Source organism: Brassica napus, chromosome C4, assembly GCF_020379485.1.
Source record: "Brassica napus cultivar Da-Ae chromosome C4, Da-Ae, whole genome shotgun sequence".
Classification (NCBI taxonomy): domain Eukaryota; kingdom Viridiplantae; phylum Streptophyta; class Magnoliopsida; order Brassicales; family Brassicaceae; genus Brassica; species Brassica napus.
Genome location: NC_063447.1, coordinates 45,433,288 through 45,575,746, shown reverse-complemented (window position 1 = coordinate 45,575,746; position 142,459 = coordinate 45,433,288). Strand labels below are relative to the sequence as shown.

General features: G+C 35.2%; 20 protein-coding genes, 3 long non-coding RNA genes, 1 other non-coding gene and 3 pseudogenes across 25 annotated transcripts; 7 read left to right on the top strand and 20 right to left on the bottom strand.

Annotated features, from left to right (window-relative positions):
• Positions 1-2,715: 2,715 nt before the first annotated feature.
• LOC106435269 (NAC domain-containing protein 20) lies at positions 2,716-4,841 on the bottom strand. The gene is made up of 2 exons (XM_013876136.3): positions 4,018-4,841; positions 2,716-3,901 (listed from the first exon to the last, which is right to left on the bottom strand). Exons 1-2 carry the CDS (start codon positions 4,196-4,198, stop codon positions 3,477-3,479), a joined length of 606 nt encoding a protein of 201 aa, XP_013731590.3. The 5' UTR covers positions 4,199-4,841; the 3' UTR covers positions 2,716-3,476.
• A 15,552-nt stretch (positions 4,842-20,393) lies between these two features.
• On the bottom strand, positions 20,394-22,641 carry LOC106435266 (glycerophosphodiester phosphodiesterase GDPD2). The gene is made up of 7 exons (XM_013876133.3): positions 22,471-22,641; positions 22,074-22,258; positions 21,775-21,834; positions 21,408-21,689; positions 21,216-21,311; positions 20,928-21,124; positions 20,394-20,842 (listed from the first exon to the last, which is right to left on the bottom strand). Exons 1-7 carry the CDS (start codon positions 22,538-22,540, stop codon positions 20,605-20,607), a joined length of 1,128 nt encoding a protein of 375 aa, XP_013731587.1. The 5' UTR covers positions 22,541-22,641; the 3' UTR covers positions 20,394-20,604.
• Positions 22,642-30,235: 7,594 nt separating this feature from the next.
• On the bottom strand, positions 30,236-32,133 carry LOC106391055 (double-stranded RNA-binding protein 5). Of its 2 annotated transcripts, none has more exons than XM_013831618.3 (4): positions 31,991-32,133; positions 31,663-31,924; positions 31,369-31,588; positions 30,236-31,265 (listed from the first exon to the last, which is right to left on the bottom strand). In XM_013831618.3, exons 2-4 carry the CDS (start codon positions 31,906-31,908, stop codon positions 30,589-30,591), a joined length of 1,143 nt encoding a protein of 380 aa, XP_013687072.1. In that variant the 5' UTR covers positions 31,909-31,924; positions 31,991-32,133; the 3' UTR covers positions 30,236-30,588. The 2 variants fall into 2 exon arrangements, with proteins under 2 accessions (XP_013687072.1, XP_022556836.1); XM_022701115.2 differs by having other exon boundaries at positions 31,663-31,917; positions 31,991-32,130.
• LOC125586278 lies at positions 31,625-32,253 on the top strand. Its single transcript, XR_007322783.1, has 2 exons — positions 31,625-31,856; positions 31,959-32,253. It is a non-coding gene; the product is annotated as an uncharacterized LOC125586278 (long non-coding RNA).
• A 703-nt stretch (positions 32,254-32,956) lies between these two features.
• LOC106391054 (probable protein S-acyltransferase 6) lies at positions 32,957-35,380 on the bottom strand. The gene is made up of 5 exons (XM_013831617.3): positions 35,021-35,380; positions 34,352-34,534; positions 33,989-34,273; positions 33,686-33,919; positions 32,957-33,613 (listed from the first exon to the last, which is right to left on the bottom strand). The coding sequence occupies exons 1-5, from the start codon at positions 35,102-35,104 to the stop codon at positions 33,179-33,181; spliced, it is 1,221 nt and encodes a 406-aa protein (XP_013687071.1). The 5' UTR covers positions 35,105-35,380; the 3' UTR covers positions 32,957-33,178.
• Positions 35,381-48,622: 13,242 nt separating this feature from the next.
• Positions 48,623-49,857, top strand: LOC106391053 (pollen allergen Che a 1-like). The gene is made up of 2 exons (XM_013831616.3): positions 48,623-49,271; positions 49,361-49,857. The coding sequence occupies exons 1-2, from the start codon at positions 49,082-49,084 to the stop codon at positions 49,705-49,707; spliced, it is 537 nt and encodes a 178-aa protein (XP_013687070.1). The 5' UTR covers positions 48,623-49,081; the 3' UTR covers positions 49,708-49,857.
• Positions 49,829-51,830, bottom strand: LOC106391051 (omega-hydroxypalmitate O-feruloyl transferase-like). The gene is made up of 4 exons (XM_013831614.3): positions 51,688-51,830; positions 51,274-51,589; positions 51,008-51,183; positions 49,829-50,919 (listed from the first exon to the last, which is right to left on the bottom strand). Exons 1-4 carry the CDS (start codon positions 51,688-51,690, stop codon positions 50,047-50,049), a joined length of 1,368 nt encoding a protein of 455 aa, XP_013687068.1. The 5' UTR covers positions 51,691-51,830; the 3' UTR covers positions 49,829-50,046.
• A 1,747-nt stretch (positions 51,831-53,577) lies between these two features.
• LOC106391052 (transcription factor TCP6-like) lies at positions 53,578-54,623 on the bottom strand. The gene has a single exon (XM_013831615.3). It carries the CDS (start codon positions 54,480-54,482, stop codon positions 53,823-53,825), a length of 660 nt encoding a protein of 219 aa, XP_013687069.1. The 5' UTR covers positions 54,483-54,623; the 3' UTR covers positions 53,578-53,822.
• Positions 54,624-55,242: 619 nt separating this feature from the next.
• On the top strand, positions 55,243-57,147 carry LOC106393873 (DNA ligase 1). The gene has a single exon (XM_013834525.2). The coding sequence runs from the start codon at positions 55,243-55,245 to the stop codon at positions 57,145-57,147; it is 1,905 nt and encodes a 634-aa protein (XP_013689979.2).
• Positions 57,148-59,012: 1,865 nt separating this feature from the next.
• LOC106395407 lies at positions 59,013-59,644 on the top strand. The gene is made up of 4 exons (XR_001279244.3): positions 59,013-59,104; positions 59,213-59,266; positions 59,483-59,538; positions 59,612-59,644. It is a non-coding gene; the product is annotated as an uncharacterized LOC106395407 (long non-coding RNA).
• A 1,773-nt stretch (positions 59,645-61,417) lies between these two features.
• On the bottom strand, positions 61,418-64,783 carry LOC106395451. Its single transcript, XR_001279261.3, has 3 exons — positions 62,086-64,783; positions 61,906-61,950; positions 61,418-61,673 (listed from the first exon to the last, which is right to left on the bottom strand). It is a non-coding gene; the product is annotated as an uncharacterized LOC106395451 (long non-coding RNA).
• Positions 64,784-70,004: 5,221 nt separating this feature from the next.
• Positions 70,005-70,771, top strand: LOC106391154. The gene has a single exon (XM_013831739.3). It carries the CDS (start codon positions 70,269-70,271, stop codon positions 70,476-70,478), a length of 210 nt encoding a protein of 69 aa, XP_013687193.1. The 5' UTR covers positions 70,005-70,268; the 3' UTR covers positions 70,479-70,771.
• Positions 70,772-75,258: 4,487 nt separating this feature from the next.
• On the top strand, positions 75,259-75,752 carry LOC106394475. Its single transcript, XM_013835045.3, has one exon. The coding sequence runs from the start codon at positions 75,400-75,402 to the stop codon at positions 75,604-75,606; it is 207 nt and encodes a 68-aa protein (XP_013690499.1). The 5' UTR covers positions 75,259-75,399; the 3' UTR covers positions 75,607-75,752.
• A 461-nt stretch (positions 75,753-76,213) lies between these two features.
• On the bottom strand, positions 76,214-77,377 carry LOC106391047 (50S ribosomal protein L27, chloroplastic). Its single transcript, XM_013831611.3, has 3 exons — positions 76,987-77,377; positions 76,653-76,754; positions 76,214-76,577 (listed from the first exon to the last, which is right to left on the bottom strand). Exons 1-3 carry the CDS (start codon positions 77,287-77,289, stop codon positions 76,386-76,388), a joined length of 597 nt encoding a protein of 198 aa, XP_013687065.1. The 5' UTR covers positions 77,290-77,377; the 3' UTR covers positions 76,214-76,385.
• Positions 77,378-77,495: 118 nt separating this feature from the next.
• TRNAL-AAG lies at positions 77,496-77,576 on the bottom strand. The gene has a single exon. It is a non-coding gene; the product is annotated as a tRNA-Leu (tRNA).
• Positions 77,577-77,617: 41 nt separating this feature from the next.
• LOC106395237 (putative fasciclin-like arabinogalactan protein 20) lies at positions 77,618-79,183 on the top strand. Its single transcript, XM_013835749.3, has one exon. The coding sequence runs from the start codon at positions 77,966-77,968 to the stop codon at positions 79,070-79,072; it is 1,107 nt and encodes a 368-aa protein (XP_013691203.1). The 5' UTR covers positions 77,618-77,965; the 3' UTR covers positions 79,073-79,183.
• An 11,867-nt stretch (positions 79,184-91,050) lies between these two features.
• Positions 91,051-93,941, bottom strand: LOC106395943 (annotated as a pseudogene).
• A 2,180-nt stretch (positions 93,942-96,121) lies between these two features.
• Positions 96,122-98,157, bottom strand: LOC106395920 (F-box/kelch-repeat protein At3g27150-like). The gene has a single exon (XM_013836236.2). It carries the CDS (start codon positions 97,478-97,480, stop codon positions 96,140-96,142), a length of 1,341 nt encoding a protein of 446 aa, XP_013691690.2. The 5' UTR covers positions 97,481-98,157; the 3' UTR covers positions 96,122-96,139.
• Positions 98,158-98,387: 230 nt separating this feature from the next.
• On the bottom strand, positions 98,388-101,676 carry LOC125586275 (F-box/kelch-repeat protein At3g27150-like). The gene has a single exon (XM_048756195.1). The coding sequence runs from the start codon at positions 101,017-101,019 to the stop codon at positions 99,679-99,681; it is 1,341 nt and encodes a 446-aa protein (XP_048612152.1). The 5' UTR covers positions 101,020-101,676; the 3' UTR covers positions 98,388-99,678.
• A 250-nt stretch (positions 101,677-101,926) lies between these two features.
• Positions 101,927-105,214, bottom strand: LOC106395899 (annotated as a pseudogene).
• A 250-nt stretch (positions 105,215-105,464) lies between these two features.
• On the bottom strand, positions 105,465-108,752 carry LOC125586277 (annotated as a pseudogene).
• A 250-nt stretch (positions 108,753-109,002) lies between these two features.
• Positions 109,003-111,744, bottom strand: LOC125586276 (F-box/kelch-repeat protein At3g27150-like). Its single transcript, XM_048756197.1, has one exon. The coding sequence runs from the start codon at positions 111,632-111,634 to the stop codon at positions 110,294-110,296; it is 1,341 nt and encodes a 446-aa protein (XP_048612154.1). The 5' UTR covers positions 111,635-111,744; the 3' UTR covers positions 109,003-110,293.
• A 795-nt stretch (positions 111,745-112,539) lies between these two features.
• On the bottom strand, positions 112,540-115,828 carry LOC106395900 (F-box/kelch-repeat protein At3g27150-like). Its single transcript, XM_048756194.1, has one exon. The coding sequence runs from the start codon at positions 115,169-115,171 to the stop codon at positions 113,831-113,833; it is 1,341 nt and encodes a 446-aa protein (XP_048612151.1). The 5' UTR covers positions 115,172-115,828; the 3' UTR covers positions 112,540-113,830.
• Positions 115,829-116,078: 250 nt separating this feature from the next.
• Positions 116,079-119,367, bottom strand: LOC125586274 (F-box/kelch-repeat protein At3g27150-like). The gene has a single exon (XM_048756193.1). The coding sequence runs from the start codon at positions 118,708-118,710 to the stop codon at positions 117,370-117,372; it is 1,341 nt and encodes a 446-aa protein (XP_048612150.1). The 5' UTR covers positions 118,711-119,367; the 3' UTR covers positions 116,079-117,369.
• A 250-nt stretch (positions 119,368-119,617) lies between these two features.
• LOC106428915 (F-box/kelch-repeat protein At3g27150-like) lies at positions 119,618-122,339 on the bottom strand. Its single transcript, XM_048756198.1, has one exon. The coding sequence runs from the start codon at positions 122,247-122,249 to the stop codon at positions 120,909-120,911; it is 1,341 nt and encodes a 446-aa protein (XP_048612155.1). The 5' UTR covers positions 122,250-122,339; the 3' UTR covers positions 119,618-120,908.
• A 1,317-nt stretch (positions 122,340-123,656) lies between these two features.
• On the bottom strand, positions 123,657-127,425 carry LOC125586273 (F-box/kelch-repeat protein At3g27150-like). Its single transcript, XM_048756192.1, has one exon. It carries the CDS (start codon positions 125,715-125,717, stop codon positions 124,377-124,379), a length of 1,341 nt encoding a protein of 446 aa, XP_048612149.1. The 5' UTR covers positions 125,718-127,425; the 3' UTR covers positions 123,657-124,376.
• A 362-nt stretch (positions 127,426-127,787) lies between these two features.
• On the bottom strand, positions 127,788-128,318 carry LOC125586116 (F-box/kelch-repeat protein At3g27150-like). Its single transcript, XM_048755928.1, has one exon. The coding sequence runs from the start codon at positions 128,316-128,318 to the stop codon at positions 127,788-127,790; it is 531 nt and encodes a 176-aa protein (XP_048611885.1).
• Between the last annotated feature and the right edge of the window lie 14,141 nt (positions 128,319-142,459).

Sequence of the window (142,459 nt, the reverse complement as noted above, 5' to 3'; positions counted from 1 at the left end):
TGATGATTCATCACCCATGATGGTTTCCTTTATTTTCTTGACATGCTATATGTGAAAACTTCTGGTTTTTCAACATTTCACAATAGTGTCGATAACATTATTGGAGATGGCTATATATCAGTAAACTTCAGGTTTACCACTCATTTATAATTTTGCCATCTTTTTCTTATGCATGTCTTTTTATCATAAGCTCTTCTAGAGCCAATAATATGTTTATATTACTAGATACTATACTTATTTAATTTGAAAAAGGAAAGATATTTGTTACCTTTAGTAGTCATGACGATGACCCAATACCTGTCAGGTATATTTTTCTCCATCCTGAATCTCAAAATCTTATTCAGGAAGATAATTCTCATATCACATCGATATTTTATTTTCATTTTCTGGACCAAGCAGAAAATCTGAATCATCAAGATGAGTATTCAAGCTATCAAAAGATGGTCCGGGCTCATAAGAGATGAAGTTTATTTCACTTCCTTTCTCTTTTTCTTTTTGAATCTCGATATAGATCGGCTAAATATTTGGCGTACGAAAACTACGTACCCAATTTTCTTTCTGACCGTATCTATAGCAAACCTTTTCTGTTTGTCTTTTATCACCCGACCACTTTCATTTTTCGTGGAAGTTTCCATTATTCTCATAGGGACGGAATCTTCTTCCTCGTCCTCTTCCACGACTACGATAGCGGTTTCAACCGCATCCACACCCTTTTCCTTTTCAAGAAGGACCGACTTGATGGTTTAGTATCATGAGTTTCTTTTCTTTTCAATTTTCACGGAGGATTTACATCAACTCCAACAATTTGGTGAATCCTTTCTTTCAAGGATTTGATTATTCAATGATCTTCTATATCTTTCTCATGATACACCTCATCTTATAAACCATCATTAAAGTGGTGTAAATTATCATGGCTTTATCTTTTTCTCATCCGATATAGTTTCCACTTATCGATGATTTCTCAAAGCTCATTTTCTCTCAGGTGCATCTTTGCACCCACTGCCCATGTCATATAACTATTTCCCGTAATATCAAGGACATTTATTTTGAGCTTTGTCAAATTTGATATGATAACCGAATTCATAGAATAATAATATATAAAGACAGAAATCGAAATGCATAATTTAAATGCAGAAATTAAAGGCATAAAATAAAAGCATAAACTTAAATTGCAGAAATTTAAATTGCAGGAATTTAAATAGCATAAATAAAATCGGGAGGCTTAGCCTACCACATGATCCGAGGAGTCATAGACTACCATATTAATCATTTTTCAAAGTCCGAGGAGACATGGTCTACCATTTTGACTTTTACTTATTTCAAGGTCCGAGGAGACTTAGTCTACCATTTTTGACCTTTTTTTTTTATTCACGGAGGCAAAGCCTACCACCTGTTTCTCTGATCGTGAAGGCATAGCCTACCATAACGATCAGTCGGGGAAGGCAGCGCCTATCATCCCGAAAAATAAACGGAGAAGGTCCAGCCTCTCACTCCGAAATAATAATAAAATTTAAATAAATTAAGTATATTGAAATACATAAATTTAAACATTACCTCGGCTGGTTTAAGAACTTTCGGATTGATAAACTTCAGTTGGTCAGAGCTTCATGCTGATAACGTGTTGTAAATTTATTATAAAGAACAAAGATTTGATAACATAAAAGCAAATGAGAGAATTTGATTATTTATGTTTGTGTATATGAAAACACGAGAGGAAGAAAGTTGTGAGCCTTTTATTATTAACGTTCGACTTAATCACTTTCTGTTATACATGAGAGTATTTATAGGAACATGAAATCGGTGATGGAGGTGGCAATAAGCCACGTAATTGTCTTGGCAACAAGCCACGTGATGGAGTGGGCAACAAAACATCACCTTAATAGATAATCACTAATAAGGATAAACCTTATCTTTAACACTAATATATATGTTACTATGTAAAACAAAATATTAGATCTATGTTAATATGTATATTTGTTATATGTGCTACATGATAAGTAATAACTAATACATACGTTAACAGTATTGTTAACAGTATTTTTAAATGATACATCAACTATTAACAACCTACAATAATGATTATTGTATGCTAACTTTGTTGTTTTACTCGTTAATTTAAATTTTAATAACTAACTAATCTATTACAGGATAAATAATACTAAATTATAAATATTGTTATTATGTTATTGATTTGTTTAACGCGCCACATATAACACTTAACTTGCTAATTAAATAAGTATTTTAACATTTCTATAGTTTATAGTGTTAACATTTTCTGACATTTATCATAGTTCTATAAATATATGGTAATACATGTGTTTTAACTATGATTCACTAGAAATACAGACATAAGAAAATTACTAACCTTCAAAATTAATGGAATCACTATCATGAAATTCACTGGTTTTATCTAAATTTGGTGTCGGATCATTTTTAGATTTTGTCGTAGTTTTAGAAAATTGGCATCCAAAATTTTATGTATTATCAAAAAAATGAAAAACTAATAAATTTTATGTATTATCAAAAAAGAATTTTACCTAATATATGAAAGAAAGATTATTAAATTGTAACTGTAATAATTTTTTTTTGTTTTACCTAAAATTTACGCACTCAACGAATGGAAAATATAATGTATAAATAGTATAGATAACAATTCAACATAATGATTTTATGTTATATAGACGTATTATGACTAGGACCATTTTGTTCAAAAAAAAAGAGGTATTATGACTAGGAACATCTCATGACACTCCTTCAAATTCCGGGATTCAACCAACGAAAGATTTTTTTTGGATAAAATTGTTCCGTTGATCTAGCTACTACTTAATATGATAGGATAGCTATTGCTTCGATGTGTATGTGTGTGTGTTTTTTCTTTAGTTTATGTTTTTCTTATATGCATGTAATAAATTAGTTCATTTATTTCGTAAAGAAATGTCAATTTGATCTATTTCACGTTGATTAAAAAATTGTAAAAATACTAATGTGTTTTTATTTAATGTAAATTAACTACTAAAAATAATTAAAATAAAAATCGATTGATTATTTAAAAGGTTAAAATAAATTTAATATGTAAAGTTGCATTGGAAATCTGTAATGCTTTTTTGAAACCAAAAAAAAAACTTAAAATGACATTTTTAAAAAAAAGATAAGTATTACTTAATAAACATGTTTTGGTAAAGCCACTTTTCTTCTCTAAATTTTCTCTCAAAACTGAAAACTGGTCTAAAGGCAATTTAGGTATGCATCAACTAGCTGATAAAGTTTACTACGGTGAGGTATGGAGAATCTAATACTCTGGTTCCAAGAGCTATTATTATTGATATGCAATATTCATTCAATCTGGTTCTTATAAACTGATCTTTACAAATTGTGCTCTCTTTTTTTATTCGTAGCATAATTACAAAATTAGTATAATTATAGCTAAACTAACTCACCCTTTTTAAAGAACACCTTGATAAAGCCATCAGAAGAAGCTAAGGTGGAGAATGAGATGGAGGAACAACATTTCCATCGTTCTCTCTAAGAAGATCCAAACTCTTTGCAACAACACTTTCTTCTTCTTCTTCCTCTTCTTTGGATTCAAATTCAGGTTTTATTTTGCGGAAAACATGGCACAAAACCCAATCAGTCTCTGAAACTGTCAATGGGAGGCTAATTTCATCCATGAACCAATTATATTGTGAAGGTTCGTCTTCATCTGACAAAAGAATATCATCGGACTCTTCTTCGTGATCAACAAGAGTAAATGGACGTTTGATACCGACTAATGCATCATTATTCTTTGGATCTAAAACATCAGTTTCATCTCCGATTTGTTTCCAAATACTCTGAGAGTTGGTAGTAACTTGGCTACTAAGTTTTTTGCAATAAAAGTACCAATCTGTTTCTCTTGGGTAGCCTGAAAGAACAAAAAGAAACATAGATCAAACATATTTCATTAACAAGATAAACCTTACATAAACCCTTTTTACAGCTCATAAACAAAACCCTAGATTATACATTGGGAAAACTTACCAGGCAAGTCACGAGGATGTTTTGAGAATATATCATGACACTCTTCAGGTACATACCGTACATTACGAACTTTCATTGGTTGTTCTTCCATAACATTTTTGGTCAATAAATATTTTGAAATCTCACAATCTGTTGGACGAAACCTGAATCCTACAGGCAAACCTCTGAGTTTTAGTTCCATTATTTAAGATTTTGTGATGCGAGAGATCGTGCTTCGTAATTGGTTGGTTATATAGTGTCGCAGGAAGTTATAAATAGCCAGGTTTTAACACCATGCCACACGCATAATTAACTAGCGTGTGTAAACAAATAAAGGTTACAAATTAATGAAATGAATTTTTTATGATAATCGTTTATAGTATAATATTTTCATAGTTTTTAATAACAGATTAAATTAGATACAAATTTTAAATTATTATAAATTATAAAACTTCAATATTTCTATTGGTAATCAATGTATTAAATTAAATTCTTTTATTTCATAGTTTTATTTATGTGATGTAGATTTTGGATCAAAATCTTTTATGTAATAATAACTAAATTAGAAAATTTGTATTTGAAATTAACACATATTGTATTTGGACTGAAAAGAAATCACGTGGTACTGAAAAGATTATAAAAAATCACAAATATAAAACATTAACAAAATAACGATAGTTTAGGAGTGTTTAATCCGGTAAAACCGAACCATTTAAAACCGAACGAAATCGAAATAGAAAAAATGTTCTGGATTTGGTAGTACTGAATAAACCGAATGAATGTTATTTTTAAGAAACCGCAGTATATGAATATGGTTCAGTATATTAAGCGATCTACCGAATAAACCAAAGAAACCATTAACTCAGATATATTAGTATACTTATATATAAATTTTATAATAATCTGTATTTGATCAATATTTTCTAAACAATAAGAAAATTGGCTATAATATTAGTCATTAAAATTACAAATTAAATATGAGATAAAAATAATGATGATGATATTATCGGTAGATATTGTTAATATATATTTATTAATTAAATATCCTAAATATCATGATAATTATATTTTAAAAAATACTAGTATATATATTGGTAAAACAGGTTAATTTTTTATTGATTATTTAAAATATCATGATAAATATATAGATATAAAATAAAAAAAAATAATTAATAATATTATTTAAACAAATGACTTATCCTAAAACCATGGAAAAAGTTCTAAGTAAAATTAACTAAAATCATGGAGAAAATGACAAGTAAGCAAATTCACTTCTCAAATAATAGTATAGATTTTAAGAAAAATGTGTTCTCATATAGATTAGTACTAATGACGGTTTGAGTTATCAAATTTACTAGATTTGAATGTCTATGGTTGTAACTATTTCTTAAGACAATTTTCTTCTTTTCTTAATTATATCCCAATTGTTGTTGATCCGACCTTTTAAAGGATGCTTGAAATTCCAATCAAACTACAACTCATTGTTCTCCTTCTTCTCTGCCTTAACTATGAAGAAACAAAAAGGACATTCCTTTTTTTTTTCTTCCTCATCATCAGTATCAAGTTCAAGAATCCAATTCCAATAGCCACAACATAAAGTTTCTTTAATATGGACAAACTAAAATAAAATAGATTTAAACCAATTCACCCAGATGTTCTTTACATTTATTGTTTCAATACATGCTTTATTTAGATTGTTTCTTGTTACAATTATATTTACTACTCTAAGAGTCCAAACTTTTTACATTTTAAATCACCTTCTAGATTAGAATTGTTCACTTCTAGTGAGCTTAAAAATGTTATATTACCATCTTTTTATTTTTATATATTTTAATTTGGTAAATGTTGCTTCCTAACCTACCGTATAATTTCAATAAATTAATAAAAAACAGTTTTAAATTTGTTTTAAATTAATTAAAAACAGTTTTAATTTTTTTTGATCTAGTTAACATATGAATATCTTACTAATTGATAAAATACTAAAATTTAGATTATAGAGATTTTACCAAATTTAGATATTTGAGTTATATATTTTTCTTAAAAAGAAAAATGATTGGTAGCTACATGAAGTATTGGTCACCACGTGGCTAACCATGCAAACAAAACTAATATATACCTAGCAACACGAAGTATATGTTATGCATGACAACATCTCTCAACTTCACGATGTTATGTAGTTAACATCACGAGTTTAATTTTATTTATCCAAAAACTGATGTGGATGTTAGAGATCGTTTAAATATTTTGTTTCAACAATTAAAATATGACCGATCCGACTATAATTTAACTAAAATTAGATTTTTACCCATATTTTAAAAGCGTAAGAATATTTTTTTAAATCTAATATACAAAATCAATATGTTTTAACATTTTTTGATAAGTAGTGTTTTAGAAGGTTTATTTTAGTGTACTAAAACTATATAATTGTATTATTTTTATTTATATTAATCTGTTTTGTTATGAACTTTTAATAAGTAATGTTACATTTTTTTAGTGTTTAACATTTTATTTTAGTGTCTTTTAAAACTATATAATTCTATTATTTTTATTTTTATTAATATGTTTTTTTTTAATTATTTTAAGTTTTTTTGTTATGAACTTTCACTAAAAAATTTGTAATTCATTTGATTAATTGTGTGATATATAATTCTTTGATAATGTTTTAATTATAAAACTTATTTTCTGTCAATTTACTAACTCTAACATTTTTTGTTTAAAACTTATTTGATATCAACTTAAACCAAACATAATTTTGCGTATATAATTATAAATTATATACTTTTAAGAATAGAAATAATCAAAGAATAAGAATCTAATATGAAAGGTTTGCTAAGTTTAAATGAATGGAATTTTTGTTCATGAAAAAATATATAAAATAATTTATTAACATAACAATGTCATATTAAACAAATAAAATGTTAGAGTCAATAAATTGACGTCAAAGAAGTTTTATAGTAAATGTTTTATCAAATAAGTATATATCACACAATTAATCGTATGAATTACATAAATTTTATTAAAAATTCATACCAAAACAGATTAAAACAATTAAAAACTATGTTAAATAATATATTATATAACTTTTATATTTAATAAAAATAAAAATAGTATAATTATATTGTTTTCAAATACACTAAAATAAAAATGTTAAAATAATACTTATCAAAATTTATAAAACATATTGATTTTGTAAATTAGATTTTGTTAAAAATACTTTTACGCTTTTAAAACACTGGTCAAAATCTAATTTAGGTAAATTACCGTCAGGTACGTCACCTTTTAATTGATGCAACGAGAGATTTAAACGGTCTCCGACATACACATAGTTTTTTAGATATGAAATTAAACTCGTGATATTAACTACATAACATCATAAAGTTGAGGAATGTGGTCATGCATAATATATATTTCATATAGCTAAACATACATTTGTTTAGTTTGCATGGTTAACCATGTGATTGACAATACATCGTGTAGTCAGCAATCGTTTTTCCTTCCTAAAAATATAATCATTATCCAAATGATGGTCCATTTAACCGAAGAAAACGCCAAGAATAAGTTATAAACAACGCCAAAATCAAAGAAACATGAGAGATTGAAACAGAAAAGGAGATTTGGATGTGGGAAGAAGACAGGGAGACTAAAGCCTCCAACCCCGATGAAGTTATCAGCGATTTTTCAACGCTGGGATGTCCAAATCCAGCTGATAAATCCAACAACAATGTATCTTCAAAGCAAGCGACCTCAAAGACGTCCCGAAGCCACCTTACGCCGGTTCCATAATATATTCATATAAGGAATCTGAATATACTCAATATAATCAGATCTCCTAAAATCACTAATCCCCTGTATATTATTTGTGAAATATTACAACTTCTTTTTGTAGCCACGTGTCATCGATAGAATGATTCTTAGAATAATTAGAGAAATATGTTGGTCCATCTAATTATATAATAAGCTTTTTATTAAACTAACCATAAATTCATTATTAATGTCAGTTATTATTTCCTTAAATAAAGATTACTGAATTGCCTAATATGGCTAAAATATATATGACAATTAATGATTTTGAATAATAAAGATCTGATAAAAAAATAATGTATCTTCTATCAAATTTGTTTAATATTAAACTATTAAAATAATTTAAGAAAATCACAATAACCATATTATAAAAATTTAGATTTTTCTGTATATGTTATATTTTGAATTTTAAAAAACGACTATAATTTACTAAAACTGTTAAAAGTCTCACATTCAAATTTTGCGATCCATTGTTTAAAATTTTTGTTATGACAAAATACAAATGATTACAAAGGGCCTGTTTGTTTCTCCATCTGGATGAGCCATTTGGATGAAGATGAGAGTTTCGTTTGTTTAGGCACTAAAAGTGCAACTCATTCAGATGGATCATCCGGATGACTTTTGGAAATTTAGGCTTAATTTTAAAGTCCATTCAGCTGAACCAATTTGGATCATTTGAATGGAGATGGTTCATTCAAAATGGTATAATGTCTATTATACCCCTAATGCAATTCACAAATTACAAACCTAAACATAATATCATTTTTGTCACAAACGAAAACTGACAAAACTACAAAAACATTTTTTCCCGTGCTAAAAACTACTTTTTCACGCAAAAACCCCAAAATGCATTTTCCCGCTAAAATTGCAAAAAAAATGTTTTCCCGTCAAAATTGCAAAAACGTGTTTTTCCGCAAAAACCGAAAACATGTTTTCATGCCAAAATCACAAAAAAAAATGTTTTCACGCCAACACCCCAAAATACATTTTCCCGTCAAAACACAAAAAATATGTTTTCCCGCCAAAGTCGCAAACCAAATTTTCCCGCCAAAATTGCAAAAACGTGTTTTCCGCCAAAACCAAAATATGTGTGTTTCCCGCCAAAACTAAAAAATGTGTTTTCCCGCCAAAACCGAAAATTTGTATTTTCCCGTCAAAGCCGAAAAATCTCTTTTCCTGAGAAAATCGTAAAAATGTATTCCCGCCAAAACGTGTTTTCCCACCAAAACCGCAAAACTCGTTTCCCGCCAAAACCGCAAAAACTCGTTTTCCCGCAAAAACTCGTTTTCCCGCCAAAACCGCAAAAACTCGTTTTCCCGCCAAAACCGCAAAAACGCGTTTTCCTACCAAAACCGTAAAAACGCGTTTTCCCGCCTAAACCGCAAAAGCATGTTTTCCCGCCAAAATCGTAAAAATGTGTTTTCCTCCAAAAACACAAAAAATGCGTTTTCCCGCCAAAACCGCAAAAACGCGTTTTCCCGCCAAAACCGCAAAAACGCGTTTTCCCTCCAAAATCGCAAAAATGCGTTTTCCCGCCAAAATCGCAAAAACGTGGTTTCCTCCAAAACCGCAAAAACGTGTTTTCTCCCCAAAAACGTGTTTTCCCGCCAAAACCGCAAAAACTTGTTTTCTCGCCAAAACCAAAAATTTGTATTTTCCCGCCAAAACCGAAAAATATCGTTTTCCCGCCAGAACCGAAAAATATTATTTTCCGCCAAAACATAAAAAAGATGTTTTCTCGCTAAAACCAAAAAAACTTGTTTTCCCGCCCAAACCGCAAAAAGAAAACTCGTTAATTTTGAAATAATTCTAATGTAAATATATTAAACTAAATAATTAAATGTAATATAGTTAAAATTAATATTAAACATATGATTAAATCAACACAAGGATATTTTGGTAATTTCTTTACTAAACTCATTTGAATGGAAATGAAAATAAAGAAACAAACATGAGATCCATTTAGATGATTCATCTAGATGAACTATGTGGATGGACAAACAAACAATCACAAAAATCTGAATGGATCATTTGAATAGATCATACAAATGAATCATTTGGATGGAGATGACAAATGGTGAAACAAACAGCCCCAAAATCATATAAATAAAAGTCTAATTTAATTAATCATTAAGATTTAAAATATATATGTATATATATCATTCTAAATTAAACTATAAACCATATTGAATAAATAAATATTTTAATTTCAAAATTTGCTTTGAATAATTTTTTTTTGATAAAAGTTTTGAACTAACATTGATAATTGTTTTTAAATTATAAATTACTAAAATTATTAATCCCACAAAGAAAATTTTGTTATCAGTAATTTAAAGTTTTTGCTATTAAAGATGCACATGATAAAAAAACATATGAGTAGAAAACATCATTTAATAGACATTAATATTAAAAATATACTATATATGTTAATATCATTTAAATTTAATTGCATATCCTATCAAATTTTAAAAAAAATTGTTTGGATTAATAAAATTGATTTATACGTTTGCACCAATTTAATTATATATGTAATAGTTACTAACTTTTAATTATTCAATATATATTTATTATTTCATAATATGTAATAACATATAATAAATAAAATAATTTATATATATAATGTTTATCCCGCGCAAGGCGCGGATCTTAATCTAGTTACATATTATGCTCAATCATATTAACTCTGTACATATTGTCTTACCTTTTCCTACGTACGTACTCTGTATAAATGTAACTATCTCCTATCCGTTATGAACCAGATTGTGGATGGCTCATAACCGAGAGATTATGATTTGTAATCTTTTCATTTATCTATGACGGTGTAATCTTCTATATAAGGAACCTCTATGTTATGAATAAATATAGACTTTTCCATTACTTTTATAACACGTTATCAGCACGAAACTCTAAACACCCTGAGCCAAAACCAAAATCGCAAAATCCTAAACCTAGCCGCGACCCGACGAACCCTAATCATCCAATCGCGTCTTTTGTTCCAGCTCGCGTTCCCGATCAGCTTCAGCCCAAGGCGTTCCTGATCCTAGCTCAGACGTTCGCGACCCGAGAGCAGCTCCAGCACGCGACCTCTTCCTCGTTCGTGACAGCATCAGACAGCTCGTGTCCCGTTCGTGTCCAGCTCGCGGCTCAACTCCTTTGGTGGTCCGATTCAACAATCATCTAAGGTTAAAAGGTAATTCAAAACCTAAGAACCCATAATCGAGCATGGATTGATTGATAAAGAATGAAACCCTAAAACCCTAATCTTTATGAATCAAAACCATAGGGTAATAGATCAAAAATCCTAATTGAGTAAATCGAAGCTCTAAAAATTCGATACCCCAAACCCTAAATCATGTTCCTACATGATTAAAACCCCAAATCGGTTTTTACAAGTTTAAATCCGATAAACCCTAACCCTATATCTATAAACCCTAAATAATATAAGTATCAGAATTAATTATACTATAATTATCAAATCACATATTAAAACCCTAATTGAATATTTTGAAATCAAAAGTGTTTTCGGTTTTGATCATTGAAGTTTTAAATCTGATTGAATCTGATGGTATGTTGCTAGAATTGTTTGACTGTTAAATTGATAGATTTATTTTCTCATCCTGCTTGGTTAATTGTTCATCTGATTTAAAAATTTTTAAACCGACCAGCCTGTTAAAACATTGATTGAATCCGATAGGTTGCTAACTTGCTTTGCTTATATAATCCGATAGGTTGATATATTGATTGCGGTTTACTTGTTTAAAATCCGAATGATCTGATTGCATAATTCTTGAGGTTTAAATCCGTGTGAGTTAGGATTGATAGTTTTTATAACCTGATTGAATGATTTGAGGTTTAATATTGCATGTTAGAATCTGTTATAATATAAACTCTAATTCGAATTGATAAACCCTAAAATAGAATTTGTGTATTGCATAATCCGAATTTAATGTTTTGAGGTTTCATATTATACTAGGTTGATAGTTTCATGATATAATCAACTGTTCTGAGGTTTAAGATTATTTGCTAGAAGCTGATTGATTGTTAAAACCCTAATTCTAGTCCTAACCTTAATCCGCATATCTGAAACTTGAAACCCTAAATTCATTGTGCTTATGAGTTCTATTAAATTGATTGATCTGATTATATGTTTTTGAGGTTTAATAAATTCGGATACTAGATAGATTATTTACACACGGTTTATGCTAAATACCAATCAGCCTTGAAACTGATTCATTGAAATTCATGCTTGAAATCTATATTCTAGTATTGCTAAAATCAACATTGAAACTGATTGAGTGATTAATTGAATCTGTTTTTGCTAGTCTTAATAAACCATAATATTATGAGCACATAGAAATAGTATTGCTGAGACTTGCTAGAAATTGACTGATTGATTAAATGCTTTTAAGATTGATAGTTTCATTGTCCTCACAAGATTGAAATCCGAATTGATTGTTTTTAAGAATAAGGCAGCATGAAAAATTATACCTAAATATTGAGTGATATATGATTTGAGATGTCGAAAATACCTGGATTTTGCTGCCCTAAATCTCTCTGGAGATAATTATTTACAGTGGGCATTGGATACAAAGATTATCCTAAAGTCAAAAAGACTTGGTGAATGTATCATAGAAGGCGATAATGCAAAGGAGAAAGATTGATACAAGGCAATCTTAATTATTCGCCATCATCTTATTGAGAGTCTCAAAGATCAGTATTTGACAATTGAGAATCCTCTAGACATTTGGACAGAATTCAAATCGAGATATGATCACCAAAGAAAGGTGTTATTACCAAAAGCTATGGAGGAATCTCAGAATCCAGGACTACAAGTCCGTGGATGAGTCTATTGCTAGCTAAGCCTCTAATACTGATGAGAAACAATGAATTGAGACCTCCTGGATCAACCCATTACCTGAAGCCAATAAGGCGGCAAAGGAAAAGTAAGAATCCAAAGAATCTAACTACGTCCAGAATGATAGACAACACGGTCATGACCGTGGAGGGTGGAAAGGACGTGGCCATGGCCACTATCACACATTTGGCCATGGGAATCATTATGGCAGAGGCCGTGGGTATCAACCCAATTTGAGCCATGGTCAAGACAGTGGCCGTGGTATATCCTTTAAACCACAAAGCTCGACCAAATCAGTGTGCCATAGATGTGGAATGGGGAACCATTGGGCTAAGATATGAAGGACTCCCAAACATTTTTGTGACCTCTATCAAAGAGAGTCTGAAAGGGAAGAATCTTGAAACTCACTTGATCTATAAAGATGGTGAAAATAATTTCGAACATGATCAAGATGATCTTATGGAATATGAGACTTATGATTGCCTAAAAGAATCAAATTGAGAATCTGATTTCGACATCAAACTTGTGTGATTGCTTTGCTTGTATGCTTTCTCTGATTTTTATCTCCTTGAATTTATTTCTATTACATTGTCTGCTTAGATTAAATGAATGAATGATTTTTCTATATGAGTACACTGGAAAACGCCAATATAAGTACTAAAGCAGGTATCGCCAGTCTGAAAGAAGACTATGGCTAGGCTAATATATTATTGCCTAAGGGTATGCATCTAGAAATCAGTGATGCCTTATATTCACCCAGCTCTAAGAGCAAGAGCAGCCTATTGAGTTTTAAAGATATAAGAATGAATGGTTTCCATATTGAAACAATGGGCGAAGGAAACAAAGAGTTCCTTCAGATATATGTATAAAATCGTCCAAGGCCATAATAAGTCTTAAAGACTATACATGCATTCTCTACTGACCTAGACTATGCATAGATCAGTATGATAGACGCTAAAAGCCTGCGAAAATATTCACTTTATGGCACGACCGGATTGGCCATCCTAGTCCAAACATGATGCGAAAATTGATATTCAAAAGGCACACATTAAAAGATAAGAAGAGTTATCCCAAAGAATCTCACGTGTGTAGCATGTACACAAGGGAAACTCATTAGGTCATCACCAGTAAAACGGCTACGAGCCCCTTTTTCATAAATAAAGACTATATGTCTAGATAATACTGGTGAATACATGTCCCAAGCGTTTAAATGATTATGGTATGTCCATGGGGTAAGTGTGGACAATTCTGTGATACATGTCCATACCAAAAACGGCTTGGTTAAAATCTTTTAAAACGCAAATAGCTAATTGATAAACCATAACTTATGAGGTCAAAACTCTCATTCACAGCTTGGGCCACACGAAATTTACATGCACCTAAGTTAATACGCATCAGGCCATTTAGTGAGCATAGATATCCCCTATCACAATTATTAACGGGTCAAGAGCCAGACATACCCCATCATACGACATTTGGATGTGTTGTCTATGTACTAATTGCTCCACCGCATAGAACTAAGATGAGACCTCAAAAGGAGGATGGAGATATATGTTGGATATGATTCTCCCACAATAATAAAGTACTTTGAGCCAACTATAGGTGTTTATATTTGAGGTCAGGTAAACAGATTATTTAAGACCAAGAGGAGAAAAAAATAATAATAAAGCTGGTAAAAGAATGGTAAAAGAAATAGAATGGAATCAACCATCAATGTCTTGGCAAGATCCTCGGACTAAATAATGTGAAATAGACGTCCAAAGTTATACATTTACAAAGCTAGCTAATCAAATGTCAGACACATTTGCTGACCTGAAAAAGAATGACTAAGTCATATATAAGCCAGCTTGTAAAGCACCAACGAATTTGATGTCCAAGAAGAGACACAGTCAAGTTGCTACAGAGTCTAGACAACATATGAAACGTGGTAGACCAAATAGGTTCCAAAAGATAAGAATCCTCAGAAACAAAAGAAAGGTGCAGAGAATGATAATCAAAATCCAAATTCGAGGTTACTAAGGAAACCATCCCAGACATGGAGATAAGGTCGGCCGGCTCTAAGGTACAGGTACCAAACAATGTAGCTTGGGACGCCAAGCTGCAAAGTATTAAAGGTCCTGATAATAATGAATCTCAATCGATTATATCATGTCTGGAACATAATGGAACCAATAAGGAATGTCGACATAAGATGATTTATTTGCATACAAGGTAGCACTTGAATTTATGAATATAAGCGATGATCATGAACCCACGTCAATATAAGAGTGCGCACTCGTAGAACAGATTGGATTGAATGGAAACGTGGGGTTAAATAGTTTAAGGAAGAAAGACATATTTGGCCATATGATTAAGACGCCATATGATGTTAAAACCAGTGGATATAAATGGGTCTTGTGAGGAATAGAAATCGTGAGACATACAGCTGATGTTGCACAAGGATTCTCACAAAGACCAGTAATAGATTAGGAGGAGACATACTCTCATGTGGTGGATGCAACTACTTTTAGATTTCTCATAAGTCTAGCTATATAAGAGAGAAAATTAGACTTGCAGCAAGTTGAGTAGTGACTAAATATTTATATGGTCCATTGGATAATGAAAGTACTAGAGGGTATTGAGATGAAAGTACAACAAGTTCTCGAGAACAATATTGATAATCATCAAAGTATATGATCTGAATATCCTAGGAACCTCTGGATACAATTTCTCAAACAGTTGAATATCTCAAGAAAGAGTTTGAGATGAAAGATTTTGGAAAACAAAGTTTTGTTTGGGATTACAACTTGAGTACATTAACAATGAAATCCTTGTGCATCAAATAGTATATACAAAGAAGGGTACTCAAGAGATTTAATATGGACCAGTCTCTCCCCTTATCAAGTACATGGGCGTGAGATCACTTGTTTTGGACACTGATCCATTCAGTCCAAAGGTGGACGATAAAGAAGTCCATTTAGTCCTGAGATGGACGATGAATAAGTCTTGTTTTAGACACTGATCTGATTGGTCCATAAGAAGGACGATGAAGAAGCCTTTGATTTTGATTTATTTTATACTAACCAGCTCAAAGAGGAGTTATTTGGTTTTGTTGATTTGTTTTCAGACAGGTTATGTTTTACACATGGTGGTACACGCATATCACAGCAACATCATCCAAGATTTCGTGTGTGTGTATTTGAGGTCGATGACTCAATATGTTCGATCAGATTATGGCATGGCCGATGGTAAAAAAAACCAACTACCATGTTCGAGGACGAAGCATATTCTGCCAAGATCTTCATCATCCACGGATTGCAGAAAATTGGAGAGGTCCAAGGGACCTTCAGTAATGTCTAAATCAGAGGGAGTAATGTGTGTTGTACTCTTTTTCCATCACCATAGTTTTGTCCCAATTGGGTTTTCCTGGTAAGGTTTTAATGAGACAACATTAAAGCACATTACAAGCTCTAAATGGTTATGACATCCAAGGGGGAGTGTTATGAACCAGATTGTGGATGGCTCATAACCAAGAGATTATGATTTGTAATCTTTCCATTTATCTATGACGGTGTAATCTCCTATATAAGGAACCTCTATGTTATGAATAAAGATAGACTTTTCCATTACTCTTATAACACTATCAATAATATTCATTCAGTCTTAACATTATTATATGGTATCAGAGCAGTGATCCATACCTAAAAGTTCTCTGCTTTTTTTTTTCTTTCTCTTTCAAACATGGCCACCAACAACAACAACGTAACTGAAATCCTAGCCACCAACAACGGCTCCCTTCTAACAACGGCTCTCTTCTACATGTTAACATGGCCAACGTCACCAAGCTCAGTGCTTCCAACTACATCATGTGGTCTCGCCAGATCCATGCCCTCTTTGATGGCTATGATCTAGCCTCTTTCCTTGATGGCTCTAAGCCCATTCCAGATCCGGTCATCACAACTGATGAACAAACGGTGACTAATCATGTGCATGTGCTACACACAAGACAAGACAAGCTGATCTACAGCGCAATACTCGATGCTGTCTCCCTCCCCATCCAGTATCTGCTCTCTCGTGCCAACACAACTGAAGAAGTTTGGAGCACCCTTGCTTCTATCTACGCAAAGCCAAGTAGGGGACACATCAACCAACTAAAATATAAACTCAAACAATGGAAGAAAGGTATCAAAACAATTGACGAGTACCTACAAGGACTCACCACAAGAGTTGATCAACTTGCTCTTCTTGGCAAAGTCTTGGATCTTGAGGATCAGATTGAGTATACCCTTGATGGGCTCCCTGAAGAATACAAGCAGATTGTCGATCAAGTGGAAAGCTGTGATCATCCTCCCACTCTCAGTGAGCTTCATGAAAAGCTTCTCAATCATGAAGCTAAACTCCTTGCTACACAAGTGCAGTCCCCGTTACGTATCTCCGCAAATGTGGCGACAAACATATTCCATCCTAATCAACGTCACAACAGCAACAAGTCTCAGCCTTGGCAGCCATCGCAGAACAACACCAGCAATCAATATCATTCACCAAAACTTTACCTTGGTCGCTGCCAATTATGCGGGCTCCAGGGTTACAGTGCACGCCGATGCAACCAACTCACTCAACAGAATGGCTTACAGCAGCCATTTACACTGTGGAAGCCTCAAGCCAATCTTGCTGGAATGATGCATCCAACATCTCCATGGCTTCTTGACTCTGGAGCTACCCATCACATCTCCTCCGACCTTGCTAACTTGTCTTTGCATCAGCAATACAATGGCGGAGAAGAAGTAATTGTTGGAAATGGTTCAGGTCTTCCAATCAGCCATAAGGGTTCAACTCTATTACCTTCTTCAAATCGTTCCCTCAAACTTACTGATGTGCTTTGTGTACCTCAAATACAGAAAAATCTCATCTCTATATACAAGCTTTGCAACACTAATCAAGTTTATGTGCTATTTTTTCCCTCATGTTTCAAGGTGAGAGATCTCAAAACGGGGGACCTATTACTCGAAGGGAGAACGATGAATGAGCTTTATGAGTGGCATGTCTCCTTACCTATCGCTTCAACACACCACACAGCCATCACCAACCTCAAAACCACATCCACTGATTGGCATGCAAGACTAGGCCACCCATCCCATCCTATTCTCAAAACTATCATCTCTAAATTTTCTTTACCGCTATCTACTACCTTGTCTCAGTCTTCTGTTTGCAATGATTGCTTGCTTAATAAAACTCGTAAACTTGTTTTCTCCCAATCTACAATTACTTCAACTCGTCCCCTGGAATATCTTTTTTCAGACCTCTGGACATCCCCCATACTCTCAAACGAAAACCACAAATATTACCTAGTCATAGTTGACCATTTCACCCGCTATATACCTGGCTTTATCCACTCCAGCAAAAATCCCAAACCAAAGAAACTTTCATCTGTTTCTCAGCCCTTGTTGAAAACAAATTTCAAACCAAAAACACTACCCTATTCTCTGACAATGGTGGTGAATTCATCGCCATCAAACCATTCCTAGCTACCAAAGGAATCACCCATCTAACCTCACCTCCCCACACCCCAGAACACGATGGCTTAGCTGAAAGAAAGCATCGCCATATTGTAGAAACAGGCCTCACCCTTCTCACCAAAGCAAACCTACCAAAAACCTTTTGGCATTATGCTTTTGCCACCGCCGTTTATCTAATAAACTGTATGCCCACACCAGTCCTCTCCCTCAACTCTCCATACTCAGCCCTCTTCAAAACCGAACCTAACTACAACAAGCTAAAGATCTTTGGGTGTCTATGTTTTCCTCTACTAAGACCATACAACTCCCATAAATTAGAACCGCACTCTGCCTCATGTATCTTCCTCGGTTACTCTCTAATCCAAAGTGCTTACCTTTGCTTAGAACCCATCACCAATCGTCTCTTCGTGTCTCGCCATGTGCGTTTTGATGAGACAACCTTCCCGTATCACAAACTGAGACAAGCTGAATCCAATAAAACCTCTCCTCCACCATCGCAAACCCAATTCCCTATAGCCACATCAATTCCCTTTCAAACAACTCAACCGCCGGCCACTCATGCTCAACCCTTGGGTAATTTGACTCCTGAGTTGACTCCTTCACCTGGAACAGCGGCTCCTCAGCCATCTCCGACACCACCATCGCCATCGTCGTCGCATCACACATCGAACTCTGTTGCTCCGAATGATACATCATCTTCGGGCCAACTCTCAACGTCACCATCAAACATTGCTGAGGCCCACCAGCCCAACAACAACGAGCCCACTCCTGAAACCCAACAAACAAACAACCATCCTATGAGGACACGAGCAAAGAATCACATCTCTAGGCCGAACCCACGGTATGGCCTTTCTGCAATTCTTGCGACAGCAAGTGATACGGAACCACGAACATTGCTTCAAGCTCTCAAACATAAACAATGGAGAAGCTCTGTTTCATCAGAATTTGATGCTCAAGTGCGAAACCGAACGTGGGATCTTGTTCCACCGCCGAAGAATGCAAACATCACTGACAACAAATGGATCTTCCGGCTTAAATACCTTCCTGATGGCACCATCGATAAGAGAAAATATTGATTAGTTGCAAGGGGATTTACACAACAGCCAGGCATTGACTACTTTGAGACTTTCAGTCCAGTAATAAAATCAACAACAATCAGGACGGTCCTCGACATAGTTGTAACTCGTGACTGGTGTTTGCGACAGTAGACATCAATATATATATGAGGCAACCTCAAGCATTTGTCGACCCAGACAGACCGAACTATGTGTGCAAACTACGTAAAGCCCTATACGGGCTCAAACAAGCACCACGGGCCTGGTACCATCAACTGCGACAGTATCTGCAACAACTAGGCTTCAAAAACTCTGTATCCGACACGGGTCTGTTCATCTTCCAGCAAGGTACTACACTGATATATATTCTTGTATACGCCGATGACATAATTGTCACAGGAAACAATACTGCTCTTGTGAATCAAGTCCTTGACAAGCTCGCCAAACAGTTCTCTCTCAAAGACATGAGAGAGCTCTCCTACTTCCTTGGCATAGAAGCAATAAGAACACCTCAAGGATTACACTTCAGTCAACATTTATACAGAGTACGTACGTAGGAAAAGGTAAGACAATATGTGCAGAGTTATTATGATTGAACATAATATGTAATTAGAGTGATTTGAGGAGATCTGATTAACTCTGTACATATTGTCTTACCTTTTCCTACGTACGTACTCTGTATAAATGTAACTATCTCCTATCAATAATATTCATTCAGTCTTAACATTATTATACATAAAAGACCGACTCCCAAAAATCTTAGCCGCCTCAAACAACTTTGTAGCTCCTCCGCTCACAAGTCCGAGCCACTGCATGCTCTCTTTATTCACTATGGCCAAGGGAGAATCTGCACGAGTGAGAAAGTACATCCCGGAGAACTGCCATTTCCAAAGATAGATCCGCCGTCAACGAGCTCCCCCCCCCCCAACAAATCGAGACAAACCTCATAGATCTCGATGGCTAACTTGCAGTTCCCGACAGGACTTCACCGTCCTCTAGTAGAGATTTTCTGTCGACGATTGGCGAGCCACAAGAATACCACAGAGTTTTCCTAGTGATTGGTCGCATCAGTTAAGGACCCATACAAAAGGTAGAAGGGTACATGTGATTCACGGCCGCTCAGAAGCTTTTGTTATGAAATTTGTAGGTGAATTTGCTTTCTATATATCTTTTTTAATTAATACATGAAAATTATTTTAAAATTAATCCATATGAAGAGTAAAAATATTGCAGATTTATTTACAGTTTAGCTATTGGACAAGATACCCGGAAGAAGAGAAATTAAGAAAGAAAATAAAAATTATAAAGAAAATCAAACCTAAAGAAACATGGTAAAAGAAAGAAAAAAAAAATGCAAGAGAGATATTCTATCCAGAAAAGCAGAGGTAATGATGATCATCAATCAATGTTGTATCAACTGTGAGAGAAGCTTGAGAAGAAAATCAATCTCCTTTTGTGAAAACTCAGGTCTTGCAATGGCAGCAACATCATCCTTCGAAGCTGATGATGGTAATGGTGATGATGGTGATGGTGGTCGAATCATCATGAGTGTTACTGACTCAGAAATTTCCTCAACAAAGTCTACAATCACTCCATCAATCCCCATCACATATTGCATGTACACTGCCTCCCCCACATTGCTGCAAACACCAATTTTGAATCAATAAATAAACTAAGAGTTAAGAAGTCATAGTTTGGCTGATAAGAAAGAATGAGAAGCATTACTTGAGTTTGCCGTATGTAAGGAGAGAGAGGTTAGATTCTTTGATCTTGGCAATGGCTGATGGGTTTCTGAAAACTCCTTTTACCTCTGAAACAATGCCTTGTAGCTTTCCTTCCAAGCAAACCTTTATGGCTTCTTCTAGTGAGTTTCTTCTCTCATCTTTGTACATTTGGTTCCCCGCATCAGTCAGGAAGTAAACCTAAGAAAACAAACCATAATATCATAATCAGCATTTGCATCAAAATGTATTTATTTTGTGAAAATTAGTATTAAAAACTTTAGGAACATACAGGGTAAGTGCTCTGTAGTTCCCTAACAAGTTGTGCTGCATCTGGTTGGAAACTTGAGAAGATCACTGGTCTGTCTTTAGCATAATCAAACACCACCTGTAGTTTGTGCCACACGCAACAAAATTGAAACCTAAATAAGGTTAAGAGCCTTTTTTCACTTAGAATTGGTTGGACTTAGTATTATGATCATACCTGAAGAACTGTTCTGAGGACATGGACAAGAAACTCTCGTTCATAGACAATCTGATCATCGAATTTCAACTCGATATTGAACCCTAGAGACTGCTCAACTCTTTCAAAAGCTTCTTGTAGCGTGCAAAGGGGATCATCAGAGTCAACGTCCCATTTCAAAACCTGACCTTCTTTAGATTTCCTCATAAGGGTCTTGCCTGTTTTCTCAGCTTCTTTCTGAGGTCCATAGAGGAGGAACTCAGAGAGGCTCAAGTCAGTCACTCTACTCTCATTAACAACACCCTGAACACAATAAATACAAAACACAAGATCCATCAATAATCTTGCATTAGGATTAAGAAGAATCAAAATCTAAGAGAAGACTCACATTCTCTTGAGAGTAGATGAAATCATCGTGGAAAATGACTGGACAATCATCTTTTGTAACCTACAAAAGAAACAACCACACAAAGCTCGTCGTTTTCACTTTCGTGGCCATCTCTCTTTCTTGATTCTTCTTGTTCACATGTTCATATTTATTCTAAGAAACTATAAATAGCATCCCCAGGAGAAACAAAAAGATCCAAAATCAGAATCTTATAATCAAATTTTAATCCCATTTCGAAAACTAAACCCTAAAGTTAACCTAACCGACTATAACTTGAGAGGAAGATATCAGAAACCAACCTGAACATCGAACTCAATGAAATCGATGGGAAACTTGGCGGCGGAATTGAAAGAGAGGATAGAGTTTTCTTTAAACCCTCTGGTTCTCCGATCAGATGATTGCAACACATTCATACCATTTCCTCTGTGCCCGATCACAGAGAATCCAGGCATCTTAAACGATGTCGGTTTGCTCATCTCTAAACCTGAATAACAGAGACCAAGAACAAGAAGAAGAGTGTATTATCAAACAGATGAAGGATTGCCAGCTATATGTATATATATATATATATATATATATATATTATTACAAGAATCATCATATATCTACTTGCCAAAACTAGTAAAATCCTGTAATAACTACAAACATTAAAAGCAGATTATATGGATTTGCCGTGATACACAAGTTAGGTTTTACCTTCGGATAATCCGTAAACGGAATCAGGGAGGCTGGGGACGTCGGCTACGAGGACAGTACGAAGAGCCATTTTCTCAGGACTATACAGACGAAAGAGAGGTTTCGAAATGCTGTGACGATTTCTTGTTTCTATATTCTTCAGTTTTGGTTTTTTTTTTGTGGAATATTTATATAAAAAAGGTGGTGGAAGCTAAAAGGGAGCTGGATCTTCTCCGCGTTCCGAATATTCCATTCCACGTCAGCATTGTGCCTTTCCTGATGCTTTCTTCTTGCCGTTTATGGGATCTGGTATGACTAAGACAAAAGAGTCCGGTTCTCATCTCATACGTGGCCCTGAGTCATTGGATATTATTCTATCTTCCACGCCTCACTCATTTTAGGCGTCTTTTTTTTATTTGTCTTAAGAACTTTGTTTGTTTTCCAAAATTAGTGAAATTATTTGTTTTTATTTATAAAGATTCCTGCCTAAATAGAAGCAAATAAAAATTAGTGGGGAAGAATAGAAAACACTGAATTTTATTGTGAAGCTGGATATTTATGTCATTGCTCATACCTTCACACAGTCAGGCAAAAAATAATAATGTATAGTTTTTGTAAAACTAAAAAGAACGTTTTAAACATAACAATGGAATTACGACGGGGGTAATTTAGACAATGGAGATTTGATGAAAAACGTGATACAAACATTTTGTACATGTAAGATTGGTCAAAAATCGACGACCTATTAGACGAGTAATTTTGAATCAGTCATATGATAGTATTAATATTTTTCTTCTGGATTAATGTTTTTAAAATATTTCCTCCACGAAGATCTGACGTATACTGTATGCAATATCTATCTGTCAAGATATGATAAAACTCAAATCGGATTATTAATTTGTTTGTATTTTTCGTTGACATCATCTGGATTATTATCATTTATGGTTGGCTCGTGGGTCAGATCCAACAACATGTGAGCTTTTTGCTACTCGGATCCACGTCATAAAAACTGAAACATATGTTATTTTACAGAACTGATAACATATTTTTTGTATGAAAAATATAAGCCGAACAAGTGGCCGGTTAAGTACTTAACAAAAAAAAAAGTGGCCGGTTAAGTTCAGTCTGGTTGGTAATATGGTTAGGGAGGTCACTGGTTTTATGCTTCGGTTTGTAAACGGCCCACGAGAAAGGCAGATGCCTCCATATTTATGTTATGGCCCAAATGATTGAGACCCGAGTGTCGTAATATTTCAACCCTCTCTATAGGGAAAACCAGAAAAAATAAGAGATATAAATCTTTAATCTAAAAGGTTGCATATGTTTTAACTGAACTAGAACATTTTTTTGAGAAAACAAGAACATTTTTTTTAAATATAGAGTCCCTTGCATCTCTAATATGGAAAACATAATTCTGTATTAACTGAAAAGTCAATGAAATGATTTTTGATTAGTTGTCAATCATAGATGAATTTTTAAAAATTGTTATAATTTTATTGGTCGATGATTTTAGAAAAAATGTCAAAAATACCACTTTTCATATTCATAGTACCACTTTCCATATTTACACTAAAACTTTACGCGATCAACACGGAAATTAGGCGGTCAACGCGGGAATTACGCGAATCAACGCCATGCTTCATCGATTTGATCATACTCGCCGCGGCCAAGCAGTCGCGTTTTCGAACAGGGATTCTAACATGCATGGTAGCTAATTTTTATAAACCGGAATACCGAAAGACCGAAAAAAATAAACCGAAATTGTACTGAAGTCCGGATTGAACATGTCTAGTTAAAATAGCTTAATTTTCCTATGTAATTTTTATTTATTTTAATCATACTTAAAAAAGCAATTATATAACCATTTAATATTAACTGCCATATAATCTTACATATAATCATTTATATTAGCTAACTGTATCAATTATGAAAAGTATATATAATGCTTAATAACTTATTTTATCATTTATTTGAAAATATATAAAGTATATATTTAAAAAAAAAAGCTAATAAAAGCCAGTATAATAGATTTTTTTCCTATTACAAACCAGTGTTAAAATTAGCTTAATTTTCCTATATACATCATAATATTCATATATAGTTCATTATACTAACTATAAACGGGTCTATAAATTATTTACATGAGTTCAAAATCATTTCTAATGATTAATATATCATTTGTAAGAACTTTAAGAAGTTACTAGATCTCGATCCGCGTAACCGCGCGAGTTTTTGTTTTCATTTATTTTTATATAAATATTTTGTTTTCAATTTTAAATTGGTATATATTATAATATATATGTGTTTATCAATTTTTAAAACATAATAAATATACGCTATATTTTTTTCATTGAATAGATTGTTTCAAACTTTCACATGTATTTGTATCTTCTTCTATATATATATTTTCGGATTATTATTTCATTATTAAAATTGTAACTATATATATATAGATTAGTAAAATATTGTTTTATTGTCATATTCAAAATATTGTAACATTTCACAAAATTAGAAAGTTTTTTAAAAATTAAACTTTTCATTTATTTTTATATAAATATTTTGTTTTCAATTCTAAATTGGTATATATTATAATATATATGTGCCTATCAATTTTTAAAACATAAAAAGTATAAGGTATATTTTTTTCATTGAATAGATTGTTTCAAACTTTCACATGTATTTGTATCTTCTTCTATATATATATTTTTGGATTATTATTTCATTATTAAAATCTTAAATATATATATATATATATATAGATTAGTAAAATATTGTTTTATTGTCATATTCAAAAAAATATTGTAACATTTCACAAATTTAGAAAGTTTTTTAAAAATTAAACTTTTCACTTCATAGATTTATATTATCGAGTAAACAATTAAAAATTTAGTTTTTTTAATATTTAAAATAAACTATATAGTTAATTTGTTTTCATTGGTTTAAGATAGTAAAGATTGATCATTGTTAGATAATATGATTTTTTTATTTAAAAAATATTTATAATTTTAAAAGCTAACATTGACAAATATTTAAATAATTAACATATGGAGGCATAGTATTACAACATTAATTTATATAAACATTTTGTTTTCAATTCTAAATTGGTATATATTGTAATATATATGTGTCTATCAATTTTTAAAACATAATAAGTATACGGTATATTTTTTCATTGAACAGATTGTTTCAAACTTTCACATGTATTTGTATCTTCTTCTATATATATATTTTTGGATTATTATTTTATTATTAAAATCTTAAATATATATATATATATATATAGATTAGTAAAATATTTTTTTATTGTCATATTCAAAAATATTGTAAAATTTCACAAATTTAGAAATTTTTTTAAAAATTAAACTTTTCTCTTCATAGATTTATATTATCGAGTAATCAATTAAAAATTTAGTTTTTTTTAATTTTTAAAATAAAATATATAGTTAATTTGTTTTCATTGGTTTAAGGTAGTAAAGATTAATCATTGTTAGATAATATGATTTTTTTATTTAAAAATAAATATTTATAATTTTAAAAGCTAACATCGACAAATATTTAAATAATTAACATATGGAGGCATAGTATTGCAACATTAAATTATACCTATTTAATTTATACTATCTATAAATCCAATTGATCATCTATTTTTTAAATCCAATTATTGATAGTCCAATAAAAATTTCAGGTAGGCTCAAAATTTAAATGATAAGATTAGAGATTAAATGTAACATGACTTTATAGAAATAGATTCATTAGGTCCATTTAAAAAAAAAATCATACATGAATCAAAGTTGTGACTTCTGTTTTAATATATAAGATTTATACCTATTCATTTCTAATAAATATTTTCATTCATAAATAATGAATAATTTATATGATAAGAGTTTACAAGATAATTTTTAAAGATTAATAAACCATTATAAGGTAATATCTCATCTCATTTAGAGAAGCTTATGAAACTATTTATGAAGATTAACATGTTTGTAAATTATTTAAAATTAAAAACAATCAATAAGTATTTATAATACTTTTATATGAAGTCTTAAATCATTGTGAAAGTGTATAATTTATTTACAAGAGGTAATAACTTATTTTCTTAATTTATAAAACCATTCATTAAGATTTATGAAACTATTTATATTGATTTTAAAATTCTGTGAAATTCTTTATAAGAGTTAAACTTAGTATAAGTTTTGTAAGTTATTTTATAAATTTATAAGTTACTTTATAAGAGGTTATAAAGTCAGAATCAATTTCAAAATATTATTTTTTTCACAAAATCACCATTCAAAAATCTTTTTTCAAAGAAATTAAAAATTAAAAAATATTTCTAATTGTATTTAAAAAGAAAATAGCTATAAACCAATTAACATCAGTTGTCAAACAATCAAAACAATATTATAAATAAAAATATACCATTAAAATTTTCACAGGTTTGTTTCCAAGCATATTTAATAATAAAAAAATAACTTGAAATATCTGATTTAAAAAGAAGCATTCAAAAAATTTACAGTTTTTGAACATTCAAAATTTAGAGACATATTATATCATTTTAAACACAAAGTAAAATTTTTAATATATTTGAATATTTCTGATTATAGAAATCAAGTCACATACAAATTTATCTTAAATCATTTTTTAAGAAATGACTAAGATTATTGCGAACAAATACATTGAAATTTATGTAAGTGAAATTTTCTTATGTCCGTTTACGTTACAAAATAAAAAAAATATAAAGATGTTATAAAATATTTTATGTAACTACAAAATACAACAAATCAAACGTAGAGAGAGAGAGAGAGAGGGATTTTAAAGATGTGTTATTTTATATACATAATATTATAGAATGGGATATCCGTGTTAATAACAATTTATTTTTTTTTGAAAGAAATACATATATGTTTGGACAAATTTAAAATATAGTATATGTAAAAAATATGTAAGTTTTACTTTGATATTATTGTTTGGCTAAATTGTATTGGTAAAGAAAACATAGATCAAATAAAATGAGAGAGGAAAAGAAGAAAATAGAAAGAAAAAAATCAAAAATTGAGATTAATTAAAGGTATATATATTAATATTATATAAAAATATATTGCATATTCTAACCATGTGTATAGATGGCAATCATGGATCTGGACCGCGAGCCTATCCCGTAAAGGACTGTCGCGGTACGCTATTGGGACGAGGTTTTCTAGGCCCGTAAATTTGCGGGCCTCGCGGGACGGGTCTTTGCGGGACTGGATCTTTTACGGGATGGGCCGAAATGGGTCACGCGGGATTACATGGATTCGCATTATTTTTCCATTTCTTATTTTAGCTGAAAAAACGAGAAAGAGAGTGAGAAGAAATTGATTCTTGTAACTTTTCCTCCAGAAAACATAAGGAGTTCTGGTGATGATGATTCGAGCTCCGGCGATGACGACTCCAGCTCCAGCAATGACGATTCGAGCTCTGGTGGTGTTTTGATTTGATTATCTCTTTTTATTGCACACAACTATGAATTGTTTTATTAAAATGTGATATTTCTTGTTTAAGTTGATTTGTTTGTTTTCAGTACTGTGAAGTGGTATTTTTGTTAAATTAAATTTGGTTACAATGGTGTTGTTTAAGAGAAAAGTTAGTTCTATATCACGTCACTTGTATAATTTGGCAAAGTGATTCACGAATTTGTTTGCAATCCAAATAATTAAAAAGAGAGATGGTTTGATGAATACATACAACACTTGAGCCAAATTATTACAAAGACAACAAACCAATCAGATTCAAACTAAACAAAAGCTTATGCTGATAACAAAAGAATGCTTTTAACTCAAGAACACAAGCACAAACAGAGCTTTGTCGCATTGATTTTGATAAGGCTTTAGTGTAGCTTAATGAACTCTCTTCAACTCTCTTTACACAACCCTTATACTTAAACATTCGTGAAAGAAGCTGTAGCAGGCGGTTTGATAAGGAAATGTCTCGCAAAGGCCTATATATTCTGCGGTACGGGTTTGGACCGGCATTTTGAAGACCGCAGCCCGCGCGGAACATATCCGCTAAAATCCGTTCGACGACTAACCCGCTGCGGTACGGGACAGAACGGGATGGGTAAACTTGTTTGACAGCTCTGACCATGTGGTTACTATGGTTATATGTTGAATTATATTTTTTATGGTTATACATTGCAATTTCTCTATAATTGATTGCTAATCCGTTTGAGAATAAGGCTTTGACAAAATAAAATATCGATAATGCAATTGTTTGTGTTAACTAATTTAACCTACGGTGTATATCTACTTTATATAATTTTTGTAGTTACTATGTATTTTCCAATTGATAATAATGAGTTTAGTCGATAATTTTTGGTAATTGGTAACTATCCTAACACACAAAAACTATCCGAACATTAATATTCTCTAACATTTTAGTAAATGGTTGATAAACAAATTCCAATATAGAACTTCTTTGAAATTATATACTAGTATAAAGTAAAACGATATACATTCGATAGTAAATTTTTTTTGTCAACCATTCGATTAGTAATATAAACTGACACATTATAGGCAAGGAAGAACGGTAGACAGTAAAGTCAGTAACAGCGTAACTAAGGAAGGTAGAAAAAAGAGAAAAAGACAAAAATAACACTAAATCAAGTTTTTGTTTCCAAACTAGCACTAAAGGTCAAAAGTCACAAAAATAACACTTAATGTTTTATCAAAAGTCACAAACTTAGGGTTTAGAGTTAAAGGGTGGGGTTTAGGATTTAGGGTTTAGGGTTTAGGGTTTAGAGTTTAGGGTTTAGGGTTTAGGGTTTAGGGTTTAGGGTTTAGAAATGAGGTTTTGGTGATAAATGGTTGATAAACAAATTCCAATATAGAACTTCTTTGAAATTATATACTAATATAAGTAAAACGATATACATTCGATAGTAATTTTTTTTTTGTCAACCATTCGATTAGTAATATAAACTGACACATTATAGGCCCTGTTAGAAACTACGCTAGGCGCTAGTCGGGCGGCAATCCTGGGCCTAGCGAGTTACCGAAAAATCGGGGATTAAGCGGGGTATACGTGGGGATTAGTTTTTATATGTTTTAAATTATAAATATATGTATACATACCATTACATGTGAATGTTTAACGAATAATCAACATAGCTCAGTGGTTTGCTTAGCAATTGTTGCAGTAAGAGGTGTGGTGTTTGATTCTACTCTGATGCAACTTTTCTTTTATTTTAAGTAGCACAAGTCAGAAAAAAAAATTAGAAACCAGTGGCATTTGTTCCACATCGACTAATTCCTTAGAAGAGGAGCCTCAAAGTCTTCTATAAATACATAGAGGAGATCCCAGCTCAACTCAAGTAAATGGGCTGTCTTATGGCCCAAACATTTGTCTTCAAAATCCAAAATTTTACTGTTCAAATTAGTATTTTTGTCCGATTTCTGGACAATTAGGCGGCGATTAGTCGGGTTTTAAGTGATTTATTGCTTATCCGACTTATTGTAACGATTTGGCTAAAACCGCGGCGGTGCACTACCGTCGAACGCTTATGCGGACGCCTAGGCGGCTGGGCGTCCGAGTTTTAGAACAGAGATTATAGGTAAGGAAGAACGGTAGACAGTAAAGTCAGTAACAGCGTAACTAAGGAAGGTAGAAAAAATGATACTAACAGATAAATGGCACACCTTTATTGAATCGGTTATAACTATATATAAAAAAAAAACTGGGGTTGTTTTTTTATCTCAACAAAAGTTTTGGGATGTTTTCCGAAAAATACGTGACTTGTGGTGGATGCATAAAATTTGTGTCTGAAAAGAACTAATAATTTTCTTTTGTCTCGAACCAACGTTACAGGAACAGAGAGCAAACAATAAATGAAGAACGAGTGGGAAGCAGAGCAATCGGCGCATTAATGGAGGAAGACAAAACCCATTTAATGGTCTTCTTTCTCAACTGCAACGTCCCGTCTTCTTCCCTAACTTAATGCTCTCTGCTTCCGTTCTCCGTGCTTTACGCAAGCATTCAAAACTCATGTCGGCCCAGAAATTTCAAAAAAAAAAAAAAAACAAGAACACAATCATATTATTGTCTAATCAAACAGCAACTTGACATATGATTTAATTTGAGATTAACCCTTCATCCAAATTCACCTAACTAATCATGGGTCTGATCCACAATTTTCGTTTGAATTGGATTCTTCTCTTGAACTCCCAATCCCGACGTCTTTGGAACAGAGCAAGAGTTTATAGATGATGCTGATGATATGCTAGGATCAGGGTTTGGTTTCGATGCTGGAGCTGCGAAAACTGGAATCACTGATCTGATTTGCACCGCTGGAGCTAGCATATTACAACCTCCGACGAAACTGAACCTGCCTCTGTCGGAAAATGGGATTTGGTTACTATATCCGCCGCTCGATGATTCGTTGGGTTTGGCTTTATGATGAGCAGCCTTTGGCAAAGGAAACGTTTTTGTGGTGATCATCATCTCTGTCTCTGCCTTAGCTTCTTGTGATGATATCCCTTTGAATGGTTGAAGGTTTGTTCTTGATGCCTGGCTTTGTGTATGCGAGACGAAACTGGTTTTCTTGTATTGCTTCTGTGTTGATGATGATGGTAAAGAATGTTCATAGGTTAATAGATTGATCCATCTCAATCTCTCAAACAACAGATCCTTGTTTGTATCTTGTTGACTTGTTCTTCTTCTCCATTGGTCTGTGGTCTCTCTTCTTCTCACTTCTTTGGGTTTAAATCTCGAAAGTACTCTTGCTACTACTTCTTGTTCCTTCTCTTCACCATTTTCTTTTCCTCCCATAGAATCCAAGCTTGACACTGTACAGAAGGAAAAAAGAAAAGAAAGAGGGACTGATTCAATAAGAAAAGTGATAAGCTTTTTGGGGTTTATAGAAAACTGGAAGAGAGTAGTTTGAGTTACTTTTTTTCAAAGATGACCAAGCTGCAATGGCTGCGTTTTTCTCAGCTTGTTTCTTTGTCTTTGCTGATTCTCCAGTGAAACTCATCCCAGCAAGCTCCACAGTGCAAGAGAAAGCTGGGAAGTGATAAGATCCTGATCTCACACTTGTGTACATTGGCAGATCAAGACCAGCTCTATGTGCTGTCTCTTGTAGCAAGTTCTTGTAAATTCCTGTCTCATCCTTGAAAGTGATATAAAGACGTTACACCTTATCTTTTTGTATGACCAAAACACAGATGAGAAAAAAGAACTTACAAGAATCTTTGCAGTCAAGGATTTAGAAGGGACTCTAGAGGACAGGACATTAAGTGAAACTTCAGCAGCTGCATGCTCAGCTTGTCTGAGAGTGGAACAGTAAGTGGGACTCTCAAATATCTCACCATTGAAGTTAACAGAAGCTTTGAATCTTGGAGCATGATCTGGTCCTTCTCTTATGCAAGTATATGATGGTAAGTTGAAGCAGCTTCTCTGTGCAAGCTCTTGCAGCTGATTCTTATACATGTTTTCCCCCTGTAAACTGAAAAAAAAACCTTTAATCTTTTTTCTGGTAGGTCTAAAAGAGAAGACAAAAGGAAAAACCTACCTGCTGAATTTTTGGTATCTAAGGTTTGGCTAGTTAGTGTTGAAAGTATGATCTAAAAGAGGGACTTTTTTTGCAGAGGTTTTTGAGCTCTCTGCTCACATGGTAAGGTTCTAAATAAAAAGGAAGCTAGAGGAAGATAAAAACAGTAATAGTGTCATTTCAACTGAAACATAGTTCATCTTTTTATATAATTTCATAACATGTGCATACAAAATAACACTAATGAATGAACTAGCCCTAGTATTGACTTTCTTTATTGTCTTTGTCTATTGGTGTTTGACTGGACAGTTATCTTCATCCTCAGTTAAAAACAGTTACTACATTTTATCAACACATTCAAGGTTTGACCACTTTGTTTGATTTAGTTCATGAATTGAAAAGTCCTTGTCTGAAGAGAAGACTCATTTATGTAGAGCCTTGTTTGGTTTTAAGTTTTAACTGTTTAAAAGATTTAGATCCAATGAGTAAATTAATTTAGAACGTTGAAGAAGAATCTAAAGGATTCTTTTGCATTTATTGCAGCGCCGTGCTTCAATGAACACTATAAACAAAGACTGGTCTGGTCTTTTAGTCCACATGTCTGAAGAATTCAGTTTCAACTTTTTAATTATTTGACAACCCACTCCTCTTTCTATCTTTATATTTTATCATAAATATATAGAAACTCTATTATGGAAATGAAATTGCTTCAATGTATGTTTTTATAATAGAATTTCTCTATTTATAGGAAAAAATATAGAGATATGCTTATTTCACTTTTAAATACAGAGATAAAAAGTAATTTTCCTCTATATTTTCTTCTAAAATAGAAAAACTCTATAATAGAAACATACATTAAAACATTTTCACCTCTACAACAAATATCTCTATTTTAGAAGAAAGAAAATTATAGAAATGTACCCCGAAGATGCTATTATAAATAATACAGTGCAAAATCGTCTGTATTCATTTTGTTTGAAAGACAAGTGCTGTTAAAACAATAGATTACAATAGAACTCAATGATTTGAGATTTAACTGTCTGAACACAACTAATAAAAGCACTCATAACATCTGAGAAATCAAACTAATTCACAATTGATTTCTCTGAACAACTCAAAATACATCAATAAATAAAGCTGAAAATCATACAAAACACATTCCAAAACACATTTTGAAACACAACTCAATCTTTTGCTCTTGGGATGTTTCTAAGTTCTTCTTGATGCTAAGGCCATAACCTCTGGTGACATCTCCCAGCTTGAGTGCCTAGGGTGAATGTTAGGCCTACTACCACTTTGTTCATCATCATCCGTTGTGGTCCTAATGTCACCTAACTCATCGTCGTTGACATGAAACCGCTCATTGTTACCAACGTTCTTGTCATCACCATGTTCAGCCATTGCCCAAACACCTTTCCTCCCCATTTCAATCTCATCGTTACCTCTTCCCATGTTTGGACTCATAAAACCGCCGCCAACAGCTGATCTTGGCGGCATTGGAGCTTCCCTAGGTACCATAGCTCTGAAACTGTTCTTTGAAGGAGGTATCGCAGAACAGAAGATTTCTTTAAAGTTATCAACCACTCCTTTGTTATGTGGGTTGCTACGCCGGTCATAACTGTATCTGAAATTCTCATATGTAGTCTACAGAAACAAAAACAAAAGATCAAAACGTGTAATAGAATGACATGAGAGGCAAAAGGACTTTAAGGTTACCTGATTAGTGCTGATGAGATAGAGATGGAAGCATGTTAAGCCTCCAACGAACCACATACATATGAATGTGTAGATTATAAGAGCAATGGAGGCAGGAGTTTTGAGCATTGCTTTCCAAATGGTTATATCTTCAGATTCTTTAATCTTCCTTATATAGACACAGCAAAAGGCCAACACGTATACACAGAGAAGAGTCGTGGAGAAGACAAACATGAAGAAGAACCGATAATTCCTCTGCCAAAAGTAGATGAATCATACACTGATGCAGAGACCAGAGTACATTGAAAAGGGAGAGGAACTTACTTGGGCAATACATTGACCAACCCAAGGACAGTGATGGTCAAATCTTTCAACACAGTTGTTGCAGATAGAGCAATGCGAGCAGCGAGGTGGTCTGTAGAGCATGCAAGTGTCACAGTACTTGACCTTAAATATGTTTCCGTTAACTTCTACTTCCTTTACTCGAGGGAGTCTTGGAGTTTGGCTTGTCCCTGAGTTTCCATCGATAACTTCAGGCTCAGGGGGATGAGAGTTTCTTGGGATAATCCCTGGATCTCTTCCGGATGTAAGCATCAGAAGAATGATGTCCTGAGTGAAGCATAGAAGTGTTACGAATCCACAAAGCGTTTGAAATGAAAAAAAAGGAAAGGTTTGGTTGGTACTCACATAAATGGTGAAGACAACAGCGACAGAGACTATTGAGAGTCCCCAAGTATCAGAGAAGTCATCCATTAGCTTGCTTGCAACGAAGATGCAGAACACTATAACAGGGACCACGATGAGACTTATTGTCAGACCAAGTGATCTTGCGTCTGGCCCGAATATAAACCTTCCCTGAAGACAAAATATCTGCAAGAAACAAAAAAAACAAAAACAAAAGAGGATTGTTGAAAGAAACATTAACAAGAGTTCAATAATAAAGTGCTTTGGAGACTAACTTTCAAAATGTTTCATACTAAAACAAGATTTCATCTTTGTGTCACATTTATACGGCACAACATCAACAATATACATCAACTAGTTTTGGCCCCTTTGTAAGAAGAAGCAAATCCTATTCGGATAATGCGCTAAGTTCTTGGTTAAAGTTAAGATTTTTATTCACAGTGTTGTCACAGGAAACAAAAAGCTTCTTGATTTATGCTAATAACGACATTTATAAATATTCATTGTAGACAAGAAACCTCAAAAAAAGCAAAACTTGTAACACCAAACCCAAGTTCCAATTTTAGAACAGACTAAATCTGAGCCCAGTGACTGAGAAATTTCTACCAAAATAGCTCAAACATTAAACAACACAATCAAGAACTTCTATAAATAAATGAAAAAGAAACTAACATTGCTTCCTTTCCATGTTTGATAGACCCGCAAACCGTAGTTGGATCCCAAATCGGATCTTTGAGGAGGCGTCACTGCATACATCTCTCTCTCTCTCTCTCTCTCTCTCTTCTCTAAGGCTTTCTCTCTCTCTATCTCTCGTTTCCTTCAGAAGTAAGCAAAGGGGGGGAAACGAAGATAAGATAACTAAGAAAAAGGAGAAAGATTTAGTCTTCGTTGAAGAGATTCTTTAGTTTCTGGGAAGTCTCCGACATGAAATGAGTAGTCAGAGGAACAAAAGAGAGAGAGAGAGGGTTCTTCCTCTCCTTCTTCCTCCTCTCACTTTACTCTTTTGTTTTCTCACTATTCAATAAATAAATTATTTTAAAATTCGACTGTTCGTAGCTAACACTTTTCATTAGCCGAAAGTGAAAGAACCAAATCAGATGACGTGGCATTCTCTTAGTGGTCTGTTTCCTAACTTGGCTACGCTGCCCTTTTTCATTCGTAAAAGAAATTATTAGATAACGGAAATTAAACTTAAAACAATTTTTACAGCAAAAACAATTTTTTATTTTTAAAAAACAGAACTTTCAGTCTGTTTTCACGATAGACAAACATGAAGCTTTGTTTCAATGGAGTTTATGTCTCTTCTTGTCTGTTCTTTTGTCTTTAACCTCTTAGACTTAGCCCATTATTTGTTTTGTTTGTTTCTTCTTTCAATCAAATAAACAGTACTCATTTGTAAACATAACCAGGAACTGATAATGCTTAAACTTTTGTAACTTAAACTCTGTCTCTCAGACAGTCATCATCCAAATCAAACGCATATTTGAATAAGGAACAAGATAATCCAAAGCCATGAAAAGCGAAATCAAACACAAAACAAATATGTTATATTTTAGGGCTAATTGGCGAAATAGCTAAGTCTGGAAGAGAAATTAAGTATATGAACGTGATTTTGACATAATTAAATGGATATCAATTGTCTCTCACCTCATCCGGTTCTACCCTCCACGCTTACAAGTCTTCGGTGAAAGAGGGAGAAATAGATGACGTTTTGCAAATTAAATAGATGACGATGTGATAGAGAGAGAGATGACGTTGCGGGAAGGATGAATTGATGATATTCACCATGCACTGTGCAGATCTTAAGGACAGAGTAGAAGCCACGTCCTCATGAAAATAACCGCATGCTATTTACTGAGTTCAGTAAATATGTGGATCAGAATAGACCACCCTCACAATATATCGTGTATTCCATATACTTTTGACAGTCTGTCCATCTCGTTGTTAAGTAAGAAAAAGACATTGACGAAGGTGAAAGCAGAGAACGAGTTAATGCTCAGCAGATTCGAACATGTAATCATCAGTAACAACCAACTAATCCTTGTATTTATCTGTATTTGTAGTTGATGATCATTATAGTATTTGATATAAATGATTGTCTCAATATGGAATGGACCATTTGATGTAGATCTGAGATAGTAATTTTTTTTTCTCCAACCTGCAGATGACAGGGCAAGATAAAGTCTTGCTTGTACATGGGACGTGGGTCCGTGATAGCGATCAACGGTGGATATTTGAACCTGACATAACTTCCAAAGTAGAACATTTCATTCGAATATTCTTCGGGATGACAATGATAGAGTTATTGACTTCGGTGAGAGAACGCTATCAACTATCACCGACATATGATACGCTCAAGCTTTCATATCAGTATCCAGAATGGGTGAGCTTTGGAGATGGAGAGCTCGAAATGCCTCAGTACATAACCGAGGACACAGAAGTCGGTGTGTTTCTAAACATGAGGAGATCTATTGAAGAAGTTCCTCTATATGTCTCTATCTACCGCCAATCACATGGAGGGAAGCAACTTACTAAGGGGCGCGAGACAGAACAGAGGGTGCCTATGGCCGAGGATGTTGGAGATGGAGGCGATGAAGAAGACTGGCATACCTTTGCACTATCTGAAACCCCACTGACCATTCCACTCACTCAACCAAAAGGAAAGGCGATTCTACATGAAGTTCCAGACTATTCCGTTTCAAAGGCGGTGAGATCTAAAGAACGACGGAGTACTATTCCACCTTCAACAGGTGGAATAGTAATCACAGAGAGACGTGATCCCACCCGCGCTACCAGTCCTCAGACAGGCACGAATGAGAGGGGAAAAAACAAACGTCCTGTGGAAGAGGAAACAGATTCAGAGTCTGACTCAGATGATGACATGGTCGTCCCTGTTGTTCCCGCAGTTGTTGGTGAAACCGGAGAAGGGTCTAGGCCGGTCCGAAGACGTCTATTATTTGGAAATTCTGGCATTCCTGACACTGACGGTGGAGTTAGAGATTCAAACTTTGGTTCAGATGATTCAGAAGAATTACCAGTAGACGATGGTCTACACTGGGTAAATTCGATGAAGCACTCCACGAGATGCTAAACAACCCCTATACGCCAGCATTTTTTGGAAGGGATGCTCCACCTGTATTCGACAACCGGGAGGGATCAGGTAAAGAAAACACTTTTAAGTAAATACTAATGTAAAGCGACATGATAAGGAATGAAATTTAATAGAATGGATTTGTTATTTTGTTGGCTATACTATATTGATATAATAAAAGTTAATTCCATACTATATAAACCAATTGACATGCAGCTGAATGTTTCATTGACTTTGTAGGGGTTGACACGACTCTGGCCGACATCCAATACGAGGGAGATGACTTTTATGTGGGTCGCGTATTCAAATCCAAAGCCGACTGCAAAATCAAACTTGCAATACATGCTATAAACAGGAAGTTCCATTTCAAGACCACTCGTTCTAGCCCTTCCATACTACTTGCACAATGCGTTGGTGATGCATGCCCATGGCGCGTGTATGCGGTCTTGTTAGATGCAAGTGGGAACTTCCAAGTCAGACAAGCTAACCTAGTTCACTCTTGCACCGTTGATGACCGTATAAACTACCACAAACTTGCAACGACTGTCGTGATTGGCCAGATATTGCAATCTCGTTTTATTGGTATTAAGAAGGGCCCCACTGCCGCAGCAATAAGGAAAATATTGCTAGATGAATTTCATGTCAACGTTTCATACTGGAAAGCTTGGAGAGCTAGAGAGATGGCGATGGAGCATGCAATGGGGACAATGGTTGGAAGTTATGCACTGATACCTCCATATTTGGCACTCCTTCAGTCTTCTAATGTAGGAACCGTATGCTACCTAGAAAGTACGGATGAAGAAGAAGGTGGAACACGGTTTCAATACTGTTTTGTTGCTTATGGAGCATCGGTGGCAGGGTATTCGTCTATGCGGAAAGTTGTTGTTGTTGATGGGACGGCGCTTAAAGGGAAGTATGGTGGGTGTCTACTTTCAGCCTCAGCACAAGATGGGAATTTCCAAGTATTTCCCCTTGCGTTTGGTGTTGTTAATAGCAAAAACGACGATGCTTGGCAATGGTTTTTCCAGAGGCTACAAACTTTTGTTCTGGATACCCCGGGCTTGGTTTTCATCTCTGATCGCCATGCAAGTATCGCCACTGGACTGAGGAAGGTAAATATGCGGACAATCTTTATTGAACATTAAATTAAACACATTCTATTTTTTTCCAACTATACTATATGTAACGTTCACCATCTACATAATATATTTGTACTTGTACAGGTCTACAACCATGCTCAGCATGTCATATGTGTTGTCCATTTGTGGAGAAATCTGATTGCAAAATATAAGAGTAGCAGACTCGCGAACCTTATGTCCGCTGCTGCAAGAGCTTTCACCGTGACTGAATTTAATAAGAAGTTTATTGAAATTCAGAAAATCAGCCCAAATTGCGCGGCTTACTTGGTTGATATAGGTAACGATTCTATCTGATATTATATAATACACAACGGTACTATACTATATTGCATCATTTCTATTCTATCTACTACAATATAGTACTAAATATAAAACTGCCCAGTACTTATTAATATTGTTAACAGGGTTCGACCAGTGGACTAGGGTTCATTTCAGGGGGAATAGGTTCAACGTCATCGATTCAAACATAGCTGAATCCTGGAATGGTGTGCTTAAGGAAGCACGTGAATATCCCCTCATTACCATGTTTGAGTACATACGTACAACAGTTATGTCTTGGTTTGCATTGCGTCGAGCGAAATCAACCCGTGAGCAAGGAACTATCACCCCAAATGTCAGGAAACTCGTGGAGGAAAACTTTGATCTCTCCACCGCTATGGTTGTACGTGATATAGCCGATCTTGAATACCAAGTGCAGGACCCCACCGGGGAGTGCTTCACAGTTTTATTGGGTCCCGGTACTTGCACATGTGGTGAGTATCAACTAATAGGGATACCCTGTATGCATGCGCTTGCTTGTTCAACCAGGGTTGGATTTCCATCTGATGCGCTGGTGGCACCGGCTTACCGTGTACCAACATGGCGACAAGGCTTCATCGGAAAAATATATCCGGTCCCATCTGTTGGTGGATTAGAACTCGGATCTGGAACTAGAGCTCCATTACTTCCACCGGCAGTACGCCGCCCACCTGGGCGTCCTAGGAAAGTCTGCATCCTATCACGTGGGGAGTACAAGGTAAGCTACTCTACCATTTATGAAAATTCTAATTACTGAACGGAATAGTTATATCAGCTTATGGAATAGTCAGGCCGAATAGGTAATTGTTCAAATGGACTAAATATAAAGTACAATATGTAAATATTGTCGTAATACCTATTAATATGGAACATTATATATTCTACATTTACGCAAGAATGATAGATGTTTAAATTTGGTTTGTAGAAAGGAGGAAGCTCGTCAAACAGGAAATGCAAACGTTGTGGCCGTTCAGGACACAATCGGCCACAATAGGGCATCCTGCCGCAACCCAATATGATAAGCTATAACTATGGAGAAGGCAGCAGAAGGCAGTTCGCTGAAATCTTTTGGGAACTGGGTGATTATGCAGTAGCCAGTGTCGTATAAAGATCGGGCATGTACAGGAAGTGGAAAGGGGGGAAAATAGTCTTTTAACCAAATAGAATGGTATATGCTTTACAGTGATATATCTATCTATTTGGTATGTACGTATTATGTTATATAGACCCCTTTAAATCACAACTCTTGTGGTTGTTGTACGGAACACCCCCAGACCTTCTCTTTTGTCTAATATTAATAATGTCGTTCTCCACTATTTGCTCACACCTTATAAGCCTTAAGCTTTTAGGTTGTTTTTTCTATACCATTTATTTTCAGTATTATACTATAACTAATACCTTTAAACCGTTAACAATAGAAATCCTAAACACAACATGTCCACCCTTACGGAAAACTAAACCCAAACCCCCGCCCCCCAAACCCCACCCCCCCCCCCCCCCCCCCCCATTAACCTTAAACAAAATACATAGTCAAAAGTAACTCAAAAAGATGACGTACTATACCATTTTTCAACACATAACCATATTAAAGTTAATATGGTTATAGATGAAATTTGCATACAACATCTCCACCCTTACGGAAAACTAAACTCAAACCTCCTCCCCCCAACATTAACCCTAAACAAAATACACATTTTAGAAGTAACCCAAATAGATGAAGCACTATAAAAAGACACATAAACCCAACATCCAACCCCAACACCCCAAACAACCCTTCATCAAAACTAAACCCAATACCTTTACACACGTTAACATTTCCACCAAAGCACAACAAACCAACCCGTAGGGAAAACTAAACCCAAACCCCCACCCCAACCCCCTAAACCCTAAATCTAATACAATAACCCCTTTTAATAATACAAAACCTAAACATCAACACCCCCACGCTTATTGAAAACTAAACTCAACCCCCTACCCCCCCCCCAAACCAACCCGTAGGGAAAACTAAACCCAAACCCTCCCCCACCCCTTAACCCTATACCCATTACCATTACCCCTTATAACGTGATAATATCAATCGTCATATATAGAATAGTTATTTACTGAAGATAATTTAAATAGTATGGAATATAGATGGAATGTGTAGTAGTTATATAAGATTTTCGAGATGAACATAAACTTGGGTATGACTCAAGATACACTGACTTATGATAACCTTCGTTACACATGTTGTACAATCAGTACTCTAAACGGTAAACACTAACTGCTTAAAAATATACTATTTTTTTGCATGGAATAAAGAAACATGTAACTGAGGACATCATAAATTAACCATAAGAAACCATCGTTTGTTATTCTGAAGAAACAAAGTACCACAGAGAAAAACATAAAGAGGTAGGAGAAAGGAAATTCCGTAACACAATGTGGATAACATCAAACTGTTATTGCAACATAAAGTAGTACAGTTCTGAAAACGACTAAACTGCAGGATTAGTGGGGACCACCTTAAACATACCCAGCGTAGATATTGCATAGTTCTCCGCTGCAACACGAACCTCCTCTTCAGTTAGAGACAGATTAATCAAAGGATTCCCCAACGCAGCGATCTCTAACAGAATCAGTGCCACCACCGCGGCGTACCCTAAGAACAGGAAAAGGATTATTAAAAATTTAGTGTGGAATTCTATACTGGCTACCCCATAAAGTATAGTAGCTTATGCGTATGGTATAGACTAGAGCTTGATAAACAAAAATTTTATAGAGAGGCGGCCAATACCTGGATGTTCAAGTAGAACTGGTATATCTATGCGAGATATGGGGAACGGAAGGTAATTCAACTCACGAGGTCGGGAAGTTAGACAGAACCTCGATATCATGTGAGGCATCATAATCGATATCGGGTTGACGACATCTTTCACCACAAAAATAGGAGGACATGTCTGGTTCGCGTCCACCACATAGATGGCCCACATAGCTAAATCTACTATCATGCCAACCCAGTGTCTGTCTTTAACCAGAATCAGAGTGTAGAGAAAATTTACTTGCGTAAACCACTGTGGCCGGTGCATGAACTGACTGCGCAGAGACATCGGAAAAGTGAAGGCGGCCTTATCTTGCATGGCTTCAAAAGCAGGATAACTGCGGATTAGATCCATAAAAAAGTTGGAGGGATGAAGTAAAATTTTGAAGATAGATTGCTGTCACGCCTCTTTCTTATCCAACCTATAACACGATCCACAGCCTACAATATACACATAAATAAGAACGAAAACATATAGACAAAATTTATGCGAAGCAGTAAGGGTTATAACGTACCTCATACGAACAAACGCCGGTACAATTGAACACATCATCCAAAGAAGCAATGGAAATGACTGACCCGAGGGATGGTGCATTTGATCTGAAGGAAAGTGCTAACACAGTTAGGTGTTTATTTCATAAATATACCACACTATATCATATGGAATATATAGTTTTCAAATGGAATAGCAATCATGAAATGTTTGCCACTTACTTCGCCTCTGCCATTATCTTCAAAAATGCCTCTCTTTCAGCTGGGGTTGGAGGAGTAAATGGGGAGAAGCCACCTATAAATGTGGGTTTTTCTTGAGGACGAGGCTTTGGGTTACTTGGCTCAACCGACACCTTTTTTACCCGTTTAAGAGGTGGAACATTATCATCCATTTGACGTGGCACTTTCTTGTTTCCCTCTTTCTTACGGACGGTGGGTGCAGGAGGAGTGTAGCGTTTGGTACTTGTATGCGTACGTCTACTGAAACATCTGCCACCATCTGCTTGACCACCGGCTGCATCAGTGTTCCCTCGTCCAACCTATTAACAAAAGTTATCAAATCTGCAAACACACTTAACATACGAGCGGGGAAGATGCTAAAGCATTATACCTGAACTTTAGTAATTGTAACATCATCTTCATCCACATCCTCACCCTTCTTCCCAACAGCAGCCTCACCGCGATCGTCATGCACACCATCAAGACCCACTTTCTCCGGAATGACATCTGCTGATGTCTGAGGTACATCAGTTCCAGAGCCAGTAGAGGGTCGGAGTGGATCCTGGCAATGCAAAGCAAATAGAAAGGAATTAATTGCAAAATAGAGTAGATATATAGATTTATGTATGCAATATAGTATAGACAACTTACTTTATCAACGCCGGCTTCTGATAGAATTTTATTAACGACGCCAGACAATGGGTCATCAATGCGGCATTCCGATGATACATTCACTTGGTCCTAGATAGATTAACCACATTTGTCAATTTAATGAGCCAATATACATTATTATAATATTAAGACAAAGCCGACATTTTGACTGCTTATCACGTTTCTACTCACTCTTACCACATCAACTCGAGATGGAAGATTGGCGGCATCATCATTGTCAGGGGATGCGACGTTTACCGAAGGCGAGGGATTCTAAATTAAAATAGTATGGAAATGTCAGTGACCAATATCAATATGAAAAGGATCTAATTGCATAAACTGCATAGAATGGTATAAAACACAACATAATTTAAAGGACAAACCTCCATGTTTATGGGGTCATGTCCAATGTGAGCATCTCCCCTATGCTCGCCCCCTGTCTCAGCTCTAAATTCGACTCCATCAGTTGAGTCGGTCTGTTTACCCGGAGATAGTCCTCCACCCCTTTCTCCTTCATCCAGATTCTGACCCAAACCAACCGAGGCGGTCCCTGTTCCTGCAACATCCTCTCCATCTCGCTGTGGTGACTGGAGAATAATACAAACAAGGAATAAGAAATGGAATAGTCTGGTGAGCTTATGGAATGGCATACTATATAAGAATAATTTCATTGTATTGAGACTTACAGCGAACTTTGTATGGGTACCCATACCATCAGGAGCACCAGTATGTGTAGTGGGTCGATCGGGATTAACCTCTGAATTGTTGAAATCATCATTCTGACCTGGGAATGGTGACGAATGTCTCTCAGGACTGAACCCATACGTTGGTCCCATATCCGCACCTCTAAGCCGAGACTCCAGTAACTGATTGATCTTATCAAACTCCCCTGTGACCGTACTTTCCAAATGGGCAATCGCGGATGTAGCTGCTTGTAAGTCTGTTCGAAGGGCTGCCACTTCAGAATTAAAATGGCCCTTCAAACTCCGAATATAGCCCTCATACATTGCAATAACCTTCTCCTCGTATGCGTCAGCTGCACGCCTAAGTAATGTTTGGACATCAAAATGGAAACTCTCACCACCATGCGGGGCACCCGAGGGGTTAGCTGATGATTTCCCTCTCGGATCTCCAGGGTAACCAGCACTCTCTACGCCACCATGATGAGCGTTATCCTTTTCAACCGGCTCGGGAACATTTTCATCACTTGACTCCGAAGTTTGTGCATGACCCTTCTTCAGTTTAACCTCATCCGCTTTCACACCACCTGACCAAGTATTATGCTCAAATGGGTAATCATCGTCAATCAAAGCAACCATGGTATCAACACTCGTATCTTCCTTATCTCCCAACCCACGATAAAGATCCTCACTCTCTTCATCTGTGCTAATCAAAGACCGTACATATGCCTGCGACACAAATATACGGTATAGAAAGTAAGTAGTCACAGTATGGTCAAATAAAATCAAGTATAGGTACATGGAAAGGAAATAGTATGATTTTAATTGACATATGGAATGACATATATATGAGATAGTCAAAAAATATTGACTAACCTGTCCCAGTTGATCAACCGTCTTGGCCGAGACAATGTTGACCACCACCTTTCTATCAACAACCCTGCTGATAATTTCTTCGCTCGACAGGGTGGAATCTGCTAGAGGATCCGCACCGCCAGTCTTAATAATGATAGAAGGACATGCAGTCACAGTAACCAATACCATCGCATGGGTAAATCCTTGAATGGCCATTGTATCCTTCACATAATTAACAGCAGATCTTGCTTTTGTACTTCTAACAGTCAGTATAAATGACTCCCTGCCGCATGGATACTTCATGAAAGCGTCAAGATCACCAAGCATGCTCACTATTTCGGGTCTGATTTTTGTTGTCCCACAAGTTGGACACAGAATCCCTTACACCAATACCAACAACGAAAGCCGCAAACGGGTTAACCGATCCTTGTATTTTTTACCCTTCACAAGCCGCTCCATGATCCATCCAGGTGTGGGCTTCTCCTCCCCACGAAATAAATCATCCCATATTGACATAGATGATTTGCCTTTACCGGACGCCTTCCCTCGCCCAATACCTTTCTCGGCGGCTTCTCCAGTTAACCCAACGCCGTCGCCACAGTTCAGTCCGGTGACCAGAGCAAAGTCTTGTATGGCATAGCGTATCAGCTTCCCAACGAAGATCCACCAAAGTTCATACTCCTTTGCAGTTAGCAACTGACGTGAGAGGCAGTAATGGAGGAACATTACTGAAAAAGTATGCGAACCCATCTGCAAAACTCTCCGGAACTGCGACTCATTCAACATTTCCAAGTCTTCTTCCTCTAGTGCACTGTTTATGATGTCAATCCACCGTAGGTTGAAGTAGTTATTAACTCGTTTCCGCCCTGATGGTTCTGAACCCGCCTCAAACATTCTCAGAGGAAGACCTAATTCGTCCATTTTGTCATTGCCAAGCATGAAAACAATAAAACCCGTAAGACTAACGGAGACAGTAAATACAGTAGCTACGTACACTACTATTCTATATACATATAGAATGCGATTCCAGCTAGTGAAATGGTCTAGTATGTGCAGAAATATGAAGTAGAAGAGTTTGCAAACTTAGCAAAAATCAATTACAATTCAATATAGTCATATATTGTACAGATAATTACGGATCAAAACAAAGAAACCCAAAAAATGAAAACGATAGACAGTGAAATGGGTTTCATAATCCTCTATCTAGTATTGATGTAACCAATTTCCGTTGCTATCTGATACTAAATATCTCTCCTTACCGAGATGGCAATAACAAACTCTATAGAATGAAAACAATACCACACATAAAAAAGAGATTCACAATAAATGGAATAGCAAATGGCATTACTATGTTATTCACATACTATATTGCAATTGAAAATACGAAAATGGTCTAGTATGGTCAGTTTTATGAAATATCCTAAGTCCCAGAGTGAACAATTAAACCACTTTACATTCAAAATCCTATTTTCGTGTACAGATAATGACGGGTGAAAACCAAATAAACAGAAAACCGAAAGCGACCACGCAGTAATCACAGTTACAATCTTCCAAACAAAGGCACGGAATCGATTTTTGTTTCTATCTGGAATTTACTACCACGTGCAAAGACCAGTAAATCGATACACTACATAGGAGAGATAGACAATTAAAGCTCTCGTATTGTTGAAAAGAACAAAGAAACGGAGAACAAGACTCAATTCCGGTCGGAGTAACTGGAAATTTCGACAAAATAGAAAAGTAAAATCGAACTCACGGGAGTACCGGATGCGATCTTGACGGAGTAAGAACCGTAGAATGCCTTCTGGGTTCCGATTCGTCGGTGCGTGAAGTAATATCGCGGTGACGAGCAGTTTAAAGTCTGACAACACACAACGTGAATTTCGGGTGGTGATGAAAGAGAAGAATAGTGTTTAGTTTACAGAGAAAGGTATGGTAAAGTAAAAAAGGATTATGTGGGGTAACGAAGCGCCACGACAGTTTAGTGAACAGTTAATTTTTTTTAATTAATTTTTATTTTTTGCCAGTTACTCCCGGTTAATAAGGAGGGCAATATGGCAATATTTTATAAAAGATGAGCCATATATCGGTGAGTTAGGGAAATTAGCCATCGAGTGAATTATGCGTTTATTGAACGTCATACAGCGCAATTCCCCTATAATTTAAGCCCAAAAAAAACAAATATGTTATATATGTATTCAAAATGAAACAAAAGTGCACACAACATGAGCTTACACTTGAGGGGGAAGAAGTGACAAGCTTTGCCCTTGATATTTTATTTGGAAGCAAAAGAAACTTGAACATAAACATACACACGTCATGTTCTCATACTGAATGGATACAAAAGTAACACTTGGTAATTATGTGATATCAAGGCTTCTTTTGGTAACAATGGCAGTGCAGATCGGTTCCCTCAACAACCGCAAAACAGACTGGAGGAGAGCCGTATGTGGCAGTGCAACATGCACAACAATCCAAATCTGTACCTAGGAACGGCTCCGGCCCGCACTCTTGTGAGAACACACGCGTAGAGGGGACAAGGCATCCACTTCCAACTGGGCACTCCACCCCAGGCAGAGCCTTGGTCTTGAGGATTCCTGTTGACATATTCATCATGATCATCAGCGCAAGATAATTAAAATACAACTGAAAAGTATATAATCGAGATCAACTTACCGGTAGAAGCCATCATGAGGACAAGCACAATAATGGTGAAGCTGACAGAGTTGAAGTTCTTTGCCATCTCTTTTCTTTCTGCTTTACTTTTTTCTTTTCAATAAACTTACTTTGATGATACAAACCCAAGAGTGTGGTGATCTATTTATAGTCAGTTTTTTTGCTACTTTGTTATATATGTTTAATCCATTTTCTCTTCTTAATTCAGGTGTTCCCAAGTTCATAATGTCGCCACAATTGTGCATTGCCGCCTTTTACATTACATTTTATCCTCTCTTTTTTTAATCATGCGTTTGTCTTAAAAGGTCAACTAAAACGAATGTCATCTCTGTAACTCATCTTTTATATTCATTTTTTATTAGTTTGAGATAACTTATTGTGTTGTGTTAAAAAAAAAAGAGATAACTTATTGTGTAAAATAGATATTGTTGTTGTCATGGACAGAGTAAGCAGGAATCTTGGCAACTTTTAAAATCTAATAATGAGAACGATTTGGCTTTATAAGTTCATTAATAAACTTTAGGGATGCTGCTGCAATACAGCAATTATGGCGACACTATTTCGGTTCTTTAGACTTGTGAGCATCTCTTAATTCTATACAAATGTAGGGTTTAAGGTCAATGCAATGCAGCAATCATGGCAAGTTGGCAACATTACTAAAATTTGGGTATTTCAGTTATTTTAAGTCTATGTATAACATATATTTTGCATACTGTTGTATTTTTAGGTACTCGAATACTCATTCTGTTTTGCTTATGTATCTGTGTAGTTCAAATGCCAAATAGTTTTAAGCAAAGAACAAGATATTTATGACTTTTGGATTCAGTTCCATATTTGTTGATTTGATTTGGTTCAGTTCATTTGGTTTCAAGTAATTTGTCCAGACATATTATAACACGAAATCTTACTATTGAATTGAAAATGAGAGATTATTTAAATCTCACAAACATTTTTTTTCTATTTTTTTGTGTCTAATCGTTCTCGGTTTAGTCTCATGTAAGTGTTCGAATCACTATTTGCTGCTGGTTTATGAGTCTTGGGCTTGAACTATTTGAAGTCTGCTTGTTTTTCTTACTAATCCAGTTCAAAAATATTCTCCATTTTTCATGAAAATATAGTAGTTATAGTTTGGCTTCTTGTATTGATATATAAATAGCAATTTCTTCTGACCACTTCCGTGGTGTTTATGATTGATAACTTGATAAATTGTCCATACACATAGGGTTTATTTGTGAAATAACTAAGAAAAAAAAAGAGAATTTAGTTTTGTAAAGAGAAGGTAGAGAGAGGTAGGAAGAGAAAAGAGGAGAGAGGTAGGAAGAGAAGTTAGTTTTTTTTTTTTGAAAAAAATGTGATTTTAGTTAGTTAGTGAATTATAGTTTTTTTTCATAGCTATCTCACCCAATTTCCCATACATATATACACACAACACATGTGGCTTTACCTTCTCCACTCTCTTTTCCAGATTTAGCCAATTTCTTGGAGATTCATATACAAAAACCCTTAAAACAGAAAGCTTGAGAGCTCAATAAATGTAAGAAGCACATAACCAACCTCTCACTTTATTCACCCTATTCATTTATAACCTTCACTCAAGAAGCTTCTTTCTCTACTCATCTTTTTGTTCATACAGGACTCTTGAGTTTTCTGAATAATATAAAAGACAATAAACTTGAAACTTTGTTTCAATGGAGTTTCTGTCTTTTCTTGTCTAATCTTTTGTTTCTCCTTTTGTCTTTTACCTCTTAGCCCAATCTTTGTTTGTTTCTTCCATCAACCACATAAACAAAAAGAACCTCATCTCTAAACAAGTGTGTATCCAAAGATGAAAAAATGTTGAAGCTTGTGGACATGGAAAAGAAACTGATAATGCTACTGTTGCTTCTGCAACTTCTGTCCTTAAACTCTCTGTGTCTGGGACAGTCCTCATCCATACCAACTGCAAACATCACTGTAATGGGTCTTGTTTATTGCGACGTCTGCTCTAGCAACAGTTTCTCCAAACACAGCTACTTCATGCCCGGTAAATATTCCAATAAAGTTTTCTCATAATAGTTAAATCCAATTTGAAATGTCTCTCACTTTTGTTTTAACTGAACAAAAAAAAAACAGGTGTTGAAGTGAGTGTAATCTGCAGATTTAAGGCAGCTTCTTCAAGAACTAGAGAGATGCTAACGTTCTCTGCAAATCAAACCACTGACGAGCTTGGACTCTACAAGCTAGACATAACGTCTGTGGAAGGTGTTTCTTGTGCAGCAGAAGACGACAAAGATTCTCTGACAGCTTCTTGTCAGGCAAGCTTGATCAGTACCTCCTCGGATTCGTGCAACGTTCCTGGCTACAAAACTACAACGGATCAGGTCGTGTTTGAGTCCAAGATGTCTAATCTCTGTGTTTACGGATTTAGCGCTTTGAATTTCAGACCGTTTGAGAAGAATATTGACTTGTGTGGCAAGTAATAGAATCATTGTTTTGCTTCTACAAGAACTCTGTTGTCTTCCTGTTCTCTGTTCTTTATCTTTAGACTTTGTTTATACAGTTTATTTATATATAGTGTTCGTTTGTACTATAAACTCAACATTCCAGAAACAATAAATTAAATTACAATATAGTTGGAGTTATATAAATTTCTGGTTTAAACTTTTTATGCAGGATACAAACAAGTTCAAGATGAAGATAACAATAGTAATAATAATAATAATTCAGCAGAAATCAAAAATAAAATAAAAACGGAGAAAACAAATAGTTTATGACAATAATTGCCAAATATTTTATTCTTTTGTCTTTTGCGTTCAACATCATATCTGTAAAAACAGTTCTTGAAACACATCCATGGCTGAAGCAGGAAGTCCAAGAAGCACATTGATGCTTCTCCTCTCTTCTCCATGAGACAAGAACAGAGTCACTTCTTTCTCAGGCAAAGCTACTGGACCGGACAAAACCGGTTCTCCCCAACCGAAATCTGTTGTGTGAAAACCTAATCTCGACCATGTAGTGATCAGAAGAGTCGAAGAAAGAGATGGTCTCGCTCTTGTTACTTCAAAGTAATCAATGGCTGATCTCATGTATCGGTCAGTTACCATCTTAATCGCTTCTCTGACCAATCCAACAGCGAAACTCAAAGGTTTCTCGGTTAGCTCTCCAGCTTCACAGATTGAGTTTGTGAGAACAATTCCATTCCCAAAATACCCTTTGGGAAGTGGAGGCTCAAACTTGGCTCTACCATCGACGGCGAAGAGAAGCTTCGTTTTCTGATCGCTCAACATCTTCAGCGACTTGGTTCTTGCTCTCCACACAAATGCAGATAAAGCTTCAAAAGTCGTGCAAGAGTTACCTAGGAGAGATTCGCTGTTCTCTGTTGCTTGGAGCTTAAGTTTCTTGATTTTCTCTGGATCAAAGCAGAAGGATCTATGGAGAGTTGGCTCTTTGGTGTAAAGAGAGTTGATGTTCGACTTATCTTCGATCTCTTCGAATTCTTGGTGAAGACTCTCGATCTTTGGAGGGTTTCTAGCTGTGAGAATGGTTCTGTCCGAGAAAGGAGGAGTTGTTAATGGTAAGCCTCTAGCGAGTTGACCCCATGAGTTAACGAACTCCATAGCTCCAATACCATCGAACAAACAGTGATTCATACATAGTCCAAGAACAAACCCTCCACACTTGAATTTAGTCACCTATAATAAAACCCTAAACGAATTAGATCTCATCTTAAAACCCTAAATAACAAAAAGATTGCTTGAGGAGGAAGAAAAGTAGTTAAACCTGAGCAGTAACAGGAGGGACTTCAAGAATATTCTTGGCTTCTACAACATCATAGACAAGTTTCCCTAATGTTTCAGGGTCTGGTTTCGTGATGTCACCAATCTCATCCATCTTACAGTTTGCTTCTGCTTCCACAAACACAACTCCTTCTTCAGTACAGTCCACAGTCAGTTTACCTGAAGTTCACACCATTAAGTACATGTTAATTAATGTTGTTTTTCCGAGTTATAGAGACCGAAACATTAATTGTTTCATCAATCAAGTACCTTCAGGACTTATGGTGAGGCGTCCAGCAAGAGGATAGTAATGAACAAGTACTTGACTCAGAGCTTTCTTGATCACTTGTACTGCTTGCTCGTTCCCTCTCTCCTCAGATTTGAAACAGTATATTGTACGGACGATCACGGCGATGTTCTGGTCAAGATTCGACAAGAAGTATAGACCATTTGGTGTCTCAGATTCGGGTTTGACCAAAGCAGCTGGTTCCTTTTGAAGAACCTCGAGATGAATGTTTGGTTCTTTCATGTTGTTTTTCTCCACTGAGGCAGAGAGTGTCACTTCCTTGTTGTTGTTTTCCGCAACCTGATGGACAAACATAAAAGAAAAGTTATGAACATGGAAAGATCTTTGAAGACTTTGTGAAACTAAACAAGAACATGATGAGAAGCAATAACACAAACCATTTTTGATCCGAATAGAGAAAGTAGTAACTGGTGTTGAAGGATATGAGGTCGAGTTGAATGTTATGAAGATCGAGCTCATGAGATATATATGGGGAAATTGATGAGTTTATGGGACCCGCAAGCTCATAAAAAATCTTCTCTTCTTTAGGGAAAAACTTGAGAATAATGTGAAAGAGAGAATATACATGGACGGTCTTGATTGCACGATAGATTTTTTTTAGTTGTTAAAAAAATAAAGAGTCATATTGACTAATAGTATTTCTTTATTTTTCTATATATTTGAGTTTTAACGTATTTCATTTAGTTAGGGTTAGGTGACTGAATAAACGACCTAACACAACAAACACTAATGTGTTATTTTGGCAGTTGAGAGTAGGCCTCCCAATTTTTGGATGACTTCCTCGGTTTTCTTTCTCTCTTTACTATGTTTTTTTTTTATGAAAATTCTCTTTACTATGTTTCATACTAAAAGTATTCAGGTAGATGATATCATGCATGCATATTCTCTTTCACTAAGAAAACTGTGACAAACACTACACAAAATTTCACGTTTTTCAAGAATAGATTCTGTTTGGTTAGGAAAAATAAAAGTTTTTAGCAGTTTTTTCAACTTGAATGTATCAAACAACGTACGGTTCTTAAATCTTAACATAACTTGCACGCTTGAGGAATGCGATCTTGACACCGCAAAACTCAAATACCCGGGCAAAAAATTGAAATTGTTGTATCATATAGAGTATCCAAAACGTAAGAATGTTCTATGTGAGCTACTATTAGACATGTATGATTTGTTTTCAATTAGTACTATGCCATTATTTAAATTTAAAATGTCATAGATTTCTAGAAAGCATGTAAAATATAGAAAGTTTCCAAATATAATTTATTTGAGTTATTCGACGACTTGTTTTTAGTTAAGACGTGAGACGAATAAATAAGTTTTTTTCCATTTTAATGTACTAACTTTAGGTTGTTAGAATTAAGTAGTTTTTTTCCTTATTAGTATCTTCTTGGCTGTAGAAGGTTTTACCGAATGAATCAAGAAGTAGGGACCAGATCAGAGAATCACACATCTCCCACCGCCAAGTGAAAACGCATCTCTCTGTCTCTCTTTCATATAAATTGAAGCCAACGTATTCATTGTTGACCAATTTTCTTCAAAGTTGTATTTTTTTTGTAATAGAAGCCAGCGTATTCACTGCAGATTTATCCCATAAAGCTGCAAAAGAGGTTCTTTATCCACATATATATAACCGGAAAGATCAAAGCTTTAAACATACAATACATGTGAATGTTGAACTTTCAGTTTATAGTTGGGTAATAAGATCTCCAAAACAAACACCAAGTGCAAGCGGGTATCAATAGATAATTCATTTTTAAAATTCACTTTCAATATTCAAAGGACTATTCAAAGTTATAATATTTTCACATTTGTAATTTGCTCAGTTTTTTAATGAATATTCAGTTGTAGTACTTACCACCCACAACTTAGAAATTAATCATTTTGAATATGCTGTTGTTGTTAAAAAAAAAGAATATGCTGTTGTTGTTTCAGATTAGTTCTTGATTGCATTTGAGGCCAATTTCATTGTTTGTGGCTTTCAACAGAATACAAAAAAAAAAGAATGTCCTCGTGTTCAGCAAAGACAGCAGGGACTCATAAATGCCAATATATGCATTAGACATATCATCGGAGAGACTCATAAAACAACTCAGCCTCAAGGCAAACTCTTTCAAACAAGATGAAGCTAACCAAACTTATGTGGACTCCCAATCATACCCGGTAACATAGATTTTCTGAGCAAGTCATGACCCGATTTCAAAAACTTCACTTTGTGCAACCAAATTCAATCAACAAACAAGGTGTTTGATTATGCAGAGAAGCCTCAATTCAGTGCACTTTTAAAGAGCAGAAACTACATACTTAGTAACTTTATAACGTGATTAAGTACATGAAAGCCATTGATTAGAGAGAGAGTTTAAGCAAGCTAAGGTACAAATAAGCACATTTTGCCACAAAATGCATTCCCTAAAAGCTATACTAAGCTTGAGATTCCACCAAAAGCATATATCTCAGACATCTCACTAACTATATATGCATATCTAAGTAAAGAGAAGCACTAAAGGTTCAAGCTTTAAGACCCTTGTTTGTCTGCGTTCTCTTGCTGAGCTTCATGTGGATGCTGAAGCACCTTAGCTTGTTCTTGACCCATTTGCTGATAAATCTGCGGATTCAAAACCCCAACTTGAGGCATTTGATTGTTCTCAAAACCCATGTCTGAAGAGCCACTGAAACCAAACCCAAGAAACCCAAATCCACAGTTCAAATCCAATCCTCCTTCCGTAAGATTAGCTCCAACACCAAACCCATTTTCATTTACCCAAAACCCATTCGCAAGATGAGACGTTGAAGCGTTTAGGTTCAAATCGACGGCGTGAGGAGGAGGTTGAGAAACGGAGTCGGTGGCGGGTTTGATTCCAGTTCCGGTGGCGGAGATAATCGACGGCTCAGCGTGGCGGAGAAGCCACTGGAGAGTCTCGCCGTCGGATTTGTGACCTAACTCTCGAGTCAGTTGAAAAATCCTGGCAGCACAGAGAGGAGGCAACCTGACTCTTCGACCGCGTCCTTCCACTTTAAGGTGTCCATCTTTGCTCGATTTGGTCTGAATCTCACGCCCTTCCTTCCCCTTCTCCTTCCTCTTTCCTTCAACAGTGTTGTTGAGAACCTTAACCTCTGTTTCTGCCTTCTTGTTCTCTGAAGGGTTTAAGAGATTTGGAGGGTTATTGGGATCCATGATGACACAGGTCCAAGATGTGGGGACTTTTAGGGCTCCAGACTAAAATAAAATTACCGAACTTTTTTTTTTTTATTTCCTCTCCTCTCTCGCAGAGATTTAATTGTGGGGGCGTCTGTGACTCTGAGTGAACCTTTTTTGAGTTTTGACCTAGTTAAAGCGGCTTAAGTTAACAAATTTCTTTTATCTATTTTTTTTTAACTTAGTAAAATTGTTTTTGTTATTTTTCTATTTTACACTTAACATTTTATATATATTTTTAAAGGGCTCCACAAAAAGAAGCCCCCATTAAAATGTTTCAAGTACATGGTGTCAAGCCTGATTCAGTGTAGATCTTGACGTCGAAGTGAGCGTTTCTATACTTGTACAGTTACCGAGGTAGCAACATCATCAGCGTGTACTGGAAGTATGAAAAACAGGTACAAAACAAGGATCAGTGGATGGAGTGCGAGCTCACAATCTACACATCCTAATGGTTGTCAAGCCACGAATCACCCACCAGTAAACATTGTTATTAGCTACCAATTCATGTAACTCATCAGTGTGAAATCTAAACAGGCGGCGTCTCGGAAGATAAATGCAATATTGGGCCTTTGAGGTAAGCCCACGTCTTGGAGGGCCATAATCTCAAATCAAAATAAACCCCTTAGGTCTTCACAGAAGCCGCCACGAAAAACTGGAAGCGTCGGATTAGTTAATTGGATCTCTAATAGGGTTTTAGTTTCTCAATCCCTAAATTCGGATTTGAGGGCGAATTGAAATGGTTATGTCGGCGAATTTCTTCAAGTTGGACTCGCCGGAGTCTGACACGGATGAAGAGAGTAAGGTTGCGGTTCAATCTCAAGGAACTGATGCAGAGCGCAACTCTATGAAGAAGAAGAAGAAGAAGAAGAAGAAAGCAAGTGTTGAAAAACCTGATTCTGAAGATGGTGGAAAGAAATCGAAGAAGAAGCACAAGAAGGTATCTGGTGGTGATGAGATAGGAGACACTGAGAAAGCACTCGTCAACACTGATGATGATGATGATGGTAAGAGAGATACGGGAAAGAGAAAGCGTGTTGATGATCTGGGAGATGCAGCACACAAGCCTAAGACTAAGAAGAAGAAAACTAGTGCGGATTCAGAAAACAGCTTCAGCTCGGCAAATAGCTCAAAGAAGAAAAGTAAGGAGAAGATACAAAGTGAGGCTCAAGTTAACAACACTGACTGCACCAAAGATGCTAATCAGTTACAAACTGAGGATCTTGAGGCTGACTTGAACACGTCTACCAAAGATACAAAGAAGAAAAGGAAGAAGAAGCAAACTGAAGTTCCAGAGGTTGAAGAAGACAACAAGGACTCTACTGAAGACGCAGAGAAAACACAAACTGAGAATTCAGAGGCTGGCTTGAACAAGTCTTCAAAGAAGAAGAAGCAAATTGATGATCCAGAGGTTGATGAAGACAACAAGACGCAAATTGAGAATTCAGAGGCTGGCTTGAATAAGTCTACAAAAGTTCCAAAGCAGAAAAGGAAGAAGAAGCAAATTGAAGCTTCAGAGGCTGAAGGAAACGACTTGAACTCTCCGGAAATTGCAAAGAAGAAAAGTAAGAAGAAAAAGAAGAAGAAGAATCAAAGTGAAGATCCAGAGGCTGAACAAAACAACGTCAAGAAGCAAAAGGGTAGTAAGAGTGATGAAATTCTGACCACCCCATCACCTAAAAGCGCTAAAAAGGTTAACTTTTCTGACCAAGTTGAAGTTTTTCCTGCTGAGTCTGAAGAAAGCGATGAAGAAGAAGAAGAAGAAGAAGAAAAAGTTGACCTGGTGAGGGGTAAGCGTTTTACAGAGGAAGAGGACGAGCTGATCAAGAAATCTGTATTGGAATACGTTGATAACCATGCTTTAGGAGACGAAGGGATTAACATGGTTATGAACTGCAAGGCACACAAACAAGTCAGAGGCTGCTGGAAAGAGATAGCTACTGCTTTGCCTTGGAGGCCATACACTGGCGTCTACTATCGCGCACATACTTTGTTTGAAGAAGGATCTAAAGGGGTATGGACCAAAGAGGATTTGGAACTCGTTGTACAGCATCAAAAGAAACGCGGCAACGACTGGAGAACTCTCGCGGATGCCATGGGGAAACACAGGAACCATGTGAAAGACGCTTGGAGGAGGATTAGACTGGCGTCCAAGAAGAGAGGACACTGGTCTATGGAGGAGTACCAAAGCCTCTTTGATCTTGTCAACAAAGACCTTAGGATAAAAGTGTTCAAAGAGAAGCACTCGAAACATGGGATGCTGAGAGATAACATCCCTTGGATGGCCATAAGCGACGAGCTCGGAACAAGGGACCATGCCGTCTGCTGCTTGAAATGGTATGATCAGTTGACATCACCGATGGTGGCAAAGGGGATATGGGCTAACGTGGATGACTATAGGCTCCTGGACGAGCTTACGAATCTGGATGCTGCTTGTGTGGACGACGTGGATTGGGATAATATTTTGGATAATAGAGATGGAGATGTTTGTAGAAGTCGGTGGAACCAGATGGTGAATCATATCGGAATACCTGGAAGCAAAACGTTTGCGGAACAAGTTGAGATTTTGTCTCAGAGGTATTGCCCTGACATAGCTGAAGACAGAGAAGATTTTGACAACAGACCTTTTGACCCCGAAGATTAATCAAGTCTAGTAAGAGTTTTATTTGTTCCTTTTTGTTTTCTACTTTAAGTTCAAGTTATGTTTGTGAGCTTGAAAAACTATGTTAAGATTTCTGATCCTGATTCTCTTTGCTTCTCTTTTTCCTTAGCATTAATGTTTATCAGTCATAGGATATCTAGTGAATGTATCCATAAATTATTTGTGTTCTAGATATGTGGAAAGAGTCCCGCATTGATGTTGCAGTAAAAGAGTTTCGCTAGTAGTGCTTTGCTTGGCTTGGAATACAGCTAATAGTCTTATATTTTTTTGGGACATCTTCTAGTTCAAATGCTAGGTACAAGGTCTATGAGGTTGGAGTAACCTTTGAATCTTGCAGGCAAGAGACACATCAAGGTCTCATGTTTGTAGTCGACCGTTGAAATAGAGAAATGGATCAAAGTAGTTCGAATTAAAGATCTTAAAAACAGATTGGGTTTCTAATGTCTTCCATGAACAAAAACAGTAAATCAAGAGTAGATGATTAAAAACACAATAATCCGATACTGTTTGCTTTTTGGTCAAGTACTCACACTTCAAATCAATTATATTAGCCATGAAAGTGTAAAAATGTAACATTTTAAACCTTTGTGGTCAAGTACTCACACTTCATGGTAAAGTGTGAAACTTATTTTTTTACCACTGAATAAATAGTACCGGTCACATTTTTTTTTTTGACATCTGTTAAATATTTGATGGTTTGAAGTGTGTGCTTGAGCATCAGGGTTTGAAGTGTTTGCTTTTTATATTTTCATAGTTTTAATTGCGATTTTCCCTATAATTTTGCCCTTCACTAAAACTGTTCGGAGGCAGTTAGTTGCCAATCGTGCATTGTGTTCAGACTTGGGGAACAGAGATCGTGATCATTTTTAAAGATGATTCCTCTCAGAGGTCATAGCCAATCTAAGGTCATAGCCAACCTTGAGTGGGGTTCATAACTTTAATTTTTTATTATTTTTTTTTTACTTTTTCGTTTGATTTAAAAAAAAAAAAAATTAAATAGACCAATCGCGGGTCACCACGTAGCGTGGAGTCCGCGATACAGTGATGAACATGCAGGAGCTGAGTTCACAAAAAAATAGAATATTTTAAATTTTTTTTTTTTGGAGAAAAGTGTGAACCTCTGCATTGAACCTTCAATGCAGATGCTCTAAGGATCACACCAATGTCAACTTCGGTATTCCAAGGAATTCATTTTTTTCTAAAAAAGGCAAAGAGATTACAATCACACTTGCGATCAAATCTAATCAAATCAAATCAAACATGCCATTTAAGCAAAAAACAAACGTCAACATCCCAATACTAAAAGGACAATATGAAGCTCTCTAATCTATGTCACATCGTTTAAAATAATTATCCAATGAGAAAGTTTGTTTAAGAAGAGTAAAGTCGATGTTATGCTGTGGCTTTTCCACTTCGTGTTCGTCTCCAAACTCAGAATTTTCAGTTACCTTGAGACAATATTGATCAATCAATGATTATTTATAAACTCTTCCTGATTGTTTCATTTCACCTCCACCCAAAATCGAGTTGGCTGTAGAAACGCATCTCGAAATCGTTTTCAAACGAAATTGGTTTTATATTTTGCTGGGGCTTATGTTTTTGTAGGCAAATCCTTGCGACTTGATCTTCGCGATTGCATATTTTGGTCCGAGTTGTGGTTCATAATGATCTATCAATTAAAACACAAGCAAAAGAGTGGATGCTTATTGATTGATCAAGATTCAGATACCCTGTCAACTTAATCTTCCCATCGTTGAGTTTCTTGGATTTCTGGCGACTAATTACTGGGGTTTTTTCTTAGCGCTTTATATGATTATGTAATTTAAATACTCGATATTGACTTCTCTCTTTCCTTCTCCAGTTTCCATCAAAATCAATTCTTGTTTTCTCTCTCAGCAAAACCCTAGCTTCGACGAATCGCGTACACTTTCTTCTTCGGGTACGTTTCTTCTCAATTCAAGTATCTAGGGTTCTTCTGCTTCGAATTGATTCACCGATCGTGTTTACAATTTCGAAATCATGATCTTTGCGTGCTTGAAATTTGCAGAGTCGGATCGAGTCGCCATGGCTAAGAGCTCATTCCAGCTTTCTAATCCGCTGGGTTAGTTTCTTAGATCCTCTCTTAGCTCTGTATACACATCTAAATAGCTACAGATCTTGTAGAATTCTTATGATCTTGATTCTTTGTATCTCTGTTTCTTGTTGGTTCTATCTTCTTAGGGATACACATACACTTAGCCGAGTTTAATTAATGTCTTAATCCTTGAGATGATCATGATGTTGATTGATGTTTTTTTGGTTTGTTGATGATTATCAGAGACAAGGATGAATGAAGCGACTCGAATCAGAGAGAAGTACCCTGACAGAGTCCCTGTACGTGAATTCACTCTCTTGATTTAACTTTAAATTGAGCAATGTGTTCTAATTTAGAATCTGAAACGTGTAGGTGATTGTGGAAAACATGACATGGCAAGAAGAAAACACCATGTTTTGATAGGTAATTATATGGACATTCACTTTGTAGTTTTTTGAACAATTGTTATATAGAGACAAGAAAAAGTCTGGTGAATGCTGCACTTGAAGAATAAGAAATATTTATTACATGTTTTGATCAGTTTATATTGTCAGCTAATGTCGGAGAAGAACAAAGGGATTTTACAGTTTATATTTTCTCAAAATATGGGAAAATAATAGTACAAAAATTAAGCTTTATTTTTTCATAATCTTATGTTTCAAAATATATATTAAACTATAATAGCTTTTACTTTTTAAAATTTGAAAAAAAAATATTTAGAATATAATCCGCATAATCACGATCAGACCTGAGATCAAGGTATTGTTTTACTATATCCATGTTGTATTTTGAAGATTTCTTTTAGATCATTCACTATGGTTTTCACTGTTTTTAATGATTCAATGTATGTTTTTTATTTTGAATCAGAAAGAACTAGCTCAAAGATTTGAGAGAGTAAAGTCTATTGATCTGCATCTTAAATAGAACCATGGTAATTTCAAGCATTTGATTGTGCTCCCATGCAGCTTAGTTGTAGTGACTGAAAGACAACTTTAGACCATTTGGCATCATTAATTTTGTGGAGTAGCAGCATGTTTGTTGCTTTTATAGTTCTTACCTTTATTTTATGACTGAGAACTGATATCACATTATCTCGCAGGTTTCTAGAAAGTTTATGTTCTGGAATTTTGTGTATTTGGAACTACCTGACACATGTGGATGAATAATTTTGTTTTCTTTATCTGTTTTCATATGCACTGATATTCAATGAAAATTTTTTGTGATGAGTAGTGACAAAAAGTGCAATTGGAAGATTATTTTATGCATTCTATTAGGTTCCATAAAAGAAAAGACTAAGATCTTTGAGAAGAGGCCAAAATTCTTACTTTAGAGTCATTGTTGATTTGTATGATTTAAATATCAAGTTCGGTAGATTTGTGTAAAAACTTTGTTCTATAGTTTGGTTTGGTGTGGACAATGATATTATTTGTACGTGTAGATCAATTTTTGATTCTATTTTATTTCTATTATAAAATTGTTCAAGTTGGTATTATAATTCAATGATTAGTTGAGTCTGTTAAGTTGCGTTCAAAAAAAAAATTGAGTCTGTTAAGTTGATGACAAAAAGAAATAACTCATTGATTTTAAAGTCAAAATAAAGTTTAAACGAATTGTAAATCTTACAATTGTTTTATACATAACTAAAAAAATGTATTTAAATCATAACGAGGTTTAGTAAGTTTTTACTCATCCTACTTATCATCCTATATATGATTTCCAGTAATAAGAAACAACAAATTGTGAGTTCAAATTATTTTAAATTTGTTAGACACAAATCGATGAATAAATACAAACAAATTTTAAAATTTCTACCAATTTAATAGTTTAAAATCGGTTGTATTATATATTCACGAAATATGGTCATATATAAGTGTCAACTTTTTAAGTTAACTAAAAACTATACAAATACCCCGGGCGTAACCTGGAAAAATCTCTAGTATTATTACAAACAATGGCAAAACGTCTCACTTCAACTTTGAACCATCTGCCTCAAGGGTAGTGAGCTTCGTATTGTGAACAACTGCAGGATAATAAATAAAAGACCGTAATTTTAGATTACTCATCCTTTTTTCAAACAAACGAATTTATCATTATAGTTACATTTTTATGTCAAAAGTCATATTTTATTTATTTAAAAGTGTACACATAATTATTTAATTTTGTGTTTAAATCCACATATAATTTGGAATAGCTTAGCTCTGATTATTTAACATTTATTCCATGTTAAGACTTTTAACAATTACACAACAGTATATAAACTTGATTATTCGACATTCCCTTGAAACATATATTTCTTCAACTCCCCATCACTTCTTGAAACTTTAAGTTCATCTTCACTTATGGACCTTTTCCTTTGGTTGAGTTAGAGTGGTTCGCACGTGTGCCCGTCGGGGCAGGGCCGCAGGGGCGCTGGAACATCCTCGCCGGTACTGACCTGGAACAATATGAATTTTTTTTTTTTTTTTTTTAAATCAATGAAAGATCATATGATTAGTTAACGTCAGGTTCTTTAAATAAAACTTAACATTAAGGTACTGAGCTTTAATGGGTCAGTAACGCCCTGAAAATTTGAATCATCTTAACATTTATAAATTGAATCATAATTGTGTACAAACAATATATTCGAACTAAATGTATATGTTTTGAATTCTGGCTCTGGAATTTACTTGGTGGGTTTCTCGCGCATCGGGTATCCGAAGACTTGGTAGTAACTACAATTCAAAAAAATGAAATGAGCATCATTGTCGGTGCACATCTCTTTATATAAAACAATTTATGTAGTAACTCGAATAGTTGAAAATAAGTGTAAGTTATATTTATATGCGTAGACGAATATATAAACTAACGTGTGGAGCGTTTGGCCTCGGCGACACCGACTTGAGAAGAAAGACATAGAAGTAAAGACAGAAAAAGAGCAGTTACACATGATTTATAAGTTGCCATTTTAAAACTGATTTTCTTTGTTACGTTTCGTGAAATGGTATTTTATAAGTAGAGAAGATAATATGAAAGGAGGGAAGCTCCTCTCTCTCGATCTCTAAAATCCTCTCTAGAAAACCCTAGCGCCTCTCATCGTTTCGGCTCCGACGGCGATGGTTCCGCAGGCCGTCGTCGGGAGCTCCTTGTTTTCTTTTCCTCTTTGCTCCATCGGCTTTCTCCTCCTCTTTGCTGTCTTTGTCGAAGCTCTTGATTGCTTTGCCGCCTCAAGCCTCTGTTCTATTCGCGGTAGATCTGAGAGGTTTGGCGTGGGTGGTGCCATATCTGGTGTGACGGCGACGTTTTCGAGCTAGGGCCAGTCGATGGACTCGGGTTCATGGGTGGTTGGTGCCCTCGTGTCTTCGTTGGAGATCCTTCCGGCGGATCTGTAGGTACCAAGGCGGTGGTGAGGAAAGTGCTCGAACCAGGTCGATTCTCTTTCCCGTCTGTTCAGATCGTCGGTGTTTCACCAAATTTTTCCCGGACCTAGGGTTCGGACCAGGAGATTGATGGCGTGTGGAGTCCTGATGAGGCTTCAATCCCGGCGGTTCTTCATCTTCCGCCTCCCTTCGGCGAGGTCTCTTCTTGGCTGGGTTTGAGTCTCGGTTTCTTGGCTCGTCCGGATCCGCTTGGCTAGTGTGAGATCCTGTGGCTGGTTTTCAGTCGTGGGTGCGTGTTGGGAGCTTCCTCTCTCGGTGTTGTCGCCCGGGTTTGGGGGTTTCCGTGACAGCGCGTGTCGAGTCACGAGACTGCATCCGCGTCTCTTTTGGTGTCTCTGTCTCTCAGACCCGAGCTCTTGACTGTGGCGACGCGTACTTCGATCTCTTCTCCCATAATAATTGTCATCTTGTGGCGATAGCTCTGTGTTTGCAGTCTTGTCCTCTGCGTGTGGATAAGTGTTAGTTGAGCACTCGAGCTCTAGCTAGTTTGACAGTTGCTTCTTCCGGAGGAGATGTGCCCAACATGTCCCATTACTCTGCGTGTGTGGTGGGTTAAATGAGTGTATACGGTCTCGGGGGTTTGAGGGTTGGAGACAGCAACCTCCGGTCTTCATCCCGAACGACGGCACCGCCTGTTTGTGGACTCTCTTCGTGCTGTCGGTGTGGCAATTTCAAACGGGCTAGCTGTTCCGTGGTTGCATTTCTCGGTGTGGTTTGATGTTTGAGTCTCTCGGAAGCTGTAGGTTTTCCCGTTGCTTCAAGGTTTGAGCCGCCTTTCTCTCTGGAAGCTCGCGGCAACCGGGGTCTCGTTCCTCTCTTTCCATTCCCTTGGGGGCATCAACGCTTCGCTATCTCTAGTTCGCACTTAGGTCCTCAGGTTGTCGACTTTGAATCTATTTGTTCACTAGGTGCTCTGTTTAATTTACATTTCTGCATTCCACTTCTTGTTCTTTTTGTTGTTCCGTAAAAAATAGAAAACTGGTAATATAATTTTAACATTTTACCAAAAAAAAGATAATATGAAAGCATCAGCCGTACCAAAGAATATTCAGTTTAACGCGTTTTTGACTTTTTACACTGACCGGCGACTTTTTAAACTCCGATTTTGCTGTCCACCAAGTATTGAAAGACTTTCGGAGTCCTTTCTAGTTTTGATACATGGTCTAATTGTAAAATGTTTGGTTCATAATTCACAGAAACGTTGACAAAATTCTAGTTCATTTAGTATATTGCAAACTCGATTAAGAACGAAATTCAAATATTGTGTGTTTTTGGTTAAGTTCAGATATTTCTTTTCCTAATTCATTTAGTATTTTACAGTGTTTTATTTTCATTTAACTAATGTTTTTAAAACTTAACTAATAACTAAACTGAAAAAAACATTTGGATGATGGGTTAATATGGTTCGGCTGAATTCAGTTCAATTGAATAACATAAAACTAGGTTTGACCCGAGCTTTCAAAGCGCGAAATTACTTTTGATTTAACATAAAATTTTATAAAACAAAAAATGATTTTTTACCTAATGTATATATTTTTAAATTATATTTATAATTTAATTTATTTATTTTATTAGGTTAATTAAATTTATTCATTAATTTGACCTGTTTCGCATTAGTTTTAATTTTATTTTAAAAGTTGTTAAATTGATTTGAATTATTTATCTTGTTAACCAGTTCCACATTAGTCAAATTTTGTTAAAAAATTTATAATAAAAATGACTTAATATGTTTGTTAAATATTTATTTTATTTGATTGATACTTTACATGTTTAATTAAGCTTGAGCATTTTACTCGGATCCAAAAATTCAACTTGAAACCAACCTGAAATCGAATAAAAATTTATAAGTACTTAGTTTGGTCTAAAATTCTTTTACTCGAAAGAAATAGAACCGAAAACAACGGACTCAAATATACTCAAGCCAATAAGAATCGATTCATACCCGACCCAAGAACATGAATATCTAAGACTATGATTCCACGTGTTTTATCTTTATATATTTTAATTTATTATTAAGTTGTAATGTATTTTTTGTAATTGTTATTATTATTTTGTAATATTTTCAAGTAATATTAAGATTTAAATGTAAAGTTTAGAGTTTGAAAATGTTTAATAAAAATGATTAGTAGTTTATTATTATTTATTTTGCAAAAGTTTAGATGAATATGACAAATTTTTATGGGTTTAAGTATTTCGGTGTTTTGGGTGTTTCGGGTTCTATTTAGAACCCGAACCGATCCGAACCCGCTACGAACCCAAAAATTATAGATACTTTTAGGGAAATTGGAGCCTATAGCAATGAAAAAACGGTAATTGGCAGAGTAGCTATTTTACCTAACGGACAGGTACACGGCGTCATATATACATAATAATACGGTACTACCCTTTTAATTAACCGGCTGCACCTGCTACAAAAATTAATTAAAAAATTAATTTTTAACTGTACAAAGGTAAATCGTGTCTTCACCCTATTCACATCTTCTCCTTCTCACTTTCTTCAGTAATTTCTCGATGTCAAAAGGTCTCTGCCTACGATCTGCTCCAACGCCTCGCCTCTGCCTGCAATCCAATTTTCATCTCGGTCGTCCTCCCTTTTAATAGTGTTCGCCGTTAGGGTTCGGCGGTTGGGTTTTGCGTTACAGTTTTGGCGGCGGTAGTAACACAACCAACCTCTCCAACTTCACCAACTCAGTTCTTCTCAGATCTTTGACAGTCCCGTAAGTTCTCGGTGTTTCTCCGTCGATTCTGGTTACTAAATTTTCTTCTCAGATCTTTATAGCGGTGATGCGAAATAAGTAGTGTAGTAATTTAGGGGAAGATGTGTGGAATATCAATTCTTAGAAATGCTCAGTCGGTACACATAGTATGATATTTCGAATTCGGTTTCCATTTGAAATGTAATAGTATACTTATCCCATACAACTATTCCACTGAGGATAGTATCACTTGCTATTATGTTTTGCTTTGCTGCAATTTGTGGTCGGTTGTGGTTCCTCTCTGATGTTCTTATTCTAAGTAATGCTCGAATTGGGGGGTTTTGTCTCTGCAGTGCATAGTTCATGGTGTAGAAATATCAATTATTTTGTGGAATAGCATCTGCAATACATAGATGTTTCATCGTATGTCCGTATCAGTATATCTCGTTATTATATGTTATGTTAAGTGGAATAGTATGAGGTTCGCATTATTCCATTTTACATGGAATCGTACTTTTACATCATATGCCTTTCCATTCATTAGCCGTTCTTATTCTGTTTGACTCATAATTCATTTCTATATTGAATATTACAGTGTGAACCGTCCTCACTTTTTGCCTCTCTTACTTTTCATTCTTCAGGTTTGGTATGGACAAGTTAGACCTTCCAAGTAGATTGTTTGAGACATGCGTTGAACCTACTGGGAAAAAAGGGTTAACAACTATTTCCAGTATTATGGAAGGTGGATTTAATTTCACAAAGATTTGGGTTGCCTATGTATTGGGGTTTATATTTCCTTAACTTGGGTTTAGTGTTAAGTGTTCTATTACCATTTCCATTAGCTTTGTATTTCATGTGGCTAATGAGGAATGTAATTACATGTCTCTAGTATTATAGCAGGTGGATTTAGTTTCCTGAAGATTTGGGTTGCGGATTGGGATTTATATTTCCCTAACTTGGGCTTAGTGTTTAATGTCAAGTGTTCTATTACCAGCCCTATTAGCTTTGTATTTCATGTTGCTCATGAGGAATGTAAGTACATGTCTCCAGTAATATGTCAGGTGGATTTAATTTCATAAAAAATTGGGTTGCCTATGTATTGGGGTTTATATTTCCCTAACTTGGGTTTAGTGTTTACTAGCAAGTGTTCTTTTACCATTCACATTAGCTTTGTATTTCATGTGGCTCATGAGAAATGTAAATATATGTCTCCAGTATTATGGCAGGTGAATTTAATTGCCTAGAGATTTGGGTTGCCTATTGATTGGATTTATATTTCCTTTAACTTGGGTTTTGTGTTTACTGTTAAGTGTTCTATTACCATTCCTATTAGCTTTGTATTTCATGTTGCTCAATCTTGGCTCTAGTATGCACATAGTATCATTTTAAATAGTACATTATATATAGTATAGAAGTCTTCTCGTAATGGACGGTGCAAATATGTACGTAACCCTATAATACACATTTATAATCATTAACCTACACCACTTGTTTAAATTTACACAGTGAAAATATCTTGGTAAATCGACTTCAGTATGTGGCATCCTCCTACTCTTTCATTAAGAGTAGCTGTCACCAACTATCCGACCTTCATATTTTCCTAATTTGTGTTTAGTGTTTAGTGTCAAGTGTTCTTTTACCAATCCCCCATTAGATTTTGTAAATCAATCCTGGATGTATGCAACTAGTATATAAATAACATAGTATATTTTATATGGAATAGCAGTTTTCAGATAAATTACATAGTGTATTCTATATGGAATAGACCTTCTCACGTAATACACGTCATAAACGTTAATTCACCTTATAACGGACATATATTATCAGAAGTTAATATTGCCATCATTTCATTTAACCAAAATAGAAGGTCACAGGGTTTTCTGTACAACAAACACAATGTGCCCACATTCCATTAAATTTGGGTTACGCTATATATTCTTCTGTGTGTTTTACTGAGAGTTTACATTTCCATACTATTTGGCCTTTAGTTTATTTCTGTGCGATTGATAAATTTATTTCTGGAATATTTGGCTTACTTTTGGGTAAAACATTATGTACTTCCCTTGCATCATGTGACTTTTTAACTGTAGCGAAATTATGAAGACCATATTTCACTTGGAACTACATTTATAATATTACTATTCCACATACGGTACATAGTATGGAAACTCATACAATCGGTATAGAATATACTTGTCATCATCTTCAGTTCGTCGTTAGGTTAGAATTGTTTATGGCATACTTACAACTCTTATCCACTCCTCTCGATTCATATCCTTACATCATATGTGTTGAATACAGCTGCACAACGCGATCCGTATGTTATGTGATTGTTACGATGCTACACAAAAATGCCACGTCGTTTACTTTATAATATAGAACTGGTAACCTGTTACTTGAAGGGGTATAACCGGATGAAAGGAAGCACAAATGTTTGACAATGAATTATCATAGTTATTTCCTTAATTTATCACCAAAATATGGCCATTTGGCCAATAAACCCTACTTTTTATGTGTTTTAATTATAGACTCAAAACAAGTGAAAACTTAAAAGAAACCGATCAAAACTTTAAATACATAGTTAGATCTAAATGTCTAGAGTCCGAAGAAACTTGTCATAAAAAAAATCAAACCAAACCCAATCCAAAGTTCCAAACGCTCGTGCTTATGTTTAATAGAGTAAGCCGCAAAATATAATTTTAGAATCCGCGAATCCATGTTATTTTATGCATACAATTACTTAATTTTATTCTCTTATAGAACAGTTATTTATTATTTATTACTTTTCTTAATTGATTCATGAATTTTTATTTTATTGGTTTAAATTTTAATTTGATTTGAAAACTATATATTATTACTGATTTTTACTCATGGGCTGTTGGGTAATTTTATATCATGATAGTGACAAATATTTATAACTATATATTATTCAGCTAACAAATAATGTTATTATTTTTGTCTAAAACTAACAAATATTATTGAAAGTGGATTTGTATTTGGGTTGCATAAGTGACCTTATTAATGATTGTATATGTGGAATAGTTAGTCATTATCAAAAGAAGTGGTTAATTATCATTCCTTAGTGGAAGTGGTTAATTACCATTCTAACATTAATGAGGGCAAATAATATGTTTAAAAGGATGATGGTATTTTAAGTAATATTTCATGGTAATAGAAGAGCAAATATCAGGAGCGATCCTCTTTTAATAATATTGATAAAAATTATATCTAAATATATATACTTTGTTTATACAAACTTAATTAAGTTATTAAAGTTTTTAAATATAAATAATAATAAAATAAATTTATATATACTAAATGATAAGTACATATAAAAAGCAGTATCTTAGCTTTAAAGATATATAGTTGTGAATGATAAATATTAAAACATATTTAATAAGAAAATGTCAAAATATTATGTGTAGCAGTGCTATATTCAGAAACTTTATTATAGCATTTTAAGAGAAATTAAGAAAATAATAATTAAATTTTTGATTTATAATAGTGGACTATAAACAAATCCGATTTAGTTTGACTCGAATATATGTTCCTGGTTCGACCGCCATTAAGTCCAGTTTTTAAAACACTGTTTTCACCATTTATGTGGTGGTCGAAGTTTCAACGTTTTACAATTTTTCTTTTTGCAATGGACAAGCGAACGCCAATTTACAATAACTTTTTTTACAAATTAATAGTATATAAATTATAATATTTTATTAATTAAAGAGTTATCAGTTTACATAGAAATTTCTTTTCAGTTTTATTTATTTTAAATATATTTATGTAAAATAAGAAGAATATTTAATCTTTACGATATATATATATATATATATATATTTTTTTTTTAATTTTATAGATTCAAACTTTTTGTGTTATTACTAGTAGCGAGAACATGCTCTTGCAGGGTCAAACTCGCAGGGAAGGTCCAACATCAACAAAGATATACACTCGGGAGTGGTCCTGAGCACATCAAAATGAACCATTGGCATAGAGCCCAAAAACTTTTTTTATGATGCAAAGCGTTTAAGTCAAGAAACTCCTACTACAGAACACAAACACAGACTCTTTGCTTCACGTTAAGATCGACACACTAATCCTAGATGCCGAAATATCTTAGTTCTTAGGGCATTTGAATTATAGGGTCCTCTTTGGTTCTTGATATTCATCACCTATAAGTGCATGCTTGAGACCCTAAAAAAAAAATATTGGAAGCGAAAGAGAGAGTTCAACCATAGATCAAAGAAAGTGAAGTGATGAACATCTTCTTATGTATAATTTAGTTTCAATCGGTTATAAACATATAGCCTAACATGAAAGTAAGGAGTTTCACATTGTTCATCATCAGAGCCCATATTTCTTACCAAACTACCATATTCAGTCCTGCTTTAGTCTCGCTGGTCCAACAGTCTCCTCTATACTGACCAGAAAAAAAGCTAAATCTAAACCTATGAAGAAAAAGTAGACCCTTGAAAATGAAAAAAAAAAAATGGTGAAATCATCTTTTACACGTTCATTTACCTTTTTTTGTTTAGCAATTCTTTAACAAAAGCAAAAAACACGTACCAAGAACGATCTGTAAAGCAGTTGTCAATTTGTCACTGAGAATAGAAAACAGAAACCATGAAAGAAGCAATTGATTGAAAATTTAAGAATAAAGAAAGTTGATTAACAACTAAAAAAGACAAAAGAAGCAAAAAAAAACCATTTAAAGAATACAATACCTTTCCTTTGTAGCCTTACCAAAGCTTAGCATCTAAAACCAGTTCCTCTCCTTAGCCACCAAGAAACCCATAACTCTACATAAAACCATCACAAGCTTCTCCATTCTTAAGGTTTATCTTTCATCTTCGTCTGCAAGAACCTATTACACTAACAAAACCAACACATATCACAAGTACAGAGAAGATCACTGGAGATATGAGTGCAGACTGGGGACCAGTGATTGTAGCAGTGGCTCTGTTCATCCTACTCTCACCAGGATTGCTCTTTCAGCTACCGGCAAGGACAAGAGTGATGGAGTTTGGTAACATGAGCACAAGTGGCATTTCGATTTTGGTCCACGCCATTATTTACTTCTGTATACTCACCATCTTGGTCATAGCCATACAAATTCACATCCATTTCTGATCTTCTAGTATAACAAAGTCGACCTTATTTGTATTCAAAGTTTGCCTTTTTCTGCTACTTATTTTGCTAATCTCTGAATTCTTGGCTCATAGTGTTTCCAGCAGGGTGACAAAAAAATGGTTATATACAAATAAATAATCTGTAATTTTGTATTTTCCCAAATTCAATTTCTTACCTTTAATTACAAAGGTTCAGACTTTAACTGGTATAAAACATTTACGAGCTCGCGTTACTCAATCATGTAATACTCAAACAACATCAATTGGTCTAAAACATTTTGTATTTTGATTGTTTCCACAACTTTTTTTCATTAATCTCCGATTCTTTACTCAAATGGATCCAAAAAAAGGTTCAATTTTCATTTATCTTAATCCCAATGTTACAAGCTTAACGACTAATGACATAATACATTTTCAGTACAACACAACAAGTTTATGTCTGAAAGTAAAAAGTAAAAGCTCTAAAAAACAGAGATCCAAATCTAAGAAGATTCTTGAAACCGCCCAGATCCAATTAGGGGTTACCTTTATTTCGCCGGAAAACCTAAATCAACCGGTGGTGATGTGGAGATTGACAGCGAGGATCAAGATCGTGTAAGCAGCGAAGAAGATGAGTGTGTGGACGGCGATTGCTTTTCCGTTGGTTTTCATTCCGCCGAAATCTAACGTCCGGTGATGACCAGGCAACGAGAAGAGGAGACCTGGAGAGAGCAATACGAACAGTACAACTCCGACGAGAACCGGAGCCCAATCCGCCATTCCCGGATGAAAGTAGAAAAACGCAAAAGGTGACGAACGCCTTTTTCGATAAAGCGGTGGTGTGACTTGCGAATGAGAGAGAAAAGAGTCAAAAGACGGAATGAAGTAAAGTGTAAGTGCTGAGCTAATGCCACTTTGATTATTTTTCCTTTTTTTTTTTCTTACCTTTATTTTAAATTTTCGAAAATTTAGAATAATCTCGTATATGTGTGATAAAAACGTAGATTTTTTTTTTTTTGAAATGTTAAATTTATTTATCATGGTAAAAGAATGTATTTACAAGATTCACATGGCTAAAAAATAATAAATAGAGCTTTAAGTGAGATAGCTCCAAACCATCTACAAAGCAGATCTTTCGACTTCGGCTTCAAAAAGTATCTAGTAGATTCTCTTTTTCGTTATATTTTGGTGGGAGAAGGTTTTTGACTTGCAGATTTTTTTTTTTTTAAATTGTAGAAGTTTATGTTTTCCACTTTTCCTTAATTTTTTTACTTGAAAATTAAAAGGTAATGGTGTAACAAAAGTTGAAGAAAAATAAAAAGCTGACCAATATAGTTGTTTATATGTTTCAGATTATAAAGCTGACCCATAACACAAAATTGGTTACCTAGAAAATTAACACTAATTTTAATATGAACTAGATTTTGATCCGCGTAATCGTGCGGATGTTTGTTTTCATTTTTTATACTTAAATTATTGTTTTAAAACATAAGTGGTATATATTTAACGTTAATTATATACTTAAATGTTTATATAACTATTTCAAATACAATAATTTTATAATTTATACGTTATCATTAATCAATTGTTTAAGACCGTATGTATTTGTCAGTTGAATAAAATTTATAAATTTATCAATTGAATATACTTTTATCACATCTATTTAAGTATAATAATTATATTTTAGCATGATCATGACTATAAAGTAGATAAAATATGATATAATTTATTTATTATTCATTTTATAAACGAGTTAAAATATTTTTACACAGAGTTATTAGAATTTTTTAAAAAATATATAAATATATATTATATTTAAAATGAAAATATATTATGATTAAAGTAGCTACAAAGATTTTATATTATTAACTTTAAAGAAATATATGTTAATTTTTATACATGTATTATATAGTTTGCTAATGTTAACCCATCTTACCGACATATTAGATTTTATTTTTGAACATAAATATTTTATACTTACGAAAATAAAAAATAAAAAATTTATAAATTTATAAATTTAATACAATATTATTATATTTAGCTCAGTATAATAATTTCTTTTAATATGATTAATTATGATTATATAATAGATAAAATTTTATAATTTTTTTTTATTTTTCATTTTATAAATGATAACTGAATATATTAATGTATAATTATATTTCAAACTAATTTCGAAATTAGTGAAAATATTGAAATATAATTTCAAAAATGAAGATCTTGTAAAAAATCTTCTAAAACAGATTTGTTAGAATTTTAAAATAAATATATTTATGTTTAATAGAAAAAAAAATCAAAAGATATTATGATGAAAGTATTTTAAAGATTTTATGTATTATTAGTCTTAATAAAATATATTTAATAAATTTTTTAAGTGATAGTCTAAATTAAAAAATTAGACATGAAAGAAGTTTTCAAAATATATAAGATTTATAAAAAAAAAGGTGATAAGATTCTAATAAATTAACAAGATTGCTACTTGGTGCGCTGTGCAGGAGCCTGTAGGGACATCCCCAAGTGTAAACGCGTATTCCATGCAATAAGAAAAAGATATATATTGTTCGATATGTTTTTTTTTTTTAAAGTTATACTGATTTGGTATTTGCTTTTTTGGAGAACGTTATACTGCTTTTGGTATTTGCCTAACCTAAGTAATAGGTTAATTTAATATACGCACAAAAGATTAAGATGGGGTAGATATAATAATTTTACACGTTTTGTGTTATGTCAATATAAGGAATCATTTTAAAATGAAATACACCAATCAAATTAATTATCACTAATTTTAAGAGAATATATATGTCAAATCGAAAAAGAAGAAAAATGTTATTAGCGAGTGGTAGACCCATTACATCTCATCCGCTACTAGTTTTTTTGTCTTTCAAATAAATTTCATAAACACAAGATTACATGACATGTCACATGTGTATAACGAAACTCCTCCAAATTGAATTTCAAAAAGAAAATTTTACACCCAAGGACACTTTATGAGTTTCCAATTACACTTGGAGACACATTGAACTTTCCACACACATTATATGTGTCTAAAGACTCTAATACCCTTAGACCAAATTTCACTTTTTCTTTTCTCTTCTTTTCTAATTCATTACGGAAGTTCATCATCTCTTCTAATTTTGTTTTTGTAACCCTATGTCCTCATTCCATTTTACTTTCCCAAATGTTCAGATCCTAATCCAAATCGATGAGTGTGATGAAACAAACTTTGTAAATAAATCGATTGTGATAAGCTTGAGATTTACCGTGGATAAGCTACCATGGCTATTACTAGAAGCAAATTCAAGCTTTCTGGACTTGAACAGAGGAGGTTTGGAGAGTTTAATGAAGTCACAGAGGAGAGTGAATTCCAAAATCCAGCTCCGGTGACTAAGGCAATTAATCCGTCAAGAAGATTCGAATTGAGACTGAAGTTGAGAGCAGTGAGCTTTTGAAGCTTCAGCGGAGATCTGGGATTGTGGTTGAGTCGCTGAGGAGATCTGAGTTCCGATGAAATTAATTATGATGACTTAGGAAGGTGGTTATGGATATGAAGATGGTGGATACTAAGGTGGTTGCTCGAGATGAGGAGATGGTGGTGGAGATGGTGGTTGACACCGGATCAATGGCTCTCTTGGTCAATGTGTGCGTGAATATTGTTTGATGTGGTCGGAAGAGTTGTGGATTGGATCAATGGCTCTCTTGGTCAATGTGTGCGTGGATATTGTTTGATGTGGTCGGAAGAGTTGTGGATGAGGATCTCGTTGTCAGTGGTTGTGTTGATGTTGTTGATGTGACTGGAAGAGTTGCAGATGAGGCTCTCAGTGGTGGATACGAAAATGGTAATAGAGGGAGAGGAGAGACTGGAGGTGGTGATTAATGGAGGTGATGGTAGCTCGCTTGGTCAATGTGTGTGTGGATGTTGTTGATGTGGTCGGAAGAGTTGTGGACATAGATTTCATGGTTGTGTGTGTGGATGTTGTTGATGTGGTCGGAAGAGTTGTGGATGGAGATCTCATGGTCAGTGTGTGTTGATATTGTTGATGTGACCAGAAGAGTTGCGAATGGAGCTCTCGGTGGTGGACGAAAGTGGTAAGAGAGATAGACGAGATAGTCGAAGTAATGATTCAAATGGATGTGGTAATTAAAACGAAGGTGGTAACAGAGGTGGATGAGATAGTGGAGGAGGGGGCGATGGCAGATATGAAGATGATGATGGAGGTGGTGATTGAAAGGGGGATAGTGATAATGGAGGTGGAGGAAAGAGACACTGGTTTAGTCCCGTAGAAAAAACAAAAAAAATGAAAAAAAAAAAATAACTTTTGGATAAAAAATAACTTTTCTAATTGTGTGGTCCAAAAACAATTCACTTTATCACATATACTTCTCTTTAGACAAAAGCAGGGTTAATTATGTCACAAAATATACAGCTGTCCACAGAATGTGTCTCAACTTCACTATGTGTCTCTCAGCGATACATAAAGTCATATTGTGTCTCTGAGTGTAACTCTCTTTCAAAAATTGGCGTGTAACATTTATTGATCACAACAAGAAGGTCCCGCTTCATGTGAATATCATAAGACTTGAATGCGATGAAATGATAGAACCGTTTCTCTACGATTAAAATCATTATTCATGTGAGTTTGTCTGGTCTTTTTTTGCGTTAGTATGTGGTCGTAAGTCATATAACTCGTGAAAATAAAGAAGTAAACGCACTTATCTCAATTATATTGCTTGGCTCCTTGCTAAGATAACTCCACTAAAGCAACCATACCACAAAGTCTCTCTCTTCCTTTAAATGAAAAAGAAATAGACTTTATTGGATTCTCATTCTCTTCACGTTGAAACCTCCCATTCTCTCAATTTTTCCACAACCAAGTTTCCACTTTCTTCTTCTTACTCTCTTTCTCTGGTTACTTGCTCTGGTCCTGTAATCGTTTTACGAAGATATGCATGATTGGGCAGCACCGTTGATAGCTTCGGCTCTATTCGCGTTTCTATCGCCGGGGCTGATACTGCAGTTTCCTGGGAAAGAATCTCCGGTAGGTTTCATGAACATGAAGACGACGATAGCTTCTATTTTCGTCCACACCGTTCTCTACGGTCTCTTTCTCATCCTCTTCCTAGTCGTTCTCAACGTCCATGTTTATGCTTAGCTTTAGCTCAAAATATTACACCATGTGCTAGCCTTTGTTTGTGCTAGATGGGTTTAGTAGTAAAGCTTTGTTTTATGACTTGTCTTACTTCTTTCTTTGTTCCTTCTTTTAATTACTGATCTAAAGATATTAAAGTTATGACCAAATTTTCTTTAGTGTTATTCAATATATGTAAGCCAAATCTGTGTATTTGTGAGAAAATTCCGAGCTTAAGCTGGGGAAACATGGCTTAAGGATAACACAAATGAACAAAAATGATCGAACAATTTGATGTAAAAAATAAATTTTGAGTTCGAAAAATTTAACATTCTATAAAAAAAAAACTGAAGGAACAGTAATTGAATCCATTGTAAGGGGCTTAAATCCCATTAATTTTGGTCTAAAAAGGCCCATAAAATTTTTAGCTCTGTAGATTGTAAGAAATTCAAATCATTTTCGTATGGTTTGGTTAGGAATCTTAATTCATCAAACACCTATCTCTCATCTTTTTAAGGTTTAAATTATCGTTGGCTCAGCATTGTTTACTTTAACAATATAACTTTGCTAGAAATGGTTTGGCTAATGAACAATAATCAATAAGATTACCCTCGTGGTGGCTCGGGTTGGATAAAATCCGAAGGCTTTAAACTCAATTTGACAAAAGCGAGGTTTGAGTTGGACACATACAACAACTCTTGGACCTTTGAAGCAAAGCCTCTTTGTAAATTAGCAAAGGGAAAATGATCATGAACAAAGGCTAAACATTAAAGAGAGGATAAAGACAGATTCACATTTGATTTTCAGCAATCGGTATTGGTTTCCTCATCATCGATGGCAGCAGATGCAAGAACAAGCTCAGGGGTAGGAAGTGTGTAAGTGTAGTTCTCGCGCCTAGCCTTCTTCTTCTCCCTTTGCACTCTAAAAGCTTCTCTCTTTCTTGCTCTGTAACTGTTGGGATTCTCTGGCACCACTTCCCTTGGGTACACACTAATCTGCAAACAGAAAACATTCCCATTTTTGAAACCAAAGAAGATTAAGAAACCTAATGGACATGATCATTGACTTACCTTCTTCCTGTCAGGACCAAACTTCTCGAACTTGACTAACCCATCGATTAAAGAGAAGATGGTATGATCTTTACCAATCCCAACGTTCTTTCCAGCATGGAACTGCATTACAAAACATCATTCCAATGAATCTATATTGCTCGTCAAACACAAACACAAGCATAATCCTACTAGAAAAGAGCTTCTAGATTCTGCAGTTTCGAGTTCTAGAACATCATTTCAAGAATCAATCTCCTCAAAATAAGATAGTTGATTCCTAACTACAAGCCAAAACCCATGAATAATCTGCAACAAGATCTTCTAAAGTTCTAAGCTTTCGTGTTCTCAGAGTTACCTTAGTGCCACGTTGACGAACGATGATGGCCCCCGGTTTAGCGACTTGGTCACCGTAAATCTTGACGCCGAGTCTCTGACCGGGAGAATCACGACCATTCTTAGTACTTCCAGCTCCTTTCTTGTGCGCAGATTCAATCGTCAATGGAACCGGAGCTTGGAGTTTTTCCAAGGGGAGAGTCACAATGAAGGAGGTTTTTGGGTTTAGATTCAAATCGCCTCTGAGGAACGAAGAGGTTGAAGAGAGGGATAAGCCTTTGAATGCTCCAATTAGATTCACACTCATCGATGTTGCAATCGCCATTGCGAACAGACGTTAGGGTTCTTTTTTTGTGAGGATGAAGAAAGAAGAAGACTGAACCCTCTTGCCTCGGCTCCTTATCGTTTCGTCTCACTCGATTTGTGACCAATAAAGTTCCACGTCATCGAATAATGCGGGTCCCATGATGCTAAACTGTACTAGATGATAAGGTGAGCATGTAAAAAACGAAAAATTTAATAAAAAGAGAATGTTGACAGTGGGATTTGAACCCACGCCCTTTCGGACCAGAACCTTAATCTGGCGCCTTAGACCAACTCGGCCATATCAACTTGTTGATCTTGAGAATCCAAACTTATTTATATAATAGACATTCAATTAGTATTGGAAGAACCTATGCAAAGATAGACATTAGAGAAGTGAAAAAGATTAGAAAAATGGAAAGAAACTACACTTTAACTTATACCTAAACCAAAACTTATTGGCTCCTATTAGGTCAGAGCATCATTAGTTGACAGTTTCTCAAAAAGAGTTTCTTAAGATTATCATACATCAAATGGGCCCGAAAATAAAAGCCCAATAAGTAAAGCCCATATCTCTCCCGCCCTTTACAGGATGGACTTCTATAGACTTGTAACTTCCCTCCCCTGCAACGGCTTTAATCTGCAACAAACATTCCTTCAAGAAGATAGAGAGAGATCGAGCTCAAAGAAGGGCATCAATGGCGTCGAAGCTTCTTACTTTCTTCTTTCTCCTATTTCTCTATCTCGTTTCAATTTCCGATGCTTCTCTGACATCTATCTCCGCCGCCGTTGAAGTCCTCTGCGATTCCGGCTACTTCTCCATGGGACTCACTCTAAAGATCGCCGACAAAGATCTACGCCTAGATGATTGGCAAGAACTCACCATCTTCGCTCCTTCCGATCAAGCTTTCTCCGCCTCTGGACAGCCTTCGCTACTCTCTATCAAGTACCACCTCTCTCCGACGAGGCTCCCCGGAGAAACCCTAACGAACCTTCCTCACGGCGCGAAACTCCCCACTCTCAGATCTAATTCCTCTCTAACCGTCACGAACTCATCGCGATCTGGCCGAGTGACTCTTTCGATCAACGGCGTCGTAGTGCAAGATTCGCCTCTCTTCGACGACGGTTACGTCGTGATTTACAGTTCCGACGAGTTTTTCTCACCGCCGATCATTACTCCACCATCGTCTCCTTCGATCGCAAATACTATCTCATCTCCTGCTGAATCAATCGATTCGATTCCTATCCCTAGCTCAGCCCCTCGCTCACCGGTTAAATCTAAACCGGTGAATTGCTTCAACATCTTCGAGTCGGCTTCGAGTTTGTTACTTTCCAGAGGTTTCGTGATCATGGCTACGTTTCTCGCTCTACAGCTCGAGATCTCTCCTGGGAACGACACGAAGCTCACAGTCTTCGCTCCGATCGACGAAGCGATCTCCGTCAGCAAGTTCTCCGATTACGCTACTATCTTCAGAGGGCATGTGATCAAGCGGCTTCTCTCGTGGAAAGATCTTGAGAAACTTGCGTGGGAAGGATCGATTCTGCAGACTGCTCTCAAAGGTTATGGGATTGAGCTTTCTTGGTCTGGTGATTTTCTTCTTCTCAATGGAGTCCCACTTGTCTTTCCGGATCTGTACGCCAACGAATGGATTGTTGTTCATGGAGTTAACCAAATGATTGCACCGCAAGCAAGCCAGGCTAAAGTGGGAGAGTCAATCTCAGAGCTAAACGGTGGAGAAGAAGAAGAAGAGGATGATGTTCATGGTGAGTCCTCTACTGAGTTAGGTGACTATGGTCTTCACTGATTCGTCTAATGCATTTTCAGATGATCTTGAAACTGTTCTTAGCGTTGTTATACAGTGAGAAACTCTCTCTAGTTTGAAAATTAATAATGAATAAAAAGTTTCTGATCTTAAGAGACGCTTTGGGTGTGAATGTGACATCATAGTTGAGATCACTGTTCTTCTTTTTTTCAGTCTGAGGAAAACACAAATGATTAGTTAGATTTCATCAAAACCAATTTGGATCTTTTTTTTTTGAGTAAAAAGAAAGGACCTTTGAAGTTGAGGCAGTGGTTGATGGTCCAGCGGCACCGCCTAACGCTTGTGAGTCAACCGTGAACCTCTCTATATAGCTTTGGAAGCCTGCAATTGAGCATAGAGAGAAGCGTGTGTTGGGTTTTTCCCTCATTAGCCCAAGACCCAAGAAGCCCAAAAAGAAGAAGAAATATCTAGAGAAAAATGGAGAAGGATGAAGAAGTGTGTAGAAAAGGAAGTGTGTAGAAGATGAAGTGTGTAGAAGATGAAGTGCGTAGAACTAACTTGTAGTCTCCACTTACTAGTATAAATAGGGGTGCTTAGCACCATTTGTAATCATCCAAGAATCAAGAAAAACAAAGAGAGAAAATATTTGTAAGAGAGAGTTTCCAAAAACAAAATCTTTGTAGTAAACCCTTTCCTAAATATTAAGAGTCTTCTTCTTAAATTTTCTAGTTGTCTAATACCATCTTCATCTCATCGATATTGGATAATTTTCCCAACAGCTGGTATCAGAGCAAGGTTACCGTTATCTTTGAAGAAGTGAAGATGGAGGCCACCGTTACCTTTGAAGGTGACATGTTCAAACTCACGACGGACAACTACTCTTATTGGAAACCGATGATGGAAGATCACCTTTATTGTAAGGATTTGCATGAACCCATCATCATGAAGGAGAAGCCGGAAGGAAAGGATGACAAAACATGGGAAATACTAAACCGAAAGGCGGTTGCTGTAATCCGTAAGTACATTGACCGATCTCTCTTTGAACATGTTTCTACCTACACAAATGCTTTTGAATTATGGACAAAACTTGAATCCATGATTCAAAAGAAAACACCTCGAAACAAAGCTCTTCTTGTTCGACGGTTGGTAAAGTTGGAGTACAAGGATGGCCAGAGCATGATGGAGCACTTGAACAATTTCAAGGGGATTGTAAATCAGCTTAACAAAGTTGATATGAAGGTTGAAGACGAAATGCAAGCCCTTTTACTCCTCAGTTCACTGCCGGAGAGTTGGGACACACTAGTTGTCACTCTAAGCAATTCAGCACCGGAGGGAAAGCTTACCATGGACACCGTCACTGATAGCCTTCTAAACGAAGAAGTTCGCAGGAAGGAACGAGGTTCGAGTTCATATTCAGAAGCTAACATTGTTGATAGACGAGGTAGAGAAGAGACTCGTGGTCAAAACCGAAGCAGAGGACGAGACCAATCTCGAGGAAGATCCAAGTCACGTCCGAGAGTTACTTGCTATTACTGTGGCAAACAGGGTCACATGAAGTCGGAATGTCGGTTTTTCAAGAAAGACAAACAAGCCGGTAATATCAAACCAGACCGGTTCAATCCTACAAAGAAGCATGAAGAAAAGACTACCACCATTGTGGAAGACCAGAGCGAAGAATTATATCTCGTTGGAGAATGTAATCTTAGCTCTGATGATAGCTCATGGATCGTTGATTCTGGTGCTTCTTTTCACGTCACCCCTCATGGAAGCTTCTTCACAACCTATCAAAGTGGTGACTTTGGTAATGTTCAAATGGGAAATCAAGGAAGAAGCAAGATCATTGGAAAGGGGGATGTTATTCTTACATCAAACACTGGATGTAAGATAGTTCTCAAGGATGTGAGACATGTTCCCGACATGCGACTCAATCTCATATCAACCGGAAAGCTCGATGATGTCGGCTTGGACAGTCATTTTGGTGGTGGCAAATGGAAGTTAACCAAAGGAAGTTTGATCATGGCTCGAGGAAGAAAAGAAGGCTCATTATACGTGACTCAAGCCAAGCTTTGCAAGGAAGAAGTAAACGTTGCAAGTGATGACATCGATATATGGCACCGAAGACTCGGGCATATGAGTGAGAAAGGTTTAAGTATACTTTCTAGCAAGAAACTTCTTCCTGATATGAAAGGTATTTCTCTCTCACCATGTCATGATTGCTTAGCCGGAAAACAACATAGGGTCGCTTTCCGAAGATCATCTACGCCTATGAGAAGAAAGCATATTCTTGATCTTGTGCATACTGACGTATGCTCCATGTCCGAGAAATCCAATGGAGGGGCATCATATTTCGTCACCTTTATTGATGACCATTCAAGGAAGGTATGGGTATACCTTTTGAAGTCAAAAGATCAAGTTCTTGATGCTTTCAAGGAGTTTGTAGCCCAAGCAGAGCGAAGTACGGGTCAAAAACTCAAGTGTGTTCGATCTGACAATGGTGGAGAGTACCGAGGTCCCTTTGAAGCGTTTTGCAAAGCTCATGGAATCAGGATGGAGAAGACACCACCAAAGACGCCACAACTGAACGGGCTAGCTGAAAGAATGAATCGAACGATCACAGAAAGAGTTCGGTGCATGCTCTCTCACGCTAAACTACCCAAACCATTTTGGGGAGAAGCCATAAAGACTGCAGTGGACGTCATAAATCTTACACCATCAGTTCCTTTGGAAGGCGATGTCCCGGAGGAAGTTTGGTCGGGTAAGAAGGTCTCTTACAACCATTTGAAGGTGTTCGGTTGCAGAACGTTTGTCCATATACCTAAGGATGAACGAGCCAAGCTAGACTCTAAGACTAAAGAGTGCATTTATCTTGGATCACCAAAAGACGAATTCGGCTATCGGCTTTGGGATCCGGTTAACAGAAAAGTTATCCGGAGCAGAGATGTTGTTTTCTTCGAAGATCAAACAATCGAAGACATCAACAAATCAAAGAAACCAAAGCTAAGGGTTGTAAGGAATGAAGATTCTCATAAGCCTCAAGATCATGAACAAGTGATTGGAGATGATGGCGAAGGGGATCCAATCATGGATCCGAATGGTGATGAAGGTGAAGAAGAAGTTCAAGTGGAGCCAGAGGAAGAACATGAGCCAAGAAGGTCTGGAAGAGAGACAAGACCATCTGTAAGATATTATCGAGATGAGTACGTTAATCTTACAGATGAGGGGGAGCCTCAAAGCTATGAGGAGGCCATAGGAGACACCCATAAAGATAAGTGGGTTGAAGCTATGCAAGATGAAATGCAATCCTTGCATGATAATCACACTTATGAGCTGATGAAGCTACCAAAAGGAAAGAGAGCCTTGAAGAACAAGTGGGTGTATAGGTTGAAGTATGAAGATAGAAGCTCAAATCCAAGATACAAAGCTCGATTGGTTGTGAAAGGATTCAACCAAAAGAAAGGCATAGATTTTGAAGAAATATTCTCTCCAGTGGTGAAGATGTCCTCTATCCGAGTGGTTCTTGGTCTAGCAGCAGTTCTAGACTTGGAGATTGAACAACTCGATGTCAAGACGGCCTTTCTACATGGTGAACTCGAGGAGGAGATCTATATGGAGCAACCTGAAGGATTCAAGGTTCCAGGAAAAGAAGACTTGGTGTGCCGATTAAAGAAGAGTCTTTACGGTCTCAAGCAAGCCCCAAGACAATGGTATAAGAAGTTTGACTCCTTCATGGTGGATCACAACTTCAAGAAAACCAAGAACGATCATTGCGTTTTTATAAAGAGGTACGAAAGCGGCGACTTTCTCATATTATTACTCTATGTTGACGATATGTTGATTGTGGGCCAAGATCGCAACAAAATAGCCGCATTGAAGAATGACCTAGGAGAGTCCTTTGCAATGAAAGATTTGGGGCAAGCGAGACAGATTCTTGGAATGAAAATCACTCGGGATAGACCAAAGAAGCTTTTGTGGTTATCCCAAGAACGATATGTTGAAAGGGTGTTGGAGAGATTCAACATGAATAAGGCAAAGCCAGTGAACACTCCACTTGGTGGACATTTCAAGTTATGTTCGGAGCAAAGTCCAACAAGTGAGAAAGAGAAAGAAGAAATGAAGACTACCCCATATGCATCAGCAATAGGCAGTCTCATGTATGCTATGGTGTGCACCAGACCGGACATTGCCTATGCAGTAGGAGTTGTGAGTCGTTTTCTAGCGAATCCAGGAAAGGAGCATTGGAAAGCAGTTAAGTGGATCCTACGCTATCTACGAGGCACAACGAAGAAGTGTCTATGTTTTGGCAATGGAAAATTGGAGCTGAACGGTTACACCGATGCAGATTGGGCTGGTGATAAAGATTCAAGGAAATCAACATCAGGATTTGTGACTACCTTTGCAGGGGGAGCTGTTTCCTGGCAATCGAAATTACAAAAGTGTGTTGCCTTATCCACAACGGAAGCGGAGTGAGTACATCGCAGCAACGGAAGCATGCAAGGAGATGCTATGGATGAAGAACTTCTTGCTTGAGTTGAGAGTAAAGCAAGACAAGTACAACATGCTATGTGACAACCAAAGTGCTATTCACTTAGCAAAGAATCCAACGTTTCACTCTCGCTCAAAGCACATTGATATCCGACATCACTGGATCCGAGAAGTTCTTGAAGAGAAGCTCATACATCTCACAAAGGTACACACCGACAAAAACTGGTCAGACTTTATGACCAAGGTATTACCGCTGAAGAAGTTTGAAGATTGCTGCAAAGGCACTGGGATGGCAACGGTTTCGGGCTAAATCGGGAAGGGGGAGATTTGTTGGGTTTTTCCCTCATTAGCCCAAGACCCAAGAAGCCCAAAAAGAAGAAGAAATATCTAGAGAAAAATGGAGAAGGATGAAGAAGTGTGTAGAAAAGGAAGTGTGTAGAAGATGAAGTGTGTAGAAGATGAAGTGTGTAGAACTAACTTGTAGTCTCCACTTACTAGTATAAATAGGGGTGCTTAGCACCATTTGTAATCATCCAAGAATCAAGAAAAACAAAGAGAGAAAATATTTGTAAGAGAGAGTTTCCAAAAACAAAATCTTTGTAGTAAACCCTTTCCTAAATATTAAGAGTCTTCTTCTTAAATTTTCTAGTTGTCTAATACCATCTTCATCTCATCGATATTGGATAATTTTCCCAACAGCGTGTTGGTCTAGCGCGGATTGTATTTTATAAATTTGTGTCCACTTTTTTTTAGTTATAAGTTAATTTTGAAAGTTAGACTTTTCCTATTATGATTTATTTGGGTAAAAAACATAACCGAATTCATCTGTTGTTTTAATTTGTTTTCAAATTACTGGTTTTTTAACGAGTACTGTGAACAGTATTCATAGGGCAATCTTTTTCAGGTTACCTTCGAGACAAGTTACCTGTTCAGAGATCAAACCCTTGATCTTTGAATTACATAGCTTCTGCTCCTCCATCAGTGGTATCGGATTCAACACATTTCTGGAAGTTGTCTCATGTTCTCAATGACAAAGCAAACAGAGCACACGGCGGTGACAATTATGGTCAACACCAGGATTGAACTGCACCAGATTGGTGTGAATTACGACCTCTAATGGCCAAGATGCAAGCATCCATCGCCACCACCATTCAAACGTCAACGCAAGCCTCGATTTAAAAGTTAGGCGACACATTGGCAACTTGTCTTGACACCTTAACTACAGCATTAACAACTCGACTGGATCCTCAATACCAGCAACTGGTTCATGCTCCACCACCACCAGCTCAACAACAGCATCCACAACACCTTCCACCACCACAGCAAGTACAACATCAACATCAACTCCCTCCGCCACACCAGCAAGACCGAACACATCAACTTCCTCCGCCACACCAGCAAGACCGACAACAGCAACATAGTAACCGACATCAAAATCTAACCGATGACAACAAATATGAAATCCATCAACGTCTGTATCATGAAGATCTGCAACAACGATATAATTATGTCAACTGCTGGGAAAGTAGTTTTCGGGTGGATATACCAGAATTTCATGAAGGTCTCCGCAGTGATGAACTTATCGATTGGCTAGTCTTGATTGAATAAATCCTAGAGTTTAAACAAGTTACTCTAGATCGACGTGTCTCTCCTGTAGCCATGCGCTTCCAAGGCCATGCTGCAACATGGTGCAAACAGCTAAAGACAAAACAATCACGTACGAGCAAGGCACCAATTCACTCGTGGGACAAGTTGACGAAACATTTTTGCCAAACGTTTCTACCGCATAATTACGAATGAATGTATACAAAGCTGCAAAACCTGTGCCAAGGTAACCGTAGCATGGACGAGTATGCTGAAGAATTTGAGTTGTTATTTACTCGTAATGAGATTCATGACAGGCAAGTTCATCTAGTTTCTCGTTTCAGTGAGGGACTACGACCGCAATTACAGACAGCGATGGCACAGTTCATTCGGTCCATAATTGGCGAGGCACATCGACGAGCGGCTTCGTTTTAACATCAATCACGATCATCTAACTGGATACAGTCGGCACCTCAAGTTCGTACTCAAGACCACACGGGAAGCAAGACTACATCAACATCAAGGAAGGAGGCTGGTGACACCGCCAATTGTTCGAGTAAACCAATGGTACAAGACGAGCAACAACTATGACGTTCAACACGACCGAGCGCCATTCGTTGCTACTCTTGTGGAGAATCGGGCCACAGACAGCAACGTGTCCTCATGCAACACGCCGAGGGTTATTAATCAATGAGGCATTCAACGACCATGAAGTTTATGACTCTCAAGAAGACGATGACCAAGTCATTGACGACATCCACCACACCACATGCGATAAGAACACTTACTTGTTCTACGCAGGACGTGTCTCACACCGCAAGGAAAGTCACTTTGAAGTAACATTTTTCGTTCCACTTGCACGATCAAAGGACGTATCTACAGTTTTGTGATTGACTCATGTAGTAGCAGAAACGTAATTTCCGAAGAGGCTGTTGACAAACTAGGCATTGCTCGAGAAACACATCTGCCACCTTATACTCTCGGATGGCTCCATGAAAAGGCCAGTTTGCGTATCTCCATTGGCCCAAATTATATGGATCATATGTATTGCGACATAGCACCCATGGATATCTGCCACTTGTTACTCGGAAGGCCATGAGAATATGACAAGAAAATCATTCATTACGGGGCCGATAACACATACCAGTTCATATGTGATTCCCATAAGATCCTTTTGCTTCCAACTAAGGACGTTATGACACCACCGATTCCCGTCGTCCAAGCACCCGCACCTCTAACACCAACCAAACAGATTTCACTGATATGTTCTTACAAAACATTCAAGTCTGAATTAAAAACGGAGGTATGGCCTTCGCATTAGTCCCCTCACCTATCACGCAACACCACACAACAACACTTCACAAAGATATCGATGTAGCCTTGAGTGAGTTTCATGATGTCTTTCCGAAGGACCTGCCTGCGGAATTACCACCATTGAGAGATATCCAGCATCATATTGACTTGGTACCAGGGGTTACTCTCCCTAATCGACCTCATTACAGAATGAGTCCTGATGAACATGAAGATCTTCGTAGACAAGTTGAAGACTTACTCCGCAAGGGACACATTCGTGAGAGCCTCTCACCTTGCGCCGTACCAGCCCTTCTCATACCCAAAAAGATGGTTTGTGGCATGTGTGTTGACAGTCGGGCTATTAACAAAATCACAGTACATTACCGCTTTCCGATTCCCGGACTCGATGATTTGTTGGATCAGATCGGCTATGCTACAATTTTCTCATAATATCTTAAAAGTGGATATCATCAGATACGAATCAGGCCCGGCGATGAATGGAAAACAGGCTTCAAGACTCGTGTAGGTTTATTAGAGTGGCCTTTCATGCCATTTGGGTTATCTAATGCACCAAGCACCTTCATGCGCATAATGAATCAATCCTTACAGCCCTTCATTGGAAAAATTTTTTGGTCGTCTATTTTGATGACATATTGATTTTCAGTTCTTCTGTGGACGCCCATATTTCGCATATCTGGGATGTCCTTCGAGTGCTTCGTACCAAACAAATTTATACAGCCAAGCAAAAGTGCGAGTTTTTTTGTCCCCAAAGTCTTTTTCTTGGGATATGTTATCTCCGCCAGCGGTCTCGCAATGGACCAGACATTGAGTCAGTCAAATGATGGACTGTTCCTAAAACAGTCACAGAAGCCCAAAATTTTCACGGCCTCGCCTTCTTTTACAGGATATTTTCAGGAATTTTAGCACTATTATGGCACCAGTCACCAGCTGCATGAAGGAAGGCAAATTCAACTGGACACAAGAAGCAACAGTGGCGTTTGAATAGATCAAAACAAAGCTCGGGATGTCACCAATTCTCGTGTTACCAAACTTCTTAGAGATTTTTGAATTACATAGTGATGCATCTAAGTTAGGCATGGGTGCGGTTCACAGTCAACATGGTCGACCAATTGTTTACTATAGCTTCAGATAGTTCCTTAAATCGGCTTCTAAGAAACAAAATATAGTGAAGTCAAATCGTTGATCATGGATTTTCAAATTGGCACTATCTAGTAACTAGTTATGGGGATGAAGCTGCTAATATCGAACTGATGAATAATATTATAAAAATAACAACGTTTTTCTTATTATTATTTATAGATAAACAAGCACATTTTTATAACTGTTGCTTTCTTATTTCTAATTATTTATAACTCCATTATTTTTCAACTCCTCTGGGTAAATAATACAATTTGGGTTCACATAAAATATAATAAAAATGTTTTATCAAAATTACCAAAGTTAAATTAGTATATTCTGTTTTTAGTAAATCGATTATCTAATCATGTAAATTAAAATAGGCAATTTTATTTAAAAAAAATACAACCATTGTTTATGGTTAAAAACCAAATAACCTGAAAATTCTAGTTATCCAAACCAAGCAAGTAAAAATTAGATATGATTTTAATTTGGTCTATAACTTTTGTAAACCTAAAGTTTTGGAAAAACAAACTGAAACATGATAGAGATTTTAACTAAACATGATTAGGTGACATTAATGGCTAAAGAGGGAAAAAAACAAAACTATAAAATTCAATAAGCTATACATAAACAACATTAATCTTTTTTTTTGCACAACCATATGCACCTAAAATAAACGAAAACAACAACATTTTTATCCCATAGACGATTGCTTTCCTATGCTACGAGTGAGAAGTTCGAACCACCAGAAGTCTATCTCCCATCGATTTAAACGCAATTCCCCAACCAAAGGTAGTGTTTGCGCTCACAGGGACAACACCAAGTTTCTTCCAAATATTTGTGTTTATATCATATATGCAAAGCTCATTCAAAGATGTCTCCAACATGTATAGAGGTTGGGAAGGCATAATGAATGTCATGTCTTTTAACATGTCAGGTATCAACTCCCAAAAATTTGTGGTCTCATCATAACTTTCTCCACAAGTGAGGTGTTTATCATTCTCATCTCGTCCACTGAGAACATAAAATTTTCCAGGCAAGAAACATCCTGAGCTGAATTTTCTTGCTTTATGAATTCCATTAATCATAGTCCAACTTTTTGTATCAGCATTATACTTTTCTACAGTTGGAACAACAATAGGTTCCCCATTGTCATCCATTTGAATGCCTCCTGCAAAAAATGCGGTTTTTCCATGGCTAGCAGAACCGTACATGACCCTCGGTGTGATCATTGAAGGACCTTTGAACCACTTATGATTCTATAGCTAGGACCTTTGAACAACTTATGATTCTCTAGCTCGTAGAAAAACAACACAATTCCCTCTATTTCTCTTCGAATGAAAATTAGTTGAGTACCCACACTAACTGTTTCCTTATCGCTGTAGAAAAAGCAATAGTTAGAAGAAGGAACTTTAGGAAGTTTCTGAAAGGTTTTAAAATCCTTATCAAACATTTCCAAATTTGATTCAGCCCCTGAATCCAAAATCACGTAGGGTTTCACAAGGCCTTTTTCTTGTCTCACCATGAAAATTTCACCACTTTCTAACAACTGCAAAAATTTCTTGTTAAGAAACTGCAGTTTCCAGTATTCGAAGCATGGAAAACGAGCAAAGATCTCGACCTCAAGATCGTACAAAAGCTTATGGTGAACCTAAGAGTGTCCGCAACGGAGGTACATGCAGGGTCCTTGGCGTTTAATCATAGGTTAGAAAGATTATAATAATAGTTGTTTGGTTAATAGGAGTAAGGATTGATACGTTATTAAGGATTTTTAGGACTTGATCCTTAGGGTACGTGGCGTGTTTTGAATGGATGGAAGAGATTTCGGTTTGGTTACGCGTAAAACACTGGTCATTCTCGACCGAAGCAGAAAACAAAAAGTCCCGACGAAGAAAGGCGATTGCTCTCTCGACGAAGTGAAGGCGAATCCCGCGACGACAGACGGCTATTCCCGCGGCGAACGACGGCGATTTGTCTCCGTCGACTGAACAAGGTAGATTCATCGATATATATTAGTTTGCATGTTCAATCGATATCATTTCAACTTAGGGTTCGAACACAATTTGGGGGTTTGTTGCGTTTGTAATTAGGGTTTTAATTCGAATTTTGGGCTTTTTGCGTTTGTAAAAAATTGGTTTAAAGACGATACTGCTAGTATCGATTTCGGGTTCTTCTGGTTTGAAATTAGGATTTCAAAAGGAGTTGGGAATCAATTCAATACTGATATTGTTTACATTCGTTTCTTGTTTGCAGATGGCGAATCCACATGAACCTCATTTCTTTAAGCCGCTGCTTCCTGGTTTCCAAAGTGGCGTCGTTAGAACCTCACTCTCTCTATTTGTTTACATGCGTTTCTTGATTAGATGTATTTCTTGTTTGATTAACTTTGCCTTTTCTTGTAGACAATACGACTTGCCTTCTTCTCAAAGCACATAGAAGGGAAGACGAACCAGAAAACATGGAAACTAAGATCAGACGCTTCAGATCAAACTTGGGAAGTGATACAAGAAGACAGGACACTCACCAGAGGTTGGAAAGATTTCACCACAGCACATGACCTTCAAATCGGTGACCTTGTCATCTTCAAACACGAAGGAGACATGGTGTTTCATGTCACTCCTTTTGGTCCTAGCTGTTGTGAGATTCAGTATACACATCCTCACATCATCAAGGAAGAAGCCGACGCGGGTGATGCTGATGACAATGAGATTAGTAAGTCTTGACGTGGAAACTTGTTTTTTTTATTTCAGGAGGAACAGAGGCAATGTCTTCCGTCTCTTTAGCTTGTGTCTCTTTAGCTATGTATCTCGGACTTGTTTAGAGCTTCTATCCTCTTGTTTTCCTTGCTACAATGTAATGATCAGTTCAGTTTAGACTCAAGTTCTTGTGTTTCTCGAGTATCAACTTACTTTTATAAGTTTAAATCTTCTTCCTCTACTCTTGTAAGTTTAAATCTGTTTAGCTAACTACAATCTTGCTTCTCTTCATTCTCTTCTCTTTTATCTTTTGTTTAGTTAATCTCAATCTGTTTAGGATCTTCCCGCTCAAATTCACGAATGTGTGATCACACTTCTCACACACAATAGTTTTCTCTCTCAATCAAACTCTCAAAGAAGAAGAACAAGAAACACAAAAGAAGTACACACACAGAGTTAAACCGTCTAACTGAATCAGATGCCTCCTCTTCAATCTGACAGCTCAATTGACATAACCAGTCTTGGTTTAAGTTTAACCAACTGATTTAACATCACCAAAGCACTACAAACTACAATTTCAGTTTTAAAAACAAATTTCAATTTCAGTTTAAAAAAAAATTAATAATATTTTTTTTTCTATAAGGATCCATCTTCGGGAACACCATTGGACGACCATTTTTGATTCGAATCCTTAACTATTCAAACAAAAACCAAAAAAAAAAAAATATTACTAAAATATTCTTAAGGATTCAATGGTGAGGTTCACCATTGCATATGCTCTAACATCCATCATGAGATTTTAAACCTGCAAGATTCAGATTTGTTTTTTTGTAATTTCTCCTTTTTCTTCCTCATCAGAATCATAACAAGGTTTCACATTCAGGTCAGGTATGTTGGGTTTAATGCCAAAAATTGAAATCTTCCTTCGTTAGCAAGCTCCAACTTTAGGAATCTGATCATCCCTTAGCATTAGCATATCTCGATTTATTTTAGCCATCTCTTTTGACATCATTTCCTGTAAATTCCAAAATAATACTTTGAGTAACATCTCTTTTTCGCTAGAATCTGACTGAACAATTTTACTACATATAATTACAAATTTAAGAATTAGAACTCCCAATATATTTTTTTTAAAATAAAAAAATATTTTTTTTATGTAAACTGGAAAATCAAAAAGACTCAAAATTGCATTAACTAAATCGAACTCAGTAATTTAAAAAAAATAATTAGTTAAAGCTTTTTGTAAACTTCTGATGTATTCAGAAATTGATACTTCAAGAGAGTAAAAAAAATTATATCATTACTTTCAACAATAGCGAGAGCCAATATAAACCAAACAATAATTGTAATCTTAAATTTTTTAACACGATGGAAATGGAAAATCACTGTTCTAAAAACATATAATTATGAGCTTTTTATGATTAAATTTTTACTATTTAAAGAACTTAGAAAATATGAAAATGAGAATATGTATTATGTAACGTAAGTTAATCAATATAATTTCCAAAAAAACATATTATGACAAATATAGATATATTTTATGATGGTGATACAGTATAAAAATATGAGTATGCATTAATATAATTAGAGATTAGGTTTATTATAAAATTTGCATGTGTAACTTAAAAGCTTATAGTAACTAGTTACGGGGATCAAGCCGCTAATATCGAACTGATGAATAATATTATAAAAATAACAACGTTTTTCTTATTACTATTTATAGATGATAAACAAGCACATTTTTATAACTGTTGCTTTCTTATTTCTAATTATTTATAACTCCTGTATTTTTCAACTACTCTGGGTAAATAATACAATTTGGGTTCACATAAAATATAATAAAAATGTTTTATCAAAATTACCAAAGTTAAATTAGTACATTCTATGTTTTTAGTAAATCGATTATCTAACCATGTAAAATAAAAGAGGCAATTTTATTTTAAAAAATACAACCATTGTTTATGGTTAAAAACCTAATAACCTGAAAATTCTAGTTGTCCAAACCAAGCAAGTAAAAATTATATATGATTTTAATGTGGTATATAACTTCTGTAAACCTAATTTTTTGGAAAAACAAACTGAAACATGATAAAGATTTTAGCTGAACATGATTAGGTAACATTAATGGCTAAAGAGGGGAGGGGGGGAAACAAAACTATAAAATTCAATAAGCATTACATAAACATCATTAATCTTTTTTTTTTTGCACAAACATAAGCACTTATAAACGAAAACAACAACATTTTAATCCCAAATGCAAAAACAAAAACTCAGAAAACAAAAACAACAGAAAACCACAATTTTAATTGTTTCGGGGTTCCAAATGGCTACCCAATTATTGTAAGCACAAATACAAAACAAGTTTGCCTCGGAAACAACTTTAAGCAAACATAACACAACAGTTATGAATAAACGGTGGGAGCTCAGCACCAGTGCACCAATATTTTAATTCTTCCCAGTGCTGCTCTTCCACGTCTGGAGAAGGACGGCATGAATAGACTATTGCTTTCCTATGCCAAGAGTGAGAAGTTCCAACAACCAGAAGTCTATCTCCCATAGATTTAAACGCAGTCCCCCAACCAAAGGTAGTGTTTGCGCTCACAAACACCAAGTTTCTTCCAAATATTTGTGTTTATATCATATACGCGAAGCTCATTCAAAGATGTCTCCAACATGTATAGATTGTCATCAACCACAGCTATAAGAGGCGGAGATTGGGAAGGAATAATGAATGTCATGTCCTTTAACATGTCAGGTATCAACTCCCAAGAATTTGTGGTCTCATCATAACTTTCTCCACAAGTGAGGTGTTTATCATTCTCATCTCGGCCACCGAGGACATAAAACTTTCCACGCAAGAAACATCCTGAGCTGAACTTCCTTGCTTTATGCATTCCATTAATCATAGTCCAACTTTTTGTATCAGCATTATACTTTTCTACGGTTCGAACAACTATAGGGTTCTCATTGTCATCCTTTTGAATGCCTCCTGCAAAAAATGCGGTTTTTCCATGGCTAGCAGAACCGTACATGACCCTCGGTGTGATCATTGAAGGACCTTTGAACCACTTATGATTCTCTAGCTCGTAGCGAAACACCACAATTCCCTCTATTTCTCTTCCAATGACAATTAACTGAGTACCCACACTAATTGTTTCCTTATCGCTGTGGAAAAAGCAATAGTCAGAAGAAGGAACTTTAGGAAGTTTCTGAAAGTTTTTAAAATCCTTATCAAACATTTCCCAATTTGAATCAGCCCCTGAATGCAAAATCACGTAGGGTTTCACAAGGCCTTTTTCTTGTCTCACCCTGAAAATTTCACCACTTTTTAACAACTGCAAAAATTTCTTGTTAAGAAACTGCAGTTTCCAGTATTCAAAGCATGGAAGACGAGCAAAGATCTCGACCTCAAGCTCGTACAAAAGCTTATGATGAACATAACATCCATCATGAGATTTTAAACCTGCAAGATTCTGAAATGTTTTTGTAATTTCTCCTTTTTCTTCCTCATCAGAATCATAACAAGGTTTCACATTCAGGTCAGGTATGTTGGGTTTAATGCCAACAATTGAAATCTTCCTTCGTTTAGATTGGCTCAAGCTAGCTCCAATCTTAGGAGTCTGATCATCACTTAGCATTAGCATATCTGGATTTATTTTAACCATCTCTTTTGACATCATTTCCTGTAAATTCCAAAATAATACATTAAGTAACATCACCCAGTTGCAAGAATCTGAATTCCAGAATAGTTTTTTTTATTATGTAAACTGGAAAATCAAAGAGACTCAAAATTTCATTAACTAAATTGAACTCAATCTTCTTAAAAAAAATAATTAGTTAATGCTTATGTAAACTTCTGATATATTCAGAAATTGATACTTCAAGAGAGTACAAAAATTATATCATTACTTTAAACAATAGCGAGAGCCAGTATAAGCAAACAAAACAATAAATGTAATCTGAAATTTTTTAACACGATGGAAATGGAAAATCACTCTTCTAAAAACATATAATTACTGGCTTTTTATGATTACAATTTTTACTATTTGAAGAACTTAGAAAATATGAAAATGGGAATATGTATTATTTAACGTAAGTTGATCGATATAATTTGAAAATAAAGCATATTGTGACAAAGATAGATATATTTTATGATGGTGATACAGTATAAAAATCTGAGTATGTCTTAATATAATTAGAGATTAGGATTATTATAAAATTGGCATGTGTACCTTAAAAGCTTATATAAAATGCTTTATTGAACTCACACTTGAGTCCCAATTATATATAGTTAATTGAAAAGATACATATGAAATCTTGACTCAGTTACTCAGATATATATAGTATAAATACAAAAAAAAAACATGAGGACACATGTCAACAAACCCCCCTTCCACATGTCATAAGAAGGGAAAAAGCCAACTTTATATATAAAGATATCTGTTTTGAATTCTCTACCATAATTATTATCTTTTGTTTAATTTTATTACCATAGTAATGCAATATGGTTATTCAACCTTCTACCATAAATCAAAATAATAAATTCTATAGAAATCTTGACTAAACGTTTTCTACTTTGTTTTTGTTTTTTCCCATACATAAAAAACTACTAATTAGTGACTCTTTGCAGGTTTGACTATGTTTTTGTTAATTGTTTCAGAATATTTATTACTATGACAGGAAAAAATTTTGATTTTTTTTTGCCTTTCGATGAACTTACTTATTTTAATCCATTGCAATTTTAAAAAGTATGTATGCATTCATTAAGAACTTAATAAATAACAAATTTAATACTTGTAAAATAAAAAGGTTACATTTCAAATTAAAAGATTACTTTCCAGTTATAACGAAAGTCGATTTGTCTATTTTTTCTTTGATCAAAGTCTATTTGTATATATAACACATAAAATTTATAAAAATAAAGTTAAGTATTAATTAAACACCCTATGATTAACCTGATTCTAACCAAACTGTATTTAGTTGCTGTTAGATTATAAAAAAAGTATTTTTGTCATAATGCAATAGATATTTACTGTTTCTCTGGTACCCTTTTAAGTAGCTCACAATGTTCACTTTTACGATGAGAAATCTGATGCCCCTATAGCTTCAGATAGTTCTTTAAATCGGCTTCAATGAAACAACATATAGTGAAGTCAAATCATTGATCATGGATTTTCGAATTGGGATTATCTAGTAACTAGTATCAAACTGATTAATAATAATATAAAAATAACAAGGTCTTTCTTATTATTATTTATAAATGATAAACAAGCACATTTTTATAACAGTTGCTTTCTTATTTCTAATTATTTATAACTCCTGTATTTTCAACTCCTCTGGGTAAATAATACAATTTGGGTTCACATAAAATATAATAAAAATGTTTTATCAAAATTACCAAAGTTAAATTAGTACATTCTATGTTTTTAGTAAATCGATTATCTAACCATGTAAAATAAAACAGGCAATTTTATTTAAAAAAATACAACCATTGTTTATGGTTAAAAACCTAATAACCTGAAAATTCTAGTTGTCCAAACCAAGCAAGTAAAAATTAGATATGATTTTAATGTGGTATATAACTTCTGTAAACCTAATTTTTTGGAAAAACAAACTGAAACATGATAAAGATTTTAGCTGAACATGATTAGGTAACATTAATGGCTAAAGAGGGGAGGGGGAAACAAAACTATAAAATTCAATAAGCATTACATAAACATCATTAATCTTTTTTTTTTTGCACAAACATAAGCACTTATAAACGAAAACAACAACATTTTAATCCCAAATGCAAAAACAAAAACTCAGAAAACAAAAACAACAGAAAACCACAATTTTAATTGTTTCGGGGTTCCAAATGGCCACCCAATTATTGTAAGCACAAATACAAAACAAGTTTGCCTCGGAAACAACTTTAAGCAAACATAACACAACAGTTATGAATAAACGGTGGGAGCTCAGCACCAGTGCACCAATATTTTAATTCTTCCCAGTGCTGCTCTTCCACGTCTGGAGAAGGACGGCATGAGTAGACTATTGCTTTCCTATGCCAAGAGTGATAAGTTCCAACAACCAGAAGTCTATCTCCCATAGATTTAAACGCAGTCCCCCAACCAAAGGTAGTGTTTGCGCTCACAGGGACAACACCAAGTTTCTTCCAAATATTTGTGTTTATATCATATACGCGAAGCTCGTTCAAAGATGTCTCCAACATGTATAGATTGTCATCAACCACAGCTATAAGAGGCGGAGATTGGGAAGGAATAATGAATGTCATGTCCTTTAACATGTCAGGTATCAACTCCCAAGAATTTGTGGTCTCATCATAACTTTCTCCACAAGTGAGGTGTTTATCATTCTCATCTCGGCCACCGAGGACATAAAACTTTCCACGCAAGAAACATCCTGAGCTGAACTTCCTTGCTTTATGCATTCCATTAATCATAGTCCAACTTTTTGTATCAGCATTATACTTTTCTACGGTTCGAACAACTATAGGGTTCTCATTGTCATCCTTTTGAATGCCTCCTGCAAAAAATGCGGTTTTTCCATGGCTAGCAGAACCGTACATGACCCTCGGTGTGATCATTGAAGGACCTTTGAACCACTTATGATTCTCTAGCTCGTAGCGAAACACCACAATTCCCTCTATTTCTCTTCCAATGACAATTAACTGAGTACCCACACTAATTGTTTCCTTATCGCTGTGGAAAAAGCAATAGTCAGAAGAAGGAACTTTAGGAAGTTTCTGAAAGTTTTTAAAATCCTTATCAAACATTTCCCAATTTGAATCAGCCCCTGAATGCAAAATCACGTAGGGTTTCACAAGGCCTTTTTCTTGTCTCACCCTGAAAATTTCACCACTTTTTAACAACTGCAAAAATTTCTTGTTAAGAAACTGCAGTTTCCAGTATTCAAAGCATGGAAGACGAGCAAAGATCTCGACCTCAAGCTCGTACAAAAGCTTATGATGAACATAACATCCATCATGAGATTTTAAACCTGCAAGATTCTGAAATGTTTTTGTAATTTCTCCTTTTTCTTCCTCATCAGAATCATAACAAGGTTTCACATTCAGGTCAGGTATGTTGGGTTTAATGCCAACAATTGAAATCTTCCTTCGTTTAGATTGGCTCAAGCTAGCTCCAATCTTAGGAGTCTGATCATCACTTAGCATTAGCATATCTGGATTTATTTTAACCATCTCTTTTGACATCATTTCCTGTAAATTCCAAAATAATACATTAAGTAACATCACCCAGTTGCAAGAATCTGAATTCCAGAATAGTTTTTTTTATTATGTAAACTGGAAAATCAAAGAGACTCAAAATTTCATTAACTAAATTGAACTCAATCTTCTTAAAAAAAATAATTAGTTAATGCTTATGTAAACTTCTGATATATTCAGAAATTGATACTTCAAGAGAGTACAAAAATTATATCATTACTTTAAACAATAGCGAGAGCCAGTATAAGCAAACAAAACAATAAATGTAATCTGAAATTTTTTAACACGATGGAAATGGAAAATCACTCTTCTAAAAACATATAATTACTGGCTTTTTATGATTACAATTTTTACTATTTGAAGAACTTAGAAAATATGAAAATGGGAATATGTATTATTTAACGTAAGTTGATCGATATAATTTGAAAATAAAGCATATTGTGACAAAGATAGATATATTTTATGATGGTGATACAGTATAAAAATCTGAGTATGTCTTAATATAATTAGAGATTAGGATTATTATAAAATTGGCATGTGTACCTTAAAAGCTTATATAAAATGCTTTATTGAACTCACACTTGAGTCCCAATTATATATAGTTAATTGAAAAGATACATATGAAATCTTGACTCAGTTACTCAGATATATATAGTATAAATACAAAAAAAAAACATGAGGACACATGTCAACAAACCCCCCTTCCACATGTCATAAGAAGGGAAAAAGCCAACTTTATATATAAAGATATCTGTTTTGAATTCTCTACCATAATTATTATCTTTTGTTTAATTTTATTACCATAGTAATGCAATATGGTTATTCAACCTTCTACCATAAATCAAAATAATAAATTCTATAGAAATCTTGACTAAACGTTTGCTACTTTGTTTTTGTTTTTTCCCATACATAAAAAACTACTAATTAGTGACTCTTTGCAGGTTTGACTATGTTTTTGTTAATTGTTTCAGAATATTTATTACTATGACAGGAAAAAATTTTGATTTTTTTTTGCCTTTCGATGAACTTACTTATTTTAATCCATTGCAATTTTAAAAAGTATGTATGCATTCATTAAGAACTTAATAAATAACAAATTTAATACTTGTAAAATAAAAAGGTTACATTTCAAATTAAAAGATTACTTTCCAGTTATAATGAAAGTCGATTTGTCTATTTTTTCTTTGATCAAAGTCTATTTGTATATATAACACATAAAATTTATAAAAATAAAGTTAAGTATTAATTAAACACCCTATGATTAACCTGATTCTAACCAAACTGTATTTAGTTGCTGTTAGATTATAAAAAAAGTATTTTTGTCATAATGCAATAGATATTTACTGTTTCTCTGGTACCCTTTTAAGTAGCTCACAATGTTCACTTTTACGATGAGAAATCTGATGCCCCTATAGCTTCAGATAGTTCTTTAAATCGGCTTCAATGAAACAACATATAGTGAAGTCAAATCATTGATCATGGATTTTCGAATTGGGATTATCTAGTAACTAGTATCAAACTGATTAATAATAATATAAAAATAACAAGGTCTTTCTTATTATTATTTATAAATGATAAACAAGCACATTTTTATAACAGTTGCTTTCTTATTTCTAATTATTTATAACTCCTGTATTTTCAACTCCTCTGGGTAAATAATACAATTTGGGTTCACATAAAATATAATAAAAATGTTTTATCAAAATTACCAAAGTTAAATTAGTACATTCTATGTTTTTAGTAAATCGATTATCTAACCATGTAAAATAAAACAGGCAATTTTATTTAAAAAAATACAACCATTGTTTATGGTTAAAAACCTAATAACCTGAAAATTCTAGTTGTCCAAACCAAGCAAGTAAAAATTAGATATGATTTTAATGTGGTATATAACTTCTGTAAACCTAATTTTTTGGAAAAACAAACTGAAACATGATAAAGATTTTAGCTGAACATGATTAGGTAACATTAATGGCTAAAGAGGGGAGGGGGAAACAAAACTATAAAATTCAATAAGCATTACATAAACATCATTAATCTTTTTTTTTTTGCACAAACATAAGCACTTATAAACGAAAACAACAACATTTTAATCCCAAATGCAAAAACAAAAACTCAGAAAACAAAAACAACAGAAAACCACAATTTTAATTGTTTCGGGGTTCCAAATGGCCACCCAATTATTGTAAGCACAAATACAAAACAAGTTTGCCTCGGAAACAACTTTAAGCAAACATAACACAACAGTTATGAATAAACGGTGGGAGCTCAGCACCAGTGCACCAATATTTTAATTCTTCCCAGTGCTGCTCTTCCACGTCTGGAGAAGGACGGCATGAGTAGACTATTGCTTTCCTATGCCAAGAGTGATAAGTTCCAACAACCAGAAGTCTATCTCCCATAGATTTAAACGCAGTCCCCCAACCAAAGGTAGTGTTTGCGCTCACAGGGACAACACCAAGTTTCTTCCAAATATTTGTGTTTATATCATATACGCGAAGCTCGTTCAAAGATGTCTCCAACATGTATAGATTGTCATCAACCACAGCTATAAGAGGCGGAGATTGGGAAGGAATAATGAATGTCATGTCCTTTAACATGTCAGGTATCAACTCCCAAGAATTTGTGGTCTCATCATAACTTTCTCCACAAGTGAGGTGTTTATCATTCTCATCTCGGCCACCGAGGACATAAAACTTTCCACGCAAGAAACATCCTGAGCTGAACTTCCTTGCTTTATGCATTCCATTAATCATAGTCCAACTTTTTGTATCAGCATTATACTTTTCTACGGTTCGAACAACTATAGGGTTCTCATTGTCATCCTTTTGAATGCCTCCTGCAAAAAATGCGGTTTTTCCATGGCTAGCAGAACCGTACATGACCCTCGGTGTGATCATTGAAGGACCTTTGAACCACTTATGATTCTCTAGCTCGTAGCGAAACACCACAATTCCCTCTATTTCTCTTCCAATGACAATTAACTGAGTACCCACACTAATTGTTTCCTTATCGCTGTGGAAAAAGCAATAGTCAGAAGAAGGAACTTTAGGAAGTTTCTGAAAGTTTTTAAAATCCTTATCAAACATTTCCCAATTTGAATCAGCCCCTGAATGCAAAATCACGTAGGGTTTCACAAGGCCTTTTTCTTGTCTCACCCTGAAAATTTCACCACTTTTTAACAACTGCAAAAATTTCTTGTTAAGAAACTGCAGTTTCCAGTATTCAAAGCATGGAAGACGAGCAAAGATCTCGACCTCAAGCTCGTACAAAAGCTTATGATGAACATAACATCCATCATGAGATTTTAAACCTGCAAGATTCTGAAATGTTTTTGTAATTTCTCCTTTTTCTTCCTCATCAGAATCATAACAAGGTTTCACATTCAGGTCAGGTATGTTGGGTTTAATGCCAACAATTGAAATCTTCCTTCGTTTAGATTGGCTCAAGCTAGCTCCAATCTTAGGAGTCTGATCATCACTTAGCATTAGCATATCTGGATTTATTTTAACCATCTCTTTTGACATCATTTCCTGTAAATTCCAAAATAATACATTAAGTAACATCACCCAGTTGCAAGAATCTGAATTCCAGAATAGTTTTTTTTATTATGTAAACTGGAAAATCAAAGAGACTCAAAATTTCATTAACTAAATTGAACTCAATCTTCTTAAAAAAAATAATTAGTTAATGCTTATGTAAACTTCTGATATATTCAGAAATTGATACTTCAAGAGAGTACAAAAATTATATCATTACTTTAAACAATAGCGAGAGCCAGTATAAGCAAACAAAACAATAAATGTAATCTGAAATTTTTTAACACGATGGAAATGGAAAATCACTCTTCTAAAAACATATAATTACTGGCTTTTTATGATTACAATTTTTACTATTTGAAGAACTTAGAAAATATGAAAATGGGAATATGTATTATTTAACGTAAGTTGATCGATATAATTTGAAAATAAAGCATATTGTGACAAAGATAGATATATTTTATGATGGTGATACAGTATAAAAATCTGAGTATGTCTTAATATAATTAGAGATTAGGATTATTATAAAATTGGCATGTGTACCTTAAAAGCTTATATAAAATGCTTTATTGAACTCACACTTGAGTCCCAATTATATATAGTTAATTGAAAAGATACATATGAAATCTTGACTCAGTTACTCAGATATATATAGTATAAATACAAAAAAAAAACATGAGGACACATGTCAACAAACCCCCCTTCCACATGTCATAAGAAGGGAAAAAGCCAACTTTATATATAAAGATATCTGTTTTGAATTCTCTACCATAATTATTATCTTTTGTTTAATTTTATTACCATAGTAATGCAATATGGTTATTCAACCTTCTACCATAAATCAAAATAATAAATTCTATAGAAATCTTGACTAAACGTTTTCTACTTTGTTTTTGTTTTTTCCCATACATTAAAAACTACTAATTAGTGACTCTTTGCAGGTTTGACTATGTTTTTGTTAATTGTTTCAGAATATTTATTACTATGACAGGAAAAAATTTTGATTTTTTTTTGCCTTTCGATGAACTTACTTATTTTAATCCATTGCAATTTTAAAAAGTATGTATGCATTCATTAAGAACTTAATAAATAACAAATTTAATACTTGTAAAATAAAAAGGTTACATTTCAAATTAAAAGATTACTTTCCAGTTATAATGAAAGTCGATTTGTCTATTTTTTCTTTGATCAAAGTCTATTTGTATATATAACACATAAAATTTATAAAAATAAAGTTAAGTATTAATTAAACACCCTATGATTAACCTGATTCTAACCAAACTGTATTTAGTTGCTGTTAGATTATAAAAAAAGTATTTTTGTCATAATGCAATAGATATTTACTGTTTCTCTGGTACCCTTTTAAGTAGCTCACAATGTTCACTTTTACGATGAGAAATCTGATGCCCCTATAGCTTCAGATAGTTCTTTAAATCGGCTTCAATGAAACAACATATAGTGAAGTCAAATCATTGATCATGGATTTTCGAATTGGGATTATCTAGTAACTAGTATCAAACTGATTAATAATAATATAAAAATAACAAGGTCTTTCTTATTATTATTTATAAATGATAAACAAGCACATTTTTATAACAGTTGCTTTCTTATTTCTAATTATTTATAACTCCTGTATTTTCAACTCCTCTGGGTAAATAATACAATTTGGGTTCACATAAAATATAATAAAAATGTTTTATCAAAATTACCAAAGTTAAATTAGTACATTCTATGTTTTTAGTAAATCGATTATCTAACCATGTAAAATAAAACAGGCAATTTTATTTAAAAAAATACAACCATTGTTTATGGTTAAAAACCTAATAACCTGAAAATTCTAGTTGTCCAAACCAAGCAAGTAAAAATTAGATATGATTTTAATGTGGTATATAACTTCTGTAAACCTAATTTTTTGGAAAAACAAACTGAAACATGATAAAGATTTTAGCTGAACATGATTAGGTAACATTAATGGCTAAAGAGGGGAGGGGGAAACAAAACTATAAAATTCAATAAGCATTACATAAACATCATTAATCTTTTTTTTTTGCACAAACATAAGCACTTATAAACGAAAACAACAACATTTTAATCCCAAATGCAAAAACAAAAACTCAGAAAACAAAAACAACAGAAAACCACAATTTTAATTGTTTCGGGGTTCCAAATGGCCACCCAATTATTGTAAGCACAAATACAAAACAAGTTTGCCTCGGAAACAACTTTAAGCAAACATAACACAACAGTTATGAATAAACGGTGGGAGCTCAGCACCAGTGCACCAATATTTTAATTCTTCCCAGTGCTGCTCTTCCACGTCTGGAGAAGGACGGCATGAGTAGACTATTGCTTTCCTATGCCAAGAGTGATAAGTTCCAACAACCAGAAGTCTATCTCCCATAGATTTAAACGCAGTCCCCCAACCAAAGGTAGTGTTTGCGCTCACAGGGACAACACCAAGTTTCTTCCAAATATTTGTGTTTATATCATATACGCGAAGCTCGTTCAAAGATGTCTCCAACATGTATAGATTGTCATCAACCACAGCTATAAGAGGCGGAGATTGGGAAGGAATAATGAATGTCATGTCCTTTAACATGTCAGGTATCAACTCCCAAGAATTTGTGGTCTCATCATAACTTTCTCCACAAGTGAGGTGTTTATCATTCTCATCTCGGCCACCGAGGACATAAAACTTTCCACGCAAGAAACATCCTGAGCTGAACTTCCTTGCTTTATGCATTCCATTAATCATAGTCCAACTTTTTGTATCAGCATTATACTTTTCTACGGTTCGAACAACTATAGGGTTCTCATTGTCATCCTTTTGAATGCCTCCTGCAAAAAATGCGGTTTTTCCATGGCTAGCAGAACCGTACATGACCCTCGGTGTGATCATTGAAGGACCTTTGAACCACTTATGATTCTCTAGCTCGTAGCGAAACACCACAATTCCCTCTATTTCTCTTCCAATGACAATTAACTGAGTACCCACACTAATTGTTTCCTTATCGCTGTGGAAAAAGCAATAGTCAGAAGAAGGAACTTTAGGAAGTTTCTGAAAGTTTTTAAAATCCTTATCAAACATTTCCCAATTTGAATCAGCCCCTGAATGCAAAATCACGTAGGGTTTCACAAGGCCTTTTTCTTGTCTCACCCTGAAAATTTCACCACTTTTTAACAACTGCAAAAATTTCTTGTTAAGAAACTGCAGTTTCCAGTATTCAAAGCATGGAAGACGAGCAAAGATCTCGACCTCAAGCTCGTACAAAAGCTTATGATGAACATAACATCCATCATGAGATTTTAAACCTGCAAGATTCTGAAATGTTTTTGTAATTTCTCCTTTTTCTTCCTCATCAGAATCATAACAAGGTTTCACATTCAGGTCAGGTATGTTGGGTTTAATGCCAACAATTGAAATCTTCCTTCGTTTAGATTGGCTCAAGCTAGCTCCAATCTTAGGAGTCTGATCATCACTTAGCATTAGCATATCTGGATTTATTTTAACCATCTCTTTTGACATCATTTCCTGTAAATTCCAAAATAATACATTAAGTAACATCACCCAGTTGCAAGAATCTGAATTCCAGAATAGTTTTTTTTATTATGTAAACTGGAAAATCAAAGAGACTCAAAATTTCATTAACTAAATTGAACTCAATCTTCTTAAAAAAAATAATTAGTTAATGCTTATGTAAACTTCTGATATATTCAGAAATTGATACTTCAAGAGAGTACAAAAATTATATCATTACTTTAAACAATAGCGAGAGCCAGTATAAGCAAACAAAACAATAAATGTAATCTGAAATTTTTTAACACGATGGAAATGGAAAATCACTCTTCTAAAAACATATAATTACTGGCTTTTTATGATTACAATTTTTACTATTTGAAGAACTTAGAAAATATGAAAATGGGAATATGTATTATTTAACGTAAGTTGATCGATATAATTTGAAAATAAAGCATATTGTGACAAAGATAGATATATTTTATGATGGTGATACAGTATAAAAATCTGAGTATGTCTTAATATAATTAGAGATTAGGATTATTATAAAATTGGCATGTGTACCTTAAAAGCTTATATAAAATGCTTTATTGAACTCACACTTGAGTCCCAATTATATATAGTTAATTGAAAAGATACATATGAAATCTTGACTCAGTTACTCAGATATATATAGTATAAATACAAAAAAAAAACATGAGGACACATGTCAACAAACCCCCCTTCCACATGTCATAAGAAGGGAAAAAGCCAACTTTATATATAAAGATATCTGTTTTGAATTCTCTACCATAATTATTATCTTTTGTTTAATTTTATTACCATAGTAATGCAATATGGTTATTCAACCTTCTACCATAAATCAAAATAATAAATTCTATAGAAATCTTGACTAAACGTTTTCTACTTTGTTTTTGTTTTTTCCCATACATTAAAAACTACTAATTAGTGACTCTTTGCAGGTTTGACTATGTTTTTGTTAATTGTTTCAGAATATTTATTACTATGACAGGAAAAAATTTTGATTTTTTTTTGCCTTTCGATGAACTTACTTATTTTAATCCATTGCAATTTTAAAAAGTATGTATGCATTCATTAAGAACTTAATAAATAACAAATTTAATACTTGTAAAATAAAAAGGTTACATTTCAAATTAAAAGATTACTTTCCAGTTATAATGAAAGTCGATTTGTCTATTTTTTCTTTGATCAAAGTCTATTTGTATATATAACACATAAAATTTATAAAAATAAAGTTAAGTATTAATTAAACACCCTATGATTAACCTGATTCTAACCAAACTGTATTTAGTTGCTGTTAGATTATAAAAAAAGTATTTTTGTCATAATGCAATAGATATTTACTGTTTCTCTGGTACCCTTTTAAGTAGCTCACAATGTTCACTTTTACGATGAGAAATCTGATGCCCCTATAGCTTCAGATAGTTCTTTAAATCGGCTTCAATGAAACAACATATAGTGAAGTCAAATCATTGATCATGGATTTTCGAATTGGGATTATCTAGTAACTAGTATCAAACTGATTAATAATAATATAAAAATAACAAGGTCTTTCTTATTATTATTTATAAATGATAAACAAGCACATTTTTATAACAGTTGCTTTCTTATTTCTAATTATTTATAACTCCTGTATTTTCAACTCCTCTGGGTAAATAATACAATTTGGGTTCACATAAAATATAATAAAAATGTTTTATCAAAATTACCAAAGTTAAATTAGTACATTCTATGTTTTTAGTAAATCGATTATCTAACCATGTAAAATAAAACAGGCAATTTTATTTAAAAAAATACAACCATTGTTTATGGTTAAAAACCTAATAACCTGAAAATTCTAGTTGTCCAAACCAAGCAAGTAAAAATTAGATATGATTTTAATGTGGTATATAACTTCTGTAAACCTAATTTTTTGGAAAAACAAACTGAAACATGATAAAGATTTTAGCTGAACATGATTAGGTAACATTAATGGCTAAAGAGGGGAGGGGGAAACAAAACTATAAAATTCAATAAGCATTACATAAACATCATTAATCTTTTTTTTTTGCACAAACATAAGCACTTATAAACGAAAACAACAACATTTTAATCCCAAATGCAAAAACAAAAACTCAGAAAACAAAAACAACAGAAAACCACAATTTTAATTGTTTCGGGGTTCCAAATGGCCACCCAATTATTGTAAGCACAAATACAAAACAAGTTTGCCTCGGAAACAACTTTAAGCAAACATAACACAACAGTTATGAATAAACGGTGGGAGCTCAGCACCAGTGCACCAATATTTTAATTCTTCCCAGTGCTGCTCTTCCACGTCTGGAGAAGGACGGCATGAGTAGACTATTGCTTTCCTATGCCAAGAGTGATAAGTTCCAACAACCAGAAGTCTATCTCCCATAGATTTAAACGCAGTCCCCCAACCAAAGGTAGTGTTTGCGCTCACAGGGACAACACCAAGTTTCTTCCAAATATTTGTGTTTATATCATATACGCGAAGCTCGTTCAAAGATGTCTCCAACATGTATAGATTGTCATCAACCACAGCTATAAGAGGCGGAGATTGGGAAGGAATAATGAATGTCATGTCCTTTAACATGTCAGGTATCAACTCCCAAGAATTTGTGGTCTCATCATAACTTTCTCCACAAGTGAGGTGTTTATCATTCTCATCTCGGCCACCGAGGACATAAAACTTTCCACGCAAGAAACATCCTGAGCTGAACTTCCTTGCTTTATGCATTCCATTAATCATAGTCCAACTTTTTGTATCAGCATTATACTTTTCTACGGTTCGAACAACTATAGGGTTCTCATTGTCATCCTTTTGAATGCCTCCTGCAAAAAATGCGGTTTTTCCATGGCTAGCAGAACCGTACATGACCCTCGGTGTGATCATTGAAGGACCTTTGAACCACTTATGATTCTCTAGCTCGTAGCGAAACACCACAATTCCCTCTATTTCTCTTCCAATGACAATTAACTGAGTACCCACACTAATTGTTTCCTTATCGCTGTGGAAAAAGCAATAGTCAGAAGAAGGAACTTTAGGAAGTTTCTGAAAGTTTTTAAAATCCTTATCAAACATTTCCCAATTTGAATCAGCCCCTGAATGCAAAATCACGTAGGGTTTCACAAGGCCTTTTTCTTGTCTCACCCTGAAAATTTCACCACTTTTTAACAACTGCAAAAATTTCTTGTTAAGAAACTGCAGTTTCCAGTATTCAAAGCATGGAAGACGAGCAAAGATCTCGACCTCAAGCTCGTACAAAAGCTTATGATGAACATAACATCCATCATGAGATTTTAAACCTGCAAGATTCTGAAATGTTTTTGTAATTTCTCCTTTTTCTTCCTCATCAGAATCATAACAAGGTTTCACATTCAGGTCAGGTATGTTGGGTTTAATGCCAACAATTGAAATCTTCCTTCGTTTAGATTGGCTCAAGCTAGCTCCAATCTTAGGAGTCTGATCATCACTTAGCATTAGCATATCTGGATTTATTTTAACCATCTCTTTTGACATCATTTCCTGTAAATTCCAAAATAATACATTAAGTAACATCACCCAGTTGCAAGAATCTGAATTCCAGAATAGTTTTTTTTATTATGTAAACTGGAAAATCAAAGAGACTCAAAATTTCATTAACTAAATTGAACTCAATCTTCTTAAAAAAAATAATTAGTTAATGCTTATGTAAACTTCTGATATATTCAGAAATTGATACTTCAAGAGAGTACAAAAATTATATCATTACTTTAAACAATAGCGAGAGCCAGTATAAGCAAACAAAACAATAAATGTAATCTGAAATTTTTTAACACGATGGAAATGGAAAATCACTCTTCTAAAAACATATAATTACTGGCTTTTTATGATTACAATTTTTACTATTTGAAGAACTTAGAAAATATGAAAATGGGAATATGTATTATTTAACGTAAGTTGATCGATATAATTTGAAAATAAAGCATATTGTGACAAAGATAGATATATTTTATGATGGTGATACAGTATAAAAATCTGAGTATGTCTTAATATAATTAGAGATTAGGATTATTATAAAATTGGCATGTGTACCTTAAAAGCTTATATAAAATGCTTTATTGAACTCACACTTGAGTCCCAATTATATATAGTTAATTGAAAAGATACATATGAAATCTTGACTCAGTTACTCAGATATATATAGTATAAATACAAAAAAAAAACATGAGGACACATGTCAACAAACCCCCCTTCCACATGTCATAAGAAGGGAAAAAGCCAACTTTATATATAAAGATATCTGTTTTGAATTCTCTACCATAATTATTATCTTTTGTTTAATTTTATTACCATAGTAATGCAATATGGTTATTCAACCTTCTACCATAAATCAAAATAATAAATTCTATAGAAATCTTGACTAAACGTTTTCTACTTTGTTTTTGTTTTTTCCCATACATTAAAAACTACTAATTAGTGACTCTTTGCAGGTTTGACTATGTTTTTGTTAATTGTTTCAGAATATTTATTACTATGACAGGAAAAAATTTTGATTTTTTTTTGCCTTTCGATGAACTTACTTATTTTAATCCATTGCAATTTTAAAAAGTATGTATGCATTCATTAAGAACTTAATAAATAACAAATTTAATACTTGTAAAATAAAAAGGTTACATTTCAAATTAAAAGATTACTTTCCAGTTATAATGAAAGTCGATTTGTCTATTTTTTCTTTGATCAAAGTCTATTTGTATATATAACACATAAAATTTATAAAAATAAAGTTAAGTATTAATTAAACACCCTATGATTAACCTGATTCTAACCAAACTGTATTTAGTTGCTGTTAGATTATAAAAAAAGTATTTTTGTCATAATGCAATAGATATTTACTGTTTCTCTGGTACCCTTTTAAGTAGCTCACAATGTTCACTTTTACGATGAGAAATCTGATGCCCCTATAGCTTCAGATAGTTCTTTAAATCGGCTTCAATGAAACAACATATAGTGAAGTCAAATCATTGATCATGGATTTTCGAATTGGGATTATCTAGTAACTAGTATCAAACTGATTAATAATAATATAAAAATAACAAGGTCTTTCTTATTATTATTTATAAATGATAAACAAGCACATTTTTATAACAGTTGCTTTCTTATTTCTAATTATTTATAACTCCTGTATTTTCAACTCCTCTGGGTAAATAATACAATTTGGGTTCACATAAAATATAATAAAAATGTTTTATCAAAATTACCAAAGTTAAATTAGTACATTCTATGTTTTTAGTAAATCGATTATCTAACCATGTAAAATAAAACAGGCAATTTTATTTAAAAAAATACAACCATTGTTTATGGTTAAAAACCTAATAACCTGAAAATTCTAGTTGTCCAAACCAAGCAAGTAAAAATTAGATATGATTTTAATGTGGTATATAACTTCTGTAAACCTAATTTTTTGGAAAAACAAACTGAAACATGATAAAGATTTTAGCTGAACATGATTAGGTAACATTAATGGCTAAAGAGGGGAGGGGGAAACAAAACTATAAAATTCAATAAGCATTACATAAACATCATTAATCTTTTTTTTTTTGCACAAACATAAGCACTTATAAACGAAAACAACAACATTTTAATCCCAAATGCAAAAACAAAAACTCAGAAAACAAAAACAACAGAAAACCACAATTTTAATTGTTTCGGGGTTCCAAATGGCCACCCAATTATTGTAAGCACAAATACAAAACAAGTTTGCCTCGGAAACAACTTTAAGCAAACATAACACAACAGTTATGAATAAACGGTGGGAGCTCAGCACCAGTGCACCAATATTTTAATTCTTCCCAGTGCTGCTCTTCCACGTCTGGAGAAGGACGGCATGAGTAGACTATTGCTTTCCTATGCCAAGAGTGATAAGTTCCAACAACCAGAAGTCTATCTCCCATAGATTTAAACGCAGTCCCCCAACCAAAGGTAGTGTTTGCGCTCACAGGGACAACACCAAGTTTCTTCCAAATATTTGTGTTTATATCATATACGCGAAGCTCGTTCAAAGATGTCTCCAACATGTATAGATTGTCATCAACCACAGCTATAAGAGGCGGAGATTGGGAAGGAATAATGAATGTCATGTCCTTTAACATGTCAGGTATCAACTCCCAAGAATTTGTGGTCTCATCATAACTTTCTCCACAAGTGAGGTGTTTATCATTCTCATCTCGGCCACCGAGGACATAAAACTTTCCACGCAAGAAACATCCTGAGCTGAACTTCCTTGCTTTATGCATTCCATTAATCATAGTCCAACTTTTTGTATCAGCATTATACTTTTCTACGGTTCGAACAACTATAGGGTTCTCATTGTCATCCTTTTGAATGCCTCCTGCAAAAAATGCGGTTTTTCCATGGCTAGCAGAACCGTACATGACCCTCGGTGTGATCATTGAAGGACCTTTGAACCACTTATGATTCTCTAGCTCGTAGCGAAACACCACAATTCCCTCTATTTCTCTTCCAATGACAATTAACTGAGTACCCACACTAATTGTTTCCTTATCGCTGTGGAAAAAGCAATAGTCAGAAGAAGGAACTTTAGGAAGTTTCTGAAAGTTTTTAAAATCCTTATCAAACATTTCCCAATTTGAATCAGCCCCTGAATGCAAAATCACGTAGGGTTTCACAAGGCCTTTTTCTTGTCTCACCCTGAAAATTTCACCACTTTTTAACAACTGCAAAAATTTCTTGTTAAGAAACTGCAGTTTCCAGTATTCAAAGCATGGAAGACGAGCAAAGATCTCGACCTCAAGCTCGTACAAAAGCTTATGATGAACATAACATCCATCATGAGATTTTAAACCTGCAAGATTCTGAAATGTTTTTGTAATTTCTCCTTTTTCTTCCTCATCAGAATCATAACAAGGTTTCACATTCAGGTCAGGTATGTTGGGTTTAATGCCAACAATTGAAATCTTCCTTCGTTTAGATTGGCTCAAGCTAGCTCCAATCTTAGGAGTCTGATCATCACTTAGCATTAGCATATCTGGATTTATTTTAACCATCTCTTTTGACATCATTTCCTGTAAATTCCAAAATAATACATTAAGTAACATCACCCAGTTGCAAGAATCTGAATTCCAGAATAGTTTTTTTTATTATGTAAACTGGAAAATCAAAGAGACTCAAAATTTCATTAACTAAATTGAACTCAATCTTCTTAAAAAAATAATTAGTTAATGCTTATGTAAACTTCTGATATATTCAGAAATTGATACTTCAAGAGAGTACAAAAATTATATCATTACTTTAAACAATAGCGAGAGCCAGTATAAGCAAACAAAACAATAAATGTAATCTGAAATTTTTTAACACGATGGAAATGGAAAATCACTCTTCTAAAAACATATAATTACTGGCTTTTTATGATTACAATTTTTACTATTTGAAGAACTTAGAAAATATGAAAATGGGAATATGTATTATTTAACGTAAGTTGATCGATATAATTTGAAAATAAAGCATATTGTGACAAAGATAGATATATTTTATGATGGTGATACAGTATAAAAATCTGAGTATGTCTTAATATAATTAGAGATTAGGATTATTATAAAATTGGCATGTGTACCTTAAAAGCTTATATAAAATGCTTTATTGAACTCACACTTGAGTCCCAATTATATATAGTTAATTGAAAAGATACATATGAAATCTTGACTCAGTTACTCAGATATATATAGTATAAATACAAAAAAAAAACATGAGGACACATGTCAACAAACCCCCTTCCACATGTCATAAGAAGGGAAAAAGCCAACTTTATATATAAAGATATCTGTTTTGAATTCTCTACCATAATTATTATCTTTTGTTTAATTTTATTACCATAGTAATGCAATATGGTTATTCAACCTTCTACCATAAATCAAAATAATAAATTCTATAGAAATCTTGACTAAACGTTTTCTACTTTGTTTTTGTTTTTTCCCATACATTAAAAACTACTAATTAGTGACTCTTTGCAGGTTTGACTATGTTTTTGTTAATTGTTTCAGAATATTTATTACTATGACAGGAAAAAATTTTGATTTTTTTTTGCCTTTCGATGAACTTACTTATTTTAATCCATTGCAATTTTAAAAAGTATGTATGCATTCATTAAGAACTTAATAAATAACAAATTTAATACTTGTAAAATAAAAAGGTTACATTTCAAATTAAAAGATTACTTTCCAGTTATAATGAAAGTCGATTTGTCTATTTTTTCTTTGATCAAAGTCTATTTGTATATATAACACATAAAATTTATAAAAATAAAGTTAAGTATTAATTAAACACCCTATGATTAACCTGATTCTAACCAAACTGTATTTAGTTGCTGTTAGATTATAAAAAAAGTATTTTTGTCATAATGCAATAGATATTTACTGTTTCTCTGGTACCCTTTTAAGTAGCTCACAATGTTCACTTTTACGATGAGAAATCTGATGCCCCTATAGCTTCAGATAGTTCTTTAAATCGGCTTCAATGAAACAACATATAGTGAAGTCAAATCATTGATCATGGATTTTCGAATTGGGATTATCTAGTAACTAGTATCAAACTGATTAATAATAATATAAAAATAACAAGGTCTTTCTTATTATTATTTATAAATGATAAACAAGCACATTTTTATAACAGTTGCTTTCTTATTTCTAATTATTTATAACTCCTGTATTTTCAACTCCTCTGGGTAAATAATACAATTTGGGTTCACATAAAATATAATAAAAATGTTTTATCAAAATTACCAAAGTTAAATTAGTACATTCTATGTTTTTAGTAAATCGATTATCTAACCATGTAAAATAAAACAGGCAATTTTATTTAAAAAAATACAACCATTGTTTATGGTTAAAAACCTAATAACCTGAAAATTCTAGTTGTCCAAACCAAGCAAGTAAAAATTAGATATGATTTTAATGTGGTATATAACTTCTGTAAACCTAATTTTTTGGAAAAACAAACTGAAACATGATAAAGATTTTAGCTGAACATGATTAGGTAACATTAATGGCTAAAGAGGGGAGGGGGAAACAAAACTATAAAATTCAATAAGCATTACATAAACATCATTAATCTTTTTTTTTTTGCACAAACATAAGCACTTATAAACGAAAACAACAACATTTTAATCCCAAATGCAAAAACAAAAACTCAGAAAACAAAAACAACAGAAAACCACAATTTTAATTGTTTCGGGGTTCCAAATGGCCACCCAATTATTGTAAGCACAAATACAAAACAAGTTTGCCTCGGAAACAACTTTAAGCAAACATAACACAACAGTTATGAATAAACGGTGGGAGCTCAGCACCAGTGCACCAATATTTTAATTCTTCCCAGTGCTGCTCTTCCACGTCTGGAGAAGGACGGCATGAGTAGACTATTGCTTTCCTATGCCAAGAGTGATAAGTTCCAACAACCAGAAGTCTATCTCCCATAGATTTAAACGCAGTCCCCCAACCAAAGGTAGTGTTTGCGCTCACAGGGACAACACCAAGTTTCTTCCAAATATTTGTGTTTATATCATATACGCGAAGCTCGTTCAAAGATGTCTCCAACATGTATAGATTGTCATCAACCACAGCTATAAGAGGCGGAGATTGGGAAGGAATAATGAATGTCATGTCCTTTAACATGTCAGGTATCAACTCCCAAGAATTTGTGGTCTCATCATAACTTTCTCCACAAGTGAGGTGTTTATCATTCTCATCTCGGCCACCGAGGACATAAAACTTTCCACGCAAGAAACATCCTGAGCTGAACTTCCTTGCTTTATGCATTCCATTAATCATAGTCCAACTTTTTGTATCAGCATTATACTTTTCTACGGTTCGAACAACTATAGGGTTCTCATTGTCATCCTTTTGAATGCCTCCTGCAAAAAATGCGGTTTTTCCATGGCTAGCAGAACCGTACATGACCCTCGGTGTGATCATTGAAGGACCTTTGAACCACTTATGATTCTCTAGCTCGTAGCGAAACACCACAATTCCCTCTATTTCTCTTCCAATGACAATTAACTGAGTACCCACACTAATTGTTTCCTTATCGCTGTGGAAAAAGCAATAGTCAGAAGAAGGAACTTTAGGAAGTTTCTGAAAGTTTTTAAAATCCTTATCAAACATTTCCCAATTTGAATCAGCCCCTGAATGCAAAATCACGTAGGGTTTCACAAGGCCTTTTTCTTGTCTCACCCTGAAAATTTCACCACTTTTTAACAACTGCAAAAATTTCTTGTTAAGAAACTGCAGTTTCCAGTATTCAAAGCATGGAAGACGAGCAAAGATCTCGACCTCAAGCTCGTACAAAAGCTTATGATGAACATAACATCCATCATGAGATTTTAAACCTGCAAGATTCTGAAATGTTTTTGTAATTTCTCCTTTTTCTTCCTCATCAGAATCATAACAAGGTTTCACATTCAGGTCAGGTATGTTGGGTTTAATGCCAACAATTGAAATCTTCCTTCGTTTAGATTGGCTCAAGCTAGCTCCAATCTTAGGAGTCTGATCATCACTTAGCATTAGCATATCTGGATTTATTTTAACCATCTCTTTTGACATCATTTCCTGTAAATTCCAAAATAATACATTAAGTAACATCACCCAGTTGCAAGAATCTGAATTCCAGAATAGTTTTTTTTATTATGTAAACTGGAAAATCAAAGAGACTCAAAATTTCATTAACTAAATTGAACTCAATCTTCTTAAAAAAAATAATTAGTTAATGCTTATGTAAACTTCTGATATATTCAGAAATTGATACTTCAAGAGAGTACAAAAATTATATCATTACTTTAAACAATAGCGAGAGCCAGTATAAGCAAACAAAACAATAAATGTAATCTGAAATTTTTTAACACGATGGAAATGGAAAATCACTCTTCTAAAAACATATAATTACTGGCTTTTTATGATTACAATTTTTACTATTTGAAGAACTTAGAAAATATGAAAATGGGAATATGTATTATTTAACGTAAGTTGATCGATATAATTTGAAAATAAAGCATATTGTGACAAAGATAGATATATTTTATGATGGTGATACAGTATAAAAATCTGAGTATGTCTTAATATAATTAGAGATTAGGATTATTATAAAATTGGCATGTGTACCTTAAAAGCTTATATAAAATGCTTTATTGAACTCACACTTGAGTCCCAATTATATATAGTTAATTGAAAAGATACATATGAAATCTTGACTCAGTTACTCAGATATATATAGTATAAATACAAAAAAAAAACATGAGGACACATGTCAACAAACCCCCCTTCCACATGTCATAAGAAGGGAAAAAGCCAACTTTATATATAAAGATATCTGTTTTGAATTCTCTACCATAATTATTATCTTTTGTTTAATTTTATTACCATAGTAATGCAATATGGTTATTCAACCTTCTACCATAAATCAAAATAATAAATTCTATAGAAATCTTGACTAAACGTTTTCTACTTTGTTTTTGTTTTTTCCCATACATTAAAAACTACTAATTAGTGACTCTTTGCAGGTTTGACTATGTTTTTGTTAATTGTTTCAGAATATTTATTACTATGACAGGAAAAAATTTTGATTTTTTTTTGCCTTTCGATGAACTTACTTATTTTAATCCATTGCAATTTTAAAAAGTATGTATGCATTCATTAAGAACTTAATAAATAACAAATTTAATACTTGTAAAATAAAAAGGTTACATTTCAAATTAAAAGATTACTTTCCAGTTATAATGAAAGTCGATTTGTCTATTTTTTCTTTGATCAAAGTCTATTTGTATATATAACACATAAAATTTATAAAAATAAAGTTAAGTATTAATTAAACACCCTATGATTAACCTGATTCTAACCAAACTGTATTTAGTTGCTGTTAGATTATAAAAAAAGTATTTTTGTCATAATGCAATAGATATTTACTGTTTCTCTGGTACCCTTTTAAGTAGCTCACAATGTTCACTTTTACGATGAGAAATCTGATGCCCCTATAGCTTCAGATAGTTCTTTAAATCGGCTTCAATGAAACAACATATAGTGAAGTCAAATCATTGATCATGGATTTTCGAATTGGGATTATCTAGTAACTAGTATCAAACTGATTAATAATAATATAAAAATAACAAGGTCTTTCTTATTATTATTTATAAATGATAAACAAGCACATTTTTATAACAGTTGCTTTCTTATTTCTAATTATTTATAACTCCTGTATTTTCAACTCCTCTGGGTAAATAATACAATTTGGGTTCACATAAAATATAATAAAAATGTTTTATCAAAATTACCAAAGTTAAATTAGTACATTCTATGTTTTTAGTAAATCGATTATCTAACCATGTAAAATAAAACAGGCAATTTTATTTAAAAAAATACAACCATTGTTTATGGTTAAAAACCTAATAACCTGAAAATTCTAGTTGTCCAAACCAAGCAAGTAAAAATTAGATATGATTTTAATGTGGTATATAACTTCTGTAAACCTAATTTTTTGGAAAAACAAACTGAAACATGATAAAGATTTTAGCTGAACATGATTAGGTAACATTAATGGCTAAAGAGGGGAGGGGGAAACAAAACTATAAAATTCAATAAGCATTACATAAACATCATTAATCTTTTTTTTTTTGCACAAACATAAGCACTTATAAACGAAAACAACAACATTTTAATCCCAAATGCAAAAACAAAAACTCAGAAAACAAAAACAACAGAAAACCACAATTTTAATTGTTTCGGGGTTCCAAATGGCCACCCAATTATTGTAAGCACAAATACAAAACAAGTTTGCCTCGGAAACAACTTTAAGCAAACATAACACAACAGTTATGAATAAACGGTGGGAGCTCAGCACCAGTGCACCAATATTTTAATTCTTCCCAGTGCTGCTCTTCCACGTCTGGAGAAGGACGGCATGAGTAGACTATTGCTTTCCTATGCCAAGAGTGATAAGTTCCAACAACCAGAAGTCTATCTCCCATAGATTTAAACGCAGTCCCCCAACCAAAGGTAGTGTTTGCGCTCACAGGGACAACACCAAGTTTCTTCCAAATATTTGTGTTTATATCATATACGCGAAGCTCGTTCAAAGATGTCTCCAACATGTATAGATTGTCATCAACCACAGCTATAAGAGGCGGAGATTGGGAAGGAATAATGAATGTCATGTCCTTTAACATGTCAGGTATCAACTCCCAAGAATTTGTGGTCTCATCATAACTTTCTCCACAAGTGAGGTGTTTATCATTCTCATCTCGGCCACCGAGGACATAAAACTTTCCACGCAAGAAACATCCTGAGCTGAACTTCCTTGCTTTATGCATTCCATTAATCATAGTCCAACTTTTTGTATCAGCATTATACTTTTCTACGGTTCGAACAACTATAGGGTTCTCATTGTCATCCTTTTGAATGCCTCCTGCAAAAAATGCGGTTTTTCCATGGCTAGCAGAACCGTACATGACCCTCGGTGTGATCATTGAAGGACCTTTGAACCACTTATGATTCTCTAGCTCGTAGCGAAACACCACAATTCCCTCTATTTCTCTTCCAATGACAATTAACTGAGTACCCACACTAATTGTTTCCTTATCGCTGTGGAAAAAGCAATAGTCAGAAGAAGGAACTTTAGGAAGTTTCTGAAAGTTTTTAAAATCCTTATCAAACATTTCCCAATTTGAATCAGCCCCTGAATGCAAAATCACGTAGGGTTTCACAAGGCCTTTTTCTTGTCTCACCCTGAAAATTTCACCACTTTTTAACAACTGCAAAAATTTCTTGTTAAGAAACTGCAGTTTCCAGTATTCAAAGCATGGAAGACGAGCAAAGATCTCGACCTCAAGCTCGTACAAAAGCTTATGATGAACATAACATCCATCATGAGATTTTAAACCTGCAAGATTCTGAAATGTTTTTGTAATTTCTCCTTTTTCTTCCTCATCAGAATCATAACAAGGTTTCACATTCAGGTCAGGTATGTTGGGTTTAATGCCAACAATTGAAATCTTCCTTCGTTTAGATTGGCTCAAGCTAGCTCCAATCTTAGGAGTCTGATCATCACTTAGCATTAGCATATCTGGATTTATTTTAACCATCTCTTTTGACATCATTTCCTGTAAATTCCAAAATAATACATTAAGTAACATCACCCAGTTGCAAGAATCTGAATTCCAGAATAGTTTTTTTTATTATGTAAACTGGAAAATCAAAGAGACTCAAAATTTCATTAACTAAATTGAACTCAATCTTCTTAAAAAAAATAATTAGTTAATGCTTATGTAAACTTCTGATATATTCAGAAATTGATACTTCAAGAGAGTACAAAAATTATATCATTACTTTAAACAATAGCGAGAGCCAGTATAAGCAAACAAAACAATAAATGTAATCTGAAATTTTTTAACACGATGGAAATGGAAAATCACTCTTCTAAAAACATATAATTACTGGCTTTTTATGATTACAATTTTTACTATTTGAAGAACTTAGAAAATATGAAAATGGGAATATGTATTATTTAACGTAAGTTGATCGATATAATTTGAAAATAAAGCATATTGTGACAAAGATAGATATATTTTATGATGGTGATACAGTATAAAAATCTGAGTATGTCTTAATATAATTAGAGATTAGGATTATTATAAAATTGGCATGTGTACCTTAAAAGCTTATATAAAATGCTTTATTGAACTCACACTTGAGTCCCAATTATATATAGTTAATTGAAAAGATACATATGAAATCTTGACTCAGTTACTCAGATATATATAGTATAAATACAAAAAAAAAACATGAGGACACATGTCAACAAACCCCCCTTCCACATGTCATAAGAAGGGAAAAAGCCAACTTTATATATAAAGATATCTGTTTTGAATTCTCTACCATAATTATTATCTTTTGTTTAATTTTATTACCATAGTAATGCAATATGGTTATTCAACCTTCTACCATAAATCAAAATAATAAATTCTATAGAAATCTTGACTAAACGTTTTCTACTTTGTTTTTGTTTTTTCCCATACATTAAAAACTACTAATTAGTGACTCTTTGCAGGTTTGACTATGTTTTTGTTAATTGTTTCAGAATATTTATTACTATGACAGGAAAAAATTTTGATTTTTTTTTGCCTTTCGATGAACTTACTTATTTTAATCCATTGCAATTTTAAAAAGTATGTATGCATTCATTAAGAACTTAATAAATAACAAATTTAATACTTGTAAAATAAAAAGGTTACATTTCAAATTAAAAGATTACTTTCCAGTTATAATGAAAGTCGATTTGTCTATTTTTTCTTTGATCAAAGTCTATTTGTATATATAACACATAAAATTTATAAAAATAAAGTTAAGTATTAATTAAACACCCTATGATTAACCTGATTCTAACCAAACTGTATTTAGTTGCTGTTAGATTATAAAAAAAGTATTTTTGTCATAATGCAATAGATATTTACTGTTTCTCTGGTACCCTTTTAAGTAGCTCACAATGTTCACTTTTACGATGAGAAATCTGATGCCCCTATAGCTTCAGATAGTTCTTTAAATCGGCTTCAATGAAACAACATATAGTGAAGTCAAATCATTGATCATGGATTTTCGAATTGGGATTATCTAGTAACTAGTATCAAACTGATTAATAATAATATAAAAATAACAAGGTCTTTCTTATTATTATTTATAAATGATAAACAAGCACATTTTTATAACAGTTGCTTTCTTATTTCTAATTATTTATAACTCCTGTATTTTCAACTCCTCTGGGTAAATAATACAATTTGGGTTCACATAAAATATAATAAAAATGTTTTATCAAAATTACCAAAGTTAAATTAGTACATTCTATGTTTTTAGTAAATCGATTATCTAACCATGTAAAATAAAACAGGCAATTTTATTTAAAAAAATACAACCATTGTTTATGGTTAAAAACCTAATAACCTGAAAATTCTAGTTGTCCAAACCAAGCAAGTAAAAATTAGATATGATTTTAATGTGGTATATAACTTCTGTAAACCTAATTTTTTGGAAAAACAAACTGAAACATGATAAAGATTTTAGCTGAACATGATTAGGTAACATTAATGGCTAAAGAGGGGAGGGGGAAACAAAACTATAAAATTCAATAAGCATTACATAAACATCATTAATCTTTTTTTTTTTGCACAAACATAAGCACTTATAAACGAAAACAACAACATTTTAATCCCAAATGCAAAAACAAAAACTCAGAAAACAAAAACAACAGAAAACCACAATTTTAATTGTTTCGGGGTTCCAAATGGCCACCCAATTATTGTAAGCACAAATACAAAACAAGTTTGCCTCGGAAACAACTTTAAGCAAACATAACACAACAGTTATGAATAAACGGTGGGAGCTCAGCACCAGTGCACCAATATTTTAATTCTTCCCAGTGCTGCTCTTCCACGTCTGGAGAAGGACGGCATGAGTAGACTATTGCTTTCCTATGCCAAGAGTGATAAGTTCCAACAACCAGAAGTCTATCTCCCATAGATTTAAACGCAGTCCCCCAACCAAAGGTAGTGTTTGCGCTCACAGGGACAACACCAAGTTTCTTCCAAATATTTGTGTTTATATCATATACGCGAAGCTCGTTCAAAGATGTCTCCAACATGTATAGATTGTCATCAACCACAGCTATAAGAGGCGGAGATTGGGAAGGAATAATGAATGTCATGTCCTTTAACATGTCAGGTATCAACTCCCAAGAATTTGTGGTCTCATCATAACTTTCTCCACAAGTGAGGTGTTTATCATTCTCATCTCGGCCACCGAGGACATAAAACTTTCCACGCAAGAAACATCCTGAGCTGAACTTCCTTGCTTTATGCATTCCATTAATCATAGTCCAACTTTTTGTATCAGCATTATACTTTTCTACGGTTCGAACAACTATAGGGTTCTCATTGTCATCCTTTTGAATGCCTCCTGCAAAAAATGCGGTTTTTCCATGGCTAGCAGAACCGTACATGACCCTCGGTGTGATCATTGAAGGACCTTTGAACCACTTATGATTCTCTAGCTCGTAGCGAAACACCACAATTCCCTCTATTTCTCTTCCAATGACAATTAACTGAGTACCCACACTAATTGTTTCCTTATCGCTGTGGAAAAAGCAATAGTCAGAAGAAGGAACTTTAGGAAGTTTCTGAAAGTTTTTAAAATCCTTATCAAACATTTCCCAATTTGAATCAGCCCCTGAATGCAAAATCACGTAGGGTTTCACAAGGCCTTTTTCTTGTCTCACCCTGAAAATTTCACCACTTTTTAACAACTGCAAAAATTTCTTGTTAAGAAACTGCAGTTTCCAGTATTCAAAGCATGGAAGACGAGCAAAGATCTCGACCTCAAGCTCGTACAAAAGCTTATGATGAACATAACATCCATCATGAGATTTTAAACCTGCAAGATTCTGAAATGTTTTTGTAATTTCTCCTTTTTCTTCCTCATCAGAATCATAACAAGGTTTCACATTCAGGTCAGGTATGTTGGGTTTAATGCCAACAATTGAAATCTTCCTTCGTTTAGATTGGCTCAAGCTAGCTCCAATCTTAGGAGTCTGATCATCACTTAGCATTAGCATATCTGGATTTATTATAACCATCTCTTTTGACATCATTTCCTGTAAATTCCAAAATAATACATTAAGTAACATCACCCAGTTGCAAGAATCTGAATTCCAGAATAGTTTTTTTATTATGTAAACTGGAAAATCAAAGAGACTCAAAATTTCATTAACTAAATTGAACTCAATCTTCTTAAAAAAATAATTAGTTAATGCTTATGTAAACTTCTGATATATTCAGAAATTGATACTTCAAGAGAGTAAAAAATTATATCATTACTTTAAACAATAGCGAGAGCCAGTATAAGCAAACAAAACAATAAATGTAATCTGAAATTTTTTAACACGATGGAAATGGAAAATCACTCTTCTAAAAACATATAATTACTGGCTTTTTATGATTACAATTTTTACTATTTGAAGAACTTAGAAAATATGAAAATGGGAATATGTATTATTTAACGTAAGTTGATCGATATAATTTGAAAATAAAGCATATTGTGACAAAGATAGATATATTTTATGATGGTGATACAGTATAAAAATCTGAGTATGTCTTAATATAATTAGAGATTAGGATTATTATAAAATTGGCATGTGTACCTTAAAAGCTTATATAAAATGCTTTATTGAACTCACACTTGAGTCCCAATTATATATAGTTAATTGAAAAGATACATATGAAATCTTGACTCAGTTACTCAGATATATATAGTATATCTGTTTTGAATTCTCTACCATAATTATTATCTTTTGTTTAATTTTATTACCATAGTAATGCAATATGGTTATTCAACCTTCTACCATAAATCAAAATAATAAATTCTATAGAAATCTTGACTAAACGTTTGCTACTTTGTTTTTGTTTTTTCCCATACATCATAAAACTACTAATTAGTGACTCTTTGCAGGTTTGACTATGTTTTTGTTAATTGTTTGAGAATGTTTATTACTATGACAGGAAAAAATTTTGATTTTTTTTGCCTTTCGATGAACTTACTTATTTTAATCCATTGCAATTTTAAAAAGTATGTATGGATTCATTAAGAACTTAATAAATAACAAATTTAATACTTGTAAAATAAAAAGGTTACATTTCAAATTAAAAGATTACTTTCCAGTTATAATGAAAGTCGATTTGTCTATTTTTTCTTTGATCAAAGTCTATTTGTATATATAACACATAAAATTTATAAAAAGAAAGTTAAGTATTAATTAAACACCCTGTGATTAACCTGATTCTAACCAAGCTGTATTTAGTTGCTGTTAGATTATAAAAAAAGTATTTTTGTCATAATGCAATAGATATTTACTGTTTCTCTGGTACCCTTTTAAGTAGCTCACAATGTTCACTTTTACGATGAGAAATCTGATGCCCCTATAGCTTCAGATAGTTCTTTAAATCGGCTTCAAAGAAACAGCATATAGTGAAGTCAAATCATTGATCATGGATTTTCGAATTGGGATTATCTAGTAGCTAGTTTACGGGGATCAAGCCGCTAGTATCAAACTGATTAATAATAATATAAAAATAACAAGGTCTTTCTTATTATTATTTATAGATGATAAACAAGCACATTTTTATAACTGTTGCTTTCTTATTTCTAATTATTTATAACTCCTGCATTTTCAACTCCTCAGGGTAAATAATACAATTTGGGTTCACATAAAATATAATAAAAATGTTTTATCAAAATTACCAAAGTTAAATTAGTACATTCTATGTTTTTAGTAAATCGATTATCTAACCATGTAAAATAAAATAGGCAATTTTATTTAAAAAAATACAACCATTGTTTATGGTTAAAAACCTAATAACCTGAAAATTCTAGTTGTCCAAACCAAGCAAGTAAAAATTATATATGATTTTAATGTGGTATATAACTTCTGTAAACCTAATTTTTTTGGAAAAACAAACTGAAACATGATAAAATTTTTAGCTGAACATGATTACGTAACATTAATGGCTAAAGAGGGGAGGGGGAAACAAAACTATAAAATTCAATAAGCATTACATAAACATCATTAATCTTTTTTTTTTTGCACAAACATAAGCACTTATAAACGAAAACAACAACATTTTAATCCCAAATGCAAAAACAAAAACTCAGAAAACAAAAACAACAGAAAACCACAATTTTAATTGTTTCGGGGTTCCAAATGGCCACCCAATTATTGTAAGCACAAATACAAAACAAGTTTGCCTCGGAAACAACTTTAAGCAAACATAACACAACAGTTATGAATAAACGGTGGGAGCTCAGCACCAGTGCACCAATATTTTAATTCTTCCCAGTGCTGCTCTTCCACGTCTGGAGAAGGACGGCATGAGTAGACTATTGCTTTCCTATGCCAAGAGTGAGAAGTTCCAACAACCAGAAGTCTATCTCCCATAGATTTAAACGCAGTCCCCCAACCAAAGGTAGTGTTTGCGCTCACAGGGACAACACCAAGTTTCTTCCAAATATTTGTGTTTATATCATATACGCGAAGCTCGTTCAAAGATGTCTCCAACATGTATAGATTGTCATCAACCACAGCTATAAGAGGCGGAGATTGGGAAGGAATAATGAATGTCATGTCCTTTAACATGTCAGGTATCAACTCCCAAGAATTTGTGGTCTCATCATAACTTTCTCCACAAGTGAGGTGTTTATCATTCTCATCTCGGCCACCGAGGACATAAAACTTTCCACGCAAGAAACATCCTGAGCTGAACTTCCTTGCTTTATGCATTCCATTAATCATAGTCCAACTTTTTGTATCAGCATTATACTTTTCTACGGTTCGAACAACTATAGGGTTCTCATTGTCATCCTTTTGAATGCCTCCTGCAAAAAATGCGGTTTTTCCATGGCTAGCAGAACCGTACATGACCCTCGGTGTGATCATTGAAGGACCTTTGAACCACTTATGATTCTCTAGCTCGTAGCGAAACACCACAATTCCCTCTATTTCTCTTCCAATGACAATTAACTGAGTACCCACACTAATTGTTTCCTTATCGCTGTGGAAAAAGCAATAGTCAGAAGAAGGAACTTTAGGAAGTTTCTGAAAGGTTTTAAAATCCTTATCAAACATTTCCCAATTTGAATCAGCCCCTGAATGCAAAATCACGTAGGGTTTCACAAGGCCTTTTTCTTGTCTCACCCTGAAAATTTCACCACTTTTTAACAACTGCAAAAATTTCTTGTTAAGAAACTGCAGTTTCCAGTATTCAAAGCATGGAAGACGAGCAAAGATCTCGACCTCAAGCTCGTACAAAAGCTTATGATGAACATAACATTCATCATGAGATTTTAAACCTGCAAGATTCTGAAATGTTTTTGTAATTTCTCCTTTTTCTTCCTCATCAGAATCATAACAAGGTTTCACATTCAGGTCAGGTATGTTGGGTTTAATGCCAACAATTGAAATCTTCCTTCGTTTAGATTGGCTCAAGCTAGCTCCAATCTTAGGAGTCTGATCATCACTTAGCATTAGCATATCTGGATTTATTTTAACCATCTCTTTTGACATCATTTCCTGTAAATTCCAAAATAATACATAGAGTAACATCACTCAGTTGCAAGAATCTGAATTCCAGAATAGTTTTTTTTATGTAAACTGGAAAATCAAAGAGACTCAAAATTTCATTAACTAAATTGAACTCAATCTTCTTTAAAAAAATAATTAGTTAATGCTTATGTAAACTTCTGATATATTCAGAAATTGATACTTCAAGAGAGTAAAAAAATTATATCATTACTTTAAACAATAGCGAGAGCCAGTATAAGCAAACAAAACAATAAATGTAATCTGAAATTTTTTAACACGATGGAAATGGAAAATCACTCTTCTAAAAACATATAATTACTGGCTTTTTATGATTACAATTTTTACTATTTGAAGAACTTAGAAAATAAGAAAATGAGAATATGTATTATTTAACGTAAGTTGATCGATATAATTTGAAAATAAAGCATATTATGACAAAGATAGATATATTTTATGATGGTGATACAGTATAAAAATCTGAGTATGTATTAATATAATTAGAGATTAGGATTATTATAAAATTGGCATGTGTACCTTAAAAGCTTATATAAAATGCTTTATTGAACTCACACTTGAGTCCCAATTATATATAGTTAATTGAAAAGATACATATGAAATCTTGACTCAGTTACTCAGATATATATAGTATATCTGTTTTGAATTCTCTACCATAATTATTATCTTTTGTTTAATTTTATTACCATAGTAATGCAATATGGTTATTCAACCTTCTACCATAAATCAAAATAATAAATTCTATAGAAATCTTGACTAAACGTTTGTTAGTTTGTTTTTGTTTTTTCCCATACATCATAAAACTACTAATTAGTGACTCTTTGCAGGTTTGACTAAGTTTTTGTTAATTGTTTGAGAATATTTATTAGTTTGACAGAAAAATTTTTGATTTTTTTTTGCCTTTCGATGAACATACTTATTTTAATCCATTGCAATTTTAATACTTGTAAAATAAAAAGGTTACATTTCAAATTAAAAGATTACTTTCCAGTTATAATGAAAGTCGATTTGTCTATTTTTTCTTTGATCAAAGTCTATTTGTATATATAACACATAAAATGTATAAAAAGAAAGTTAAGTATTAATTAAACACCCTATGATTAACCTGATTCTAACCAAACTGTATTTAGTTGCTGTTAGATTATAAAAAAAATTATGTTTGTCATATTGCAATAGATATTTACTGTTTCTCTGGTACCCTTTTAAGTAGCTCACAATGTTCACTTTTACGATGAGAAATCTGATGCCCCTATAGCTTCAGATAGTTCTTTAAGTCGGCTTCAAAGAAACAACATATAGTGAAGTCAAATCATTGATCATGGATTTTCGAATTGGGATTATCTAGTAGCTAGTTACGGGGATCAAGCCGCTAGTATCAAACTGATTAATAATAATATAAAAATAACAAGGTCTTTCTTATTATTTTTATAGATGATAAACAAGCACATTTTTATAACTGTTGCTTTCTTATTTCTAATTATTTATAACTCCTGCATTTTCAACTCCTCTGGGTAAATAATACAATTTGGGTTCACATAAAATATAATAAAAATGTTTTATCAAAATTACCAAAGTTAAATTAGTACATTCTATGTTTTTAGTAAATCGATTATCTAACCATGTAAAATAAAATAGGCAATTTTATTTTTAAAAATACAACCATTGTTTATGGTTAAAAACCTAATAACCTAAAAATTCTAGTTGTCCAAACCAAGCAAGTAAAAATTATATATGATTTTAATGTGGTATATAACTTCTGTAAACCTAATTTTTTGGAAAAACAAACTGAAACATGATAAAGATTTTAGCTGAACATGATTAGGTAACATTAATGGCTAAAGAGGGGAGGGGGAAACAAAACTATAAAATTCAATAAGCATTACATAAACATCATTAATCTTTCACAAACATAAGCACTTATAAACGAAAACAACAACATTTTAATCCCAAATGCAAAAACAAAAACTCAGAAAACAAAAACAACAGAAAACCACAATTTTAATTGTTTCGGGGTTCCAAATGGCCACCCAATTATTGTAAGCACAAATACAAAACAAGTTTGCCTCGGAAACAACTTTAAGCAAACATAACACAACAGTTATGAATAAACGGTGGGAGCTCAGCACCAGTGCACCAATATTTTAATTCTTCCCAGTGCTGCTCTTCCACGTCTGGAGAAGGACGGCATGAGTAGACTATTGCTTTCCTATGCCAAGAGTGAGAAGTTCCAACAACCAGAAGTCTATCTCCCATAGATTTAAACGCAGTCCCCCAACCAAAGGTAGTGTTTGCGCTCACAGGGACAACACCAAGTTTCTTCCAAATATTTGTGTTTATATCATATACGCGAAGCTCGTTCAAAGATGTCTCCAACATGTATAGATTGTCATCAACCACAGCTATAAGAGGCGGAGATTGGGAAGGAATAATGAATGTCATGTCCTTTAACATGTCAGGTATCAACTCCCAAGAATTTGTGGTCTCATCATAACTTTCTCCACAAGTGAGGTGTTTATCATTCTCATCTCGGCCACCGAGGACATAAAATTTTCCACGCAAGAAACATCCTGAGCTGAACTTCCTTGCTTTATGCATTCCATTAATCATAGTCTAACTTTTTGTATCAGCATTATACTTTTCTACGGTTCGAACAACTATAGGCTTCCCATTGTCATCCTTTTGAATGCCTCCTGCAAAAAATGCGGTTTTTCCATGGCTAGCAGAACCGTACATGACCCTCGGTGTGATCATTGAAGGACCTTTGAACCACTTATGATTATTCAACCTTCTACCATAAATCAAAATAATAAATTCTATAGAAATCTTGACTAAACGTTTGTTAGTTTGTTTTTGTTTTTTCCCATACATAATAAAACTACTAATTAGTGACTCTTTGCAGGAAATATTGGCAGAGTGGGTCACTTTCGAGTTTATAATTCGGGCTTTGGGCCGCGCGGAGTTTTAATTCGGCAAATGGGTCGCGTGTATTTGTGACCCTATGCGAATTGAGAGCAAAAGACGAAACGATCCTTGCTCCAGCTGCGGAATATCGGAGATGCCGCAGAGTTCTCGCACGTGAGAATTTCGGCGACTTTCCCGGTTCCCGAAAAACCCGGGTCATTAACTTCGTCGTCTTACCTGCACTGGGCGGTAAACGGCCTTCTGGTAAATTCATTTACTGTGAAAGTCTGAGAGGACTATTCGTCTTTCGACCTAGATCCACCAGTGTTCCCTAGCCTGTCGCAGCCGTTGGAGAATCTTCCCCGGCGATAATTAGACCCCAGACGACGCCTGCAGTGATGAAGAAGTCCAAGCTAAGTCAGACAACTGTTCGTCGTCGGGCCAGATCCTCTGGCCAGGAGCTCCCGGAGCGCCCTCCTGCGAAACAGCAGCGCTATCCGGGTATGTGTTTCGTCCACCTCCGTTCATGTGGATTCCGTCTTTGCATGTCATCGGACAGAGTCTTTAGTAATGATTGGTCGACACCGTTTTGTGTTCGAAGCAATTTATTTGAGTTATCAAAGCCATTTATTTGAGTTATCCATTTTTCTTCCATTTGTAGATTCTGGATCTGAGGACGGCCCTGGTGGTGGTGATTCCTCAGGGGGACAATTCTCTGATAGGGTGCCCTCATCTGTGTTGCCCCGTAGACTGTTACGTACTCGAAAAAGTTGCGAGTAAACATCTACTCAAAATCACACGTCATCGGTTCTGTTGCGGCTGCTCTAAAGGGGACGGATGCGATGGACACTTTGATGGCTTCCCAGTTTCGGGGGCTGTTTCAGCTTCCCGTTGTACGCTGCCAGAACTCTACGAAGCTCATCGGCTGCCTCCTCAGCCGACAGGTGGTTACGGCTCGCAGACACGAGTTCTGGTTCACCTTCGGGCCCGATCCACTACATTTCTCGCTGGATGAATTCCGAGACGTTACAGGTTTGAACTGCGGAGCTTTCGATGTTCAGGATTCGGAAGCATCTGAATCTGTTCCTCCGACGATGTGGAACAAACTCTTTGATACGGCTGTCGGTAAGTTAACAGTCCTGAGTGTACTGCGCATGTTGGGAAATGAATATCTAGCTGTGGAGAAACGGCTCCCTTTGGCTCTGACCGCGTTGGTTGATGGTGTTCTCTGCGCCAGTAACAAAGATCTTAAACTAACGCCCAGGTACGTTGAGATGCTGTCAGGCGTTGAGAGCTTTTTAGCGTATCCGTGGGGCCGAGAGTCGTTCTTGACGACCGTGCCGCGTTTCCTGCCTCCCCTTGTTGTCGCACCAGGTGAGAACCCACTGCAAGTGATGCGTGATCGACTATCGCAAAAGACAACAGTTTGCTATGGGTTTCCACTTGCTCTGCAGTTGTTCGTATTTGATGCTGTGCCTCTGCTATTGGGGAAAATTCCCGACGCAGGGAACACCGCCACTTTCATTGATTCCCCCAGAGCTTGCTCTTCGCCGTCCACTATTCTCACAGTCAACGAAATAGTTGCTGTCGAGGAAGACCCAGATGTAAGTTTGTTTTCCCTTTGTTTTTAATACAGCGGATGCAAAAATACTGTGAAGTTAAACGGTTACGGCTTTTGTGGTTAACGTGTCTTCCATTGCTTTTTGCCTGGCTGCAGCTCTCTGTCCACTTCACCGTGATTCCTGATGAGGAACGGCTGCTGTTGGTGGACCAGAATGAAGAGAGGCAAGTTACTTCTTTGGTGCAGAAGTTGCTTTGTGGGGAAACATTCAAACCTGAGGACTTTCCAGGTGGTGACCAGTCGTTTTCCCCCAAGTTTAAGGTTCCAGACGCTGCCCAGGGGGAGGGAGCTTGTCCCACTCCCGTTTGCCAGATAAATTTGCGACCGCGTAATACAGCGCCCATTGAAGTTGAAGATATTTCTTCTTCTGGAAACAGCGGAGAAGAGAATCGTCAATGCTCAGAGAGGTGTACGCATGAAAATTTAAAACATTGGATATCCCAGCGGTTTGAGGGGATGGAGAACAATATTGAAGAGTTACGGACACTGATTTGCAAGAGTTTGGGTTTGCCCGAGGGGAGCAAACGCAACGCTAGGAAGAGGAAAGCGATGGATGATCCGCAGGTGCGTCGCACTCCGTCTCCTGATGATAGTATTGTGGGTGAAACCGAGGGGCGAAACAGGAAGGGGAAAAAAAGGAAAACAGTTGGCACTCGGCATGTTGGAAAAAAAACGTTGCCTCGGCGTCGATCTGGAGGTGGAAAGGAGGTGACAAAGGTTGTACGCCGAAATTATTTTTTCGCATAATATACAAATTCGTGGTCATTTACTGTCCTGACACCTTTGCCGTTTTCCAGGAAGTGAGCAGGAAGAACCCACCCTCATCAGAGAGAGAAAGTGGTCACCAGAATGATGATGATCATGCAAAAGAAAACGAGTCTGACAATGCACGTTTTCCACCATCCGGGGGAAACAAAGGCGATCAGGTAATGTGATAGATAGTTTTATTGTTGTGTTATTGCTTAGAGTTCTAACCCAGCGCTGGGGGGGATGGTCAGCAGCAAGAAACACAATCGAATGCCCTCGTCCTGTTTGGAGATGTATTAGATGTTGAGCCTGAGTCCTATGTGTTACAAGCAGAGGTTCGTTTGCATCTTAATTAGTTGTGTAGTGTTTGGCTAAGTAGTGGTAATAACAATAGTTGTGAATATTTGCGGATTCCTTCTACCTTCCAGCATGCGGTAACCTCCCCGGGGGCATGGCAGAAAAGAAACCCAACGTACCGGTATGAGCAAGGCTCCCCAGTCGCATGGGAGAAAACAAAGCCGAACTGTTACAGTTCGGTTGGTAGTGTACGCTCCTTTCATCCTTCATGGGATGGAAACCCCTCCTCGAAATCTAAGGTTGCATCCACCGGAATTGAAACGTGTCCGCTACTGATTATATCATAGACAGTAGTTATATCTGTCACATTAAGTTTCGTCTGTTATTGTTGTACATTACTTGAAGAGCGTTATTAACGGATCTGATGCAGGAAAGAAGTGCTCCAGAAGGTGGGGAGGGCCATCAAAAATGGGTAGGTGCTCCACTGGTGGGCTATGAGTCCGGTCAAACATCAAATCAGAATGATGGAGAGGGGCTTGAACAAGTCTCTGCTCCTATGGGGTTTGTTGAGGCACTTGTGAAGGAGATCAACTCTGAAATCCCGGGGGCGGACGAGGTAGTTATGTCTTAGGCAATGGTTTAGGTCTGTTGTTGTTCGACAATTCTCAATTACCGCGTAATTAACTGATTTGAAATTGCAGGAAATAAGGGCAACGAGGGGTGGGGAGGGTGCACAGCCAAAAGAAAACGAGTCGGTAGCTGCCCGCATGACACCAACGGCCGGGATTGACTTTGCGCAGGTGATGTGCATTTTATTATTGGTGTACACATTCACATTTTATTTTGGGTGTACACCTGTTGACATAGGTTACTGACTCCATCTAGAAAACGGGTGCCGACAACGGTGGTGAGTCCGGTCAAACATCAAATCAGAATGATGGAGAGAGGCTTGAACAAGTCTCTGCTCCTATGGGGTTTGTTGAGGCACTTGTGAAGGAGATCAACTCTGAAATCCCGGGGGCGGACGAGGTAGTTATATCTTAGGCAATGGTTTAGGTCTGTTGTTGTTCGACAATTCTCAGAGAGCGTAATTAACTGATTTGAAATTTCAGGAAATAAGGGCAACGAGGAGTGGGGAGGGTGCACAGCCAAAAGAAAACAAGTCCGTGGCTGCCCCCATGACACCAACGGCGGAGATTGGCTTTGCGCAGGTGGTGTGCATTTTATTATTGGTGTACACATGTACATTTTATTTTTGGTGTACACCTGTTGACATAGGTTACTGACTCCATCTAGAAAACGGATGGCGACAACGGTGGTGAGTTCGTTGAGGAGGATCCTGACGGTGGTGAAGAAGCGAGGACGGCAGACAAACAGCCCCAATCTGTTGACTCCGTTGAAACATCTAATATGGAGTTTCCAAAGCCTGTGGAGGCGGTTGGAAAAGTTGCTCCTCCCAAGGCGGGTGGTGAGGCAAGTGTTAAGGAGATCAACGCTGAATTACAGGGGACGGAGGACGAAGAGAGATATGACAGTTGTAAAGACGACATGTCCACTGATAGCCAGATACAAGAGAACCCACGTGATCTGTGTGGTGAAACGGATGCGGACTCTGAAGATGTGGGCAGTGGTGGTAAACGGCATCGCATGAGATCCATCAAGATTTCTGGAGTGTACACGCCTGACCCAAGGGTGAAAAAGTTGTTTAAGAGCGAGGAGAAGGTTGAGTATAAGCCCATTTCCAAAACGAATCGAACACAGTTTAAGAAGTTTGCCGAAATTTTGAGGGAAAACCCCGAGCAGTAAGTTTCTAACTCTTTTTAAGGTTATATACATAAGTTCCTGATTGTTGGTTAAATTTGCAGGATGTGGGATATCGCTACCGGTCACTCTGTGTGTAATCACTTCTTCCTTGAAATTGCTGAACCGGGGAAATGGATGTCTGACGAGGTACTATTAAGCTCTGCATCGTCGTCACATTATACCTTTGACAGTCACCTTATGTAACTAATATTTGTTACATATTTTTTTGGGACAGCACATGCATGTGATTATGAACATGTTGTGGAGGCGTCGCGGTATTTATCTACAGAAGGAGAGGATGGTGATCTTGGATCAGTACTTTATAAAAATCATTCAGTCAAACTGGAGTGCCTTTAGCGCAGACAATGATAAGCTGCAGTTCGAATGGGGGAAAAACGTAGCACAGTATGTGACAGGAAAGAGCAAGGGGCAGAAAATGAAGTTGGGACTTGGCCGCGATGTCGACACCGTGTATACCCCGATGAATTGGGGTGGAGATCACTGGGTTGGTCTCTGCATTAAGCTGACTGAAGGTCATGTGACGGTATTTGATTCCTATGTTCCTCATACTGAGATCGAGGTTGCGGAAGGACATATGTGTTCGGTTGTACAGTCGTTGCCTTATATATTAGAAAAATATGCGGGGCATAAATGCTATAAGGTGAAGGAAGGTCTTCGAATTTACTCTTGGAGCCGCGCAGAAGGCATTTATCACAACAAAAGGGGTGGCGACTGTGGGCCATGTGCTGCCAAGTTCATAGAGATGCATGCTGCCGGCTTAACGGAGGAAATGAGTCGGATTACCGACAAAGATGTTGACAGATTTCGAGAGCAGTATGCAATGGACTGCTATGAAGAATTCGTGGGCGATGCTAAAGTAAACAATGAGTAAACTTGAAGTTGTTTTCTTTGTCAGAATGTTGTTCGAACCCAATGGTACTTATGTTTGTGTGAACGAAATGGAACTTAATGGTATATTTATGGTGTGTTTGTGTGATTATGCGTTTATGATCATCGAGAAACAAAAAAGTTTATCGGTATTGACTTTGGTATTTCTAGATATGTACACCTGAGTTAAAACGCTGCACACCAACTACATGTGTTGACTTTGGTAGACCTTGTAACCCTCGTACACCGTTGTTGTAATGTTGTTGTAACTACGTGAAGGTATACATCATTGAACAAAATGATTGCGAATGTTATTGTGTTATAATTAGAACTATTTGTGATGTTTGATTGTATTATATAAAGTCACATCATTGAACAAAATGAACTACATGTATTGTCGGTGGTAGACCTTGTAACGTTTGGTGTACAATATAAAGTGAAACGTTTTGTTTGGTCTTTAAAAATCGTACACCATTGGCGTAATGATGCACACCAAGTCTGACATTTCACATCAACCATATGTATTGACTTTCTTAGACCTTGTAACGGTTGTTGTATTATATTATGTAAAACGCATTGTTTGGTTTATAAATCGTCTACACCGTTGTTTTAATGTTGTACACCGAGTCTTATCTTTTCATGATAACTGTATGAGTAAAGAAACGATAAACCGATGTTGGAGTTTGTCTCCTAGCTTTGATGGTATACGTCACTTTCCAAAATAACAGCTAATGTTATACTCGACAACGGAATTAGAACAATGCTTAATGTGGTAAATGCATTACAACAAATAATAATTACTGCCAACTGTCGAAGGGCGGAAAACTCGTGGCGCAACGAAAATCCCGGAGGAAAAGACCAACCTCTTTTATCCAGAAGCATCGGTTACACATGTCTTCAGTCTTGCTTAACTCCATCTGCCACAGATCCCAATCGAAATCCAACGTAGGTGCACAGGGGCAATTATAAAACAAAGGTCGATCTGTTGACATGAACATGAACTTCTTTGTTAAGAACCCCTCGTTAACGACCGGCACCCACGGGGCATCATCCATTCTAACAAGCCATCCAATTGTACCAACTGCTTCTCTAGTAAAACTAGCGAAGTATTCCTCATCATCCCAGTAGAGTTTGCGAGTCATTGCATAGGTATACAACGCTCGTTCGTATCCAGCATCCGCTGCTCTCTTCATCAAAGCAAGACCTTCTTCGTGGCGTTGTAGGGCGTAGAAATACTCAACACCCTTGATGTAAAGAGTACTTTGGTTTCCGACATCGTAGCATCTTCTCAACAACGTATCACGCAAGCCTGTCCACCAAGGGTATTTATACAGATCAAACGAAGAATAGACGTCAGGCGTGTCTGCCAGCGCACGCATTGACTTACAAGTAGATCTGAGTCTATACAGAGCTTGAAAGGATTTTTTTGCGACGCAGGAGACAATCAATTGTTGGATTTCTGAAGGGAGATCTAGAAAAGTCATCTCTGCCATTATAGCCAGATTGTGTTTTCAGCGTTGTGCAAATGATGTCCAAAATTCAGTAATTATAGTGAGCGGACGGCGGCAAGCGAAGGGTTGTCTATTTACGATGGTCACGCCCGTATAAGTCATTATATCGAGGAGACGCATTGAACCTATACCGAGATAAACGAAATAATGGATTTTTTATTGACCCTTTAAAAATGATTTGACAGTGTTAGGTTTCAAATGTAGGTGGGACAATAAATTCTCGTATTAACCTCACACGTTTTCTCTACAAACCTGTCTATTAAATTACTATAATCCCTCTCATACCAACCATAAAACAGACCACAAAAAAACTCCAACAAGTGACCCCAATAGTATGGAAGCTCACGTACTCCCAAATCTTCACCAGGAAATTGTGTGCAAAATCATTGACCTTGTCGGAGAGGAATCATTTTACAATCTTGGCCCTTTTCTGCGGGCTGGAAAACGCGGTTACGCCCTCGCACACGAGCCCTCAGTCTTGAAGAAGTGCGATGTTAGTGAAATGGAGGACGGGTTCGTCACATGTCAAATACGCCAAGGTTGTCAGTTCCGGGAGTTTCATCTCAAATGTGTCAGTGCTGGCAACAGAAAGGCAATCTACTATGAAGGTCTCCTTACAGCACCGAGCATAGGACTTAAGGAGAGTATTAAAATATTGGAACCAAATGTCCCAATGCATGGATTCTCAACCCTAGCTGTCGCCATATTCAATGTTTGTCTTGGCAACGACAAGGAAGCGAGCAAAGTGTTTCAGCTGTTCGCAGCATATCACCATGACCTTCGATCGGATGATACTTGTGAAATGGGAGAATCCATAGAGAACCAATTGAAAGCCTTTGGAGCGGAAGACCTGAACTGCAACAAATATGGGGAATCTTTCAAGTTCCCGGATGATGGCGTTATCAAGACACCCAGGTGCGTGTATGGCCATGATTACGCAGACAACTTAGAAGGTGATTGCAAAAACTGCAGGCTATTTTGGATTTGCGTCAACATTGCAAACATCCTTTAAATATTATTGACAGGGAAATCTCTCTGGTTTTCTCCTATGTCATTTATGTTTTAACATCTGCTGTTTCCTCCCAAATGTAGTTCCTCGATCCCAATACTACATATAATTTCTGTTGGAACAATACCTTTGCAAATTTAAAAAACTAATTCATAGGTTATAAAACGTTTACAGCAGATGTTGAGATACCAAAATACAAGCTTGCAGGACAAATTAAACATCTCTTCACATATTTAGAAACCCGTTAATGATGTCTTCCTCTATTTCTGCATTTTTGCCCAAATCACTCTGGAGGTGCGAGATGGTCTTCTTCAATTCCATGATAGTCCGCTTTTGTTCAGAAATTTCGTCTCTAGCTTCAATCAGAGCTTGCTTTTGCCATCCGAAAGGTTCTTCCTCATCGATCCATTGGAAGAACCCACAATCAAGTGGACTCTACAAGATAAACGAAATGAAAACCCCTTCGATAAATAACAACACAATACTACTATTCTACCTTCCAGCGTTCACACCCGTAGAACCTCCGACCAGGATTTTTGTCTGTCCAAGATTTACATTTCTTCGCCGGCAACGCACAGAAACAACGCACATCGGTTTCATTACCCTTTCCCTTTCCCTTATAGCTCGATCTGCCACCGAATTCCATATCTCTTCCCAGTTGGAGAACAATAATGAACACCAAAAAAGGACTGAAATCGAATTGGAGAAAAGAATTTTGGGAAAAAATGTAAATGGGTCGGGTTTAGGGTTTGGACTGGGCCGGACTTTTGGGCAACCCGGACCGAAATTTGAATTTACTTTAATTTAAATTTTGAAATAAAGTGCACAGTGACGAGCACTTTCTCCAACTTTGACCTAATAATATCTCCCTTTCTCCTTTCTCCAACTTCGACCTAATAACATCTCCCTTTCTCCTTTACCAGCAAAATTCCCTTGATGTCGACTTCCAGCAGCTCCGATGGTGCCTCGTATGTGGACATGCTTTACGCTATGAACGACTCCAACTTTGGAATCCCGGATCGTTGTCCTTGCGGAAGCGCAATTATCATTCAGATCTCTACAGAAGCGGCAGCCATTCCGAAGAAATACTTTGTATGCAAAGATTTCAAGGTGAGTTGCAATCTTTTATGTAATTGTTGGCTTTGCTTCCAAAGATTTAAAGGTAAGTTGTAATCCTATTTCCAGAATGACGGGTTGCACAGAAAGCAAGAATGGACCGCCGCTATCGAAGACGAAACCCGACGTTTGAAGAAAACAGTTGACGACCACGAATCCAGGATACGTAGCTTAGGTCGTGTTGAATATCGGATCGATCGAATTGACGAAGATGCCCAAAAAACGACGGTGAGATTGCAAACCTTGGTTATCAGATCCACGAGATGGAGAAAGTCTTGAAGAAAAACACTGAGGAGATTGCATTACTCAAGGAAATTATTGAGAAACTTTAATATAATATATTGTTGCATCTATTTTGTAGTATCTATTCCGGCAGACATATGGTGTGCAACTTTTATATATGGTGTGCAAGTTTTTTATTGACGTAATTGTATCCAACGTTTCAATTGACATAATAGTATCCTACATTTCAATTGACATAATAGTATTCTCTTCGAAAGATTAGAAATATTTGTTGGTGTGCAACAATTTAACAACGGTGTACGTAGGATAGAGTAGTGTGCATGAAGATTACCACCATCCAACAAGTCTTAACGCCACGTTTCAAAGTTTGGATGACCGGTGGATGCCTTGAAGTCGCGTAGAAAAAGACCAACCTCTTTTATCCAGAAGCACCGGTTACACATGTCTTCAGCCTTCCTATTGTCGATGTCCCATAATGCCCAATGTCCCTCCAACAGAGGAGAACAAGGACAGCTGTAAAATATCGGTGCGACTGTTGATATAAAGACGTGCCTCCTTATGTGGAAGTAGTCGTTATGGTCCCAATTCCACAATCCAGCCGAGGATCTTACCAGCAGTCCGATCTTAGCGACGTAGTCTCTTGAAAATCCCCTGAAGTGGTCGCCATCATCATCCCATAATTTGCTTGTCATGGCGTAGGTATACGAGGCTCGCTCGAATCCAGCATCGGCTGCTCTCTTCATCAAATCAAGACCCTCAACGTACATATTTCGCCTGTAAAAATACTCAACGCCCTTGATGTAAAGTGTACTTGGGTTTCCCTGGGCATAGCATCTTCTCAATAGGTAACGGAGCCTAAACCCGTTAAGTCTCCACGGGTATTTAAACAAATCGAACGAAGCGTAAACGTCTTCATCGTCTGCCAACGAACGCATAGCCTTGCAAGTAGCGCGGAGTCTGAAAAGATCTTCGAAGGAGTTATGTGCCACGAGTTTAACGACTAACCCCTGGACCTCAGGGGGGAGGCTGAGTATAGGGAATTGTTCCATTTTTAGGAGATTTCAGTTTATACGTCACGACAAGAATGTGTCACCGGTTCCAAAAATCGAATAGGGTCAACCCAATTTATAAGCGAGGTTTGCATAACAAACAGAGATGAAATGATGTGACTAGCGAAGGAGTATCATAGGGACGAAACGAAATGATGCAAGATAAAAATACTTAACCGTTTAACGGGTATGAGGACAGTTAACCGTTTAACGGGTATGACAATTGTTTACACCAACTTTCGTTCTTCGATACCACTTACATTGGGCCGAATGATGCGTCGGTCTTACAACAGAAAAGTACAGATACATTATTGTGGGCTAAAACTGTGTTTCCGTTTGACTTTCGTATTAAAGTCTATCCATGTATACCACGTACTATAAATAACTAAACGTGTACAACTTATTCTAAAGGGTGTACAACTCATTGTGTAGCTAAATTGCAGACACTATTTTTTTTTGTTTATATATTATATTTATTCCAGTATATGGTTAATTTTGATAGAGGTACGTTATGATCGGATATTGGCGGCAGGTGTACGGGTTTATGATTGAAATCTATGCAGGTATACCCATCTCGGTAATATGCTTAATTATGATTGATTTTAAAATCTTTAGTTAATTATGTTTTCTTTTAAAATCTATGTAGGCATACCCATCTCAGTAATATGTAATATATAAATTTAGTTCATATTATCAAAGGTGTACATTTTTTTTGTTGTTAAAGTGTAGAACATATTGTAGCACACATATAAATCTAATACATAAATTAAGTTGATATAAATCTATTGCCATATTTCTGATCACTTAGATTCTCGACTTGACTCGGACTCGCTCCTGTGAAGTTCCTCAAGGTCCTCCTTATAGTCTTCAAGATCAACCTTACTATCGGATTCCTCATCGCTCCCTCCGACCCCCTGCGGAACAGACGCGTCACTGTTGTTAAAAGCATCATTGTCATCCGCCTGGCCGGGATCTTCTTCCTCTCCGTCTAAGTTCTGAAGGAAATCTTCTCCGGTTCGGGCTTTCTTCTTCGTCCGGTTCCCCGATTCGTCAGATTCGGTTGTAGAGCAATCGGTATCACCCGACGTCTCACATTCTCCGCTTCGGGATTTCTCTTTCGACCGGTTCCCTGATTCATCAGATTCATCACCCTCTTCAACATCTAAAGCTGCCTGCATTATGTCGTCAATGGTTGAGAACACGTGAACCCCAAGCTCTGCCCGTATCTCCTCGCGTAAACCATCTCGATACATCATTACCAAGGTCTCCTGTTGGTGTATTTCAAGGAGTCCGGATTTTAGGAACAATGTATTGTATTCTCTAACTGTAGAATCTCCTTGCTTCATTTTAAGGTTGTGTGTTCATAAACAACCGAACCATTCGTTCTATTTATATGTTTGTGGGAAATAAGTTAAACATAGTTAGGCACCGTTTCGTGTTATACAACCGTTGTATATTGGATCCCACATACATTACAAATCACCCACCGTAAATGACACAATTGTTCCGATAAACGACCCCACATACATTACAAAAGATATTATATAACATTACATCAAATTGAAGATAAGATTCGATCAGCGACCCCTCATCAGTAAATTCTTAAGCTCTTGGATATCCTTACGCATTTCCTCAACCTCAAATTGCAGCCTACGGTGGAGCGAGACCTCCTCGCGAAATTTACTTTTCATCACATCAACCTCTTCCTCGATTGCGTCATGGCAGGCACGTCGGATGTGCAAACCATCGTCCTAGAAGGAAAATAATATTTATGTGATTGATTACCGTTTAATAATTTCGAACTATTGATTAGCGTAACAACCATTCTAACCTCAAAAACTTTGCATACATAGTAGTTTCTTCCTCTCTCGTCAGTTTCGACCGTTATAGCACCACCGCACGTACATTTCTTAGGAATGCAGTAGTTGGCATACATGCAAGGAAAGAGCCAGTCAGCATCCCGTTTGTGCTGCTTCATCTCCGCATAGTAAGGATCCGCCATATCCGTCATTTTACCAATCGGTCATTTAGTTTGTGGATATTTAAAATATTTTGAGAAAGTTGCGAGTAGAGTGCGAGGGAGGCACAGCTCCTTAAATAGGAATTAATTCTAACCGTTATAATCTGTTCCAACCCATATACAACGGCTATATTCGTTTAAAATGACTAACAACGGCTATATTGACAAGTATATTGACTTTTACAATTTAGTTACAACGCAATCTTTCCAATGAAAATACATTTAATCATTATATACGCTAAAAATCTTACTTTCCATTTATCATTGTACACCGGTGCTTTAATCAACCCCGGTTGCTGGATTAAGTTTTGGGCCTAACTTAATTTGGGAGTTAAACACGTATGGCCCAAAGATTATGTTTTCGTTGCGTTGGTGGTCCCTTCATCCACCTTTTTCATTAATGAGGAAGACAGACCGACTTGACGGGTGCGCTGCTCGAAATCCACTATATCCTCTCGGAAACTGTATTTGTTTCTCCTTCCTACTCATCTTCTAGATCCAATTTGAGAAAAAAAATTGAAACCCAAAAATGTCGACTTCGTCATCTGCCTCCACCCATCGCAGCCGTCGTGAATACAGCACCACAAGTTCAGATTACCGCTCAAGTTCCTCACCTGAGCCGGCCGAGGAAGAACCTCGTTTCATGACATTTGAAGCGCGGCTACAAGCCAGTCGGATGTTCTTTATCGCCGGCCCACCCGTGCCAAACCCATGGTCTAATCGTCATTTAACTGAAGTAAGCTTCCGTAAGTATCAACAACTTTGCTTACGAGGGTTTTTAGTCCAGGGGATGTTAGTGTTAGATGATCCGGGATTTGCTGAGGCTCGCTCAATAGTAGAAAATGTTGGGTGGATGTACACTGTTTTGCATGTGCGGCCTTTCTGTCCAAGGGTGGTTAGAGAATGCATCTCTAACCTATACGGTTCGGACGCAGGCGTTTATATCAGGGGATGCCGTTTCGATTTCGACCCCGTTGTGATTAATCAACTATTTATGACTCCAATTGTGGAACAACCTCACACATGGGAGGATGGTGATCTGTCGCAGGCAATTGCGTTCCTAACCGGTGGTCGCTGTACTCACTGGGAGCCTTTCTCCCTAACACAGCTCCTCCCACAGTATCTTTGCCTCTACAAACTGTGTGAGTTAAACTGGCTACCTGGATTCCATGTAGATGCAATGCTAAAAAAGCGTCTTCGTTTTCTCTTCGCGTTTGTAAGAGAAAAGCCGATAGACTTTGGTCGACTGGCTTATGACCAGATCATCGAAATGTCTCGTCAGTCTGATGCGGACAAGAAAATTGTTCTCCCCAACTTGATCTATCAGACTCTCAATCTTCAAAGGGACATTTTGGCTCTTCCAGGTGATGAACCCCTAATTTGTCAGCCGCAAAATGTTAGCGGACTCGAGGCGGATCTTTCACTACGTAGGGGGAGAAGAGGTCGTATCCATTCCGATGATTGATAACTATAATTACATGTAATAGCTTCGGTTTCTATCTGCAGTTTTTTGACAAACTCTATGCTACTCCAAGTTCTGTTT

Coding starts and splice junctions, on each gene's coding strand:
- LOC106435269 (XM_013876136.3), bottom strand. CDS start 4,198: ATGGAACTAAAACTCAGAGGTTTGCCTGTAGGATTCAGGTTTCGTCCA. Junction 3,902..4,017: donor ACATCCTCGTGACTTGCCTG/GTAAGTTTTCCC, acceptor TTGTTCTTTCAG/GCTACCCAAGAGAAACAGAT.
- LOC106435266 (XM_013876133.3), bottom strand. CDS start 22,540: ATGGCTCTTCGTACTGTCCTCGTAGCCGACGTCCCCAGCCTCCCTGAT. Junction 21,835..22,073: donor TCATTGAGTTCGATGTTCAG/GTTGGTTTCTGA, acceptor TTTCTTTTGTAG/GTTACAAAAGATGATTGTCC. Junction 21,125..21,215: donor AACTACAGAGCACTTACCCT/GTATGTTCCTAA, acceptor TTGTTTTCTTAG/GTTTACTTCCTGACTGATGC.
- LOC106391055 (XM_013831618.3), bottom strand. CDS start 31,908: ATGTATAAGAATCAGCTGCAAGAGCTTGCACAGAGAAGCTGCTTCAAC. Junction 31,589..31,662: donor CCTTGACTGCAAAGATTCTT/GTAAGTTCTTTT, acceptor ATCACTTTCAAG/GATGAGACAGGAATTTACAA. Junction 31,266..31,368: donor TTGGTCATCTTTGAAAAAAA/GTAACTCAAACT, acceptor CCTTCTGTACAG/TGTCAAGCTTGGATTCTATG.
- LOC106391054 (XM_013831617.3), bottom strand. CDS start 35,104: ATGTATGCAGTGACGCCTCCTCAAAGATCCGATTTGGGATCCAACTAC. Junction 34,535..35,020: donor AAACATGGAAAGGAAGCAAT/GTTAGTTTCTTT, acceptor TGTTTCTTGCAG/ATATTTTGTCTTCAGGGAAG. Junction 33,920..33,988: donor TTGGTCAATGTATTGCCCAA/GTAAGTTCCTCT, acceptor TACTTTTGGCAG/AGGAATTATCGGTTCTTCTT.
- LOC106391053 (XM_013831616.3), top strand. CDS start 49,082: ATGTTGAAGCTTGTGGACATGGAAAAGAAACTGATAATGCTACTGTTG. Junction 49,272..49,360: donor ACACAGCTACTTCATGCCCG/GTAAATATTCCA, acceptor AAAAAAAAACAG/GTGTTGAAGTGAGTGTAATC.
- LOC106391051 (XM_013831614.3), bottom strand. Junction 51,184..51,273: donor CCTCACCATAAGTCCTGAAG/GTACTTGATTGA, acceptor TGTGAACTTCAG/GTAAACTGACTGTGGACTGT. Junction 50,920..51,007: donor TCCCTCCTGTTACTGCTCAG/GTTTAACTACTT, acceptor GTTTTATTATAG/GTGACTAAATTCAAGTGTGG.
- LOC106391052 (XM_013831615.3), bottom strand. CDS start 54,482: ATGGATCCCAATAACCCTCCAAATCTCTTAAACCCTTCAGAGAACAAG.
- LOC106393873 (XM_013834525.2), top strand. CDS start 55,243: ATGGTTATGTCGGCGAATTTCTTCAAGTTGGACTCGCCGGAGTCTGAC.
- LOC106391154 (XM_013831739.3), top strand. CDS start 70,269: ATGAGTGCAGACTGGGGACCAGTGATTGTAGCAGTGGCTCTGTTCATC.
- LOC106394475 (XM_013835045.3), top strand. CDS start 75,400: ATGCATGATTGGGCAGCACCGTTGATAGCTTCGGCTCTATTCGCGTTT.
- LOC106391047 (XM_013831611.3), bottom strand. CDS start 77,289: ATGGCGATTGCAACATCGATGAGTGTGAATCTAATTGGAGCATTCAAA. Junction 76,755..76,986: donor TTCGTCAACGTGGCACTAAG/GTAACTCTGAGA, acceptor TTTGTAATGCAG/TTCCATGCTGGAAAGAACGT. Junction 76,578..76,652: donor TTGGTCCTGACAGGAAGAAG/GTAAGTCAATGA, acceptor TTCTGTTTGCAG/ATTAGTGTGTACCCAAGGGA.
- LOC106395237 (XM_013835749.3), top strand. CDS start 77,966: ATGGCGTCGAAGCTTCTTACTTTCTTCTTTCTCCTATTTCTCTATCTC.
- LOC106395920 (XM_013836236.2), bottom strand. CDS start 97,480: ATGTTACTTAATGTATTATTTTGGAATTTACAGGAAATGATGTCAAAA.
- LOC125586275 (XM_048756195.1), bottom strand. CDS start 101,019: ATGTTACTTAATGTATTATTTTGGAATTTACAGGAAATGATGTCAAAA.
- LOC125586276 (XM_048756197.1), bottom strand. CDS start 111,634: ATGTTACTTAATGTATTATTTTGGAATTTACAGGAAATGATGTCAAAA.
- LOC106395900 (XM_048756194.1), bottom strand. CDS start 115,171: ATGTTACTTAATGTATTATTTTGGAATTTACAGGAAATGATGTCAAAA.
- LOC125586274 (XM_048756193.1), bottom strand. CDS start 118,710: ATGTTACTTAATGTATTATTTTGGAATTTACAGGAAATGATGTCAAAA.
- LOC106428915 (XM_048756198.1), bottom strand. CDS start 122,249: ATGTTACTTAATGTATTATTTTGGAATTTACAGGAAATGATGTCAAAA.
- LOC125586273 (XM_048756192.1), bottom strand. CDS start 125,717: ATGTTACTCTATGTATTATTTTGGAATTTACAGGAAATGATGTCAAAA.
- LOC125586116 (XM_048755928.1), bottom strand. CDS start 128,318: ATGATTAATGGAATGCATAAAGCAAGGAAGTTCAGCTCAGGATGTTTC.